This window comes from Macaca thibetana, chromosome 8, assembly GCF_024542745.1.
Source record: "Macaca thibetana thibetana isolate TM-01 chromosome 8, ASM2454274v1, whole genome shotgun sequence".
NCBI classification, from domain to species: Eukaryota; Metazoa; Chordata; class Mammalia; order Primates; family Cercopithecidae; genus Macaca; species Macaca thibetana.
Genome location: NC_065585.1, coordinates 108,565,756 through 108,709,934, shown reverse-complemented (window position 1 = coordinate 108,709,934; position 144,179 = coordinate 108,565,756). Strand labels below are relative to the sequence as shown.

Sequence of the window (144,179 nt, the reverse complement as noted above, 5' to 3'; positions counted from 1 at the left end):
AATGAATGAGGGAGATCGTTTTTCCACATTTTCAACATGTTTATCCCCTTGTTGCTGAGATTTGGTTGTGAGCATTCCAGCGCCTACACAGGGTGTACGTATCTCATAGACTGTGCTGTGATTGCTCTGGATATCAAAATGTGCACTTCTACTCATTCAGGTTTGAGCAACTCCATACTTCAACTTTGTAAGTAGAATTGTCATTTTGTTTTATATGCCTTAAATATATGCACTTCCTTCACTTATATTACCTCATTTAATATTAGACTCAACTCTATGATGTAGGTAACACCACACATTTTCTTTTTTTTTTTAAAACTATACTTTAAGTTCTAGGGTACATGTGCACAACGTGCAGGTTTGTTACATATGTATACATGTGTCATGTTGAACACCACAGAGTTTCTACTCATTTTATATATTATAAAATGAAGGACTAGAGCAGAGCTGTGGCTCATGCCTATAATTCCAGCACTTTGGGAGACCAAGGTGGGTGGATCACCTGAGCTCAGGAATTCGAGACTAGCCTGGGCCATATGGTGAAACACTGTCTCCACCAAAAATAAAAAGAAAATTAGCTGGGCATGGTGGTGTGGGCCTGTGGTCTCAGCTACTCAGGAGGCTGAGGTGGGAGGATCCCTTGACCCTGGGAAGCAGAGGTTGCAACAAGCAGAGAGTGTGCCACTGCACTTGAGCCTGAATGACAGAGTAAGACCCTGTCTCAAGAAGAAAGAAAGAAGAAAGAAAAGAAAGGAAGAAAGAAAGAAAGAAAAAAAAAAAAGAAAGAAAGAAAGAAAGAAGAAAGAAGGAAGGAAGAGAGAAGGGAGGGAGGGAAGGAACGAAGGAGAAAGAAAGAAAGAAAAAGAGAAAGAAAGAAGAAAGAAAGAAAGAAGGAAAGAAAGAAAGAAAGAAGGAAAAGAGAAAGACAAAAGATAGCAAGAAAACAAGCAAGCAAGCAAGAAAGAAAGCAAGAAAGAGAGTAAGAAAAGAAAACAAAATGAAAAGCTAAAGAAAACATACAAATAACTCAGTGGCAGAGCCAGAATCTGATTGCTCAGATGCCTTCAAACACTCAGGCCGGGACTTAGATTTATTGTACCTCCTGCCTTGTCAGAAGCCAAACTCTGAGTTAGCCATGAAGCACGGAAATATTTACCTGTTGGGTTACATTTGACAAAATACACTTGACCTCCTCTGATTTTCCTCATACTTCCCCCTGCTCCCCTCTACCTCTAGCAGTATCTATCTATTCTAGGGCCAGTTCTATCCAGGAGAGGAGAATATTTTCACCACCTCCCTCCCAGACACACCGGTGTATTTTCTGAAGTTACTCCAGGGAGAGGTGAAGCGCTTTTCATGCGGAAGACTTTCATCTCTTCTTGGCAGTTTTCTTGAAGTTAGCTTTCTCCTCCCCTAGTGGCTTTTAAAGGTTTATTTCAAAACTCCTATCTTTTATTTCCTTAGATCTTAGTCATTTTGGAGAGTTATTGTGAAAGATTGACCGGTTTGTTGTTGTTGTTGCTGTGGGAGGCCAATGGTGTTCACTGGTTTCAGTCTTCCCATGTTCATCCCCATGCCCTGAAGGAAAAGTGCAATGAGCAAAAGCAAGCTACAGGAGGAAAGGCAGTTGCTACAACAAATGCGAGACTGGAAACTTTAGGTTTACATCACTTTCTAAAGAGTCAAAGTTCCAAGTCAGAGTAACCAATTATCTATACTAGCTTATAGGCACACGCCTCCCAGAGAGGAAGCTCTTAGACCAATTAAGTGTCCATGGGCCCCACTAGGACTTCCTTGCCAGAAGGAAACTTCCCCCAGACAACTAGAAGACAATACTGGGGTTAAGGTAAAAAGGCAAAATACCCACTAAAATCCAGTACATTGGCTGCCACAAATAAAAATATACCCAATTTTTTACACTTTGGAAAATGTTTCAGTGCATAAAAATAAACAGTTCTGAAATGCAGTTATTTTTCTATTACTAATAATGGCCCTTCCTTAAAGGGAGATGATCCAAAAATCTCACCACTTACCCCATGTAGCTTCTTGTCCAGAATCTCTGGATATCAATTTCTCTACTAATTTTGCTATTACCTCATCAATATTCAGCAATCTTGACTGCATGTGAAAGTTAAATATGACCAACAAGTCCTATATTCAATAGTAAGAAAAATGAAGAGGAAAAAGGGAGAGAGCTTTATAAAACTACATAAATATATGGTACTGCATGGAGGAGAAACAATAGCAATAAATAATATTAACAATAACCTTTCTAGTTAGTAAGTAGCATTTCTTACACACTTAATTTTGTACTTGTTTCTGTGTTGTATCATGTTGTACTGACAGCAATTTTAGAAGGTAGATGCCATTGTTATCCACATTTTCAGAGGAACAGAACTGAGGCACAGAGAGGTTAAAAGGCCACAGAGTTAGTAAGCCAGTGTGCAATCCACACAGCTGGCCCTCAGAGCCTGCCCACACCTACCACATGCTGTTGCTTCCCCTGTGCTTTTCAGTCCACAGTGTGACTACAGTCCTCGATTCTGCAGCTGTACCCAAGGCAATTGAAGTGGATGACATCTGTGATATTCCTTCTTTACTATGCTTCCATTTACCTTCAGTTAGCATCTCGGATAACCTGGTTTCTCTACCCAGGAGAGAGGTGCAAACTTGTATTACTGAAGGAATCAGAACCTTGGACTTATGACCAGAGTTCTTGTTTGAAGTCGCATGCAGATCCCAAGGACATCTACTTGTGTATGTAACAATGATAAGTGTTGCTGGTGATCACCTATTGCAATTCATGCATTTTTTCCCACCTTCAATGGATAACAACACTATTTTCTCCTGTTAGTCTGGCTGAATCTACACAACCCATAATGGAACTTTTTCCTTGCCCTTTCATTCAGTAGCATAAGCAAACTTAAACTGAAGAGCAGAATCCTATTTCACTGGAGCGAGGATGTGTTCACCAATGATAGCATTCCTCCACTGGGCTCTAAAGCCTAAAGTCACTGAGATGGGAAGCAAATGTTTTGCTGTTTTAGGTGTGTTTTTTTTGTGAGGAATTTCACTCAATTTCTGTGTTTTTATGCCTGAACCTGTATGGGAAAAATAGCGGTGTATACTGATAGCGTGATCAGATACTGGGCCATGTGCTAAAGGCAACACCACAGACTCCTGCGTCTTGTCTTGCGGTGGTGCTGTAACCATGTCTTTAATAAGCTCTTCCACCACTCTCTAAGATCAGCTGCTTCTGAGAGATAAAAGGTTAAGATCTGTGAATCTCATAGGCATCCATTCATTCTCTAGCTTCCTTCACTATAAATTAAGTCACTTTGTAGGACTTCATGTAATTTGAGATTTCATTGGCATCCAGAAAGTTTCTCTCATATGATAGTGCTAGAAGATAAATGATTAAAAAAAAAAAAAAAAAAAAAAAGCAAACCCAGATCTAGAATTAATTTATATTTTGTGAGAACAATTCATGGTACCCTCTCTGTGGTGAAAGAAGTCAATTTAATGACACTTTCACCAGGGAACTGTTACCTGGAAGTTCTGGTACCACAGAAAGGCACAAGCTTGGTTTCACGGGTAGCACATTAGGGACTCAGAGCCAGGTCAGCACAGACAAGGGAAAGCACATCTATCGCCTCCAGTCCTGCCACAAGTCTGACCGTCAATGGATGTTTTATTCAAAATGACTACAAGTATAATTGTGTTAACAGTTTTACTACAGCATGACTATGCCTTCAAGGGGCCCACCGTGAATTACGATTTCGGCAAGAGCTTCCCAGTGACTCTGAAGAACTCATCCAACAGTTGGAAGACTCAGATTATCAAAAATAAATGAATCAATTGTCAGATTTATTGCAATAATTCCTACTACTGCATTAATCAAAGATAATGGGATGCTTAACTGATTGAAAATCACAGATACCTTTTACAATATAAAAAAGGGTCAGTTAAAATATATGGAATCATATTAATTGTAGTTAAAGTTATGTTAACAATCTTAACTAAAAGGTTTACAACTCTAACATATTTTTCTTCATACTGTTCGACAATACAATCTGCAGAAAAATTAAAGAAAATTACTTTTTAAAAGAAAAGAAAATTATAGAATGAATAATAAAGTTATTTCCCCTATACAAGTATGACCCCCCTGAGAGTGTTGCAAGCTTTTTTCACATTTAATCTTCAGTATTATTTGGTAATTATTCAGCAAAATTGCTTATTCTTACTTACTAAACCCTATTAAATAGTTAATAAAAAATTTAAACAATGATTTCCAATTGTTATTTATTTCAATAATATTCTCTCTAATCCTGACCTATGGGTAATTAAGCATTCCGTTTCAGTAGCACCGCATGTCAAACACTACTGCCCTTCCATTCTAAACTTGTGTGCATGCACAGGCCCATTAATGTGATCTGTATTCTTATTTGCATACTTTATTGTGGTAATATTCTGAGTTGAGAGCTTTTTGGAAAGTCCCAGATACACAGGCCAGACATTGCCATCTGTTATTCTCATGCTGGAATCACCCAATCCCAATCATATTTTGTCTTGGCAATGGTCATATTTTTGGTGCCACAAAGAAAAGGGAGGGAAGGAAGGATTACGGAGGGAGGGAAGAAAGACTTGTTCACTTTAATAGTTGCTCTCATTGATACATTTCAAACTGAAACTCCTTGCCTCCTCACTGGACACTGAAAGATAATGGAGCTCTAGTTTCTTACATCATCACCACGGAGAGAAAGGAGTCAAACAGGGGCCATTTAAAAAAATAACACGTGTGCTTGGTTTATCTTTTAACTTAGTATATATTTAATTTGGAAGACTTTAAATTATGAAACATAAGAAAGCAAGCAATAATAACAAAATCTCTGTAATCCCACACTTAAAATATTTAACTTCAACTCTGCAATCTTCTGCTTAATTATTGGGTGATTAGGGAAGATCTCATTACTAATTTACCCATCTTCACAATAAAAAAAAATCTTAAAATTGTTGTGAAGGTTAAATGAGATGATAAACCTCAAATAACACAAAAGTGGATACATAGTAGGAGCTAATTAAATGTTGCTTCACATTTAAACTCACTGACAGCCTAGGCAGGATGCTGTAAATGAATTGCTCTGAAATTAGTGACAATAACTTCAGAAAGAAATCTTCTTAAACGATTAAGAAGCAATCTTATACTTGTTTTATAGCTTGAGTAATAGCATAAGAGAAACAACAATAAACTAAGTGGTTGATGTGAAAGCCTTGTGAGTTTCCATGAAAACAGACACTAAGACTGAATGTGAAGAGGCATCTTTGTGATAAATTCCATTATTTAATTTTTTTGAACTTTCAAAGTGATAAGTGATATTGAGTTGTTGTAGAGACTTTGTCTCAGGGACCCTTTCATTACTCATGGAAAGTCAACAGCATTTATAGATTAGAAACTTTAGGCATTGTTGTAGGTACACAGGTTTTTTGTTGGTTGGTTGGTTGGTTTCTAATTCCTTAGGCCCCAGTGAAGGGTACCTGAGAAATTACTAGCAGTGAATACATTTCTCACAAGGCAGAAAAGGGAAAGAGATAAGCAGCTCCTAAAACCCTGCTGCTTACCCAAACCTGTGATTTCTAGATCTGGTTCATCTATTTATCCACTTGATGGGTGGTATTTTATGATAAGGCAAGGATGAGAAAAATATTTTGCCTTTCTATTATCAGATGCTGCAGATTGATGACAATCTCACAAACACAGAAATCAATTGCAATGGGAAGCAGGATCATGTTAAGCAAAGATTTGTCCCTTAGGGAAAGAAGCCCCATTAATTTCAGGAGATGTTAAAAACTTTTTAAGACTTGAACAAATTGTAAATAATCTATATTAATTTAGATAAAAGGAAATCTTTGATTTTATATTTGATTTCAAGGAATGACACCTAATTTAGGAGTTTTATTCCATCATAATGTCAGTCTTTAAACTTGGCCTTGAAAAGAAGAACGCTGGCAATTTTAAACTCCTGTTTGTATTCCACTTTTTGAAGTTTTAGCATTTTATTTTCTAAGTTCAATTACTTAACATGTTAAAAAGAGAAGAGAAGATGAATATCATTATTTTAATTGTTTTATATTTGGATACTATATTTCTTTTAAAAATGAGACTTTGTGGGGAAGGTTGGGATGGGGTGAGGGATAAGAAACTACATATTGGCTACAGTGCCCACTCCTCTGGTGACAGGTACACCAAAATCTCAGAAATCACCACTAAAAAACTTACCCATGTAACCAAACACCACTTGTACCCCAAAAACTGTTGAAATAAAAATTAGAAATTAAAAAAAAAAATCAACCAAAGGACTTACGTGCAGACAATGAATCTAAGAAAATGTAAAAGCGAAGAAAAAAGAACCAAAAGAGAAGAGTTCACATCACTGAATAGATACCACCAGCTATGTGATTTGGTCACAGTTATAATAATTCTGGAAGAGTGGACATTTTGTGAGCTTAAAGGGCTTGAAGAATGTCCAATGAGGAAATCATTTCACTCAGTTACATTAAAAAAATAAAAATAAAATAAAAAAAAAACCATAGTCAGTAAATGTGTCTATAGACATAAGACAGCACAAGACCAGCCGGGCCAACATGGTGAAACCCTGTCTCTACTAAAAATACAAAATTAGCCGGGCCTGGTGGCACATGCCTGTAATCCCAGCTACTTGGGAGGCTGAGGCAGGGGATCGCTTGAACCTGAAAGGCGGAGGTTGCTGTGAGCCGAGATCACGCCACTGCACTCCAGACTGGGTGAAAGAGCGAGACTCCGTCTCAAAAAAAAAAAAAAAAAATTATTCTCCTTTGCCTCAAAATATTCTTACATGTGCACTTCCATATACACACACAGATGCTTTATTTATTTATTTATTTGTTTGTTTATTGAGATAGAGTTTTGGTCTTTTGCCCAGGCTAGAGTGCAATGGCACAATCTCTGCTCACTGCAGCCTCTGCCTCCTGGGTTCAAGCAATTCTCCTGCCTCAGCCTCCCAAGTAGCTGGGATTACAGGTGTCCACCACCACGCCTGGCTGATTTTTTGTATTTTCAGTAGAGATGGGGTTTCGGCATGTTAGCCAGGCTTGTCTCGAACTCCTGTTCTCAGGTAATCCACCCACCCAGGCTTCCCAAAATGCCGGATTACAGGCGTGAGCCACCATGCCCGGCCCATATATGCATTTTTTGCTCCACAAAAGCCTCCCTTCTCTCCTTCAACAGGGAACTGGTCCTGGGGATGAGTCAGGTAAGATGAGAATCAGAGACAGTGAGGATACAGCACTGCTAATCAACATGACTTTTGCTTGGTTTCCATCTTTAGTATGGCAGCAGACACCAAGTAGGAACCAAGACTAAATATGAGGGGTGGGAGCTATTGCTAATCAATTCCATTATCTTCATGTAAAGAAAACAGGCCTGACACCTATAGGCCTAAGTCCCAAATAAACCTTCTCAAAATTTTTATGACTGTTTTGACTGCCTAGAAATTATATGTATTTTTTTTAGGAAAAGAAATTTGAACTCTTAGAATAAATGTATTGAATGGTTTTTAATCATAACCTGAGCTAGCTGTGGAGTGAGTGTATAGTTAGGATTGGTTTCCAGGAAACAGAGTAGCAGTTCAACTGCAGCCTAGGCTGCCTGGAGTAGCCAACAAGAAACTTTCTGTGTGAATGTTTTCCACTCTGTGGCTGTCACAGTGGACTCATGATACTGCTAAGACTGAGCAGCAGCAAATTTTTAGCTTCCCATTTCCAGGTTATGTTCAGGACCAACATGTAAGTGTTGTAACCTTTACCTGTAGCTATTGGTTAACATATATTACAGCAATACGCACACAGTACTAACTGAGGCTGCTAGCATTTTGGGCCCTTGTTTCTAAGCCACAAGGACCCCAGTAAAAAATATATGAATTTTTGTAGTTTATATTTTTAGTACATTGCTAATACAAAAAAAAAATTCACCTTACAATATGTTCTAAAATTTAAAAATATATATTTGCCTTGAAGCATTTCTGTGATTAAATAGAAAAGTGTAGATTGGGTATGCATGGTAAAATGGTAAAGTCTGAAGGTTAGAACAAAGGCCACTTGTCAAATATCAACAAAGCACATTAAATTATTCTGTGGGAAATGAGCTGAGTTTCCAGAATAAGAGAGAGAAAACAGTCCATTAAGTTCTTAATACAAGTCTTTAAATTGGTGTAATTGAATTCTCATTGACTACAAGAATGATATTTCTATCAGCTTGTGCAATAAGACGAGTGAACGAGAAGGCAGGGATGTTTTTCCTTTGGTGTAAGTAACAGTAGATGACATGAGAATTTATAAGCCATTCTTAATCAGCTGAATGAACCTACTTTATGGTCAAATATGGCTGTACAAATACAACTCCGGGCTTTGAATGGTAAAATTATTGTTCTGATTCAATTGATAATGGGAAAAGCTATTAGTGTGGAACATTAGCCAACTAGTTGAAAATTGCATTGCTTATCTATAAGATTTTTGCAGTAGAAATCACAATAGTTAAAAGGAAGTGGAATTTTGCAGGAAAGATGGAGCTTTTAAAGAAAACAAAAAGAAGGAAGCAAAGAAAAAGTCAACGAACTATAATTAGATAAATGCCCAAGAGTGAAGACACCTATATTTTCCCCAGATTTTGCTAACTCTGGTTGGGATTCCCTTCTCATCTTTAAAACATTTGAAATTATGCCATGTGATCTCTAAAATTTCTCCCAGCAGGTCAAAACTACTTAACCCTTATTAATAGATATGAAATAAATTTCACATAAACATTACCATCTCAACTTCCTTATGGAAAACCTCCACAATATTTTATTGATTCGTCTGTTTGTTTTGTTTTTAGGTTTTTGTTTATCTTATGATTTGTTATTATTTTGTGTGTAAAGAAAGTCATGCATTCTTAGTGGTGTATTTAAAGACAAGTTTGAAAAGGAAATCCAAATTGCGAATAGAATAAGGGGAACTGGAGGAACATAAGACACTGAATAAACACTTACGCTAAAGGCTGTTGCTACTATTACATTATTGTTGAAAGCCATATTGCAAAGCCAATATGTGTTAAATATCACACATATTGCTTGAAGTTATATAATTAGAATAGCCTCAAAGCAAAGAAAATTAGTTTAGGGTATAGGAAGAAATTAAAAAAAAAGAAAAAAGAAAAAAAGGAGGAGGATTAAAGAGAAGAAAAGAAAAGGAAAGAAAAGGCCAAGAAGTGAGCCACTTGTTACAAATTCCAGTGAGCACCATGTGTACCAACAACCATATGAACTGTGTCTCTATCATTTTGCAGTGAGGAGGCCCTGGACCAAAATCTCTTTTCAGAGCCACCATTAACTCCTATCAGAATTCAGAGAATCGCTTCGTATGTGGTCTCCTCACCATTCCACCTAACTCTCTCCTTCCTTCCTCCATTCTCCAAGAGGAATTTAGAATTTTCCTAAAATAAAAGAATGATCTAGTTGTTATTTTGCTTAAAACCCTTAGCAGACTTTCCATTGCACTTGAATAAAATCCCAAGATCTCACTCTGTGAGGCCCTGTATGATCTAAATCATGCTTGTTTCTTTAGTCTCATCTTGTTCCATTTTTCCTGGCTCAACAGATTCTAGACACATTGGCCTTAAAGTTTTCAAACACAACCAGACTTTGCCTTAGTCAGGGACACAGTGTTTTGTTGGCCTGCAATGCTCCCGCTTACTTCCCCATTTTCTACCAGCATCCTGCCTTTGATCTCTATTTCTACATTACTTTCTCACAAACCTTTCTCCCCACCTCTCCTCTCTGCCCTGTATCCTGCATGGCATACTAAATTAATTTTCCTACTATGCATGTTGATTTTTTCCACATCACTTTTCTCAATTTATACTTATTTGTGGCATTTGTTGTTTCATTATTATTTCACTCACTAGCAAATAAACTTTATATCTATTTCAGCCAGCTATTAATCCTATTAATTCAGAGGAGTGTCTAACACATAGACACTCAGCTTATTTGTTGAATAAATTAACGGCACCTATTCTCAAGTTACAGAGAAAGTGAAATGTGGAATTATTCAGATTTTCTTATTAGGTCTGAAACCTCTGATTATGAGAACTCTGCAGAAGAGAAGACTGGGGAATGGATGGTGTGACAGAAAACCTTTGTGTAATAACAGGGTTGGAGGGGGATTGCCCCATAAGGGATTAACTTGTTGAATTCACAGAATACAGAAAGGCTTTCTCTGATTATGTGCTTATAAAGTAGTAAACATTATGCAATGAATGTGCTTCTGGCTTAGGAAAAAAAGCAGGTCTGCTTGATGCAAAAATCAAACAAAATAAAAAACTAAGAAGATGGAGGAAAATGTCAAGAAAAAAATGATGCTAAATGAAGAGAGCTTAACTAAGTCAAAGCAAGAAACTGCGGGAGACAGTACTGGGTGAAGAATGAGGAAATAGAAAATGGAATTAGCACATCAGGAACTAAATGTGAGTTGAATTCATATGAATTCATTGAATGGTACATGTCATAATAGTTGCAGTCTTCAAAGGAAGGAAACTCTTCAGAAGAATTCCTTGAAAAGACAGCAGAGTGTAGCAAAAACGAAAAAGCACCAGATTCAGAGGCAGGGCAGCTGCCTCTGTTTTTAGATCTGCCTTTGATTTGACATGCAACTTTGGTAGAGTGTGACATCACATGCTTATAGATAAAATGAGAAAATATAAATGAATCTGAGTTTGAGATTCCATTTCTGGCATTTCTAGCTCGAATACCCAGAAAAAAAAAAAGTAAGTCAAAACAGATTTCAAGACAAAAGCAAGTTTATTCTTGATAAATATGAAGATCTCAGCCAGTAAACCTCAGGGTGAAATGCAAAGCCCAGACTTGCTCACCTGTGATGCTCTCTACTTATTGACGTATCACATCACTACTCTGACAAATCAAATGTGTGAAGCCTGATGAAAAGTTTGTGGTGCTAATAAAAATCTGTGTGTTCAAGTACATTTCTAACTTTCTAGAGGGCTATATTATTTTTATTATTGCTGTTAAGAATTTCTATAGAGTCTAACTTAGTGGCTGGCTGAGGATGGTTTTTACTACCCATCACAGCGATTCTAGGATGCAGCCTGAGGTGGTTATCTATATTTTACATTTTACTAGGGTGCCTTGCTTTGCCAAAATTAATACTGTTATTTTCAAATGAATGGAGGTTGTGCCAGAGGGATGGGATTATTGGAACTTTACAGTGACTTTGAGTTGGTAAGAAGATCACATCTTGAATTTTTACCTTTCTTTCAATTCATCCTGCTTAGCTCACAACCATGACATCCTCTGCCCAGATTATTTTAACAGTCTTCAAACTATTCTTCTAGCCTTTAGTTTGTTCTCCCGCTAAATCCAGCAGGCCACTTTCTATTCCCAGTATATACTGTTAATGATGTATTCTTCTCTTGCTTAAGAATCCTTGAGGATGAAGTTCAAATTATTTGCATGACATGGACAGACCTTCACAATCAGGCCAGTCTCCTTTCCAGTCACCTCCCAACAAATCAGATTATTCTTTTCTCTCCCATGTGCCATTTTATATCGCTTCACCTTTGCTCATGTGTTTTGTTTATCCTGATTCATGTTTCTGTCTTGTAAACTCTAACTTATCTTTCAAGCTCCAACTCAACCATACTTTCCTCTCTATAACCTTCCCTGATATTATATATCCCATTGCTCTCATACCAGAATGAGTTGTTTTTTTTCTTCGCTCCTAAAACACTCTATATATACTTCTCTGACAGTTTTTAGCATTTTATGTGGTTTACTATAATTGAAAGTGTATTTCTAGAAGGCATATTATGTTTGAACCCCTGGAATTGTATATGGTGTCATACAAGCAAGCATCCAACAGATGGTGATTGAGTTACTCTGAACTCAACTGAATTAAATTGAACTTAAAAGTAAGACATAGTCATTACTTCTGAGTATAAAAGATTGGGAGACCTTTTAAAGTCTGAAGTATGATGGCAATGTGCCCTTTTGAGTTCATGGAGGAATGGAGTTTACGCCTTTTCTCCAGAGCCGATATTATTTCTTCAGAAGCCAACTTAGTAGCCAAGAGCAGAAGAGCTGCTTCCTCTTCAAAGTGAACATAATCTGGATCCACCAGAAGAAGCTGGATTGATAAGATGACAAGAAGATCTATGACTAGAGCAAGATGTTTACTGACAATGTTATTTTTCCCACATACCACTCAGTAAAAGTCCATGGCTTAGAAAATCCTACAGAAAAAACTATCTGTGTTGGAATTTTTACAACCTGGAAAAAATAAAGGAAATTAACAAAAATAAAGAGCATACAAACACATAAGTATAGGCAGGTGAGTATGAGAACCAGTGTCTAATTGCCAATTGTGCTTTACTAAGGACTATCTTTCATTGTGAGAATAAATGCTTTCTGATTTCTTCCTGTTGATTTTTCCTAGTATAGAAGAAACGATGACAACAATAGTTATACGTTTATTCTTTGATTGATATGTCTTTGTTCGTTGATTTCTTTTTTGTTGTGGTTATTTTGGATTTCTATTTTTAAGGTTCTTACTTGAACAAATTAAAGTTTAGTAGCACTCTAGTATAACTTAAAAGGGTATTTGAAATTCAACTGATCCAAAAAAAAAAAAAAGCCAGTCTGGGAACAAGAAAGTTCCTGAGAACATAAAGTAAAATTGTTGATAGGTACTGGGAGAACCATAGGTTGAGAGGCCAGAGGCCAGAGTTTAAGTCCTGATTCTGTCACTACTTGAATATGTGAATGCCTGAAAACTACTTTGTGTAACTATGGGAACCCAAGTTTCTACATTTATAAATGAGGTTAGTGTAGCAGGCCGTTGGTTTTTGAGATGTGTTATGAAGTTTCTGGGTGGCACATAGTTATTGCTAGAGCCACAGAAGGAGAGAGGTAACCATGAGTGGAGAAAGTGTTTCTCCACTGACCTCTCTTCTTAGTGTCTCATTCATATCTTTTACTTACTGTGTTTCCATAAGATTTCTCTGAAAACAAAAACAAAACAAAATAACTTGTGTTGTTGACATCTCCACACAAATGTCTAATAGATCATCAAGTCCAAATCAGAGCTTTGAACTTTATCCCCAGTCGGCTGCATCCATAGCCTACTGTGTCTCTGCTGATGGTAACGCCATGCATCTAATTGCTCAGACATGAAATCTGACCAGTCATTCTGATTCTTCTCTTTTTCCTACAACCCACTTCAAATTTTTAAGCATATCATGTTGGCTATATCTTCAAAATCCATTTGGCATCATACCACATCTCACCCCCTCCTTGGAGGCTGCCTCCATTGTCCCTGACATGGATTCTAGGAATACATTCTTCTCTCTGCTTTTATCTTTAAGCCCAACAGTCTATTATCCACATAGCAACCAGATACCTACCTGTAAAACTTAAGTCAAATTACGTCATTTCTTTGTTCACAGCTCTCCAGTGGTTACCTCATCTAACTCGGAATAAAAGATAAAGTCAATATCATGAGATAAAAAAATTCTAGAGATCTGTGCTGCAGGTGGGCTGGGGCACTGCCCCATTGGCTTCTTCTTCCGTTTATCTGTCTTCATCATCCAGTTCCTGCCCCACTTGCCTCCTGGCTGTTCTTTCAGCAAGATGGACTTGCTCCTGCCTTGGGGCCTTTCCATGGCCTTGGATTCTCTCCTATGCTCATGATTAAAATGACTAACTTCTCAACCTCTTTAAAGTCTTTGCTAACATTTTTTCTTGTTGTTTTAAACATTTCATTTTTTCAATGCATCCTGCCTTGGCCACTTTATTTAAAATTCAGTCCATCACCTCCTCCAGCTGGTCCTATTCCTCTTATCCTATACCATTTTTTTTTCTTTACCCATCATTCATTTTAATTTCCTACATTTTACTTATTGGCTCTGACTTTTTTTTTCTTCTTCTTCTTCTTTCTGAGATGGAGTCTTGCTCTTTCACCCATGCTGGAGTGCAGTGGCAGGATCTCGGCTCACTGCAAGCTGCCCCTCCCCAGTTCATGCCATTCTCCTGCCTCAGCCTCCTGAGTAGCTGGGACAACAGGCACCTGCCACCACGCCTGGCTAATTTTTTGTATTTTTAGTAGAGATGGGGTTTCACCGTGTTAGTTAGGATGGTCTCAATCTCCTGACCTTGTGATCCACCCACCTCAGTCTCCCAAAGTGCTGGGATTACTGGCGTGAGCCACAGTGCCCGGACGGCTCTTACTGATTACCCACATATATTTGCTAGAATATAAGCTTCATGATGGAGGGCTTCTCTGCCTACCTTTCTTCATTTTTACATCTTAAATATCTAAAACAATGCTTCCAACTAACTAGGTGCTAAATTCATATTTATGAAATGTTAATAAAATCAAGAAGGCATTTGATAACTTAAAAAAAAGAAAGACTGCGAGACCATATGATCACCAGAGGTTTTCCTAGTTCCTCTAAAATACTGTTATTCTACCAGTCAATAAATAAAATTGATTCTGTGATCTCCCAGGCATACTATCTTGACTGTGAAGGCTATCTGCTTCTAGGAACATTAATAAGAAAGCAAGTTTTTTCACGTTTTGGTTGGCCAAACTCACACATTGCTCAAACCATCTTGCACACCACTGGTAGTTGATATACTCTCTCAGCTCCCCATGTCCTTGTCAGCATCACTCACAGAGTGATTTTTAAACTCTCCTGGATTTCTCTATTGTTTATGACATCTGTGAGGTTCAGACACTGGGAGATATTATTTAGAATTTACACTGCTACCATACTCAGACCGGCTAGCCAACTAGTGACCAAAGAAGAGAGATGATTCAGCAAACATGATTCTTCATCTAGAAGTGTGTCTCCAGCCTGGGTCTTCTGAAAATGAGTGCAGCTGAGGCTTGAACAAGCTATAATGACTTCAAAGGAAATCAGCTTGTCAGAAGTTTTGGAGATGGGAAGCTCTCTCCCTGACCTGATCCAGAAGGGACCTTTCTTCAAGGGAAATACGTTTTCCGCTTACTTTGCACAGGATATTTCTGTTTTACCTCCTTACATTATTAAATCCTTACCTAGGAAACACCTCTGAGTGCTTTCAGTAAAGACAAATGGTCTGCCAAGGATGCTAAGGAAGCAAGTTTAGATATGTGCTCTTCTGTTCCCCCCTCTCATAAATGTGTTCTGCACTCATTCCAACAGTTGACTTTCTTATGTGTGTCCTCCTTTTTGTTTTGCTTAAATGAAATGTTAGAGATAATTTTCACAATTCCCTTTCTGGGTAAGAAAACGGGTGACATAATTAGAGGGAAAAAAATGGGTAAGACAATGTAGCTTTTGTGGAAAAAAAATGAAATTGTTTTTGTTTCTGTTTGCCATTATCTATCTGTTTTGTCTTTTTCTTCCTTTTAGTTTTTTTTTAAATGACTTTAAATTTTTGTTGCATTCTCTTTTTCTCAGAATTTTTATCACACTATAGAGGAAAAGATTTGGAATTTAAAAAGTGAGCTTAATGTATCTCAAGCTATTTCTTTAATTCATTGAGTGATTATGTCAGTCAACTTAAACCAGTAGTATGTTTCTTATCTTCAAAATATGAGTACTAAGAATGCTGATTAAACAGTTTTGTGTGAAGATGAAACAAGATAGTGTAATGTGCTACATTGCAGATATATGCATATATATGTATGTTAAATATATATAAAATCAATTGCTTGGCAAGGTGATTAATACCGAGGATAAGAATTCTTCTATTTGTTTTTATTGTTATTGTTCCTCAAATCCTTCCCAACTAGTATGAAGTTTCAAGACTTCAGAATTTTTTTTCTTGTTCAACAGCCTATTGCCAATGCCCAGGACAGGGACAGCCCAGTGTAGGGCCCTGATACATGTGAAGAATAAATCAATGAATAAGGGGTCTTTTAGGAATTTCTACCTCTTTTTATATTGTCTTGTGAGTTTGGTAGAGATGGCAATTTTGGAAAAATCAAGAAACTTTTGAGAAATATATGGCAATTAATTTATTACCCCTCTAGGAATTTTCTTCCTCTATCATTTCCCTTTTCTTTATCTCTTGATAGATTTCTAAATGTAATTACTCTGCTATCTCCCTAAAAGAAAAATGAAACAGGCTTAGAACTATGTAGAATTGTTCTTCAACACACTAAATTATGCCATATTAAGTGGCATCTATGCCAGTTTTGTTTTCTTGTATATTTTAGTTTTCAGGGCCCAAGATGTGAATGACAGAGAGGCAAAGATCAAAAACAGGCAGTAAAGGCTGTAATTATACCAAATGAAAGACGTTTCTTTATGTGGATAGAATGAAAATCTCTGACATTTTTCTTTTTTAACCTTGAGGAAGTGGGAGGATATTCATCAAATACTGAAAAATGCTCCTGTTCTTTAGACAATAGTAGAGAGAATTCAGTTGGCTCTTTGAAAAAGTAGTGAAATGACAAAAGCTTGAGGTAAATTTCTTGTTAAGACTCAACAGTTGTAGAGTATACATTGTTTTCATCAGCATATGGGACATACTCCAGGACAGACCATAAATTAGGTCATAAAACAAGTCTTAACAAATTTTAAAAGATTTAAATCATATCAAATATCTTTTCTGACCATGATAAATAAAACTGGAAATCAATAACAGAAGGAAAATTGGAAATAGTACAAACACGTGAAAATTAAACAACAAGCTCCTGAGCAACAAATGGGTTAATGAAGACTTTTTTAAAGGTTAACAATAGTTGAGACAAACGACAATGGAAACACAACATACCAAATCTTATGGGATACAGAAAAAGCAGTCATAAGAGGGAAGTTTATAGCAATAACTGCCCACATCAAAACAAACAAACAAACAAAAAACAAAAAAAAACCCAGAAAGCTCTCAAATAAGCAACCTAATGTTATACCTCAAGGAATTAATAAACAGGAATGAACTCAACTTAAAATTATTTGGAGAAAAAAATAACAAAGATCAGAACAAAAACAAACAAAATAGATATTTAGAAAAATACAAAAACAGGTCAGGCGCGGTAGCTCACACCTGTAATCCCAGCACTTTGGGAGGCTGAGGTGGGCGGGTCACGAGGTCAGGAGATCGAGACCACCCTGGCTAACACGGTGAAACCCTATCTCTACTAAAAATACAAAAAATTAGCCGGGTGTGGTGGCAGGCACCTGTAGTCCCAGCTACTCAGGAGGCTGAGGCAGGAGAATGGTTTGAACCCGGGAGGTGGAGCTTGCAGTAAGCTGAGGTCGCACCACTGTACTCCAGCGTGGGCGACAGAGTGAGACTCCATCAAAAAAAAAAAAAAAAAAGAAAAAAAAAAAGAAAAGAAAAATACAAAAACAACAAAACAAAGAGTTGATTTATTGAAAAGATAAACAAAATTGACACATCTTTAGCTAGACTATAGACATAAGACAGCAGGAGACCAGCCTGGCCAACATGGTGAAACCCCGTCTCTACTAAAAATACAAAATAAAACAGGCATGATGGCATGTGCCTGTGAATCCCAGCTACTTCCGAGGCTGAGGCAGGAGAATCGCTTGAACCCCGGAGGTGGAGGTTGCAGTGAGCCGAGATCATGCAACTGCACTCCAGCCTGGGCAACAGAGCGAGACTCCGTCTAAAAAAAAAAAAGAAAAATAGAAAAACAACAAAACAAAGAGTTGGTTTATTGAAAAGATAAACAAAATTGACACATCTTTAGCTAGACTAAAAAAAAAACAGGGAAAACATTCAAATAAATAAAATGTGAGATGAAAAAAGAGACAATACAACCCATAATACAGAAATTCAAAGGATCATCAGAGACTATTATGAGACTGTTAGGAACAACTATATGCTAACAAACTGGAAAATCTAGAGAAAATGGATAAATTCCTGGATACATACAATCTACCAAGATTGAACCATGAAAAATGGACACCCTGAACAGACGAATAATAAGTAATGAGACGGAAGTAATAAAAACTCTCCCAATCAAAAAAGCCCAGCACCTGATGGCTTCACTGCTGAATTCTCCAGTTAAAGAACTAACACCAATTGCTCTCAAACTCTGAAAAAAGTTAAGAAGAAGGAATACATCAAAACTATTCCTCGAGTCGAGAATTAACCTGATTCCAAAACCCGACAAGAACACAAAGGAAAAAGAAAACTCCAGGCCAGTATCTCTGATGATCATAGATGCAAAAATTATAAACAAAATACTAGCAAACTGAATTCATCAATAAATTTAAAAATTATTCATCATGATCAATTATAATTCATCTCAGAGATAAAAGGATGATTCAACATACACAAATCAATAAACATGATACATCACATTAACAGAATCAAAAACAATAACTATATAGTCATTTCAACAGAAAAAAAAGCATTTGACAAAACATACTATCTCTTCACGAAAAAAACTCTCAAAAAATTAAGTATAGAAAAAACATACCTGAAAATAATAAAGGCCATATATGGCATACTAAAGGAAGAAAAGTTTTTCTTTAAGATCTGGACCAAGACACGGACATTCACTTTCACCACCCCATTCAATGTAGTATTGGAAATTCTAGCCAGAGCAATAAGCAATTAGGGAAAAGAAAGAGATAAAGGGCATCCAAATTGGAAACGAGGAAATCAAACTGATCTTGTCTGCAGATTACATCCTAATATACATGCTATAGATATATAATTATATATTTATATCTTAATATGTAGTATACATGTGAATATATAATTATATATCCATATATATAATGTAACATATATTCACATATATGTGTCCCAAAGAGTTTACCAAAAAGCTTCTAGAATTAATAAATTCAATTAAGTTATAGGATACAAAATCAATAAACAAAAATCAGTAGTTTTTAAATACACTAATAGTGAACTCCCTGAAAAAGAAACAAGAATGCAATCCTATTTACAATAGCTACAAAAATAAATATGAAGGAATAAATATAACCATGGAGATGAATGATCTTTACATGAAGATTATAAAACACTGATGAAACAAAGACACAAATATATGGAAAGATATCCTATGTTCATGGATTGAAAGAATAAATATCACTAAAATGTTCATACTATGCACAGTGATCTACAGAGTCAACACAGTTCCTATCAAAATACATATTACATTCTTAGCAGAAACAGAAAAGTCTTATAATTTGTATGGAATCATAAAAGATCCTAAATAGCCAAAGCAATCTGAAGCCAAAAGACAAAGATGGAGGCATCACACTACCTGATATGAAAACATACAACAAATCCATAATAACAAAAACAGCATGGCATTGGCAGAAAAACAGACACAGACTAATGGAACAGTCTAGAAAGCATAGAAACAAATCCACACATCTACAGTCAACTGATTTTCAACGAAGTTGCCAGGAATATGCATTGAAGAAAGGACAGTCTCTTGAATAAATAGCTCTGGGGAAACCAGAAATCCGTATCCAGAACAATAAAACTAGACTCCTATCTTTCACCATATATAACAATCAACTCAAAATAGATTAAAGACTTAAATGTAAGACCTTAAACTATGAAACCACTAAAAAAATAGGGAAAATGCTTAATGACATTGGTCTTGGAAAAGATTTTTTGACTAGGACCTCAAAAGCACATGCAACAAAAGCAAAAATAGACAAATGAAATCACATCAAGCTAAAAAATTTCTGCACAGCAAAGGAAACAACAGAGTAAAGAAATAGAATGAGAGAAAACATTTACAAGAAATGCAACTGACAAGGGGTTAATATCCAGAATATAAAAGAACTCAAACAACTCAACAGGAGATACACCAAATAATCCCATTAAAATGTGTACAGTGGACATGAATAAGTGTCTCAAAATAAGACATACAAATGGCCAACAGACACACAAAACTACGCTCAACACCACTAATCATCAGGGAAGAACAAATCAAAACACAGTAAGATATCACCTTACCCCAATTAGAATGGCTGTAATCAAAAAGTCAAAAATGAATGTTGGCAGGAATGTGGAGAAAGAGGAACTCTTACATACTGTTGGTGGGAATGTAAAGTAGTACAGTCATTATAGAAAACAGTATTAAATTTCCTCAGAAAATTAAAAATGGAATTACCATATGATCCAGCAATTCCACTACTGGGTATATATCCAAAGCAGAGGGAAAATCTGTTCATCAAAGAGGTATCTGCACTCCTGTGTTTACTGTAGCACTATTAACATCCAAGAGATGTAATCAACTTAAGTATTCATCAAAGAATGGATGGATAAAGAAAATGTTATATAGATAGATAGATAGGTAGGTAGGTAGATAGATAGATACCTAGTTGGTGTCAGATAATTGGAAAACTGGTTGTTGAAGTTGGAAAAGATATCACATATTTGGTATGAGGGAGCAACAACAACAACATATATATGTGATAAATACATATATGTGATATATATATATATTCACAATGGAATACTACTCAGCTACAAAAAAAAAAAAGAATGAAATTCTGTCATTTGTGGCAACATGGATGAACCTGTAAAATGTAACATTAAGCAAAATAAGCTAGGCACAGAAAGACAAATACCACATGACCTCACTTATATGTAGACTCTAAAACAAAATAAAATGTTCTTATAGAAGTAGAGAGTAGAACAGTGATTTACCTGAGGCAGGAAATGGGGTTCCCTAGATAGCTTGGAGGTTGGGAATGGTTGCCAGAGAGACCAAGCATTTATGAGTAGGTTGGAAGTTTTAGATTCACCTTGGATCTCAAACCCCATCTCCACAAAAACTACAAAAATTAGCTAGGAGTGGTGGCACACGTCTGTAGTCCCAGATACTAGGGAGGCTAAGATGGGAGGATCACTTGAGCCCAGGCCGTTGAGGCTATAATCACGCAGGTACACTCCAGCCCGGGCAGCAGAGTGGTCCCTTGTCTCAAAAGAAAAAACAAAAAACAAAAATAAAAAAAACTGTGTAATCGCGTCCAGAGAGCTGGATTTGTTAACACACTGAGGTGTTAAAACTATAGCACATCCAGGCTGGGCACAGTGGCTCATGCCTGTAATCTCAGCACATTGGGAGGCCAATGCAGGCAGATCACAAGGTCAGGAGATTGAGACGATCCTGGCTAACACGGTGAAACTCCATCTCTACTAAAAATACAAAAAAAATTAGGCAGTCGTGGTGGCGGGCGCCTGTAGTCCCAGCTACTCGGGAGGCTGAGGCAGGAGAAAGGTGTGAACCCAGGAGGCGGACCTTGCAGTGAGCCGAGGTCGTGCCACTGCCGTCCACACTGGGAGACAGAGCGAGACTCCGTCTCAAACAAACAAACAAACAAACAAACAAGCAAAAAACAACTGTAGCACATCCAGATAGGGCATGGAAGCTCTGTGTGCCTCCAAAAAAAAAAAAAAAAAAAGTAATGGTAAGTACAGCACTTTGCTCTGTTTTGTGATTTGTTCTGGGAATTAACAAACCTGAGAGGGGTCATGGGAACTCAATTTGTAGTCTGCTGGGTAGAAATGTAGGTGTCCTGCACACCTCATTTGCAGCTAATGCCTGAGGTAGGAAAGTCTTCTGGGGTTCTGCCCTTAAGTTGTGGGGTCTGGGCTAACTCCAAATAGTTTCAGAATTGAATTGAATTGAATTGTTAGATACCTAATTGGTGTCAGAAAACTGGAAAACTTGTTGTTGTAAGTTGGAAAAGATATCACATATTTGGTATGAGGGAGCAACAACAACAACTCTCTTCTACCTACTTCATGGACCTGGGCAAACCAAACAACTGTCTGAACTTCAGTTTCCTCGATTTTGAAATCTGCATAATACTTGCAAAGTTGCTACAAAACACATAATGTATGTATATATAATTGAGAGGCTGAGGTAGGAGGATCACTTGAGCCTGGAAGGAGGAGGCTGCAGTGACCCACTGCATTCCAGCCAGCAGCCTGGGTGACAGAGCCAGACCTTGTCTTTTCTATTTATTTATTTATTTATTTATTTATTGAGACAGAGTCTCCCTCTGTCACCCAGGTGGGAGTGCAGTGGCGCGAGCTCAGCTCACTGCAAGCTCCGCCTCCTGGGTTCACACCATTCTCCTGCCTCAGCCTCCCTAGTAGCTGGAACTACAGATGCCGGCCACCACATCTGGATAATGTTTTGTATTTTTAGTAGAGACGGGATTTCACTATGTTAACCAGGATGGTCTCACTCTCCTGACCTCGTGATCCGCCAGCCTCGGCTTCCCAAAGTGCTGGGATTACAGGTGTGAGCCACCATGCCCGGCCCAGACCTTGTCTTAAGGAAAAAAAAAAAAAAAAAAGGGATGAAAACTCACAGGCTTAGCATATAGGAAAAAAGGAAAGGAATGTGGTAATTCTTTTCACCTCAAGACTGCTTTAAACAACAGTAGGTAGATGCATTTCACATGAAATGATAGTTCCATGGCCAAGTTTGAACACTAAAAAAGTCCTTCCTTCAAAATTAAAATGACATGACCCTACCTTTTGGTTTCAGGTGAGAAGAAGCAGAAACATTCTTTAGGATATGTTAATCTATCAGGATGTGATAGTCTAGACCATCTATCCTTTTCTTTGGATTCTCTAAAAGGGATAGCTTTGAGAAGTGAAAACCTTCACCTCAATTCATACTCCACCAGGAAAGAGAGGAAGAATAGTCCCAGAAATATCTCAAACCATGATTCTCAAGGGGAATTTTCAGTCCTTCTCCCAGGTCTCACCTTAGTCTTCAGCTATTCTGAAATATACTGTACATTCTAATGAAACCCTGGATTTCAGAACCAAACATGAGCTTGGGTGTACCCTCTATATTCAGGAAATAAACTGTGTTAAACGGCTCCATGCTTCTAACAGATTCAAGGCAGCCACAATGAGGTCTCCCTGCTTGAGAACCAGTGACTTGGGAGATCATAACTCCTCATGCATGTGGGTGGGCGAAGAGGCTGGTGAGACCATTAGGCTATTTATCACCAGTGACCAAGCTACCCATGGTCCTCCCTTTTCTATGTCTAGATGGACACACTAGAGCCATACTCAGAGGGTTCTACATGATCTGCCTCCCATCTGACCTGCCATTTTGCCTTTCACATCCTGAGTCATGTTCCCATTGTGAAGGCAAAGTGACTGAAATTCTGGACAGATTTGGAATCTAAGAAAGGATATGACTTATGCCCTTGTCCCCTGACCACACCTTGAGTTGTAGCAATCCCCATAAAGTTCCTTAGTCCCAGCAGATTGTAGTATGTCATGTAAAAACAAAGTGGAATTTATTTAGTTGGTGAATGAGGTTTTATGCCCATTTTAGAGGTATTTTGTTCTATAAAAATTTTGCCTTTCATAAACTATGTCTATTAGGCTTTATCCTGAGGCAGCCACAAAATATTGAGGAAAGCACAGACATGGGCTTTGGCATCTGCCACACCTAGATTTAAATTGTAGATCTCTAACTTACTGTCTATGTGAGCTTAGTAAATGGACTGAATATCCCTGGGCCTGTTTTCCATGCAGAAAAGTGGGGAAATAACACCCGGATATCATGGAATTTGTTGGAGGCTACCCTGAGATGAGGTAAATGGAAACCCATAACTCTTATGTCATATGTGATCTATCGTGCTTTTGAAACCATTAGCACAGGTGAGGACCGGCTCAGCCCAGGAATGAGTGGGCCCTGATAATTACTAGGTCCCAGCATCAGATGATCGTCCATTCTAAATGAGACTGTATTAGGCCGCTCTTGTATTGCTATAAAGATCTATTTGAGATTGGGTAATTTATAAAGAGGTTTAACTGGCTCACAGTTCTGCAGGCTTTATGGGAAGCATGGTGTTGGCATCTGCTTGGCTTCTGATGAAGCCCCAGGGAGATTTTACTCATGGCTGAAGGTGAAGCAGGGCAAGCACATCACATAGCAAAAGCAGAAACAAGAGAGAGTGAGGGGGTGGGGGTGCCATACACTTTTAAGAACCAGTATGGAGAGAACTCACTCACTACCACAAGTACATTGCCAAGGCATGAAGCATCCACCTCTGTGACCCAAACAGTTCCCACCAGGCCCCACCTCCAACACTGGGGATTACATTTCGGCATGAGATTTGGGCGAGTGTGAATGTCCAAACTATATCAGGACTCTCCAAGTTTCTTTTATATCTAGAGTCAGGAGGATCAGGATCTCCTGAGAGAATGACAGAATGACTGGTCATCAGAGCTGTGTGGTGCTCTTCAGAGTGCTCCAGCTCTTCCTCAGGCCTGGTTAGTTCAGCTTCCATGGGGACAGCTTTCTAATCAACCTTATATCCCCATCAATTCTTTTACTAAATCACAGCAGCTTAAGTATCCTATTATCTTAATTCCTTTGCCTCTGAAAAAATGACTAATTAACTGAATGAGTAACTCATTTAATAAAATTTAGGCATTAAATAATTTCCTTGGTTCACCATCTTAAAATTACTTACCATGTGACAGTCACTGCACTGGCCTACAAGGATGCAAACATGCATAGAACAAAGCCCTCAACCTCAGGGACCTCAAAATATAATATAAAGACAAATACATACACAATCAATTAGAAGAACATGTGAAGGGTAAAGTAAGAGAAGTGTTTTCAGGATACAATGGGCTTGGCATAAATGTTAGGGAGCAGAGAAAAGATAAAACTACTAATTATTGACCACCTATGTGATTTTCATACCACCTTTAACGACGACAATTATTGAATCCATTTCAGAGATAAGGACCCTGAGAGTTAAGGAGCTGGTGACATTTTTAAATTCAGTTGTCTAGCTAACCGCAAGGCTAAGAAAAGCCCCCGTGTCAGTCAAAATTCACTGCTTCAGGATCACTTAGTGCCTGCTTGGCAGAAAGCAGCTCAGAACCTTACATCTGAACTCAACTGAACCTCATGCATTTCCTCTGCAGTGACTTCTACATCTGCCACCAGATAATTCCTGAAAAGTCCATGAACATCCATAGGAAGGGGCATTCCATTTTTTTCAAGCACTCCATTATGAGTATCGGTATTATATCATATTTATGCCTTCTCTTGCCAAGTATATTAAATTTGACACATTTACTATACATTTTTATTTATCCTTCTCTAGATCTGATTGAAACAGAGGGGTTTTCTCTAATTAGTTTATGTATTAGAATTTATGTACCATTCTGGAACTACCCACAGACCTATTGGTGTTACAGGTAGAGTATAAATGCTAGTCGTTATCATGATAAAACACCAAGAAACACTTAGGCAATGTAAAGTTATAATTTGAAGAGTTTATAGAAGAATTGAAAATAATTTGAATCATGAAAGATTCCACTATTAGCAGCTTCTGGGATGGTCTCAGCAACACATAATGCTTTGTCTATTTCTCCCCTAGCTGTCCTTCTACATGACTCTATTTTAACAGGCAAAAGCAATTAAAGTCAGTATTTTGGAACTTAGTTCATTTTCTTTGCCATTCCACCTTCTTGTCTTCACCCTACATCCAGTATGTCATTAGTACACACCACTCAATGCCCTGGCCTCGAGCAAGTCTCAGCAGAGCTGAAGAGAGAGAAAGAATTTCTAGGAAGGAGGGCCACCTACCAATAGAGTGTGAAGGACTTTGCACCAAGATGCAAGGATCCCAGAGACTGCCTGTGCTTTCTGGCCGTTGAAGGTGTATATAGTAGCAACTAAGCCACAAACACCACTGTGCATTCTCTAATAAGAGCCATTATCATCAAAGAAGTAGAAGTAGAAAGCTGGCCCTTGGTTAAAGGAAGGGGCTTTATGAGATGCTAAAACAAACTGCTTTCAGCTCTTTATAAATGCTGAAAGCCTCGGCAGGGCCAGATGGAAAGAAACTACTCTTGTGGCTATATCAGGTCTTTTTCTCATGTTTATGGAGTAATATGTTGCACATGCAAACAGAAATAGGCTTCTACAGCAGGAACCCTGTAACGCTGACATGGGTGTTGGAGAAGAGAATTTTTTTTTTTTTTTTTTTTTTTTTTTTTTTGAGGCAAAGTCTCGCTCTGTAGCCCAGGCTGGAGTGCAATGGCGCAATCTGGGATCACTGCAAGCTCTGCCTCCCGGGTTCATGCCATTCTCCTGCCTCAGCCTCCCGAGTAGCTGGAACTACGGGCGCCCACCACTACGCCCAGCTAATTTTTTGTATTTTTAGTAGAGACGGGATTTCACTGTGTTAGCCAGGATGGTCTCAATCTCCTGACCTTGTGATCCGCCTGCCTTGGCCTCCCAAAGTGCTGGGATTACAGGTGTGAGCCAGCATGCCTGGCCAGAGGAGAGATATTTTACTCGGTTTAACTTACCTGAGCACCAGAATCTTGGCTATAATAGGTATGTTCTAACAAGCCAAACTAGCTACATATTTAATTTCTGGACAGAGTGATCTTGTTTTCACATTATTCTCAAGTGATGTCAAGTATACAAATCTTAAATGCACAGCTTGGTTCATTTTTCCGTATGTGTACACCCGTGTATCTGCCACCTTCTTAAAAATATATATTTTCTTAAGCCCCAATGTGTCTCTAGCTCCTCTTTCTGGAGGGATTCTTTACTGTATGATTGATTGCATAAAGTTGATCTTATTTTTGAATAATAAATAATAATCTCTCATTCAAAAATGGTATCTAGAAAGAAAAATAAAAAGTAAATATAATCCTGATCTTTAAAAAATTTTCTTTGTTTTAAGTCACCCTACAGGTCCTTGTTACCAGGAAACCCATAGCCACTCAATCAGGGTTACAAAGGGAAGCATAGTCTGAATTCTCATTTGTCGGACTTTCTTTTTACCTCTGTACCAGTGAGTCAATGTCTTGAATCAAGGTCTCTCCCAAAGAGTTTTTATGCATTGGCTCAAGATGAATTTCTTAAGTTCCAAGCCTTTTTTCATTGATTTGAATGAAAGGAGTTCGTTTCTTTAATATAACCCCCCAAATACTGGAAATGGCCATGGAGTGTTGTATCTCTCTCCCCCATAACATGGATAAGCAGTGTCTTTTCTGTGTTCCCTATGACAGTAATGTTCTGTCTGTAGGATCAACATAATCAATGCCTCCTGAGGTGATGAGTAGTATTTTATCCTCGTTTGGCAGGTACTATTCTTCCTGCATAGACCCTCCATCTTCAGAGTGCTATAAGACTCCATGTGTGATTACATTAAATCCACTCCACCCATCCAACAGCAATAATTTCTAATGATAAGCTGGTTATTTGATGTCAAATACCTTGTGAACTCATGAGGCAAAGATGACTATAACTCATTTATCCAGAGTTTTATATTTCACCAGGTAACTCACCATACATTAATTAACACAATTTTCCTGTAGAATAAGGTATTCTCAGTAGCTTCATTTAATGCATGACCTGTAGGAAACTTCAGAAAGTTAAGGAATTCTGCCAACACAAGGCAGAGCTAGGGTCTGAAGCATTCTAATTCCAAACCTTATTCACATTACATACATAAATGTGCTACTCTATCTCCATCCAGGATAAATTTTGGAGATGTTGAATCTAACAGGATGAAATAAGTCTTCTATCTTTGTTTCTCTTGGTTGTTGGTAGATAGATTGTGCTGTTGTTTGTTTTCATTAACCTGAGGTTAAAATGCATGAACAAAGTTTTTAGTGAAACCCGTAAGTTTCAGAGGTTTAAGGAGAAGCAACGATAAATGCAAAAACTCCTTGTGACACTGCTCTTTCTGCTCTTGTATTGAAAATGTCTTACTGAATCACAAAGGTGACATATTAGTCTTACTTAGTGCTGCTGTTATTCTCTCATCTTCCACAGACGGAATTAAAAACTCGTAACTAAGCTGAAAGGAGCTTCATGCTCTAACACCTCTCCAGATTTATCTACCCTCTTAATGCACTCACATACATTCTCTCAAAAACTGTACTTTAGTCAACCTGATCTCCTGATCTTCTTCTTTTTTTTCCCCACCCCCGAGACGGAGTCTTGCTCTGTCGCCCAGGCAGGAGTGCAGTGGCATGATCTCAGCTCACTGTAACCTCCACCCCCGAGTTCAAGCAATTCTCCTGCCTCAGTCTCCTGAGTAGCTGGGATTACTGGTGTGTGCCGCCGCGCCCAACTAATTTTTATACATTTAGTAGACACGGGGTTTCACCATGTTGGCCAGGCTAGTCTCGAACTGGCTGGTCTTGAACTCCTGACCTTGTGATCTGCCTGCCTCGGACTCTCAAATTGCTGGGGGGTTACAGGCATGAGCCATCACACCTGGCCAACCTGATCTTCTTTTATTTCCTCAGACAGTATGTTCTTTCTCATTTCCAGGCCACTATGCATGCACTTTTCTCTACCCTGTTCATTTCCCCTACTCTTTGCTTAGTTGGCTTTATCACATCTTAGCTTACAAGTCCTTCCTTTGAGAAATTCTCCCTTCTGATTGGTTGTTTTTGGCTTGTCTAATCATTCCTATTACCTACTAGGTTCTAAGTAAATTTTTGATAAATAAAAGAAAATTATCAGGTATAGAATAACATGGGAAAGAGAAGTGCAGATAATAAGTCTGGATTTTTAAAAATTATTTTTAGAAAGAAGAAATGCTAAGATTGAAAATTTGGCAGATGTAAAACGCTTTTTATAGTTTTCATTCTACATTTTTAGCCATTTTCTCCCTCTGAGGACCACCCTCTAAACTCCAATAAATCAATACAGTGTCCCATTTCCTCACTATTCAACAAAGATATACTATGCATTCCTGGACTTCGCACTGATCTAGAGGTTGGGGATATGGCAGTGAACAAGACAGATGAAACGCACCCCATCATGGAGCTTAGTCTTGGGGAATAGGAGAGACAATGACCAAGTGCATAGTTTCAGATAGTGGTAAATGTTATGAAATAAAGCAGTGAGGGGAAGAAAATATGACTGATATGGAGTCACTCGGGTCACTTTTAAAGAAGTCCCTTCTGAGGAAGGGCCAACTGATCAAAGACCTGAATCATGTAAGAGCATGAGCCAAGCAAATATTTGGAAGAAAGTATTCCAGGAACAGGGAACAGCAAAAGCAAAAGCTGTGAGAGAAGAATGAGGTGTATGGGTGCATCAATCAGAGTGCTATGAGAAACGGAGCAATATTATAAATAGGTTTTATGTATAATAATATATATAAAACCTATGTATAATAGTGTTCTATTTACATATTGCGCTCTCTCTATATATATATGTGTATGTGTGTATATATATATGAAAATGGTGCAAGCCAATTCCTTGAAAGAAATCACTCTCTCTATCATTCACATTTCATACACACACACATATGTGTATATATGTGTATACACGTGTGTGTGTGTGTGTGTATGAAATGTGAATAGAGATTGATTTCTTGCAAGGAATTGGCTTGCACCATTATACACACACACACACACACACACATATATATATAGAGAGAGAGTGCAATATGTAAATAGAATAATATTTTACATAGGTGTTATACATATAATTACACATAAAACCTATATATAATATTGCTCTGTTTCTCATAGTACTGATTATTAGTATGTGTATGTATGTGTGTGTGTGTGTGTATATATATATATATACAAACATATATATAGAGAGAGAGAGAAAGAGAGACAGAGAGAGATTTATTCCAAGGAATTGGCTTGCATTAGGGCCTGGCTAGGTGAGTCTGGAATCTGTAAGGAAGACCATCAGGAAACTCTCTGGTGGGAGTTGACTGTAGTTTACAAGTGGAATTTCCTCTTCTTACAGAAACCTCAGCTCTGCCCTTGAAGCCTTTCATCGGATTGAATCAGACCCACACAGATTATCAAGGCTAATAGCCCTTACTTAAACCCAACTGATTGTAGATGTTAATCACATCTACAAAATACCTTCACAACAACACCTGAAATGTTATTTGAGTAAATGTGTGAAGACTATAGCCTGGCCAAGTTGTCATACAAAATCACAATGAGATTATGTATACCAGGAAGAGCAGTAAAAGGACCTGTAATGTCAGTGAAGCAAGCCAGGAAGAATCATGAGATGAGATAGAAAAGGTGTATGGGTTGATTCCAAGTCTTTGCTATTGTGAATAGTGCCGCAATAAACATACGTGTGCATGTGCCTTTATAGCAGCATGATTTATAATCCTTTGGGTATATACCCAGTAGTGGGATGGCTGGGTCATATGGTACATCTAGTTCTAGATTATGCACATGTACCCTAGAACTTAAAGTATAATAATAATAAAAAAAAATTAAAAAAAAAAAGAAAAGAAAAGGTGTATGGGGCAAGATTATGCATTGCCTTGAAGGCTATGGTAGGGAGTTCATATTTTGGGAAAATGTTGGATTTCAAGTAAGAGGTTTCACAGTCTATTAAATGTTAAATTTTCAGGCCAAGAACAGTGGCTCATGCATGTAATCCCAGCACTTTGAGAGGCTGAGGCAAACAGATCACTTGAGGACAGGAGTTCGAGACCAGCCTGACCAACATGGAGAAATCCCATCTCTACTAAAAATGCAAAAATCAGCTGGGTGTGGTGGTGTGTCCCTGTAATCCCAGCTACTCAGGAGGCTGAGGCAGGAGAATTGCATGAACCCGGAAGGTGGAGGTTGCAGCAAGTCAAGATCGCACCATTGCACTCCAGGCTGGGCGATAGAGTGAGACTCTGTTTCAAAAAAAAAAAAAAAAAAAAAGTAGATTTTTTAAAGATTGCTGTGGCTGTAATGAGAAAAATAGAAAAAAAGCTTCCAACAGACAAAGTACTTAGAAGACTACTGCTTTGGTCTATGATACAAATGTGGATGGTTTGGATTAGGGTGGTAGAGGTGGAGGTAGGAGTATATTATTTCCAGGATATAATTTGAAGGTAGAGACAACAAGGCTTACTGATAGATTTGGTGTGCTAAGTAAAGGGGAAAAATAAAGAAGCAAGGATGACGTCCAGATTTTGGATCCAAGTCATTAGAATGAAGAGATCATAACCAATACAGGAAAGACTAGTGAAGGATGAGTATGAGGGGACATCAGAGGTTGAGTTTTTGATACACTATTTTGAGATGCCTTTTAAGCGCCCAGCTAGTGATGTTGAGTCAGTAGTTGGATATATGAATGTGAAGTTTAGGAAGGATGGTGGTGGAAGGTGAATTTAGGATTTTCAGCAAATTCTAAGGCATGAAACCCTCTAAGAATAGAAGGAGAATCTAGCAAAGGAGGCTGCTAAGGAACAAAGAAGGAGAGAGAAGAGTCAAGAGAGGATGCATCCAGAAAGCTAAGTGGAGAAATGGTCCATGAAGGAATAACAAACTATACAAACACCAAGACGTTAATAGATTTCTAAACTAGCTGACAACTGTATCCCAATTTATGACTCAGACTGAAACAGCTCAAAAGTGTGATAGGCCCAGAAAAAACTGGGGTGGGCTGAAGACTTTTAATGGGTATATCCTTCACACTAAAGCATCCCTTTCATCACTATGTCCATTGCCTATTACTTTTCCCTAGCTTATCTCCTCCCAGCCTAAAACCTCTATTATATATACTTCTTTAAACACTCTAAATATAATAAGAAATAAAATTCAATTGAGTCCCGTGGCTCATGCCTGTAATCCCAGCACTTTGAGAGGCCATTGGAGGATTGCTTAAGCCCAGGAGTTTGAGATTAGTTTGGGTAACATTGAAAGACTCCCCCATCTCTACAAAAAATTTTAAAAATTAGCCAGGTGTGGTGGTATGTACCTGCAGTCCTAGCTATGGTTGAGGTGGGAGGATCACTTGAGCCCAGGAAATCAAGGCTGCAGTGAACTGAGATTGCACAACTGCACTTCAGCCTGTGTGTGTGTGTGTGTGTGTGTGTGTGTGTGTGTATTTGTTATTAACTCTACATATATATGTTATTAACTCTAACAAATATATATATTTGTTATTAACTCTACCTCTATCGATGATTTTATGTATGGAAGAGAAAGCTGGGGGAGCCTGAAATCTTGGCAGATTGAGAATGGAACCATTGATGGTGGTAAGGAAGAAGAGTAGAAATGCATGTTGTTATGGGGTGGATAGTGTGAGACACAAGGGAAATTACATAGAAAACATGAGTTAAATATATGTAAGCAGCATGCAAACATAAATCAGTGTTGTAATTCTACCGCAGTGAGCTCTCCAGCAGATTCTCACCTCCTTGACACAGGGCTACCTAATGATCACATTTACAATGCGTTATACAGCACTTGGCACACTCTGTGCTCTCAATGTTTTTCAGATAAATTAGTGAAGCCTTTGGCATGGTAAGAAGCACACCACTGGGAGCTGCAAGTCATCTTACAGACTCTCTACAACTCCTTTCTTTTATAGTTATAGAAAATTGGTCTTAGAGAGATGACATAATTTGTGCAACGCCATCTAGTAATATTGAAAGAAGACAAATTTTATAAAATTTGACTCCAGAAATGGCTTAGCTATTCAACAAGAAGTATTTGTGGCAATTAATTATGACATATAAAACTTGAAAAAGTGCCTCTTGAAATTCTGAATTTATTAAAAAGAATAAACCAGGTTGTATAACCTGACTTTCAGATCCAAGACTGAGGCAGTTTGAATTGAAAGAGGCACACAGGAAATAGTTTTCTGATAAAAAGTAAAGATGGGAAAGGGGATCGATTTCTTAAAACTTCAGGTTATTAGAAATGAGTAATATGATAGAAAAGCCAAAGAGAGGGAAAGAAAAGGTTGTGGTTTTTTTGTTTGTTTGTTTGTTTGTTTGTTTCAGCAGTAGTGATTCAATACAGTGTGCGTTAAGGCCTTTGTCAAAAGTTCCAAAAAATTTTTGCCATGTATATACCTATTATATCTGTCCCTGAGATATGAGCTATGTGTTGTTGTTCAGACTACTAAACTTTTAAACTTCAGGGTCTTCCTCTGGAAAGCTGGAAAAAATAATGGTATCCACTGATGAGGACTGAATGTGACAATCTAGGTGAAGTGCTTTATTTCTGCAGAACTCACTCTAGGTAACATTGTAAACAACAATAAGCAAAAAGTAGCTGGCTGTAGTGGGAAGAACATGGGCATAGACCCTGGCATCCTACAGCCTGGGTTCCCATGCTATCTCTGCTTCTCCAAGTAACTGTACATGTGTCATGTTCGGTCTTTGAAGTTCAGTTTTTCATATGAAATATGGATATGGCAATGACTAAATCCCAGGTTTTCTGCAGGAATTGATAAAATGTACTTAAGAGAAACTAGCATTTAGTTATTCTTTATGTCTGTTGTCTCCTCTGTCACCCCATTTTTGTCCCTCCCTGATCCTCCTAGCCCCCTTTGTCCTGGTGGATCACCCATGCCTTATTCCCAAATGGCCTGCCCCTTAAGAGATCAGTCAAAACCTCCTCAAATATATGGGCTAAAAACACTCCAATATGTTATTCCTCCCCTCAGGTTCGCATTTTAATGGCAATCCTTGAAAACCTAAAAGCCTTAGAAACCAGAAGAAATCAATGTTTAATGATGGAACTTGAAACATTATGACAAAGGAGAAGGAGCTGAAAGGAATTTTTAGACTTCACTGAGTGCAACCAATTCATCTTCTGCATGAGCAAACTTAGAAGGAGAGAGAGAAATGACAGGTGTCAAACTACAGCCCCAGGTCAGTAACTCAGGCAGGGATTCAGGTTATCAGACTCATAACACGATGCTCTGCCTAACGTGCCATTTGCTTTGAGGGAAGACTCAGCAGTAGCTACCTTACTACCAGCAGCCAAGATTTGCTGTCCTTTCTACCGAATGCTCATATCCAATAGCAGCTGGATAAGTTCCTGAGCCCAGCACTCTGCTGAACCTCTTATCCTAGAGAGCAGTATACTAAATTGATATTTATCACCTAGAAATAGCAAGGGCACTGACAATGCCTTACTAGGAGAATACTCACTAATCAATTACTATCAAACAATTAGGCCTTCTTCTGGGACCATTCTATTGCAGGAAGGGATTAATTGGCTTTATTTATTTATTTTTGAGATGGAGTCTTGCTCTGTCACCTAGGCTGAAGTACAATGATGCAATCTCAGCTCACTTCAATTTCTGCCTCCTGGGTTTAAGCAATACTCCTGCCTCAGCCTCCCTAGTAGCTGGGATTACAGGCACATGCCACCACGCCTGGCTACTTTTTGTATTTTTAGTAGAGACGGGATTTCACCATGTTGGCCAGGCTGGTCTCGAACTTCTGACCTCAGGTGATCCTCCTGCCTCAGCCTCCCAAAATGCTGGGATTACAGACATGAGCCAGCACACCTGGCCCAGCTTTATTTTTATTTTACCCCATTCTGAAGAAGCAGCCAAGCTTTAAAAGCAAATATTTTAAAAAAGGAAAAAAGAAACGTAACAAGTTGTCTACTATATTTTTTCCCCATCCCAAGTTAGCTCAGAGGTTGGAGAAGACTCTCTTCACTCTAATTATAGGCTTTATGTTAACTTAGAAACTTGGACTTTAGTTTCTAATGGTGAGAGAGAAAATAAAAGATGCCAGGAACCTGCTGGGTTCTCAGATAATTGGGAGGTTGAGGTGGGGGGGTGAGAGCCTGAGGTGGTAGGATGGCTTGAGGTCAAGAGTTACCAGTCTGGGCAACATAGTGACCCCATCTATACAAAGTAGAAAACATTAGCTGGGCTGTAATCTGGCTCCTCAGAAGGTTGAGCCCAGGGGTTCGAGGCTGCAATGAGGTATCATTGCTCCACTGCACTTCGGCCAGAGCAACAGAGCAAGATAAAAATTTTAAAAATGCCAAGAAACTAGAAATCACCTGTATTTTGGAGGGCTTATTTAGGAAACTATGGAATGTAAATGGCACATATAACCTACAAAATGATATAATTTCGCCTGAGTTAAACCTCTTCTTTCAAGTCATATAGCTGCCCTTCAGACCTGACCCTCAATTTGTCATCTCTCAGACCTTGATTTTTGTAAAGCTTTAGGTATTTGGCAAATCAGTTTGGTCCTCCTTTAAACAACTAAGAAAGCCATTCTGGGTAAACAATTCTTTTGTAAAGGACCAATTCCAAACAAAGGAAGGGGGAGAGACAAAAAGATGAGGTAAGATAATGAATTATTTTAAATTATAAGGCCAAGAATGGGAAAGGGGACATAGGAGTGGAATCATAGAAACAGTAAAAGGAAAGTGGGAGGATCATATTACAAAGACATAAGAAAGAGTAAAGATGATGAAAGAAACTGTAATAAAGTTGTCAAAGGAAGATCAGAGACAAGGCAAGTTAAGAGAGTTAAATAAAAAATAGAATTTGCATAAGAAGGGATTTAAAAGACTTGAAAAAATACAAAGTAAAAGATCTAATAAAGATTATTGGAAAAACAAATGAACATGGCAACGGCAAGGTTCTGCAAAGAACAATAAATGCATTACAGATTATAAACGTACCGCGAGAAAAACATCAGAGAGAAACCGCATCCTGAATTAAAAAAAGAGAAATCAAGTTCAGCCACAGAGGAACCAACATGATGAAGACAAAAAGGATAAAAGTGTTGAGGAAGTGACAGATACTAAGACAACACACAGAGAAGGCATGAGAGCACTACTCACAGCATAGAAAAGCAAAAGTGGGTGATGGATGTAAGGAAAATGTAAACTGCAAATAGGCTGAGTTTTGTTTTTGTTTTTAAATCTACTGCAAAAGCATTCAATAGTGCTTGAAAGAACATCAACAGGATGATAAAAGTATTCTTAAGTTGTAATTAAGAGTTATTTATATATAAAAGCAGCTATTGCAATATTAGAAAAGTTATGTCAGGGACCCTTATATCACCATAAATATCCAGCGAGATGATTCTGCCTGTATTCACAATTTAGCTACATTATCAACCTCCCTGTAGAGGAGCAAAATAAAATAGTTGTGAACTCTTTCTTTACACATATGACATGAGTTTTTGGACATTTGAAAGAACAGGACTGAGTTCTAAGTACATTGCTATCAAAAACAAGGTAGCATGTTTTCTTCTACATCATCCTTCCTCCAACTCCAAGACCTAAGCAAAATTATAAAGTCTGAAGAATTGCCTGCTCCACAATGCTCAGACATTCCTGTCTCATGTACCATGAGCGTTGACACCTATTTATCCAGGGTCTTTCTCTGGTACCCTTTACTTTGGACAATGCCCACATCAGTGCAGAATATCAGATGTCAAAATTGTAGGCCATTGCTTCCAGACAGAATATGAATTCTCTCTTTAATTAACAGTGGGTGAAGAACTCTCTTGATTCCACCATCTGATGGCCTTCTAATGATATTTTCAGAATCTTCCAAGTTTATAGTATTACGGAATTCTAGATTGTAAACAGAGTGGGAATATCAAATTCTAGATTGTAAAGAGACTGGGGATATCACATAATATCAAATTATTTCATAGATGTGGAGAGATCAAGGCCAACAGTGGTGAAGTGACTTAATCCAAAAGGTGACACTCATATATCAGAACCTCTCCTGGGTGCCCTATGAGAAAAATGTATTTTACTTAGACAGATTGTACAAAAAAAAATCTCTTAAAACTGTCATAGGAGAGTAAAGGAATTGACATAAAAATTAAGCAGATATAGAAGATTTGGCTTACGGAAAACCAAACATACTTCATTGCACTAAGTGAGTAGCTCCCAATCTTTCTTGATCCTCAGTGCTCACAATGTCTCAATAATTTTTTTACAGCACACTTGGGCAAAAATGAAGACCTAACGGTTCAGTTTATTAAAGTAGATCCAAACACTTTAGCAAGTATTTATGTCTTAACAACTTATTAGCACTCTGAAAATATAATACACATAAAATAAAAATATATTCTTATTTCATTCTTATCCCCAAAACTGTAGTCGCCTCTTATCCACAGTTACACTTTCGCAGTTTCAGTTAACGCCATCAACTGTGATCTGAAAACATTACAGTATTTTGAGAGAAAGAGGAGGAGAAAACATTCACATAATTTGCATTACAGTATGTTGTTATACTTGTTCTAACTTATCATTAGTTACTTTTCTAATGACTTGCAGTGCCTAACTTATAAATTAAAGTTTATTAGAGATGTGTATGTATAGGAAAAAACACAGTATGTGTATGGTTTCATACTGTCCACGGTTTCAGGCATCCATCGGGGGTCTTGAAATATATTTCCTATGGATAAGGGGGCACTACTTTATTTGGGGTTGGCATGTGAGCACTGTTAGGCACTGCACGACTTCTCAAACCTTAGAATCAGATTGCATACAGCCATCTTCATTTCCTGTTCCACCCCAATTTTCATCCCATATTTGCTTTTTATCAAACCTGCTACAAACTTAACTTCACAAGATATGTTATTGAAAGGAAGGTGCCATGACATGGTATGGAGTACCACTGCACAGCGTTTGGGAAACACAGGTCAAAATCCTTGCTTTGATCTTAGAGGAGTATTCTCTTCATTAATGGTGACAAAGAGGAAGGGATTAAACCCTAACAACACATCAAAAGTATTTTTCTATTATATTATATTACATTATGTGAAAAAACCCTTTAGGGTCTCTATTTTATAAGTTATGTAAGAATTTCCCAACTAGCCTGCTCAGTTGTCTTTAGAATTGGAGTCAGCCCAGGTTTGGAGCAAAACTTTAAAAATCTGTAACTAGAGTCAAACCATTCAGTGTATATTCAGGATTTGTTGTTTTCTTTGTTTTGATGAAATTCTAAAGCAGGAGGCAAAAAAGCATATCCTGTAAAATAAACAATTTCAACGGAATTTCTCTTAATGACCCAATAGGTCTTCGTAACATTAGTGGAGTAACTTCCCCTCTCACACCTGACTTGATCCTCACAGCAATCATATAAAAGGCAAAGGCATCATTAGTATTTCTATTTTACCTACCATGGTTTTATAAGAATGATAGTAAGTAATCAGTACATTAATTGATAAATCAAAAGGTTTTGTTGAGTACAATGCCAATATTTGGCATTATGCCAAAAACTGTAGCTTTCAAGAGGAGTATGAAACATGCTTTCACCCCTAAAGAAGACCTTATACTAACTGTTGAAAGATGGTCTATATACATTCAACAATTAATAAGTTTATAGAAAGCAATAGCAACAATAACACTGTAGAACAATTAACAAATGAAACAACCTGGCAGTTGTGCAGTGCTGGCAATAAATACAAAGAGTTAAACCTCAGAGAGAATAACGTGGCTGCCGTGCTCCTGCAGTACCAAGCTTTATGCTCAGTACTAAGGTCACCAGTAAAGAATCTTGGGGGGGCGGAGCAAGATGGCCGAATACGAACAGCTCCAGTCTCCAACTCCCAGTGCGAGCGACACAGAAGACCGGTGATTTCTGCATTTTCAACTGAGGTACTGGGGTCATCTCACTAGGGAGTACCGGACAATCGGTGCTGGTCAGCTGCTGCAGCCCGACCAGCGAGAGCTGAAGCAGGGAGAGGCATCGCCTCACCTGGGAAGTGCAAGGGGGAAGGGAATCCCTTTTCCTAGCCAGGGGAACTGAGACACACGACACCTGGAAAATCGGGTAACTCCCACCCCAATACTGCGCTTTAAGCAAACAGGCACACCAGGAGATTATATCCTACACCTGGCCGGGAGGGTCCCACGCCCACGGAGCCTCCCTCATTGCTAGCACAGCAGTCTGTGACCTAACCGCAAGGCAGCAGCGAGGCTGGGAGAGGGGCGCCCACCATTGCTGAGGTTTAAGTAGGTAAACAAAGCCGCTGGGAAGCTCCAACTGGGTGGAGCTCACAGCAGCTCAAGGAAACCTGCCTGTCTCTGTAGACTCCACCTCTGGGGACAGGGCACAGCTAAACAACAACAACAACAACAACAACAAAGCAGCAGAAACCTCTGCAGATGCAAACGACTCTGTCTGACAGCTTTGAAGAGAGTAGTGGATCTCCCAACACGGAGGCTGAGATCTGAGAAGGGACAGACTGCCTGCTCAAGTGGGTCCCTGACCCCTGAGTAGCCTAACTGGGAGATATCCCTACTAGGGGCAGTCTGACACCCCACAACTCACAGGGTGGAGTACACCCCTGAAAGGAAGCTTCCAAAGTAAGAATCAGACAGGTACACTCGCTGTTCAGAAATATTCTATCTTCTGCAGCCTCTGCTGCTGATACCCAGGCAAACAGGGTCTGGAGTGGACCTCAAGCAATCTCCAACAGACCTACAGCTGAGGGTCCTGACTGTTAGAAGGAAAACTGTCAAACAGGAAGGACACCTACACCAAAACCCCATCAGTACGTCACCATCATCAAAGACCAGAGGCAGATAAAACCACAAAGATGGGGAAAAAGCAGGGCAGAAAAGCTGGAAATTCAAAAATAAGAGCGCATCTCCCTCTGCAAAGGAGTGCAGCTCATCGCCAGCAATGGATCAAAGCTGGATGGAGAATGACTTCGACGAGATGAGAGAAGAAGGCTTCAGTCCATCAAACTTCGCAGAGCTAAAGGAGGAAATACGTACCCAGCGCAAAGAAACTAAAAATCTTGAAAAAAGAGTGGAAGAATTGATAGCTACACTAATTAATGCAGAGAAGGTCATAAACGAAATGATAGAGATGAAAACCGTGACACGAGAAATACGGGACAAATGCACAAGCTTCAGTAACCGACTCGATCAACTGGAAGAAAGAGTATCAGCGATTCAGGATCAAATGAATGAAATGAAGCGAGAAGAGAAACCAAAAGAAAAAAGAAGAAAAAGAAATGAACAAAGACTGCAAGAAGTATGGGATTACGTAAAAAGACCAAATCTACGTCTGATTGGGGTGCCTGAAAGTGAGGGGGAAAATGGAACCTAGTTGGAAAACACTCTTCAGGATATCATCCAGGAGAACTTCCCCAACCTAGTAGGGCAGGCCGACATTCAAATTCAGGAAATACAGAGAACGCCACAAAGATACCCCTCGAGAAGAACAACTCCAAGACACATAATTGCCAGATTCACCAAAGTTGATATGAAGGAAAAAATCTTAAGGGCAGCCAGAGAGAAAGGTCGGGTTACCCACAAAGGGAAGCCCATCAGACTAACAGCAGATCTCTCGGCAGAAACTCTCCAAGCCAGAAGAGAGTGGGGGCCAATATTCAACATTCTTAAAGAAAAGAATTTTAAACCCAGAATTTCATATCCAGCCAAACTAAGTTTCATAAGTGAAGGAGAAATAAAATCCTTTACAGATAAACAAATGCTTCGAGATTTTGTCACCACCAGGCCTGCCTTACAAGAGATCCTGAAGGAAGCACTAAACATGGAAAGGAACAAGCAGTACCAGCCATTGCAAAAACATGCCAAAATGTAAAGACCATCGAGGCTAGGAAGAAACTGCAACTAACGAGCAAAATAACCAGTTAATATCATAATGGCAGGATCAAGTTCACACATAACAATCTTAACCTTAAATGTAAATGGACTAAATGCTCCAATTAAAAGACACAGACTGGCAAACTGGATAAAGAGTCAAGACTCATCAGTCTGCTGTATTCAGGAGACCCATCTCACATGCAGAGACATACATAGACTCAAAATAAAGGGATGGAGGAAGATCTGCCAAGCAAATGGAGAACAAAAAAAAGCAGGGGTTGCAATACTAGTCTCTGATTAAACAGACTTTAAGCCATCAAAGATCAAAAGAGACAAAGAAGGCCATTACATAATGGTAAAGGGATCAATTCAACAGGAAGAGCTAACTATCCTAAATATATATGCACCCAATACAGGAGCACCCAGCTTCATAAAACAAGTCCTTAGAGACTTACAAAGAGACTTAGACTCCCATACAATAATAATGGGAGACTTCAACACTCCACTGTCAACATTAGACAGATCAGCAAGACAGAAAGTCAACAAAGATATCCAGGAATTGAACTCAACTCTGCACCAAGTGGACCTAATAGACATCTATAGAACTCTCCACCCCAAATCAACAGAATATACATTCTTCTCAGCACCACATTGCACTTATTCCAAAATTGACCACAGAGTTGGAAGTAAAGCACTCCTCAGCAAATGGAAAAGAACAGAAATTATAAGAAACTGTCTCTCAGACCACAGTGCAATCAAACTAGAACTCAGGACTAAGAAACTCAATCAAAACCGCTCAATTACACGGAAACTGAACAACCTACTCCTGAATGACTACTGGGTACATAACGAAATGAAGGTGGAAATAAAGATGTTCTTTGAAACCAATGAGAACAAAGATACAACATACCAGAATCTCTGGGACACACTTAAAGCAGTGTGTAGAGGGAATATTTATAGCACTAAATGCCCACAAGAGAAAGCAGGAAAGATCTAAAATTGACACCCGAGCATCACAATTTCACAATTAAAAGAACTAGAGAAGCAAGAGCAAACACATTCAAAAGCAAGTAGAAGGCAAGAAATAACTAAGATCAGAGCAGAACTGAAGGAGATAGAGAACAACCCTCCAAAAAATCAATGAATCTAGGAGCTGGTTTTTTGAAAAGATCAACAAAATTGATAGACTGCTAGCAAGACCAATGAAGAAGAAAAGAGAGAAGAATCAAATCGACGCAATAAAAAATGATAAAGGGGATATCACCACCGACCCCACAGAAATACAAACTACCATCAGAGAATACTTTAAACACCTCTATGCAAATAAACTAGAAACCTAGAAGAAATGCATAATTTCCTGGACACTTACACTCTCCCAAGATTAAACCAGGAAGAAGTTGAATCCCTGAATAGACCAATAGCAGGCTCTGAGATTGAGGCAATAATTAATAGCCTACCAACCAAAAAAAGTCCAGGACCAGATGGATTCACAGCTGAATTCTACCAGAGGTACAAGGAGGAACTGGTACCATTCCTTCTGAAACTATTCCAATCAATAGAAAAAGAGGGAATCCTCCCTAACTCATTTTATGAGGCCAACATCATCCTTATACCAATGCCTGGCAAAGACACAACAAAAAAAGAGAATTTTAGACCAATGTCCCTGATGAACATCGATGCAAAAATCCTCAATAAAATACTGGCAAACCGGATTCAGCAGCACATCAAAAAGCTTATCCACCATGATCAAGTAGGCTTCATCCCTGGGATGCAAGGCTGGTTCAACATTTGCAAATCAATAAACGTAATCCAGCATATAAACAGAACCAAAGACAAGAACCACATGATTATCTCAATAGATGCAGAAAAGGCTTTTGACAAAATTCAACAGCCCTTCATGCTAAAAATGCTCAATAAATTCGGTATTGATGGAACGTACCTCAAAATAATAAGAGTTATATATGACAAACCCACAGCCAATATCATACTGAATGGGCAAAAACTGGAAAAATTCCCTTTGAAAACTGGCACAAGACAGGGATGCCCTCTCTCATCACTCCTATTCAACATAGTGTTGGAAGTTCTGGCTAGGGCAATCAGGCAAGAGAAAGAAATCAAGGGTATTCAGTTAGGAAAAGAAGAAGTCAAATTGTCCCTGTTTGCAGATGACATGATTGTATATTTAGAAAACCCCATTGTCTCAGCCCAAAATCTCCTTAAGCTGATAAGCAACTTCAGCAAAGTCTCAGTATACAAAATTAATGTGCAAAAATCACAAGCATTCTTATACACCAGTAACAGACAAACAGAGAGCCAAATCATGAATGAACTTCCATTCACAATTGCTTCAAAGAGAATAAAATACTCAGGAATCCAACTTACAAGGGATGTAAAGGACCTCTTCAAGGAGAACTACAAACCACTGCTCAGTGAAATAAAAGAGGCCACAAACAAATGGAAGAACATACCATGCTCATGGATAGGAAGAATCAATATCGTGAAAATGGCCATACTGCCCAAGGTTATTTATAGATTCAATGCCATTGCCATCAAGCTACCAATGAGTTTCTTCACAGAATTGGAAAAAACTGCTTTAAAGTTCATATAGAACCAAGAATGACCCCGCATTGCCAAGACAATCCTAAGTCAAAAGAACAAAGCTGGAGGCATCACGCTACCTGACTTCAAACTATACTACAAGGCTACAGTAACCAAAACAGCATGGTACTGGTACCAAAACAGAGATATAGACCAATGGAACAGAACAGAGTCCTCAGAAATAATACCACACATCAACAGCCATCTGATCTTTGACAAACCTGAGAGAAACAAGAAATGGGGAAAGGATTCCCTATTTAATAAATGGTGCTGGGAAAATTGGCTAGCCATAAGTAGAAAGCTGAAACTGGATGCTTTCCTTACTCCTTATACGAAAATTAATTCAAGATGGATTCGAGACTTAAATGTTAGACCTAATACCATAAAAACCCTAGAAGAAAACCTAGGTAATACCATTCAGGACATAGGCATGGGCAAAGACTTCATGTCTAAAACACCAAAAGCAACGGCAACAAAAGCCAAAATTGACAAATGGGATCTCATTAAACTAAAGAGCTTCTGCACAGCAAAAGAAACTACCATCAGAGTGAACCTACAGAATGGGAGAAAATTTTTGCAATCTACTCATCTGACAAAGGGCTAATATCCAGAACCTACAAAGAACTCAAACAAATTTACAAGAAAAAAACAAACAACCCCATCAAAAAGTGGGCAAAGGATATGAACAGACACTTCTCAAAAGAAGACATTCATACAGCCAACAGACACATGAAAAAATGTTCATCATCACTGGCCATCAGAGAAATGCAAATCAAAACCACAATGAGATACCGTCTCACACCAGTTAGAATGGCGATCATTAAAAAGTCAGGAAACAACAGGTGCTGGAGAGGATGTGGAGAAATAGGAACACTTTTACACTGTTGGTGGGATTGTAAACTAGTTCAAGCATTATGGAAAACAGTATGGCGATTCCTCAAGGATCTAGAACTAGATGTACCATATGACCCAGCCATCCCATTACTGGGTATATACCCAAATGATTATAAATCATGCTGCTATAAAGACACATGCACATGTATGTTTATTGCAGCACTATTCACAATAGCAAAGGCTTGGAATTAACCCAAATGTCCATCAGTGACAGACTGGATTAAGAAAATGTGGCACATATACACCATGGAATACTATGCAACCATAAAAAAGGATGAGTTTGTGTCCTTTGTAGGGACATGGATGCAGCTGGAAACCATCATCCTCAGCAAACTATCACAAGAACAGAAAACCAAACACCTCATGTTCTCACTCATAGGTGGGAACTGAACAATGAGATCACTTGGACTCGGGAAGGGGAACATCACACACCGGGGCCTATCATGGGGAGGGGGGAGGGATTGCATTGGGAGTTATACCTGATGTAAATGACGAGTTGATGGATGCAGCACACCAACATGGCACAAGTATACATATGTAACAAACCTGCACGATATGCACATGTACCCTAGAACTTAAAGTATAATAATAATAATAATAATAAAATAAAAAATAAATAAATAAATAAATTTTAAAAAATAGAATCTCAAGGACACTCCAAGTTCACTTACCTGATTTGTATCTGGAATAACTGGGAGGACTCAAATGAGCATGGTTTTTAATTTCAGTTGTTATATTGCTGCAGTAAACAATATACTGTAGTAGACAAAGTTGCTTGTCACTTTATCAATCTTCATATTGCAATCAAGAAGTTCTAATCCTAAGCAAATAGAAGCAAGTAGATGAATTCTTCCCAGTAATCAACTAAAAATATCTTCAGACTTTATTTAATATAACTAAAATGGGGGCAGGAAAATGGGCAAATATACTGGAATGATGAATAAAAAAAATCTCGGAATTGTACCTTACTTCAACGAAACTTAGCAGGAATATTGTATCTTAAAAATCAGGGATGAGTAATGTAGAACAGGCAATAAACAAGTGCAGGGTCACTTTCAGACACAATCTGGGTCAGCCTCCAGGTGGAAAGGAAACAGCACATAACTCAGGTATACTTGAGAGAACACATTTTGGCTCACTACCAAGAGGCTGAATGGTTTAAGGTACAGGTATAAGGTCTTCACCCCCAAAATTAGGTCAACAATACAGTCATGGAAAAAAAAAACCTTCTCAAATACTCTAAGCTGAGCATATCTGCTTCTTCTTGCCGCTTAAATGTGATATTTTCCACAGTTAGACACTTCGGGCTCCCTTTCCTCCTCTTATTCTACACTGTCTTCCTTGGCCATATCATATACTCCCACATCTTTAGCTACTACCTGAAATTTAGATTCTGAATGAGAAAGATGCCAACTTTGACCTTTAACCCATACATACTGATCTGAATATTTGACATCTCATTTTATTTTTTCCCTTTAAACACCCTTCTATCTTTCTTTCCTTCCTTCCTTCCTTCCTTCCTTCCTTCCTTCCTTCCTTCCTTCCTTCCTTCCTTCCTTCCTTCCTTCCTTCCTTCTTCTTTCATTCCTTCCTTTTTCCCTTCTTCCTCCTGCCCTCTCTCTCTTTCTTCCTCTCTTTCTCTCCTTCCTTCCTTCTTTTCCCTCTTATTACCAAGATCTCTCTCTCTTCTAGTCTCTTCTGGGCTTTAGACTCACAATTTTCCCCCTCACTTCCACCATGGTAGTGCTTATTATTATTTTTACTATTTTCATTATAAACTATTAAAATATATGTAATATTAATCCATATATTTACTTATAAATAGTTATTTTTGCTAGCAAGCAAATATAAAAAATGCTAACATTTAGCCACATTTGCTGCATATCCTTTTTACACAAAAATTAAAGTAGCATAGTTTTTATTACTTGATTTTAAATTAATTCTAAAATTTTAATGATTTGATTATTCCCCTCACAAAAACTTAAAGATAACATCACAAACTCTTCTTTTTTTTTTTTTTGAGACGGAGTCTTGCTCTGTCACCAGGCTGGAGTGCAGTGGCATGATCTCAGCTCACTGCAACCTCTGCTTCCCGGGTTCAAGCTATTCTCCTGCCTCAGCCTCCTGAGTAGCTGGGATTACAGGCATGCGCCACCAAGCCCAGCTAATTTTTGTGTTTTTAGTAGAAATGGCATTTCACCATGTTGGCTAGGATGGTCTCGATCTCTTGACCTAGTGATCCACCTGCCTCGGCCTCCCAAAGTGCTGGGATTACAGTCGTGAGCCACCGTGCCCGACCAACATCATAAACTCTTTCACATAACTTACCACCCTATCATGATCTTTCTCCCCTCTACTTCCTCCTCTCTAGCCTCACTTCTGCCCACCTCCCAGGTGCTCTGTCCTCTTACCTACCAAACCACTAGCAATGCCTTTGCGTGGGCTGCTCCTTTTACTAGAAACATTCTTTCCCACGGTATTCAGCATACCTTTCAAAACTTAACTGACACCTACATAACATAACAAGTGGTATAAAACATATACACACCAACTCTTTCTACTTCTAAACCTCACCTATATTTGTTTTAACATATCCTAGAGTAAGCTCGTGTGATGAGGATGGAGCAGACACAAAAGGTTATCCAGTGCAATGAATACTAAGAAAAGAAGGTACTTGATCCTGTGCACATATAAAAATATCAAACAGACAAAAAAATTCACAGAACTCCTGGGACATCCGGGAACCAAGGACAGAGGTCAGGGGGCTGAAGGAAGACTATAACAATGATCAAGATAACAATCTCTAAGGTCAGACTTTCAGAATTCAATTCTAACTCCACTACTCTCCTGCCAGATAAGATTAGGCGAGTTATGCCACCCTCTGTGCTTTAGTTTCCTCATCTAAAGAGGATACCTCCTGCATATTGTTGTTGTAATGGTTAAATATGATAATCCATATCAAACTGATAGAAAGAAGTTGACACGTAGTAAACTTTAAATCAGTATCATCTAGTATTTTCATTACTCATTAGATAGCCAAAGATCAGTAAAAGAAGGAGCTGCTATGGAACAAGCTAGTCTGATAAAATTCAGATCTTAGACAACAAAAAAACGAGGAAATCATACAGAAACTTTTTGGAGAAATACAATTTTCAAACTAATATGCTGAAAATAATTTATCATTATAAAATGGTATATGACAGAAAGGGCACCCTGTGAATTAATATTAAAAAAGAAAAAGAAAAAAAAAAAGCTAATGCTGGGCGCAGTGCCTCGTGCCTGTAATTCCAGCACTTTGGAAGACCAAGGCAGGGGGTTTGCTGGAGCAAAGGAGTTCAAGACTAGCCTGGGCGACAAAGACCTTGTCTCTACGAAAAAGAATATAATTAGCCAGTGATTGAATTGTATGTAACACAAAGGATAAATGCTTGGAGAGATGGATACCCTGTTCTCCATCATCTGATTATTTCACATCGCATGCCTGTATCAAAACATCTCATGTACCTGGTAAATATTTACACCTACTCTGTACCCACCAAAATTAGAAATTTAAAAATTTTGAAAAAGTTAGCCAGGCCTAGAGGCACACACCTGTAGTCCCAGCTACTCGAGAGGTTGAAGCAGGAATATAGCTTGAGCTCAGGAGTTTGAGGCTGCTGGGAGCTATGATCAAGCCACTGCATTCCAGCCTGGGCAACAGAGTAAGACCTTGTGTCAAAAAATAAAATAAAATAAAATAAAATAAAATAAAATAAAATAAAATAAAGTTAAATTCAACTTTGGAAAAAAAAGAAGTTTTGAAAGACATTTTCTAAAGGAAAAGATAAAAGATAGACTTTTAGCTTGGTATTGATGGCACAGTGATAATGAATGAATGAAAGCTATCTGGACAAATTTGTCAACCCCTCTTTGGCTTTAAAACAGGGTGAGCTTCAAGATAGATAGATAGATAGATAGATAGATAGATAGATAGATAGATATACAAGAAACATCATTAAGAGGAAATTGGAGTCTAAGAGAAGTAAGGAGTTGAGCTCAAAGTACTGAGATCCCTAAAATATGAGCAGGAAACTTTGAAAATGCATCGTCATGACTGGGAGAGAATGAAGTTGAGGTAACACAATTTCAAGGAGTAGAAAAAGGTAAATTGTTGAAATTATTAAAAGTGAGTTTGATACCCATTCTGGTCCACATTTAGAACTCACCGATGAAAGAGTGTTCTGTGAGCATTTAGAGAGGAAAGCAGGATTTACCAAGCTATTTGAATGTATCTTTAGAAGAAGACTAGAACAAGGAAGAGAGAGAAACACTCCATCCTGGGCCATAAATTCACTCTGGGGCACCATCTCTTTAGTGTGATAACCTGGAGGTGACTCAAAATAGAATATCAAAATAGTGAGCATGTTCAAAGCAACATTGTAAGAGAAGGAATAGCTTAATCAAATTGTTGATGTTCTGCTATTTTTTAGAGATTATTACTTTTAAAATGTAAATTTCTCTATACTTTTAAATATTAGAACTAAGCATTTATGGGAATCAGTGTTAACTCTTTCCCCCCTTTCTTTGTTAAGTTTCCATTTTAAACAGCTTCATTCAGATATAATTAATATGCCATACAACTTACCCATGTAAAGCGGATAATTCAATTTTTTTAGTGTACTCAGAGGCATTCACCATTACCTCAATAAAATTTAGAACACTTTTATCATATATCTCTTGTTTTGACAGAGATCTCATTGAATAAGTAGGTCAATATGAGAAGTATTGCCATTTTGACAATATGAAATCTTCTATTTTGACAATATGGAGTCTTTCCATCATGAACATGGAATATTTTCTTTATTTATTTAGATCTTCTTTAATTTCTTTCAAAAATGTTTTGTAGTTTTCAGAGTAAGTTTGCACTTTTTTCATTAAATTTATCCCTGAGCATTTTATTCTATTGTTTCCTCAATTCCATTTCCAGATTGCTCATTGCATGTGTGTAAATATATAATTGATTTTCACATGCTGATTTTGTACACTGTAATCTTGATGAACTTGTTTATTAGTTCCAATATATTTGTAGTGCATTCCTTAATATTTTTCTGCATACAAGATTATGTCATCCGATTTTGGGGAGAAAGCATGCAGTCTTTCACCATTAAGTATAATGTTGTCTATGAGTTTTTCTTATATGACTTTTATCAGGTTGAGGAAGTTCCCTTTAATTTATAATATGTTGAATGGTTTTACCATAAAATTGTATTACATATTATTAAATTTATTATGTCTATTAAGATGATCATATCGTGTCTGTTCTTTATTCTGTTGTTATAGTGTATTACATTAATTGATTTTTGAATGTTAAATCTACTTTGCATTCCAGGGATAAATCCCACTTTGTCAGGAATAATAATTGTTTTATATGTTTCTGGAATTAATTTGACTATATTTCCTTGAGTATTTTTGTGTTCATATTTATAAACAATGGTGGTCTGTAGCTTTTTTTTTTCTTTAGATGTTTGTTTTTCTCTGGTTTTGGTATCAGAATAATACTGACTTCATAGAATGCGTTGAGAAGAGTTTCTCCTCTTACATTCTTGGAAAAGTTTGTGAAGAATTGATTTTAATTCTTTAAATGTTTGATAGGGTTCACAGGTGAAGCCATCTAAGTCCAGAGCTTTTCTTTGTTGGCAGCTTTTGAATACTTGTTCTTGGTCTATCCTACATTCTACATCACTTATATTCTATATTGCCTACTTCTTCAAAAGTCATTTTGAATATTTGTTTATTTTGTGGTATTTGTGTATTTTATCTAAGTCATCTAATTTATTGCCACGCAGTTGTTCAAAATATTACTTTATTATTGCTTTTATTTCTGTGTAGTTTTCGATAATGTCCCATCTTTCATTTATGATTCCATTAGTTTTACATGCTTTTTTATCCTCCCCACCTCCCACTTCTCAAGGTTTGTCCATTTTGTTCATGTTTTCAAAGAACAAGAGTGTAGGTTCACTGATTTTGTCTATTTAATTTTTAATATTCTTCACTTTATTTCCACATTAGTTCTTACCATTTCCTTCTTTTTGCTTTCTGTAGGGTTTTTTTGCTCCTCTTTTTCCAATGTCTTGAAGTTGAAGGTTGGGTTATTAATTTGAAATATTTCCTCTTTCTTAGGAAAGGCATGTAGAACTGTAAATTTACCTCTAAGCACCTATTTAGCTGCACTCTACACATTTTGCTGTATTGCATCTTTATTTTCATTAAGAGTATTTTGATTTCCCTTTTGACTTTTTTCTTTGACTCATTGGCTATTTAGGGGTCTGTTATTTAATTTCCACATATTTGTGAGTTTCCAAAATCTTTTTCAGTTATTGATTTCTAATTTCATTATGTTGTGAATGGAGAGCATTCTTTGTATTATTACTATTATTTTAAATTTATTGAGCTTTTTCTTTCTTTCCTTCTTTTCCTTTTCTGATTTTTATTGGGTAGAGTGTTCTAAAGACATCATTAAGTGTAGTAAATTCATGTTGCTGTTTTAATCTTCAATTTCCTTGTTGATATTTAGGGCAGTTGTTCTATCCATTAATGAAAGTAATGTATTAAAGTCTAAATATTATGGTAAATTTCCCATTTTTCCGTTTACTTTGGTAACGTATTTGCTTTATGTATTTTGATTATTCATTCTTCAATACATGCATGTTTTCCATTGTTATAACTTCCTGATCACTTTATCCTTTTATCATTATAAAAGGATAATATTTATCTCTAGTGACTTTTTGTTTTAAAGTCTATTTTGATTTATACTATTGTAGTTGCGATAGCTATCTGTAATTACTTTTTGCATGATAAAATTTTTTCTATCCTTTTACTTATATCTTTGAATCTAAAGTGTGTCTCCTGTAAATAGTATATAGTTTTTTAAATCAAATCTGATGAACTCTGCCTTTTAATTGGATTGTTTAATCCATTCGCACTTGTTATTTTTTACATAGTTTGATTTACAACTGCCATTTTAATTATTGCTTTACATGTCTTTCATATCTATTTTGTTCCTCTTCCCCCTATTGCTTTCCTTTTCCTTAAGCAAATAATTTCTAATAAGGCACTAAATTTCTATAGTAGTTTTAAAAAATTTACTCTCTATTTTAAAAGTAGCTTCTTTGTAGATATTCTATAACTTCCCACATACATCATAACTTATCAGAACCAGTTTCAGGTTTACACTACCTTATTTCCATGAAGACATATAAATATTACTGCTATATATTTCTATGTATTTTCTTACTTCTATGGTATTATTGTTACACACATTATATCTAATAATGGTACAGATCCGACAATGTATTGTTATAATTATTACTGTGTATAATCTTATGTCTCAAAGAAGCTGAGAGGAGGAAAGAGAAAATAAAAAAAAAACTTAGTAAGAACTACAAGTTAGAGATTTTTATATGTAAACATTCTTATTTAAGATTTCTAATTATCTTCATTACTTCTTGTGGATTTTAAAGTTGCCATCTGGAGTCATTTCCTCAGCCTAATACAACTTTGCTCCCACCTATTATATCTTCCTTGACTTGTTCAATAATGGTTTCCTTTAGTTATTTAAACATATTTATAATTGCTACTTTTGTTGTCTTTTTTTCGTTTAAATCCAACTTTTGGTCACTTTCATAGGCAGTTTCTGTTGCACGCTTTTTTTTTTTTGTTGTTCTCGTATATAGGTCATAGTTTTACAGTTGCATAGCTCATAATTTTTGTTTTTGGAAACCGGACTCTCTCTCTATATATATGTGTATTTTATATATATGTGTATATATACACATATGTGTGTGTGTGTATGTATATATATGTATACACATATATATGTACATATTTTGTTTTTGTTTTTGTTTTTGAGGCAGAGCCTAGCTCTGTCACCCAGGCTGGAGTGCAGTGGTGGATCTCGGCTCACTGCAACCTTCGCCTCCTGGGTTCAAGCAATTCTCCCTCTTCAGCCTCATGAGTAGCTGAGATTACAGGTGCCCACCAACATGGCCAGCTAATTTTTGTGTTTTTAATAGAGATGAGATTTCACCATGTTGGCAAGGCTCTTCTCGAACTCCTGACCTCAAATGATCCGCCTATGATCCACCTGCCTCAGCCTCCCAAAGTGCTAGGATTATAGGAGTGAGCCACTACACCCTGCCTAAAATATATTATTTTGACAACTCTGGGCATTACCTCTCCCTGAGGCTTATTATTTTTGTTTGCTTAATTATTTTTTCATGACTCATTATTTTAGTGACATAGCTTTTCCTTCCACAGTGTTAAGCTTCTGATGATGCTCCTCAGTGAGATGCAGCTTAGGACAGGTCTCAGAGTTTCCAAATAAAAGTATTTCCCAGCCAAACCTTGCTGTCAACCTTGTGGGACCTTAAACAATGAATCCAGCTGTTATGGTTTGTCGGTGTCTCCAGCCAAATCTTGTCTTGAATTCCCACGTGTTGTGAGAGGTAATTGAAACATGGGGGCAGATCTTTCCTGTGCTGTTCTCATGATAGTCTCACGAGATCTGATGGTTTTATAAGGTGGAGTTTCTCTGCACAAGCTATTTTTTTGCCTGCTGCCATCCATGTAAGGTGTGACTTGCTCCTCTTTGCCTTACACCATGATTGTGAGGCCTCCCCAGCTATGTGGAGCTGTGAGTCCAATTAAGCCTCTTTCTTTTGTAAATTGCTCAGTTTCAGGTATGTCTTTATTGGCAGCATGAAAACAGACTAATACACCGGCCAAACCCATCGCAATTTCTTACTTGCAGAACTGTGAGCTAATACATGGGTTTTGTTTAAGTCCCTTGTGCATTAGTAGTTATTTCTCATCCATTAACAGAAAATGAATGCAATGATTAACCAGTCTTCAATACTATTCTCTTCTAATCTATTCTCCAAGCTGCTTTTAGAGAATTCTTTCTAAAAACAAAATCTGATTGTAATCCTTCCCTGTTTCCCATTAGCTTTAAAAGAAAATTTAAACAGTGTAATATCCAAGGCCTTACCACATGTCACCTATGCTAAAATCACATGGTAAAGTTAAGCTCTCATTTACCTCCATATGACTGCACCTAAAATATCTTTATCCTGCCTGCTTCAACTGGCTCTCACTTTTTTCTAAAGGCTCAGTTTACTCATGATCTCTTCTAAACTTCATGATACCCATAGCATCCTTTACATATCTATATCATAACACAAAATATTGTGTTCAGATTTTCTGTTGTTACTACAATCAGACTAAGAACAGATATTTCTCCGTGTTTTAATTTCTAGTTTAGCGCCTGACCTCAATAGATGTTCAGTAAGTTTCCATTGAATGTTTAATATATATTAATCAAATACTGAAAAAAATTAATTATAGCCTCAATCACCCCTTGAGCCCCAAATATGCTTATCAAACAGCTTACTCAGCAACTCACTTGAGTATGTATCTAAAAACAGCATATTAGGCTTCGTATATCTAGAAAATAACTCTGTATTCTACCCATTCAACACCACAAACCTGCTTGTACACTGGACTTTTCCATGTCAGTAAATGACAACAAAGTTTTTTTAGGTGCTTAAGATAAAAACAAAGGGTGCTGGGTGCAGTGGCTCATGCCTGTAATCTGAGCACTTTGGGAGACTGAGGCGGGTGGATCATCTGAGATCAGGAGTTTGAGACTGGCTAACATGGAGAAATCCCGCCTCTACTAAAATTACAAAAATTAGACGAGTGTGGTGGCACCTGCCTGTAATCCCAGCTACTTGGGAGGTTGAGGCAGGAGAGTTGCTTGAACCCAGGAGGCAGAGGTTGTGGTGAGCCATGATCATGCCATTGCACTCAAGCCCTGGTGACAGAGTGAGACTCTGTCTCAAAAAAAGAAAAAAAGAGAGAAGGAAGGAAGGAAGGAGAGAGAGAGAGAGAGAAAGAAGAAATAAAGAGAGAAAGAAAGAGAAAGAAAAGGAGAAAAAAAAGATAAAAACACAGGGGTTGGTTTTAATGCCTTACTTTCTTATATATAAAATATCTATCCTATATGTACGATATTAGCATATTCTATTGTCTGTACCTTCAAAATATATCCTGACCACAGCCATAAAGAGCATCCTCAACCATGCCATCTTTATTTCTCACTTGGAAAACAGAAGCAACTATTAACTGGTGTCCCTGCTGGGTATCCTCTATCACTCTATAACCAGAGCATCTTTTAAAAAACATCTGTCAGATCATGTCATTCCACTGCTCAAAACACTCTTATCCCTTTATACAGTGTTTAAAATAAAATCTTAACTCTTTAATCTTGTTAGTTAGTTACTGCACAACTTGCTCTTCATCTCTTTAATTCTATGACTTTATCTGGTATCACTTTTCCTTTGTTTACTAAACTCCAGCCACACATGTTCTCTTCATACAGCCTTGGGACTTCCTGTTTCTTCTACTTAAAATACTCCTTTCCAGAACATTGCTTGCTTGTATACTTCTTATCATTCAGATCTTAGCTTAAATGTCACATTTTCAGGAATATACAATTCTTGACCACTTAGTCTAAAAGAGTCCTTGAATCACTTACACATCATACCATTTTATTTTATTCATATCACATAAATAGCTGATATATTTTCTTGTTTGTTTATGTGTATCCCTCTGGCACACATGCACAAAACACACACACATATGCTGAAATACTTGTTCTATGAAAGCAGACACCTAGGCCATCTGGTTTAATGATGTTCCTAACTTTTAGGAAAAAAGGCACAAAATAAGCACTTAATGTTTGAATTAAATAATTATTGTCATCAGTGTGGCTGCAAGGTCATTACACGTGGGAGCACAGTGCAGAACCTGCTCAAGCATTCTCAGGAGGCAGCTCCTCAGAAGTAAAGTACACCAAATAAAACTCTTCCTTATAATCATAATTTAACAATCTTAAGAATGTTATAGAGCCATATATAAGGGGTGAGTGGAAAATTTTCATTTTAATTCATTTTCCCCATATGCTCAAGATTACATTATTTATTACCTTGGCAAAAGTCTTGATCACTCTCATATTAGAACCGTGGCAAGTATTATATTTGCAGAAAGGCAGGGTGGGAAATGAGTAGTTGATTTATTCGGGAGGATAATATAATTACACTAATTATTGTCTTATAATAAATTAGTAGCAATCAAGTTTTGTAATGAAGATGTTCAGTCCTTTTAGTCTGGGAACCAGAGGAATGAAATTCATTGAGCAATCTGTAAAACAGACATATTCAGTATTTTTTTCTAAAAGCATACCTCGCTAATGTTGGCATAAGAAAAAACTGGTCATTAACACCAGTATGAATCACTCAAATATACAACGTGAATTTTAACTCTAAAAAGACCCTCTAAACTCTAAAACAAATGAAATGACTACAGTCATAGGTATATAGATTACCAAGAAAATGTGTACTCTCAAAGAAGGGCTATTTAGTGGATTAGGAGTTCCAGAATCATTGGCATAGGAGTGAAAGGTTTTATTAGGGAATATTTTCTTGACAAATGTAAAAAAATGTAACCTCAATCATCATTTAGTAATATTGTCTAGAGGAAGACATTAGTGGATCTGGTGTTAGATAATCAGTTGGTGCCTTCACTGTTTTGTACGAGTCTGTTAAATTCTGAAAGCCTTAATATCTCCTTCTATAACACAAAAACAAAACAACAACAAAAAAAGTTCCTTCCTATCACTTATGAAAGGTGGGGGCTCAAATGAAAAAACATATGATATAATATTGTAAGTTGCAATGCCTTATTAAAGGTGAGCTATGAATTTTAGGTAATAATGATACACAGATTTGCTAGACATTGAGCACCCATATGCACAGAAATAATCCAACCCATTTATGATACAGCAGAGATTGCTATGAAAATTCAATAAAAATTACATGGAATAACAGCTATTCTAATATTACATTTGAACTTGCTAATTTTTACACCCCAGAGACACTGAGGCCCTGAGATCAAAGGCTAGAATGAATTTCAATAGTTACATTAAAACAACAGATCACAAGGCTGTAAACCTTCAGACCCCCATCTTCATATCTTGAGAGTACTGTATACCTGAAGAGGTCCTCCCTGCTCCTGAATGGGTCTTTAGCCATAAGGTTATCCCTGTAATGTAGCCTTTTCTTTTTTCTCTCTCCATTTTCCCTCCATGTGGCATTTCTGTTGCTGCATATAAGTCCCTAGAGGCCTAAGCATCAGTAGTCACAGCTGTCACGAGTGATTTCTATAAAGCATTTCAGGGTGAAAGGTGCTTCATCCACCTACAATGCTATCATTATCAGTCATCTCAGAAAAATCAGAGCTGAGCCTCCTTCCTGTGTGATAGCAGCTGAAAACTGCTGATATCTTCTTGATAAGGATTTCTTGATTGTTAACCTAGAATGCAATGTATATTGCTTTGATATTAAATGCATGCAGAAAAGCTTCTTATTTGAAGGATTAAAAGTAAAATCTGGTTTTGTTCTCATTTCCTTCTGTTCTATTCGAACAGCAGGAGTACAGACTTATTTTTACTATCCTTCTTTTTAGGGCAATGGGATTTTGACATTAAACAAAAGAAGGGATTTATTTTAAATATCTAGGCCTAAACCAAGCAAGGAACAAGGGCTACGAGTCAGTGACATGAAAATTGGACTTTGTTACATTAGAAGCAACTCTGGATATTTTTTCCCTAATTGATTCAGCAACTGCTGAAAAGTTCATTTACTATAATCAATATTACTTTACATTGTACCTCAATCAAAAACTACTTTTCCATGGTCAATAGCAATTAGACAAATGGATAGAAATGACAACATTGATGGTGATGGACTTCAAGATTTATACCTGCCATTCTTTTAAAAAATAACGACAGGGAAACAGCTAATTGCATTATATTGAATTTGAAACCTTTTAGAAACAACATAGAAAGGGCTTTGAAAATAAGTCAGAAATATCCTAGGTCAGGAAGCTGAGAAAAAAAAAAGATATATCTAAACCTTTCTACTGATGTTTTATTAAGTTAATCAAGTTCTAACAAATGATAGGAAAAACATGGAAACAAAACCAAGAGGGACACAAGTGGGATATAAATGGGTACCTTATAGGAGTGTTCTAAGAAATGAAATATTTTCACCGGAAAGGACTTTATAAATAACAGTCTGTGGTTTTCATGAAGAACTATGGTCTGTGTCCAATGGAATGATAGTAAGGAAAAAAGGCAAACCATAGCAGGAGGCATACTAAACATAAGTGATAAGAAATGAGCGTGCACCTGTAAAGAACCAAATGGTTTGTTTGAATGAACAGAAAAAAGGATTTACCTTCTGGTGCAGTGCATGTCAATCCAGCTATGTGTATGCATCCCACATCTCACATGCTGGCTGCTTTGTGATGGGCATTCTCATTTTTCTCTTTGATGCATTTCAAAACCTATGGTGGATGTTTTAGACCAATACTTCCAGGAGAACAAAATTGCAGTAGTACAGAGGGAATGTTCATTCAGCATTGTTAGAATCAAGATGGGGTGAGTTAAACTAAGGACAGTACTGGCAGTGGAAGCCAGAGAAGCACTTGCAAAGGCGCATGAGGAGCTGCAGTAGAGAGAGATGGAGGCTGGGGTGGAGATCTCATTGGCACAATAAGAGGTCATCAGTGTGGATGCAAGGTCATTAAATATGGGTGTATGGTGCACATCCTGCTCCACAGGAAGCAGCTACCCAGCAGTAAAGCACACTCAATACAACTCTTTCTTACAATCATGATTTAATGTTATATCACAGTTTAATTTGATCAAAACACTATGACAGTAAGACTATGTGACCAAATCTAAATTACATAAACACAGCAGTTAGTAAAGTGGCAAGGTCCAGGGACTGGGTATGCAGATGAAGTCTGGTGAATAGTATATCCCAAATTACTATAGGACACTAAGCCTTGGGGAATATTAATATTAAAAGAGCATAACTGTATCACAACCAATGTAACTTTCTTATTTTTCTGAGGATTTCTCTCTTCAAAATAGTAGTCCTTTCAAAAAAAACCTGGTGTTTGGTATAAAATATAACACATTGTATATATAATATATAATAATATAATAAAGTATATATTAAAATAAGAAATAATCTGGTAGTTAGTATATCCCTGCAACACAAATTACTACAGGACACTAAACCTTGGGGAATATTAATATTAAAAGGGCATAATTATATCACAACCAATTTAACTTTCTTATTTTTCCAAGGATTTCTCTCTTCAAAATAGCAGTCCTTCAAAAAAAAAAAAAATACCTGGAAACACCAACTTCATACTTTTGCTTTCTGATTTGTAGAAGTTTTTGGACTGTGTTACTAATGCCTACAAAATATTCGCACTTTCTTCTCTCATCTTGCTGAAGCGACCCCTAACTTTCTTTGACCATACGCCTTTTAGCATCTATCCTCACCATCCCTCTCCATTCATTACCCTCATAGTGCTCAGAAAAATCCAGCGTATAATGAATTGGCTAATATTATTGTCCTATCTGAACCATTTCAATAACTTTCAATTATACTTCAATTTGATTCCACCATTGTACTAACCGGTCTGAAATGACCTGCAAGATACCCTTCCCCCATAGCCTTAGCTCATACTATTCCCCCTAGTTTATGGTTCTCCATGCACTAAGCATTTTTTTACTTGAGGAACCTATCCTCTTAATCTCCGTTTCCTGTCTTTCTGTTAAGAGCCATCCCCAGTATCTGGGAAGCTATGAGACAATCTTTCTTAGCACATGATTTATGGGTCTTTGTCCTGGAAAAGAGCAGAATTAGCCAGAAGCCCTGATAATCTCCCATATTTCTTTTATTTGATGTAAATAGTTATCTATGAGCACTCCACTTTGATTCCTAATAGTGTGGTTCATTGATGAGCTTCCGATGAGATTTTAAGAAGCCCCAAGAGGCAAGAAAGAAGGGAGACAGATGGAAAACAAGCAATTATAAGTGTGGTGATGAGTATGAAAAATGAGAAAAGATCCATTTAGAAATAATAAGTTTTAAAAAGCTAAGGAAAGAGATTGTTATCTATAGCAGGAGAAACCTAAGGAAGTAATGAATATAAAATTCCAAAATTAAAGTACCAGTGGACCTAAAAAGTCAAAGAGGAACTACTAAACATGATATAAATACACATAGAGAGACAGGGAATGCAAGCAAATGAATGAGAAAGTCCAGTGTGAAATATTTTTAAATAATATCTTGACTTACATTATATAAGAATAAGAGAATTAAAAAAGCTAATTTTGAATCTTTGTAAAAAGTTGATTCCTAAAATTTTGACCTGTTATAAAATTAGCATTGATTCCCAGTTCTCATTGGTCCAAGACTCCGCCACATGAACTTTCTTGTTGTGTCTCAAAGGGACAAAATAGATGTTAGTACTTCAGGTAGGTTTGTTTTCCTTCAATTATGCTATTTACTTTCTGTAATGCAAAGACTTTCATCAATGATCTTTTGTTAAAAATAAAATGCTGTATGTACAATGCGCACACATCTTGTTGAAAACAGGACAGAGTTTTTACTATTTTAGCTTCACTCAGGCATTTAGTACAAGTCTGCTCTTATGGTAAGCTATATTGTGTTCCTACCTTCTCATTTAAGGGTGACATGGAGATACAATTTATAAGCATCTAGCTGAATGCAGAGGCATTCATGTCTTGTGAGGACATACACAAGTGTAGTAGGCATGAATGGGTTTGCTGAGCTTGTCACAGTTCATTGGAAGCAGAAGATGAATCAACAACAAAGAGGACATTTTAAATTATCATTTTGATTTCAATTTACTGCTACACCCACAAGTCTCTCTAAGTAATAGAGCAAATAAATAACCACTCTATAACAGGAAAACCACTCATCCTTTACACAAACCAAGAGGACTGTAATAATTACTGGGGACTTGAATAGGGCTAAATTGTCAACTAAAAATGATAACAAGCTGTATGAGTATTACGACTCCAAAATTGAGCTTGTAGAATTTTTAATTTTGCTTACTTTTGTTTTTTTCTTCTACTGAGAATTATGAAACAATGTGATCAGAACAGAGTTCTGATATAGTTTCTAAAACAATTCACTTGGACAAAAACTAGAATATGAAAAAATTCTCTGAACCAGAATAACCTTTTTTATTCCAGTACTTTCAATTATATTTTATATAATCAGAATATATTGCTAAACATACACATATGGATTTCCGTGGGTGAATAATTATGTGTATATTTGTTCACCAAAGTTTTGGGGTACCTGATATACATAACAACAGATATCAAATATTTCATTTACTCTTTACAATAAACCAGTTAAATGGGTATTACAATTCCTAATTCAGAGAAGAAGGAAGGGAGATTTGGTTAAAATTAGACTCATTGAACACAGCTAGAGGTTGATGAAGGTGATATGCAATTTGTACCCAGGAATTTTGGCCCTTGTTATGGGTTAAACTGTGCTTCCCAAAAACAGATGTTGATGTCCTAATCCCCAGTTCCTGAGAATGTGAACTCATATGGAAATAGGTTCATTGGCAGGGTGCGGTGGCTCATGCCTATAATCCCAGCTACTCGGGAAGCTGAGGCAGGAGAATCACTTCAACCTGGGAGGTGGAGGTTGAAGTGAGCTGAGATCGTGCCATTGCACTCCAGCCTGGACAACAAGAGCAAAACTCTGCCTCAAAAGAAAAAAAAAAAAGAAAGAAAAGAAATAGGTTCATTGTAAATGAGTCAGATTAATTAATTAAGATGAGGTCATAATGGAGTAGGGTGGACCATTAATGCAATATGACTAGTATCTTTAAAAGAAGACAACAAGGGACACAGAGACAGACACACAAGGACAAAACAAGTAGTGAGATTTTAAAAAGTCCATTGTTTTAATACACTCAGTCCATGATACTTTGTTATTGCAGCTCTAGAAAATGAATATAATCCCCTGAACCCATGTTCCTTCTCCTGTGGCACACTGCCTGCACTTCTTAGGAATGAAGTGGGACCAAAGGAAGTTTGAAGCCATGGAAATGATTTTACTCTAAAGTTTTCTATGACTTTCAAACGCTCATCTTCTCTCTTTGTTCTCCGTTTCTATCTTCCACTTCTTTCACTTTATTGGTCAGACATCTAGATAAACACTATACACACATTATTTTGTCTTATTTTAGCAATAGCCAAAGAACAAGTACTACAATTATTATCTTTATATTATAAATGAAGAAACTGAGACTTAGAGAGTCAAACTTGCCAAAGGTTACAAATAAAGTAAGTTATGGAACTGGGATTCAGAGCTGAATCTAACTGATATCAGAGCCCAAATTCAAGCCATCTTCTCATACTGCATTATTTCAGTCTAATTCAGGCCATGATAGTATACAATTCACTGTTTATACTTTCGAATAAAGGTAAACAAAAGTAAATGAAAGCAATGTCTAAAAACAATGTCTAACAAAATTATACCCTGTGGAACCTTATGGAATACGATGAAGAAAGAACAAATATTTGGTGCCAGCTTACACTATATTAGGTAAAAGGTAAAATTGAATTTACATATTTTCTTATTTAATTATCAGAATATAATTTAGATCTATTGTGCAAGCAAAGCAGTGAGGCTCAAAGACACAAAGGAAATGACTCAGGGTTATATGGAGTATACATGACAGAGGCAAGATTCAAATCTAGTACCTTATGCCTCATACTTTCCAGTTCCCACTGAAATAGATGAGAAGTTTGTCACTAAAAGCAACTTAGTGCATTGTTTCTTTCTTATCTCCATCTCATTTTCCATACATATCTCTACAGTATTTATAATTTTAGGTCTTCCAATGAGCCCCTTCACTTTATGTTTTCTTTTTTTTTCCCCCAGAGATTTCTAAAATACCATTGGTTGCTTTTCACAGATGTCACATTCTGAAGAATTGGGGGGAATGTCCATACGCGTAGGGAAAGATGCTCAGCATACAAGGCAGTGACTGCATGTTCCCCCAGGCCATAGGCATCAGCATTCCTTTCCAAAAAGCAATTGGAGAGGATCAACAGAACACTATTTATATAAGGAAACAAGATACCCTGGTTCCTACATTTCTATTCTCCCATCTATCAAAGACTATAGAAATGGTTCTTGGTTAAGTTAGGAATGGAGGAAAGACTGAGAAGTGTAAGTAAAATGATTCTGTACCCTAACATATCAATGATGACTGTGAACTGAATTGTGTTGCCATGACATTCACATAGTAAAGCTCTAACCTCCAATGTGAAGGTACTTGGAAATTAGTCTTTTGAGATGTTATTAGCTTTATAAGAGTGGGGCTCTCATGATGAGATTAGTACCTTTATAAGAAGACACACCAGAGAGCTTACTTTCTCTCTGTTTCTCCTCCATGTGTAGACTCAAGAAGGCAGCAGTCCTCAAGCCAAGAAGAGGGATCTTGCCTCTGGAACTGTGAGAAATAAATTTCTGCTGTTTAAGTCACCAGTCTACGGTATTTTGTTATGATAGCCCAAGCAGACTAAGACACCACCCAGTAGAAATTTTTGTGGTGATGATGAAAATGTTATGTATCTGTGATGTTCAATATTACTGTAACTAGTCACATTTGGGTAATGTGGATGAAGAATTGAATTGTTAATTTTATTCAATTACATTTAATTAAAATTTGTTTAGTTGTATTTGGCTAGTGCTTACCATATTGGACAGTGCAGCTGTACAACAAAACACAGTATTGTTGCAATTTGTCCCCCAAAGAAGACTGCAGTATAGCTGCCTGGTCGCATCATTCCCATACATACTCACATCTGCCCCAACAGCTGGTCCTGCAGTGACCATGTCCCACTGACAGACCACTGCAGAGTCACCCAGCATGAAAGGTGACCCAACAGCAGCCTCATCTCTTCAGAGAGACAGATACCTGCCTAGCTGTGCCCATACATGCCAAGCTGGTCCTCAGCATAAGATAACCATAGCACTGTCATCACAAATTCTCACAGCCTAGGCCACTGAGGCAATTGCAGACATTGCTGACACAAAAGATGTTGACACAGATTACAGCTAAAGAGACTGCATTTTGCTACTGAGTCTACTCAAAACCAAACTGAATGCAACATAACCAAATAAAACCCCAGAACCCATCTACAGCAAAGAGCCTTCTCATAAAAGCTACTCCATAAAGATCACACCACTGCACTGCAACCTGGGTAACAGAGCAAAATCCCATTCTAAATTAAATAAATAGGTAAATTTTTTAAACGTACTGCATAAAATTGTAAAAAGTTTTTATTCCAACAGATATGCAGATATCAATGTAAGGACACAAGAAACATGAATAATCAAGGAAACATGACACCTCCAAAGAACACAATAAGTCTCCAGTAACAGACCCCGAAGAAAAGAACACAAACAAAATGCCTGAAAATTAATTTAAAATAATGATCATAAGGAAACTCATCGAAATACAAGGAAATACACACAAATAATTCAATGAAATTAAGAAAACAATTCATGGTCTGAATGAATATCAGCAGTCATAATTATAAAAAAGAATTAAACAGACACCTTGGGGCTAAATAATGCAGTAAATAAAATGAAAAACACAATTGAGTGCTTCAACAACAGAATAGATCAAGCAGAAGCAGAAGAAAAAAGTGTTTAAAGTTGAAGTTAGGTAGTTTTGAAATAACCCACTCAGAATATTAAAAATAAATAAAAGTAATAAAAACTAAAGGATGCCTACAGGACTCATGAGACACCATAAAATAAACAGGAGTTACAGTGGGAGAAGAGAGGGATAAAGGCACAGAAAACCTATTTGATAAAATAATAGCTGAAATCTTCCCAAATATGGGGAGAGATATGATCATCCAGATTCAGAAAACCCAAATGTCCCCAATTACATTTAACCCAAAAGGAACTGCTTGAAGGCATTTTATACTCACTACCAAATTCAAAACGGAGAGAATTCTAAAACATGAAAGAGAATAACATCAAGTCACATAGAAGGGAATCTCTATTAGACTACCTGCAGATTTCTCAGCAGAAACCTTGCAGGCCAGGAGAGAATAAAACAATATATTCAAATTCTGAAAGAATAAAAAAACTGTCAACTAAGAATACTACTTTCAACAAAGCTATACTTCAGAAATATAGAAGAAAGACTTCCCCAGACAAATATAATCTGAGAAAATTTATGACTACTAAATCAGCCTTACAAGAACTGCTTAAGAGAGTGCTACAACTGGAAACAAAAGGACAATAATTGCCATCATGAAAATACAATAAAATAGAAAAGTTGCCAGTAGAAGTAAATCCATAAATTGAACTCAGAATACCCCAGTGATGTAACAGTGTAATGTAAATCTCTCAATCCTTTAGTATGGAAGGTTCAAGTCAAAATAGTCAAAAACAGTAAGGTATCATTAGCAGCTAAGGAACACATAATAGATTTTTAACAAAGTAAATTAAGACAACAAAAATATAAATTGTAGAGAGGAGAGAAAATGTCTAGAGTATTTTTATGTCACCAAAGTTAAATTGCTCTCAACTTAAAATAGGTTATTACAACCACAAGACTTTTTATGTTATCTTTATGGTAACCACAAAGAAACAAATTGTAGCAGATATACAAATAATCCAAAAAAGAAAGCAAGGCTCAGCATGACAGAAAACCACCAAACCACAGAATAAAAAATAAAGAGAGGAAGAAAGAAACAAAGGATCTACAAAATATTCAGAAAAAATTTAACAAAAAGGAAGGAGTAAATCCTCAAGTTCTTATCTATCAATAATAACCTGGAATGTAAGTGGACCAAATTCTCAAATAAAAATATATAGAGTAGCTGAATGGATAAAAACAGCAACAAAAACAAACAAAAAGACAGAAGACCCAACTATATGATGCCTGTAAGAGATTCATCTCACTGTTACGAACAAACTGAATGTGAAGAAATGAAAAAAGACATTTCATACAAATGGAAACCAAAAGAGAAAAAGAGTAGCCACCTTTATATTAGGTAAATTAGACTTTAAGTCAAATATTGTATAAAGAGACATAGAAGTCATTATATAATGGTAAAGACATCAATTCAAGAAGAGACTATAACAATTATAAATAAATGTGCACCCAACACTGAGGCACTCAGCTACTAAAGCAAATATTAATAGACCTAAGCAGAGAGAAGGACAGCAATATCACAAAAGTATGAGACTTTACCACCTAACTTTCAACAATGAACAGGTCATCTGTTCACAAAAAAATAGACAAAGAAATATTAGATATAAATCATATGATAGAGAAAATGAACCTAACAGGCATTTACAGAACATTCAGGACATTTCACCCAACAGCATCAGAATACTTGTTTTTCTCAACTGCATATGGAACATTCTCCAGGATAGATCACATTTTATGCCACAAAACAAGTCTTAAATTTAATAAGACAGAGATAATATCAGGTATCTTCTCCAATCACAATGATGTTAAACTATATAAATTAACAATAAATAAAACTTTCTAAACTTTATGAAAACATAAAAATTACACAATATACTTCTGAAAGATCAAGGAGTTAATACATTTTTTAAAAATTGAAAAATTTGAGACAAACAAGAAAGGAAACACATCATACCAAACCTACGGGCCACAGCAAAAACAATTCTAAGTAGAAAATGTATAACAATAAATGCTTAAATCAAAAAAGAAGAAAGATTTATAGTAAATAAGCTAATGATTCAACTCAAGGAACCAGAAAAACAAGCTCAAACTAAACACAAAATTGGTAGAAGAAAGAAATGCTAAAACTCAGAGTAGAAATAAATAAAATAAAGACTAAACAAAATGAAGAGTTGGTTTATTGAAAAGATAAACAATATTAACAAACCTTTACCTAGATTAATTAAGAAAAAATGAAAGAATACTCAAAAACAGTTTAAAAGGAGACATTACAATTGATATCACAGAAATACAATGAATCATAAAAGACTATTATAGAAACCTAAATGTCAAATCATTTAATAACAGAAGAAATGGATAAACTCCTGGATATATACAACCTATGAAGATTAAATTATAGGGAAACAGAAATCTAAACAGACCAGTAATGAGTGAGGAAACTGAATCTAATAAAAAGTCTTTTATCAAAGAAAAGCTCAGGATATGATGACTTCACTGCTGAACTCTATTAAATATTCAAATAATAATAATATCAATGATCCATAAACTATTCCAAAAAATTGAGGAAGAAGGAATGCTTCCAAACTTATTCATGAGGCTGGGATTACCCTGTCTGCAAAACCAGAAAAGGACACAAACACACACACACACAACTAAACAAAACAAAAATGTATAGGCCAGTAGCTCTGATGACCTCAGATTCAAAAATTCCCAACAAGACACTAGCAAACCAAAGCCATCATCACATTAAAGAGATCATTCACTATGATCAACTGGGAGTCATCGCAGGGATGCAAGGATGATTTACAGAAATTGATAAACGTGATGGACCACATTAGTAGAGAGAAAGATAAAAATTATATGTTTATTTCAATAGATGCAAAAAAGTCCTTTGACAAAACTCAATATCCCTTCATGATAAAAATTATAACAAATTAGGCATAAAAGGTGTGTACTTCAACACAGTAAAGACTATATATGCCACACTTACAGTTAACATCTTAAGTGTGAATTAAGTTAACTTAACTGTGAATGGAGAAAAGGTGAACACATTTCCTCTGAGATCAAGAACAAATGAGAATGCCCACTTTTACCACTGCTATTCAACATAGTATTGGAAGTGCTGGCCAGAGAAATTAGCCGAGAGAGAGAGAGAGAAAAAAATATATATATTCATCCAAATTGGGAAGAGGAAGTCAAATTGTCCCTTTTGCAAATGACATGATTTTATATAAGAAAACACTAAGGATTTCAACAACAACTAAACTGTTAGAACTAATAAACATATTCAGATAAGTTGCAGGATACAAAATCAAAATACCAAATTCATTATATGCCAACAGTGAGCTATCTGAAAAATAAATAAATAATAATAATTTCATTTACAATAGCCACAAAAAATAAGCTACCTAGAAATAAACAGGTTAAAGATTTCTACACCGAAAACTATTAAACATTAATGCAAGAAATTTAAAAAGACAGAAAAACATGGAAAGATGTCCCACAGGAATGGATTGAAACAATTAGTATTGTTAAAATAGCCAACATAATGGTAGTTAAAACTACCCCAAAAGATCTACAAATATAATGCAAGCCCTATCAAAATTCTAAGAACACTCTTCACAGAAATAGAAAAAAAAAATTCTAAAATTTATATAAAACCACGAAAGACTCTGAGCAGCCAAAGCTATCCTCAGCAAAAAGGAACAAAGCTGGAGACATCAAACTACCTGACTTCAAAATATACTACCAACATATAACAGCCATGGCCTAAAAACAGACATGGAGGCCGGGCGCGGTGGCTCACGCCTGTAATCCCAGCACTTTCGGAGGCCGAGGAGGGTGGATCACGAGGTCAGGAGATCAAGACCATCCTGGCTAACATGGTGAAATCCAGTCTCTACTAAAAATACAAAAAATTAGCTGGGCATGGTGGCGGGCGCGTGTAGTCCCAGATACTCCGGGGGCTGAGGCAGGAGAATGGTTTGAACCTGGGAGGTGGAGCTTGCAGTGAGCCAAGTCTAGGCCACTGTACGCCAGCCTGGGTGACAGAGTGAGACTCCGTCTCAAAAAAAAAAAAAAAAAAAAAAAAACCAAAAAACAAAAACACACACACACACACAGATATGGGTCAGTGGAACAGAATAGAAAACCCAGAAGTAAATTCATAGATCTTCAGCAAACTGATTTTCAACAAAGTTCCTAAGAACACAGATTGTAGAAAAGCTAGTATTTTCAATAAACAGCGCTGGAAAAATTGGATATCTACATGCAGAAGAATGAGAGTAGACCTCTATCTGTCACCATATAGAAAAACCAACTCAAAATGGAATAAAGACTTAAATGTAAGATGGAAAATTATGAAACTACTAGAAGAAACTACAGAGGAAAGTTTGCATGACATTGGCTGAGCAAGGATATTTTAAACAAGACCTCAAAAGCACAAAAATAGACAAATGAGATTACATAAAACTAAAAAGTACAACGAATGAAGCTATTAACAGAGAGAAGAGAAAACCTACAGAATAAAATAAAATGCTTACGAATTATACATCTAACAAAGTATTAATATCCAGACTACATAAGAAACTCAATTAGACAGCAAAAAGACAAGTAACTTGATTTAAAAATGAGCAAAAGACCTTAACAGACATTTCTTAAAAAAAAAAAAAAAAAAAAATCACCGACGGGGATGTTTTTAAAATGCTTAACATCATCAGGGAAATGCAAATCAAATTCACAACGAAGTACCACTTCACTTTAGGTAGAATGACGATTATCCAAAACACAAAAGAAAATAAATGTTAGTAAGAATGTGGAGAAAAGGGTGTGTGTGTGTGTGTGTGTGTGTGTGTGTGTGTGTATGAATACTATTCAGCCATAGAAAAGAATGAAGTCTTGTCATTTCTGACTACATGGATGAACCTGGAGGACATCATGTTAAGTGAAATAAGCTAGGCACAGAAAGACAAATAGTGCTTGATCTCACTCATACGTGGAATTGAAAGAAAGAAAGAAAGAAAGAAAGAAAGAAAGAAAGAAAGAAAGAAAGAAAGAAAGAAAGAAAGAAAGAAAGAAATAGAATAGAAACAGAGAGTACAAGAGTAGTTACCAGAGACTTGTAAGGGGACAGGTTAGGGAGAGGATGGAAAGAGGTTGGTCAATGGGTACAAAGTTGCAAGTAGATAGCACAAATAAATTCTGATCATTGTACAACATAGATATGCATTGAAACATCAAATTTTACCCCCTCGATATGAACAATTATAATGTCTCAGTTTAAAAAATTAAAAACTAAATTTAAAAAGACTAAAGCTAAACAGAATATATGCTAAATTATCTTCTGGAACAGGTGTGGTACCTTAGGTGTAGGCCCAAGGGAAAGAGACTTTAGGACAGAGACGTGTACCCAAAATTATTGGAGGGTGCCCTCAGGACTGATGCCTGTCTGGAAATAGGATTAAGCCAAAGGAGAATTTTAACTGAAATGTTGATCCCATTAGATCTCTGGTGCCAAGGTGGCCCTTCAGAAGCATCCTATCCTGGTGGAATGGGGGCTGGGTCTTTAGACCCGTTATGGTTCCCCACAATTGACCTGCCATTGGTTGAACTTTGGCCCCAGTGAAGATCATGATTTAGGCAAGAAAGTTCTCTTCCACAGAGGGCATTGAAAGTGACTCATCTGTGCAAGGTCATCTGCACAGCTACTCCCAGATGTGGGTGAAATGTTTGTCTCAGTCCTGAAGGAGTAATCTGGGCTGTACAGCATAGTATCAATTATGATTGATTTAAAATATTATTTTACTTTATTGCCATAAAGATGTTCTTACCTATCTGTTCATAGTCCCAGTTTTTTGACTTATAAAATAGATGTGTCTCCATAAGGGCATTAAGTATATACTTAATGCTAATCCTGTATGTAGGTTTACCTCCAAAGCAAGCATTGCATAGAATAACCTTTTTTAAAAAAAGACTTATTTTCAGAGCTAGTTATTTTAAATTATCAAAGACTGTAAGGGACAATGTTTTCAGAAAGACTTTCTGGAAGGTCGAGAGGTCCAAACTTTAGTGTTCTGCCTGTTTGTTCTACTAATCAAATGCTAAAAGTGGCTAAAAATACAGTAAGGCTTTCATTTTAAATATTAGGAAAGTAAAGCCTAGAAATATAGAGAGAAATGCTTAGTATTTTTATTCGTGTGTCTATTCAATGTGTTATTCATTGAATTTCAACTATGTGCCAGATACTGCTAAATACCAGGATATAAAAAAGTAAGCGGTGAGTCTTGCAGTTGAGGGACTGTAGTCTCAAAGAAAAGCCAAGTGAATTATAAAATAATGTAATAACTGCTCTGTATTAGGTTGAATGGCGATCATTAAAAAGTCAGGAAACAACAGGTGCTGGAGAGGATGTGGAGAAATAGGAACACTTTTACACTGTTGGTGGGATTGTAAACTAGTCCAACCATTATGGAAAACAGTATGGCGATTCCTCAAGGATCTAGAACTAGATGTACCATATGACCCAGCCATCCCATTACTGGGTATATACCCAAAGGATTATAAATCATGCTGCTATAAAGACACATGCACACGTATGTTTATTGCGGCACTATTCACAATAGCAAAGACTTGGAAACAACCCAAATGTCCATCAGTGACAGACTGGATTAAGAAAATGTGGCACATATACACCATGGAATACTATGCAGCCACAAAAAAGGATGAGTTTGTGTCCTTTGTAGGGACATGGATGCAGCTGGAAACCATCATTCTCAGCAAACTATCACAAGAACAGAAAACCAAACACCGCATGTTCTCACTCATAGGTGGGAACTGAACAATGAGATCACTTGGACTTGGGAAGGGGAACATCACATACCGGGGCCTATAATGGGGAGGGGGCAGGGGGGAGGGACTGCATTGGGAGTTATACCTGATGTAAATGACGAGTTGATGGGTGCTGACGAGTTGATGGGTGCAGCACAGCAACATGGCACAAGTATACATATGTAACAAACCTGCACGTTATGCACATGTACCGTAGAGCTTAAAGTATAATAATAATAAAATAAAATAAATAAAAAAAATAAAAAGTAAGCGGTGAGTCTTGAAGTTGAGGGACCGTAGTCTCAAAGAAAAGCCAAGTGAATTATAAAATAATGTAATAACTGCTCTGTATTAGGTTGAATTGTGGTACCCCAAAGATATGATCACCAATATCAACAGGATGTGACTTTATTTGAAATAAGAATGTTTGCCAATGTACTTAATTCAGGATCTTCATATGAGATCTTTTTGGTTTTGACGGTGCCTAAATTCAATGATGAATGCACTTTAAAAAGACAGAATAGGATGATGTTGGCTTCGTAAAATGAGTTAGGGAGGATTCCCTCCTTTTTTATTGATTGGAATAGTTTCAGAAGGAATGGTACCAACTCCTCTTTGTACCTCTGGTAGAATGCAGCTGTGAATCCACCTGGTCCTGGACTTTTTTTGGTTTGTAGGCTATTAATTATTGCCTCAATTTCAGAGCCTGCTATTGGTCTATTCATGGATTCAACTTCTTCCTGATTTAGTCTTGGGAGAGTGTAAGTTTCCAGGAAATTATCCATTTCTTCTAGGTTTTCTAGTTTATTTGCATAGAGGTGTTTAAAGTATTCTCTGATGGTAGTTTGTATTTCTGTGGGGTCGGTGGTGATATCCCCTTTATCATTTTTTATTGTGTCTATTTGATTCTTCTCTCTTTTCTTCTTTATTAGTCTTGCTAGCAGTCTATCAATTTTGTTGATCTTTTCAAAAAACCAGCTCCTGGATTCATTGATTTTTTTGGAGGGTTTTTTGGGTCTCTATCTCCTTCAGTTCTGCTCTGATCTTAGTTATTTCTTGCCTTCTGCTAGCTTTTGAATGTGTTTGCTCTTACTTCTCTAGTTCTTTTAATTGTGATGTTAGGGTGTCAATTTTAGATCTTTCCTGCTTTCTCTTGTGGGCATTTAGTGCTATAAATTTCCCTCTACACACTGCTTTAAATGTGTCCCAGAGATTCTGGTATGTTGTATCCTTGTTCTCATTGGTTTCAAAGAACATCTTTATTTCCACCTTCATTTCGTTATGTACCCAGTAGTCATTCAGGAGCAGGTTGTTCAGTTTCCATGTAGTTGAGCGGTTTTGATTGAGTTTCTTAGTCCTGAGTTCTAGTTTGATTGCACTGTGGTCTGAGAGAGAGTTTGTTAAAATTTCTGTTCTTTTACATTTGCTGAAGAGTGCTTTACTTCCAACTCTGTGGTCAATTTTGGAATAAGTGCTATGTGGTGCTGAGAAGAATGTATATTCTGTTGATTTGGGGTGGAGAGTTCTGTAAATGTCTATTAGGTCCACTTGGTGCAGAGTTGAGTTCAATTCCTGGATATCCTTGTTAACTTTCTATCTTGTTGATCTGTCTAATGTTGACAGTGGGGTGTTAAAGTCTCCCATTATTATTGTATGGGAGTCTAAGTCTCTTTGTAAGTCTCTAAGGACATGCTTTATGAATCTGGGTGCTCCTTTATGTATTGGGTGCATATATATTTAGGATAGTTAGCTATTCCTGATGAATTGATCCCTTTACCATTGTGTAATGGCCTTCTTTGTCTCTTTTGATGTTTGATGGTTTAAAGTCTGTTTTATCAGAGACTAGGATTGCAACCCCTGCTGTTTTTTGTTTTCCATTTGCTTGGTAGATCTTCCTCCATCCCTTTATTTTGAGCCTATGTGTGTCTCTGCATGTGAGATGGGTCTCCTGAATACAGCAAACTGATGGGTCTTAACTCTTTATCCAGTTTGCCCGTCTGTGTCTTTTAATTGGACCATTAATCCATTTAAATTTAAGGTTAATATTGCTATGTGTGAACTTGATCCTGTCATTATGATATTATCTGGTTATTTTGCTCACTAGTTGATGCAGTTTCTTCCTAGCATAGATGGTCTTTACATTTTGACATGTTTTTGCAATGGCTGGTGCCTGTTGATACCAAAGCCTGGCAGAGATACAACAAACTAAGAGAATATTAGACCAATATCCCTGATGAACATCGATGCAAAACTCCTCAGTAAAATACTGGAAAACCGAATCCAGCAGCACACCAAAAAGCTTATCCACCATGATCAAGTGGGCTTCATCCCAGAGATGCAAGGTTGGTTCAACATACACAAATCAATAAACGTAATCCAGCATATAAACAGAACCAAAGACAAAAACCGCGTGATTATCTCAATAGATGCAGAGAAGGCCTTTGACAAAATTCAACAGCCCTTCATGCTAAAAACTCTCAATAAATTTGATATTGGTGGTATGTATCTCAAAATAATAAGAGCTATTTAAGACAAACCCACAGCCAATATCATACTGAATGGGCAAAAACTGGAAGCATTCCCTTTGAAAACTGGCACAAGATGCCCTCTCTCACCTCTCCTATTCAACATAGTGTTGGAAGTTCTGGCTAGGGCAATCAGGCAAGAGAAAGAAATAAAGAGTATTCAGTTAGGAAAAGAAGAAGTCATATTGTCCCTGTTTGCAGATGGCATGATTGTATATTTAGAAAACTCCATTGTCTCAGCCCAAAATCTCCTTAAGCTGATAAGGAAATTCAGCAAAGTCTCAGGACACAAAATCAATGTGCAAAAATCACAAACATTCTTATACACCAGTAACAGACAAACAGAGAGCCAAATCATGAATGAACTCCCATTCACAATAGCTTCAAAGAGAATAAAATACTCAGGAATCCAACTTACAAGGGATGAAAAGGACCTCTTCAAGGAGAACTACAAACCACTGCTCAGTGAAATAAAAGAGGACACAAACAGCATAATTTATAATCCTTTGGGTATATACCCAGTAATGGGATGGCTGGGTCATATGGTACATCTAGTTCTAGATCCTTGAGGAATCGCCATACTGTTTTCCATAATGGTTGAACTAGTTTACAATCCCACCAACAGTGTAAAAGTGTTCCTATTTCTCCACATCCTCTCCAGCACCTGTTGTTTCCTGACTTTTTAATGATTGCCGTTCTAACTGGTGTGAGATGGTATCTCATGGTGGTTTTGATTTGCATTTCTCTGATGGCCAGTGATGATGAGCATTTTTTCATGTGTCTGTTGGCTGTATGAATGTCTTCTTTTGAGAAATGTCTGTTCATGTCCTTTGCCCACTTTTTGATGGGGTTGTTTGTTTTTTTCTTGTAAATTTGTTTGAGTTCTTTGTAGGTTCTGGATATTAGCCCTTTGTCAGATGAGTAGATTGCAAAAATTTTCTCCCAATTGCAGCACTATTCACAATAGCAAAGACTTGGAATCAACCCAAATGTCCATCAGTGACAGATTGGATTAAGAAAATGTGGCACATATACACCATGGAATACTATGCAGCCATAAAAAAGGATGAGTTTGAGTCCTTTGTAGGGACTTGGATGCAGCTGGAATCCATCATTCTTAGCAAACTATCACAAGAACAGAAAACCAAACACCGCATGTTCTCACTCATAGGTGGGAACTGAACAATGAGATCACTCGGACTCAGGAAGGGGAACATCACACACCGGGGCCTATCATGGGGAGGGGGGAGGGGGGAGGGATTGCATTGGGAGTTATACCTAATGTAAATGACGAGTTGATGGGTGCAGCACAGCAACATGGCACAAATATACATATGTAACAAACCTGCACGTTATGCACATGTACCCTACAACTTAAAGTATAATAATAATAAATAAATTAAAAAAAAAAAAAAAAAAAAAAAAAAAAAAAAAAGAGGACACAAACAAATGGAAGAACATACCATTCTTATGGATAGGAAGAATCATTGTGAAAATGGCCATACTGCCCAAGGTAATTCATAGATTCAATGCCATCCCCATTAAGCTACCAATGAGTTTCTTCACAGAATTGGAAAAAACTGCTTTAAAGTTCATATGGAACCAAGAATGACCCCACATTGCCAAGAAAATCCTAAGCCAAAAGAACAAAGCTGGAAGCATCACGCTACCTGACTTCAAGCTATACTACGAGGCTACAGTAACTGAAACAGCATGGTACTGGTACCAAAACAGAGATATAGACCAATGAAACAGAACAGAGCCCTCAAAAATAATACCACACATCCACAACCATCTGATCTGTGACAAACCTGACAAAAACAAGAAATGGGGAAAGCATTCCCTATTTAATAAATGGTGCTGGGAAAATTGGCTAGCCATAAGTAGAAAGCTGAAACTGGATCCTGTCCTTATTCCTTATACAAAAATTAATTCAAGATGGATTAGAGACTTAAATGTTAGACCTAAAACCATAAAAACCCTAGAAGAAAACCTAGGTAATACCATTCAGGACATAGGCATGGACAAGGACTTCATGTCTAAAACACCAAAAGCAACGGCAACAAAAGCCAAAATTGACAAATGGGATCTCATTAAACTAAAGAGCCTCTGCACAGCAAAGGAAACTACCATCAGAGTGAACAGGCAACCTATAGAATGGGAGAACATTTTCGCAATCTACTCATCTGACAAAGGAATCATATCCAGAACCTACAGAGAACTGAATCAAATTTACAAGAGAAAAACAAACAATCCCATCAAAAAGTGGGCAAAGGATATGAACAGACACTTCTCAAAAGAAGACATTCATACAGCCAACAGACACATGAAAAAATGCGCATCATCACTCGCCATCAGAGAAATGCAAGTCGAAACCACAATGAGATACCATCTCACACCAGTTAGAATGGTGATCATTAAAAAAATCAGGAAACAACAGGTGCTGGAGAGGATGTGGAGAAGTAGGAACGGTTTTACACTGTTGGTGGGACTGTAAACTATTTCAACCATTGTGGAAAACAATATGGTGATTCCTCAAGGATCTAGAATTAGAAATAACATTTGACCCAGCCATCCCATCACTGGGTATATACCCAAAGGATTATGTCATGCTGCTATAAAGACACATGCACACGTATGTGTATTGCAGCACTATTCACAATAGCAAAGACTTGGAACCAACCCAAATATCCATCAGTGACAGACTGGATTAAGAAAATGTGGCACATACACACCATGGAATACTATGCAGCCACAAAAAAGGATGAGTTCGTGTCCTTTGTAGGGACATGGATGCAGCTGGAAACCATCATTCTCAGCAAACTATCGCAAGAACAGTAAACCAAATACCACATGTTCTCACTTATAGGTGGGAATTGAACAACGAGATCACTTGGACACAGGAAGGGGAATATCACACACTGGGTTGTATTGTGGGGAGGGGTGGGAGGGATAGCATTAGGAGATATACCTAATGTAAATGACGAGTTAATGGGTGCAGCACAGTAACATGGCACATGTATACATATGTAACAAACCTGCACGTTGTGCACATGTACCCTAGAACTTAAAGTATAATAATAATAAAAAAGAATGACAGAATAGGAAACACACAAAGATAAGGGAAGAAGGCCACGTGAAGACAGGCAGAGACTGGGGTTATGCTTCCCAATCTAAAGAATACCAGGAATCCCTGGAAACCAAAAGGAACAATAAAGTATTCCTGCCTAGAGCCTTCAGAGGGAGCGTAGTCCTACCAACAGTGATTTTGGAGTTCAGACCTAAAAAGTGTGAGAATAGAAATGTCCTCTGTCTCCAATTAGTAAGTGGTGGTTTGTTGGGGCAGCCCAAGGAACTCCCTACCTGCTGTAACAGAGATAGAAGCAAAATATGTGGGGAAACAGTGTAGAACCAAGCTCTCTGTGGGGCAATGTGGTTTTACAAGGGACATGATATCAGACCCAGAACTTTAAAAAAAGAGTTAGTATTTTCCAGGTGAAGTTAGTTTAGGGCCAATCTACCGTTTCATTCCTGTTGGCAGAGCTTAATTTGGTCATGCTGGTGATGTTTGGGAATGATAAGCTCACTATGCAGTTGACCTTTGAACAAAACAGATTTGAACTACAAGGGCCCACTTACACAGATTGTTTTCTTCTTCTGCCACTTCTGAAACAGCAAGACCATCCCCTCCCCTTCCTCCTCCTCAGCCTACTCAACCTTCATCACAAGGATGAAGACCTTTATGATGATCCACTTCCGGTTAATAAATAGTAAATATATTTTCTCTACTTTATGATTTTCTTAATAACATTCTGCTATTCTCTAGCTTACTTTACTGTAAGAATATAGGATATAATACATATATAAAATATGTGTCAATTGACTGTTTATGTAATCAATAAGGTTTCCAGTCAACAATAGACTATTAGTAGTTAAGTGTTTGGGGAGTCAAAAGTTATGTGCAGATTTTTGACTGCACAGGGTGTGGGGTTCAGCAACCCTGACCTTGTTGTTGTTCAAGGATCAACTGTGGTTATCTTAAACTATGTAGAGTTCATTTTAAGGATAGACATGTAGATAAGTAAACAAGGATTTCAGCCATATGCACAGATTTCAAGGGAAGCCAGGCAAAGCAAAGCATCCAAGCTAAGAAGGAGCAGAAACAGTAGCAAAACTAGTCTCTGAGCTTGGACAAGTCAGTCGTTTGAATCCTAAACAGCTCTAGAAATATCTGCAGCAAAGCTTCTCAATTTTTATTCTCTTTACTATTAATTCAAATCTATCTCTATATCTGTCCACTTACTTTTCTGTTAACAATTTGATGATTCCCCTCCAGATTTCCTAACACAAACTCCAGGGAAAGAATCATATTGACTCACCTAGTAATCTACCAAGCCCTGTCAGAGGCTACCGTCCCTCCTATTCCACTTTTCAAAGCCTGTCAAAGATGACAAAGATGACAAACAAGTGGTAAGACTCTAGAAAAGGCTACAGTTGTGAAGGGCCTTAAATGTCTATCTGAACAATTTTAATTTTATTCTTTGTTTTGAGGTAATTAAAATATTCTTTCGTATGGGGAAATGCCATGATTAACTTTGCTTTTTAGGAAGACACCTATACAACTAAAAACTAAAATGCAATGAGACTCATGGTAAAGGTGTTAGCGAGAAGCTTTTCTAGTGTTCAAACCAGATGAGGGCTGAGACAGAACTGGAATCCAATGTTTTTCTGCCATCTACTCCTTAGTAGTCTCATGTAGAAAGCTGTCTAAAATATGAAGCACACAGATCTCTTGAGATTTTCTGCTTTGATCTTTGCTTTTTTATTTAGCTTCATTTAGCACCAGTGAATCACTGGAAAAGGGGATTTGATGACTTCAGGTTCGTAGATGGCGATGTACCATGCTTCCACACCGGAGGGAGGCAAAACCTCAAAACCTTGGCATTTCTATCCATGATTTTAACAGCTTGAGTTATATAAATGCTTTTTGCTGTAGAAAAAAAAAAAAAAAAAAAAAAGCCAGGCATCAACCAAAACACCTTCCACAAAATGACTAGGTAATAAAGATTAAGTATAGAGTAAATCCATTTCACTTTAGGTAAAAGACAACCCCAGATATTTATTATTGCTGTCTTTTTTAATGTTTTCCTTTTCTTTCTCTTTCAATTAAGATACAACTTTGAGTACTAAGCATTCCAATCGTGTCATTATCCAGACACTTTGGAGAGGGGAGGAGGGAGGATTGGCAAGATTTATACATATACAGTGCACGCAGGTACAATAGGCACAGAGTAGAAAACAAAGGCTCGTGTCAACCAGTCATTTTCCATCTTACATTTCAAACTGTCATTTTAAACAAGCAAATACAAACATTCCTGAGCAATGAGAAGAAGCAAAGCAGGCTGTTATTATTATTTTTTTTGAAGGGGTTTCTTTTATTTGGTTCCACTTTTTATCTTTCAGTGAGTTTCCTAATAATGCCTTTGACAAGTAACATGTTTTTTCCATTTGCAATAAAACTCACTAAAGAACACGCGGCTCTCCCTTCCTTTATCAGCTTCCTTTGTTGCTGCTGCCCCAGGAGGGTTTTTTTTTTTTTTTTTCTCCAAATAAGGCCTCAACCAAGAGGGAGATGTTTTATAATGAGTAATTACACCAAGATCATTTCATTAACCCTTTATTGTCCTCAAATCTGATTTAATCTGCTGAAAAAAAAAGAACATAATTGAAAATATAGGAAATCCATAACAATAAATGACAGAGCTGGAAGAGATATGCTTGCATGGTGTGTGATGGAAAAATGCACCTTCAGGGACACTGCCTGACCTTTTCAAGAAACCAGCAGTCATAAGTGTGTCCTAGAAGCACACTGAGTTTTCAAAGATACCAAATGAAGAAGAGAACAACATATTACAGTTAAATGCACTTACACTCCGTTTACACTGAGTATTATGTGCAGTTGGGAAGAGCATGGGCTCTGTAGTCAGATAGAAAGTGTGGATCTAAATTTCCCACCAGGCAAGATACCTAACCCATGATATATCTTCCTGAGATAATGGAGATTATGTTGGTTCCTAACTCATGGAAGATTGCAAAGAAGAAATGCAACACTGTATATAAAGCTCTAAGCATGAGGTCTGCTATATAGTAGTTCCCGGAAAAATGTTAGGTGTTCAAGATAAGATAGACAACAGCATCTTTATACTCTACATTAAGTGACTGCCCTTGCACTAAAAGAATTTGTCATCTAATATAGAGCATAAAGAGTCCAGAGATATTACTGTTTTCTCTGATGAATTTGGTAGGTTGGTTTTAATTCTAGGTCTATTTGGAAGTGTTCATGTCCTCAATCACTCTTCAATTTGTTGTAATATCACACAATTATTCTTGGCCTCTGTTGTCTATCTAAAGCAGGAATATTTTATTACTATTGTCTGCACCATAAATAAAAGAGATGACATAGAGCCCATCTAATCTTAGAATTAAATAACCAAGGAAAGATTTAGCAGTGTAGTATATTGAAAATACCTGTTCATAGTAGTAGTCAAATAAACTTGGATCCAGCATCTCATTTGTTTAGCAATCTTAATGTTGGTGCTTTCTCTTTGGGTTAGTTTCTTCATTTATGAAGTGGGGGTAGTAATATCTACATAATAGTGTTAATGAGAGGATGAAGTATAGAATTTTTTAGATTTTTATTTTGAAATAATATTAGACTTACTAGAGAGTTGTAAAAGTAACACAAATTTTCTTCATCCAGCTTCTCCTGATGTTAACACCTTCTATAGCCATCCTACAATTACCAAAACCTGGAAGCTGGCATTGATATCATTCAAATTTAGAGATTGTTAACTAATGTATGTGTATTATACAAATTTCATCAATTTTCTCATTAATGTCCTTTTTTCTGGTCCAAGATCCAATTCCAAATTTGGTAGTGCATTTAGTTTTCAAGTCTGTTTAGTGATTTCCAGTCTGTGGTAGTTTCTCAGTCTTTCTTTGTCATTCATGACCTTAACACTTTTGTCTTGTATAGTACTAACAATTTATCTTTTAGACTCTCCTTCCATTTGGACTTGGCTGATTTATTTTTATAATTAGGTTAAGATTACACATTTCTGTCAAGAATGCAGCCCAATGTGTAGCATTGTGATGATTGTGTGATGAGTCCTCCTCAGTACAACAAAGCAGTGAGAACATGATGTTATGGCTTGTTATTAGTGATATTAATTTTGATCACTTGATGAAGATAGGCCTGCCAGATTTTATCACTGTAAGGCAACCATTTATTCCTTGTAATGAATGTCTTATGGTGAGATATTTTGTGACCATACGAGTGTCCCTTTTCTCATACTTCTGTTTACTAATTTTATTATCTACCCATGATTCCTACCTGCAATCCATATGTGTTGATTACCTAATGGTCACTTGTTATTCATTATTCCTGCAAATTAATTGGAATTTTACTGTAAAGAAGAGCTATCTCTTCTTCCCTATCTATTTATTTAATTGTTTACTTCCATCAATATGGACTCATATATATCTATTTTATTGTATGGGTTATAATCTCTTTCCATCAGTGTATATTCTTTGCTTGACTCTTCCTAGATTTGACCATTGAGAGGTATGTCAAATTAGACTCTGAGTTGTTTGAACATGGTCCCATCATTTTCTGAGTAGTTGTTGACTTTCTGGAACCACAAAAATTCCATGCTTAACTTGTACTTTTCCTGCTCAACTTTAGAATCAACTATTTCTCCAAGGAGTCCTAGTTTCTTTATTGGGAAATTGCATTTAGAAATCAATATCTAGATGCTAGGTGAGCTGATGCCTACTAAGATATTATTGCTTCTAGGTGCTTGCAATAAATACTCTTAGGAAATATGTGTATAATACAAACACATACATATGCACATGCACATATACACATGGCTATATATATACACACACACACACATATACACACACATATGGTTATATGATTTCTCCAGCAATGAGTAAATTTCATTCATTCATTTTTTGATATGTTCTACAAGTCAAAGCTATAACAAAAGTTGTACTCAGCAAAGTATGACTCCTGCCAATCCTTTTATCCCATTTTCATTTACTCATCCTTTTTACCTTAATGTCATCTTCCCCACCTAGGTAAGTTATGTCATTAGTCTCTGGTTTATCTTTCCTGTATTTATTTTTGCATATATTATCAGGTATATGTATATTTTCTTGTATTCCTCTGTCTTAAGTAGAAGTAGCATACCGTAGATATTTATATGTGTTTTGATTTTTTTTACTTAATAATACATCCAAGAAATTCATCCATCTTAATAAGATATCTTCTTATTTTTTTTTTATTGCTGCATACTTCTCTATTGTGTGGCTATACTTTAGTTTATTCAAACACTCTTCTATGTATGGCACTTGGGTAGTTTCTAATATTTTGCATTTACAAAGAATGCTGCAGTGAATAACCTTGTGCCTATGTACTTTTGTATTGGTATAAGTATCATAACATTTTTAAAGTGTTGGTACATAGCAAAAGTAGTCACTAATCCTTCCAAATTTGTAGAGCGCCTAGGTTGATATCCAGAAGTGTTTGAGGTATCAGTGTTAGGAGGAGGTTATTATTGACTGTACATGTCTGGTATACAAAGAGGAAGAAAAAGCCTCTGACTGATAACGCTTGAAAATCAGGAGATGGTTGAAAGCACCAAGTGTATTGGGAAGAAAGAGCTGGACAAAACTTGACCTGACATAAGGGATCTGCACAGTCAGCTAATCAAGAAGTTTTGGAAGAGGAAAATCAGAGTCAGAAGAGAGGGCCTGAGGCCACCAGGAACAGGATTGTTTTCAGTGCATGGAGAACAACAGGATTGTTTTCAGTGTTAAAGATGTAACGAGGGAAGCAAATGACTCTCCTTGCAGAGAGCCTGGCAAGTGTGGCTACTTTTTAAAAAAATATAAATTTCTTCAAACTGTTATTAATGAAAATGTAGTAAACAGAGGCTATAGGAAGTAAATGACAGTTTTTTCTCAGTCTTACATTTCTTATAAATGCATGTAGGGTTTCCTGACCCACATCCCTCCATTTGAGAATTATTTCCTAAGACCATTTTCTAACTTTCATAACTTCAAATCAAAACATATTAAAAAGAACAATTTCTGATTGTGTGACTGTTCCTTTTAATTTTATCCTGGTTTGCCTGAAGTCAAAAAGTTATTAAGACTCTATTAATGTAGCAAAAGAAAACAGAAAATCATTGAAATTATCTTTATGGTATTGTCTTTGTTCATTTTGTGTTTCTGTAAAGGAATACCACAGACTTTGTTCTTTCATAATCAGCATTAATCTCTGCATGAGGGTAGATCCCTCAGGACCTAAATGCCCATCAGGCCACACCTCTCAACACTGTTGCACTGGGGATGAAGTTTCCAGCACCTGAACTCTGGAGGACACATTTAAATCATAACAGGTATCTAAACATTCCTTCCACAAGGTGAAAGAGGTGTTGTGGTATCAAGAAATACATCCATCCTCCTTTTCCAAATTCCAAAATCACTGAGAGAAGGAGACACCAGAGAGATAGAGAACAAAATAGTAGCTTCATTACTACAAAACAGTGCAAATCTGGAGAAAGTGATGTAATATCTGTGATACACTGATCTTGTTCATGCTTCATTCCCATGACAGGAAAAACAGGAAAATCAAAGTTCACTTGTGAGGAACTGTCTATCAGAAAATGGAAGTTTCTTGTTGACAAGATCAGCCCCAAAGTGGAGAGCAGGAAGAGCAGAACCAAGAACACTCAAGCACTTCTTCCAAATTCATCAATTAAGAAAGTTACATCTCTTCCCATTGGGTAGGGGTGGTTATATATAGGAGGAGAGGCTAGAGTTCCTCTGTACACATAAGTTGACAGAAGGGAATTTTTTTTTTTTTTGAGATTGAGTCTTGCTCTGTCACCCAGGCTGGATGGAGTACAGGGGCACAATCACAACTCACTGCAGCTGTGAACTCCTGGCCTCAAGTGATGCTCCCACCTCAGCCTCCCAAAACACTGGGATTACAGGCATGAGCCACCGTACCCAGCCAGGATATAGTTGACTTTTTTTTATTTTTTAAATTTTTTTGAGATAGAGTTTCGCTCCTGTTGCCTAGGCTAGAGTGCAGTGATGTGATCTCGGCTCACTGCAACCTCTACGTCCCGGGTTCCAGCGATTCTCCTGCCGAAGCCTCCTGAGTAGCTGGGATTACAGGCATGTGCCACCACGCTCGACTAATTTTGTATTTTTAGTAGAGATTGGGTTTCACCATGTTGGTCAGGCTGGTCTTGAACTCCCAACTTCAGGTGATCTGCCAACCTCAGTCTCCTAAAGTGCTGGGATTACAGGTGTGAGCCACCACCCACCCTCACCATTGAGAACTCCCAACCTACACACTTCCAAAGATGAGATTGGAGAGCTACTTTAATACTCTGGATGCACTCATTTCCAAAGGCATACTTTCACCTTCTGATGTGGCCCTCTGTTAGGACCCTCAGGTTTATTGTATACATTTGGTGGATCAGGACATGCTAAGTCCTGACCTCAGAGGCATGCTTGGTGGCAAAATTCTTAGCAAGGGTGCTATTTAATGAAAATTAAGCACTCCAGAATCCTCCTGCTTCCGTCTCTCTCTCTTTTTTTTTTAATCTGACGCTGCTTTTACATCTTGAATTAATTATTCTTCCAAAGCTCCTTGATTTGTTTGTATCATGCAGGGAGAGACAGGTAGGAGAGTTAATTAAATATCTTCTTGTCAGACAGCTGATGAAATCTTCAGTGACACTAGTCTTGGAGTGTGTTATGTATATATGTGTTTGTGTGTGGTTGTTCTTAAGTTATTTTTCTGTGAAGAGATTGAAAGTCAGTAATGGTCTCCTTATTTATTTTAATGGCTGGGTGGACTTTGCTTTGAAAAAGATCAGACTACAGCAGCACAGAAGCCAAGTGGCAGTAGGGGTCTAACTGGGTGATTTATCGGACAGTGCTCATAAGCAACTAGGGCCGTGTCATAGTCAAAACCTCTTTCCTGGGCTTTGCACTACGTGGTACCTCAAGATCTATTTCACTGTATCCTTTGTGTTAATAGGGATGGACACAGCCCATTGCCTATAAGGATATAGGAGGTTGTTGGAGAGAACTGTGTTGCTGTAAGAAGAACAAGACTATTACGAGAGCAAATATCTGGGTGAGGAACAGGGAGTGAGTGATTGGGGTGCTCACGGGCTTAAATATCATCTGGGAGAAGAGAGTACCATTTTTGGTAACAAAGAATAATTTCCAGGACTTTTGCATCTACAGTCACAGCTATTTTTTTTTTATTTTAGACAGTTAGTTTGTTTATATATTCAAAAATAGTGTGTATCTTGTCGTTGAGGAGACAATAATTGGGAAGAAGAAACATTGGATTTAAGATTCTTTGAGATTATCTCTTCTATTATTTAAGCAAAAATCTCCTGTCCAAGGGAAGTAAAGCATGGTTTATTATAGGTAGCCAAGTATTTGATTATATGCTATACATAAGCTATGTGAATATGCTCCTTTTACAGAAGAATATAATTTATTTTTGCTTTTTTTTTTTTTTTGAAAGAGAGTCTCACTATGTCACCCAGGCTGGAGTACAGTGGCCGGATCTTGGTTCACTGCAACCTCTGCCTCTCGGGTTCAAGCAATTCTCTTTCCTCAGCCTCCCAGATAGATGGGATTACAGGTGCCCACTACCACGCCCAGCTAATTTTTCTTTCCTGTTTTTTTTTTTTTTTAAATATATATTTTAGTAGAGACAGGGTTTCACCATGTTGCCCAAATTATTTTGAACTCCTGAACTCAGGCAATCTGCCTACCTCGGCCTCCCAAAGTGCTGGGATTACAGGTGTGAACCACCGTGCCCTGCCAACGGGTTGTTTTGTTGTTGTTATTGTGTTTGTTGTTGTTGTTGTTATTTCGAGACAGAGTCTTACTCTGTCCCCCAGGCTGGAGTACAGTGGCGCGTTCTCCGCTCACTGTAACCTCTGCCTCCTGGGTTCAAGTGATTCTCCCGCCTCAGCCTCCTGAGTAGCTGGGATTACAGGTGCACACCATCACGCCTGGCTAATTTTTGTATTTTTAGTAGAGTCAGGGTTTCACCATGTTGGCCAGGCTGATCTTGAACTCCTGACCTCAGGTGATTCACCTGCCTTGGCCTACCAAAGTGCTGGAATTACAGGCATGAGTCACCGTGCCAGGCAATATAATTATTTAAAATAAGTTATTTATTTACTGTTTTCAAATCTAAGAAAAACTGCCTTGAATTTCTTAGTTTGAATGATGGGAAATATTTTTGCCACATAATGAAAGAAATAATAAAATTCTTTGGAGGGCCTTGGCTGCGTCACCTGGTCTCTGTTCCATCATTCTTGGATGGCAGCTTGGGGTTCATTTTCTATATGTCTTGAAAAATATTTGCCTATGCTTTAGCCTGAGTGGAATAGTCACCTAAAATCACCCTCAATCCCAGATCCTTTGTCAATTAAAGAATCACCTCAATCACAATGCTTTCCTTATTAATTGTAACTAGAAGTCGTCTTCCCTTGACCTCTTCCAATCTGTGGCTCACCTTCACTTATAGTACTTCTTGCACTTGTCTTTCATACTTATTTAGGTGTATTCCCTATTTTCTTTACTACATATCTTTCTTAAGAGTAGGGACTATATCTTAAGTGCACTGTCACATAAATGTGAACATTAAACATAGTCTTGTTTTCTTGATGCATTTCTAATTGAAGGTAGGGGTAGAGAAAATAAAAAAAAAAAGAAGCAAATAAAATAATAAGGTAAACATATTAACACTATAATCATTTTTAAAAGAAATAAAACAGTCATGTGGTAGAGAGTGACCAGGCAGTGGAGGTGGGGTGCATTGTTATGCATGAGGAGGTAGATAGTAGAGGAGTTGAATAATCAGAAAAAGCCTCTGGGATGTTCAAGCTGAGGCCTGAAGGAAAAGAAAGAACTGAAGATGCAAATATCTCTTACTAGAGTGCTTTATGGACAAGCAACAGAGAGCAAGTCTCTTTCTTAGATAGTTATGACCTTAGAAGGCACGGTAAAGAAAAAGTGGCTAGTATGTGGGTATGTGTTCTCGGTCAACATTAAGGGATGGATAGAAGTTGGGGAAACTATCATAAAGCTCTAGTGGGCTGTGCAAAGGAGCATCTTAAGCAGGTGGGTAATATAGACTAAGTTTCATGGCTAAAGACCCTTCTGAATGTTGTGTAGAACAGGATTATAAGCGTGCCAGAATGGCAAGAGGAAGACCAGTTACAAGGAGGATGCATTAGTCCAGGTGAGAGTGAATGCATCTTGAATGAGGGTGGATTATATCATTTCACACTGGGGTTGTTGAGGACAAAATATGTAGGCAATTAAATGAAACAAAGAGGAAGTCTTCCTGGAATGAGCATATGTCTTTATTTTGGCAACCTCTATTTGTAAATCAGGAAAATGTGGGGCAACATGAATTCCAATCCTTACCTAACCCAAACTCTAACCCTAACACAAGCTAACGGGATTATCAGGGGGAAATTATACAGAGAAATGGCTTTATTCTCTTTTGGAAATTTTGATATAAGTTTGGTAAAGTTGTACTTTTTAAAGATGAACAAAGACTCTGGACTTCCTTCAGAGCAATAAATCTAAACTCTGTGTCTCAACTAGTATTCTTGCAAATGAGAGGTTCACCTCCTTCATTTGGATGAAGCAGAACTGAACCGAAGTGAGATTCTAAGTGGGCACAATGTTAAGTAAATTAGGTCAAAATGTATAAGAATCAAGAAAATTTCTGTTTTATTATCCTATAATGTCCTTAATTATATCAGTTGTAGACTCTTAAAACGCCCATCTCATCTCAGTACTTCTGTAAAATCGATTTTTCTCTGATACCTGGAAATTTTGTGCCACCTAGAAAAATTATTTTCCTGTTTACCTACGAATTTTTCCTTCAAAAATGGAGTGATATCCTCAGGAAAGCACAGACTGGGTCTTATGATATCATTATACACTCAGTGCCAACAAAGTCATTCATATAGTTAGACTTCAGTAAGTATTTGGGGTGTTACTAATGACAAAATTGTTCACCATCCCTAAAATGACTATTCTGTGCCTTGACATGGGGACAAATTTCTTGATGAATACGTGCTTACTAGGTAATCTCTAGTCACACCCCAGGTCGGTAGTTCTTTTTATAGGATTGTAGAAAATTCTTCCTGCTCCTGATTCCAGATCCTTGTTGTTGATCTTGTTTACACTAAGCTTTCTTGACCACCTCTGCTCTGTCCAAGGGCAGTGACAGGTTGATATGCTAATAGCTGGTTTCTTCTTGTGTCTGCATTGCTCTTCATTGCGAAGAAGAAAGATGCCATGTCAGTAAAATACATTTTTATATCTTTTGCATTAGCCAGTGAGAATAAGATGAGCCAAGTCACTTAACTGCCTCAAAGCTGTGCTGTTCAGTGACCCTGACTGCTCCTTTAGCCTGGGCTGAATGTGAACAGTGACCCCAAGGTGAAAACTTTCATTGGCTCCTCCTAAATTCCTAACACTTCAATTCCCCTAGGATCTTGAATGTTTTGCTTTGCAAATAGAAATGTCGAAAGACCCATCTATAAATTTATATTTAGTGACCCAGTGAAAAATTCTGGCTAAGGATTTATTTACTTAGGGAATCGTTCTAAGCTGTGAATCAGCTGGAGGAGTGTGGATACCTGTGTGAAAGATGGCACTGGTTTCCTAAAAGGCCCTGCCCTCTGTCTTCTGTCTCACCTTGCTAGACATGCTGGGTAGTACCAAGAGCTGCAAGATAAGCAGCGTGGTTTACTCTGCCTTGGGACAGCATGATGAGAATCAGCTCAGAGACGGAGATTTTAAAAGATGTTTTATTAATGTGTCCCTTGACGGTTCATTTGCTAAGGGTTTACAAATGCTTTATCAATTTTTAATGGTCTTTATACCTGGATTTTAAAAAATCCTTAAAGTTGGGAAGGATATGGGCATTGAATAATTCACACTCACTGCTACTTCTACTAAACAAATGCCTTTTAACAGATAAAGTCAGGATAATCTGGAATAAGTTTGTTTATCTCTGGGTTTGTTTCCTTTTCATTCCTCGGTGAATGAAGATTGCACCTGGAAGAACAGGATACATCATCTAGTTATTAAAATTGGAACCTAGGAACCAGGACATTCATGGTTTCAAGCTAATGTTTCTCCTGACCTTGGATAACAGTTGGAAAGTCATTTAATAGGTCTCTCTTCTTGACATTTTCAGATTTCTCAGGCTCTATTCTGCTACTTATATCTAAATGAATTATTGAAGATGAATTTAGCCAGCCACCCATTAGTTTGCACTTTTCTCACTCTCCATAGATCATTTTTGGCCTGGCTTTTTTCTTGTAAAGATGCAAACTATGACTATCTCTGCATCCTGTACTCTCAGTAGATGCGTTTTCTGATTCCTCGATACTTCACACTTAGATTTTGTTGCTTTTAACCAAATGCAGTTTGAAATCAAAGGTCATTTTGCATTCCCTGAATGTGCACGCGTGTATAAATGTGTGGACGTTTCAAGGTCAAGAAACACAGTGAATTTTCAGACAGGCCAACTTCAAAATAGAAAGGAGTTAGAGTAGCAGAGCATTTAGAACGGGCAGCACTCAGTGAATCAAGGTGGAGCCTGTTGGTCAGAGTCCTTTTCTCTGAATTTTATGACATGGTTCTGAGACAATTAACCTGGCTATAGAGATTGGTCTACACAAGTACAGCTAGAAGGTCCTATACAATGAGTTTGTTCCAGGAGATTCAATTCTGATGAGAAAACATACCAATCTCAGATAGAAGGCAAGAATTTACAAAATAAAGCATGATGGTAAATTTTATGTGATAACTACTGGAACCAACGTGTACTCAGATTAAATATGTCTGTGTGTGTCTGTAAGGGTGTTTCTGGATGAGATTAATATTTGAATTAGTGATCTCCATAAGTAGATTGCCTTCCCAAAGGGGAATGGCCATTATTTAACTCATTGAGGCCCCAAATAGAACAAAAGGCAAAGGAAGAAGGAATTACCCTCATTTGTTTCTTGCCTGCCTGTTTTAGATTAGACATTGATCTTCTTCTGCCCTTGAGTTAAGCTTTACACCATCAACACCCTTGGTTTCTAGATCTTTAGACTCAAACTAGAATTACACCCCTGGCTTTTCTGGATCTCTAGCTTCCAGATGACATCACTGGAACTTCAGCCTCCATAATCAGACAAACGTTTTCCTAAAAGAGTTTTTCTAAAAGAAAACTCTCTCTCTCTCTCTCTCCCCATATATATATACACATATATCCTATTGATTCTATTTCTCAGAACTCTGACTATATAGGAGTTGTTGCATTTTAGTTATTGGATGTTGTGATATAATAGGACTTCAACCAGTAGTTTAGAATACAAAGAATGAGGACTCAACACAGTGGGGTAGGGAAATAGAAGGGATTGGTATAGTGTCTGGTGGATACTATGGACTTAGATGGAATTTCTTCCAATGACCTGAAAGAATCTCAAGAAGACAGTTTCAGATATGTATACTTCAGTACCACACCCAAGGCAAGGCAGAAGCAGACCTATGGGTTAACTCAGATCCAGCAAAACAGACATGTTACATTGGACCTGAAATTCTTACACTCAGTACCCACTTCTTTCTGTCTTAGCACAAAAATTGCGCTCTTTTCTGATTCACCAGATCAAATTCCTCCTCATCTGGTGCTTGGCCTAAAACCGAAGTTGATCTATTTGTATTGATCCTTGGATTGCCAGTTGTATCTCTCAGAGATTTCATTTCTGCCTTCATTTCTCTGATACTATGCTAACTTTCTGATAACTCCTTCTCTTCAGAACTTCTTGAGAAATGTTTCCCAACATGCTGTGTGACTCAGAGAACTGTACAGTCAACATTGACTACTCTTTATTGTAAACTCCAACCTTACATTGCAGGACTAATCAATAATAAAACAAATGCTAAGATTCATAAGACATTGATTTTGAGCCTGCTGATGCCAGTTCTGTTCCTGTAGGGTTTATTCTGAGAGACCAAGTCTTCGTTAGCCTAGGTGTCAACAGGAAACTGATCAAAACTCAAATTAGGACATGTCAATAAGGATTCATTCCCAAAATATTACCTCCATAGATGGGGTAGGGAATCACAAGAAAGAGTTTGGTCATCCAGAGTTTATTTCTCATAAGCTCAAAAGTATGAGGTCAAAAAGGAGTGCATAAAACCAAAGAAGAAAAGAGTACTATAGTATGTTGCTCATTTTGAGAAGAATAGTACTTCTGTGGAAGAACACAGTCACCCTGGGGTAGTCACAGGAAGGGAGTTAGAGGGCATAGAGAAAGAAGTACCCTGACCTCAATTCTCTTTTTTCTTTGATCTCTAACTAGGATCCATATTGGATGAACGTAACTGAAAGCTAGAGGATGTGGAAACCCAGTCATATAGTCCCCATGGGCTAGCATCCAACCTCACCACTCTCATCACGCCAACAGATGTGATTTCAGTCTGTGTTCCTGTCTGTGTTCCTGCCCAAATCTCATGTTGACTTGTAATCTTCAATGTTGGAGGAAGGGCCTGGTGGGAGGTGACTGGATCATGAGGGTGGATTTCCCCCCTGCTGTTCTCATGATAGTGAATGAGTTCCCATGAGATCTGATTGTTTAAAAGTGTGTAGCACCTCCCCCTTTTCTCTCTTTCTTCTGCACTGACTGTGTAAGATGTGACTGCTTCCCCTTCGTCTTCCACCATAATTGTAAGTTTCCTGAGACCTCCCCAGTCATGCTTCCTATACCTCCTGTGGAACTGTGAGCCAATTAAATATCTCTTCTTCATAAAATACTCAGTCTCAGGTATTTCTTTGTAGCAGTGTGAGAATAAACTGTTACCAAAAATTGACCAGAAGTGGAGTGTTGCTATAAAGGTACCTGAAAATTTGGAAGCAACTTCAGAACTGTGTAACAGGCAGAGGTTGGAGGGGTGTGGAGGGCTCAGAAGAAGACAAAAATGAGGGAAACTTTGGAACATCCTAGAAACTTGTTAAGTTGTGTCCAAAATGCTCATAGTACTATGGACAATGAAGTCCAGTCTGAGGAGGTCTGAGATGGAAATGAAGAACTTGTTGGGAACACTTTTGCTTTATGTTACCAAAAACCTGGTGGCATTGTGCCACTGCTTAAGGGATCAGTGGAACTCTGAACTTGAGAAAGATGATTTAGGGTATCCAGTGGAAGAAATTTCTAAGCAGCAAAGCATTCAAGATGTGGTCTGGCTGCTTCTAAAACCTATGCTCATATGGGTGAACAAATAAATGACCTAAAACTGGAAGTTATATTTAGAAGGGAAGCAGAGTGTAAAAGTTTGGAAAATGTGCAGGCTGCTCATGTGGGAGAAAAGAAAAACCCCTTTTCAGGGGAGGAATTGAGGCAGGCTGCAGGAATTTGCACAACTGAATGAAAGTAAAGGAGCAATAATACCGAAGACAATGGGAAAAAGGCTATAAAGGCATTTCAGAGACTTTCAAAGCAGTCCCTCCCGTCACAGACCCGTAGGCCTAGAAGGGAAGAATGACTTTGTAGGCCAGGTCCAGGGCCCCATACAGTACCCTGTACAGCTTCAGGACACTTCTCCCTGCATCCCAGCTGCTCCAGCTCCATTCATGGCTCAAAGGGGCCCAGGTTTTCAGGTTGCTGCTCCAGAGGGTGCAAGCCCTAAGCCATGGTGGAATTAAGCCTGCAGGTAGGCAGAGTGCAAGAGTTGAGGCTTGGGAGCTTCTGCCTAGATATCAGAAGATGTATGGACAACCCTGGATGTCCAGGCAGAAATCTGCTGCAGAGACAGAGCCCTCACGGAGAACATCTATTAGTTCAGTGCAGAGGGAAAATGTGGGGTTGCTGTCCCCACACAGAGTCCCCACTGGGTCACTGTCAAGTGGAGCTATGAGAAGTGGGCCACCATCCTCTATACCCCAGAATGGTAGATACACAGACAGCTTGCTGTATGCACCTGAAAAAGCCATAAGCACTCAATGCCAGCCAGCCCTTGAGAGCAGCCTTTGGGACTGAGCCCTGCAAAGCCACAGAGGCGAAGCTGGCTGAAGCCTTGGGAACCCAGCCCTTGCATCAGTATTGCCTGGATGTGAGACATTGAGTCAAGGGAGATTATTTTGGAACGTTAAGATTTAATTACTGCCCTACTGGGTTTCAGACTTGCACAGGGTCTGCATCCCATTTCTTTTAGCCAATTTCTCCCTTTTGGAATGGGAGTATTTACTCAATTCCTGTACTCCCGTTGTATCTTGGAAGTAACTAACTTGTTTTTTATTTTGGTTCATAGGTGGAAGGGACTTGCTTTGTCTCAGATGATACTTTGGACTGTGGACTTTTGAGTTAATGCTGGAAAGAGTTAAGAATTTGGGGCTGGGCACGGTGGATCACACCTGTAATGCCAAGGTGGGTGGATCATCTGAGGTTGGGAGTTCGAGACCAGCCTTACCAACATGGAGAAACCCCATCTCTACTAAAAAAAAAAAAAAAAAAAAAAAAAATTAGCTGAGTGTCATGGTGCATGCCTATAATACCAGCTACTCGGGAGGCTGAGGCAGGAGAATCACTTGAACCTGGAAGGCAGAGGTTGCAGTGAGCTGAGATAGCACCATTGCACAACAGCCTGGGCAATAAGAGTGAAACTCCATCTCAAAAAAAAAAAAAAATAGAACTTGGGAGACTGTTGAGAAGGGATGATTGTATTTTGTAATGTGAGAAGGACATAAGATGTGGGATGTGCCAGGGACAGAATGATATGGTTTGGATTTGTGTCCCCACCCAAATCTCATGTCGAATTTTAATTCCCAGTGTTTAAGGAGGGGTCTTGTGGGAGGTGATGAGATCATGGGGTGAACTACCTTCTTGCTGTCCTCATGATTGTGAGTGAGTTCTCATGAGATCTTGTTGTTTAAAAGTGTGTAGCACCTCCTTCTTTGCTCTCTTCCTTGTGCTCTGGTCATGTAAGAAATATCTGCTTCCCCTCTGCCTTCCATCATGATTGTAAATTTCCTGAGGCCTCCTGACCATGCTCCCTGCACATTCTGTGGAACTGTGAGCCAATTAAACCTCTCCTTTTTATAGATTACTCAGTCTCAGGTATTTCTTTACAGCATTGTGAGAACACACTAATACACTAACCCAACAAGATTGTTGAAGTGTTGATCTGGAGGGCAAAAGAAAGGGAGTCGACAAGCGTCCAAATCTATAGTTAGGACTCACAACTTAATCCTCCATGGATAACTTAATCCTCCATGGATAGAGCTAGAAAACATAGAGGCAGAGAAGAAAGCAGAAGCTGATATTAGCCACCCCTTACTCTGCACCAAATCATGACATGTGCAGTCAACAGAGTTGCTAAAAACTAAAATCAGTGTCTTTGATGCTCTGAATCAGGGGTCACCAAACTATAGCCTATGGGCAAAATCCAGCCCAGGTTTATTTTTCTAAATAAACCTTACTGGAACACAGTCGCATCTACTTGTTTACCTTTTGGCTTGTGGCTGTTTTCATAATGCACTATTAGATGACTACAGAGACTGTATAACCAACAAAGCTGAACATACATGATCTCTTGACTGTTACGGAAAAGTTTGCTAACCCATGCTCTTCACTGATGCACAAAAGTAAATAATGTGAAGTTTCTCAAATTGTATCCAGGGGTAGTGGTGCTATGAAAGGGGTGGATGGTACTTCTGTGACTCATAGACAATATTTGCTTTATTTTCAAGCAAATACATTACAATGCCAGTCTATACATGTTTGATTCCACACTAGTCCTTCACTTTGCCTTTCTGGGGATTGTTTAAGTAGCGAGTAGGTTGGAAGATGCTATGGTTAAAATAGTATGGTATCCTGGCAGAAACCTACAACAATAACAACAAAAATAATAATCGCAATAATAAGCACACACAATGTTTCCTGTGTGCTAGGCTTTATTCTAAATGTGTTAACACTTTGGGAGGCCAAGATGGGCAGGTTACTTGAGCCCAGGAGTTTGAGACCAGCCTGGGCAACATGGTAAAACCCCATCTCTACAAAAAAAAAAAAAAAAAAAAAAAAAAAAAAAATTCCAGATGTGGTGGCATACTCCTATGGTTCCAGCTACTCAGGAGGCTGAGGTGGGAGAATCACTTCAACCTGGGAGGTTAAGAATTCAGTGAGCCGAGATGGCACCACTGCACAGAGTGAGACCTTGTCTAAAAAAAAAAAAATAAATAAGTAAATGATTTAATATAGAGAGTAATTTCTCAAATCTTAAAATAACTTTATGAGTAGGTACTTTCATTGTCATCACTACTATTTTACAAATGATGGAATAGAGGCATAGACGGGTTATGCCATGGGCCCAAGATCATGAAGTGGGTGAGTGACAGCTGAAGTTCAAAGCCAGATAGTCTGGCTCCAGAGTCTCTGTTCCTAACCCCTATACAATGCTATTTTAATTTTTGAAGTCTACGGAATGGCTATGAAACAGTATGTTCTGATGACAAACATGCTTCAACAAATGCAAGTAGAATAGAGCAAATGAGAATTGCTATTTAAAAAGATCTTCATAATGAAATCAGAACCCGAACTATACCAATTACCCAAATTACTGATTTTAAAGATATATCTAGAGCTCACAGTTTCAAATTATAAAAATAAACTACTGATTTTTGGCGACATGGCAAGTCCTGCCTAATAAAGGCTTCTAAGAAGGAAAATTGGGGCTTTAACTTATAGAAGATGCATAATTATTTTTTGTCATATTCCCTGTATTAATAAAAACATACAGTGGGGTAGAAATGTGTATATATGAATAAACGACTAAACTAGTGATTAACTATGTGAAGAGGGATATAGAAACCTCTTCTGGAAATTCACAAGTGTATCCTAAACCAATGCACTGGGCTAGTTCCTAACTCAATTTATGCAATATTCCTGACAGGTCTCTTTTGCTCCTTGTCTTATTTAGGTTGAAATAAATGGTAGACAAGCATCATTGTCCCTGCAGCATTCTCAAAAATGTCTATTACAATGCAGTTGCCAAACTTTTCTTTTCTGTATCGGATTTTAATAGGTTTGCCTCTTGTCATTGAGAAATCACTTTTGTTTAGAATTTTAAAGCACCTTTTATTCTTTCTCACACAAATATAATTAATACCTTTTGTTCTCATGCAACAGCATAAAATATAACTGTTTTTGCTGCTCTGAAATTACTAGTTTAGTAGTGAGAATAAATTATGTAACTTTAAAGTGCTTGCAATGGAAAAGAAAACGTTTTCTGGAGAAATTGAATTTTCATTTGTTTTTACTTCTGGGTCTTTAACATCCCCATTCCTGTTTCATCAGTGACTTGTAAAACAATGCTGGAAATGATTCCCTAAGTAGTGTTCCAGGCCCAGAAAGTACTTTATGTAAACCATCTTGGAAAGATCCATTCATTCTTTTATTCTTTCAATAAATATTTATTTAATGCTTAACCATAAACTAACTGCCCTGTTCAGCCCAAGTGACACAAAGATGAAAAGACATTGCCTTTTCCCTTGATGAGCTCACTGTATAGAAGGGAAGACAGATTTTTTTTTTTTTTTAAATAAAAGACATTATAATGAGAATTTGTTCAGATAGCTGGGAAAACTCAAAGAACACAGCAATTTATTTGGTCAAAGGGAGTCAGGAGCTGCTTCACCAAGGAATCAACATTTAAAGGGGTCCAAATAAGGCCATTATACAACTTAACTTTTTTTGAAAATTATATACTTAAAATAAAGAAATGATTAAAAATTAAATTTTCAATTTTAAAAATCAAAAATATGTGTTTTAAAAAACACTGACCAAATAAATGGCACCCACATCTGTGACATTCACTGGAGAATGGAACTCAAGATTAAAGAGATCCATTTTAGCTAGCCAAGTACTTACAACTTTTTTAAAATTCTAACAACATTTTGTAAAAGTTGCTAGTTGAAATTAGGTTTTCGCTCCAAATTAGCTTTATATTCTTTCTCTAACATGGACACAGAAAGATGTGGATCGGATCTCAGCTCTATTGTCTATCTTTCTGCCTAATTTATTTATTCCTAGGCTCACGACCTTAGGCTATTACAAAAGCTTTATGAAAAGTCCTAAAAACAAGAACCTTTTTCTACTTCTTTTTGAAAAGAATAGCAAGTTCTTAGCTATCGTTGGCACTTTGCTCTTCCAGATAAATTTAACAATCGTAGAATCCAGTTCATAAAAGACTTTTGGGAATTTTTTAGAATTGGTTTGAATATATAGATAAACTTGGGTAGCATTTATATTATCACAATATTCTTCTCCATAAAATAATATATATTTTGCATTTATTTTGATCTTTTAAAATATCCTTAGTACAGTTTTGTTTGTGTGTTTTTTGTTTTTTGAGACAGAGTCTCATTCTTGTCACCCAAGCTGGAGTGCGATGGCGCATTCTCGGCTCACTGCAACCTCTGTCTCCCAGGTTCGTGATTCTCCTGCCTCAGCCTCCCGAGTAGCCGGGATTACAGGCACTCGTCAACACACCTGGCTAATTTTTGTATTTTTAGTAGAGATGAGGTTTCACCATTTTGGTAAGGCTGGTCTTGAACTCCAGACCTCTAGTGATCTACTCGCCTCAGCCTCCCAAATCCCCCTGCTGGGATTACAGGTGTGAGCCACCACTCCTGCCCCTTAGTACAGTTTCATAATTATTTTCTCTTCCCTATTCTCTGCTCAGTATTCTTAAAGTAATCTCAAGACAGCAGAGATTCTGCAACCACATCTACACACCTGATCTTCCAGAGCTCAGCTTTCTGCAAATGCCTGAATTCAGTTTGATTTTAACGTCTTTGGTTTTCTTCCAAAGCCTTTCCTGATAAATTCTATCTCACTATGATCACTTCCTTGCCCTTTTTCCTTCTTCATTTTTTTGCTTACCTCTAGTGTGCATTTGTTATGAGGCCTTTTCACCACCCTTGAGTCATTTCCTGTAACATATTTTGTCTCTCCCTAAGAGCCTATGCCGGTTTTCCACTTTGTTACTCCTCCACTGTGCTTAGTAAAGGCCTTGACATTAAATTAGGCTTGTGTTCAAAATTATTTATTAAAGGAATAAAAGGCTTCAACAAATGATCCTTTTATACAAAGAGTGTCTCATTTTCAGAGTCAGCCCCACTTCCTGATGGATCATGAGGACAGAAATTTCTCCCCTCCCACTGTTAGCCCCTCCTCCGGTCTTGTCAACGTGGCTTTCTTCACACTGAAGAAAAATAATCTATCACTTGGTATCAAACTATTTGCTTTTCAAGCTGAATACCTCAGAATAATAAATTATAAAAGAAAGGCCATGAATCAAAAATGCCACCTGAACACATCCTCTATTTTTTTCTCAGTATAGCCCAAAATGACGGCTGCATTAGAATGAATCATCAGATAATCAACACAAAAGGCCTCATTTAAGTTCATTATTCACAGTGAGAGCCTGGCTTTGAGCCCTGATACACTTCAGAACTTTGGTTTACAAAGATAATAAAAACATTCAAAGATATGTCAAACTAACCTGACTGTTCCCATCTCTGTATAAATGAAATGATCCCTCCCCAAACCAGCTTCTGCCTCACCAGGGAGTCGCCCCCTCAGGACACATCCCCTACCGTAAACAACCTATTTTTCTTGGCTGGGCCACCATATAGGCGGCTCACTCTGTGCCTCTGATGGAGCAACACTGCTTCTCACTCAGATGTTCTTTATTTACTCCTCTGTCAAAGCAAATATTGCACATTATTAAAAATTCCTATCCCACCCTACCTAAGGAGAAAAAGTAGAATTACTTGGCCATGTGTTCATCCAGCAAACACTATTGAAGGTCCAATCTGTCTGCAATAGTGTGCTTAGTGCTGAGGGAATACGGGGTGAACCAGATCATATCTCTGCCCATAGGCAACTTACACTGAAGATGACATGTAAGAGGAAGGGCAACTTTATATACAGGGATACTTTAAAAATGTCACCAATTATTTGGTGGCACAAAAGATGTCACCAATCAGCACAGGGGATGGTTGCCTGCCCTGTTCTTGAATAGACACTCAGAGCAGTTTGTACTCAGAGGGTAACAGAAAATACCATGGAAGCGAAGCAGTGAGAGAGCACGGTCTCTGTAGATAGGAGAACTGTTCTAGTTTCATCCCTACTACTAACTAGCTCAGTGACTGATGACAAGACCCTGCTGTGCTCAAGAACTCATATGCTCAAGTTTCCTCATGTAAAATGAGAGGATTTTAGACGATGATTTCAACTTTATCTCCAGCTTCGATTTTTTATGATTCTGGGAAACTGCATTTTACCATTGACCACTTTAATGATAATGGAACCATTGGATGTTGCACTCCTTGCCATTCATTCTATGTTACATAAATCAAGGCTAGAAAGAATAAACTAGCAAATGCAAACTCTAAACCTTGGTAATGATTTAAGGCAGTAAAATTATAATCAGAGTCCATTAACTGAAATGCGAAGGTACAGCATTCATGGACTATGCGAAAGAACCAAAAATAATATAAAAGGTACAGACTTTGAATACATTTAATTACTTTTTAACAAAAGCATTAATTTCTACACGCATTATATACTTAATATACAGTATTTTCCCTGTTCTTTAAAAGATACTTGCTTGGAAAGATTAAAATACCAGTGATTAAAAATTTCTTCTTGATGCATGTCTATATTTTATAAAATATATATTTAATTTAGACATAAGACTAAACATTTTAAACTGTATTTATTTTTAAATATGTATTTTAGCATGGAATGATTTGAGTGGGTCTAATATCAGCCCACTGATAGTGAGTGATGCCTCCAAGTTCCTGGAATCACCATCATCAAGACAACTAACCAGTGAAACTCCAGCTATGATTCTCTCTTCATCCAGTCTCTGATACATGTGGAGTCTCTACCTTCAGGATCTGCCATCACCTCATAAGAGTGAGAAGTTCCCAGGCCATTATTTATGTCCAGGGTCCATCCAAGTCAAGGTGGCTGTAGAAACAAAATGTCCCTTCCCTTGCTCTCTGTTTTCCTACCGTTCCCATTCATCCTTTACCCCATGATCATCTCCATATTGCTCTGAAACCCTCCCTCATCCTGGCCTCTCTGACTTCCTAAACTTTCTATGAAATTGCACCTCATGGACCAACAAACATCTCAGTCTTTAATTTCTTTTCTCATTGCCTTAACTGACACCTGCTGATCTTCAGAGGGTAATGATTCCTCTAGACTCTCTGAGATGGTGGCAGTTTATTTTCCCCAAGCTTATATCTTCAAACTAGAAATTGATCTAGATTTATCTTTGCTACTCATTGCTGCTTTCAGATCATCACCCCACCAATATAATCTTAAAAGTCTATCTCTCTAAAGCTCATGATATTCAGCCATATCCTTCTCTCCTGTCCTCTACTGTTATAATTTGCCATGCCTCTGATAATGTCTAATTCATGAATAGGTTCAATACCTGGAATGTGCTTTCTCCCTGCTCCAAACTCTGCTGTCATTTGGAACAGCATTAACATGAATTTCTGAGACTTAATCACATGTGTCTCAGCTTCTCACCTCATGTCCATGGACATCCTCTGGCATGGTTTGGCTACTTCATTATTTATCATTGTCTCACCTACGAAATCCCAATCTAAGCATCTCACTTCAGACACAGCCTTTGTGTTATCCAGATGCTTCTTTTGCAACTACTACCACCACCCACCTTGACAAACTTTTTTTCCTGAATTATCCCAACTCTAAGAAAGACTTCTAGGTTCCATCTAATAGGTAATCTTCCCTTTGTACTCAGTAACAGAACATTTGAATGCTGTTTTGGTACATGGAAGTCTGGAATAAATACCAAAGATGTCAACATCTGTTTCAGCTAGTGGTGACCATGTGACTACATTGTGTGAAATTTCAGGAAGTATCATTGGAGAAAGAGCACCTGCTCTGCTCACTCCTTCCCCTTTCAAGCTTGTTAAAATTTAGACGTAACAACTGGAATTCAGAAACTCTTTTGCTTCATGATGTGAATGTGGAAAAAAGCCATACACAGCAAATGAACTAGATAGAACACTGGAGCACGACCAACATTGAAAGATAGAACATCCCCAAAGTCAGTGAATGTTCAGGGAGAGAAAACTTCTCTTTTTCTTAAGCTACTGTTATTGTTATCATAGATTGTTGTTGTGGTTTGGTTTGTTTTTTTGTTTGTTTGTTTTTTGGTTACTCACAGTTGAACCTTATGATAGCCAATATATCAATTATCCACTCCTCCATGCCTATCTCTTAGTAGCTCATTGATGTTGCTAGTTAGAGACAGACAACACAGAAGATGGCATGCATTGTAAATTTGTGATTCAATCTCAAATGATCTTTCAACACTACTCAAAAGTCCTACCACATTTCTGTTTACTCACTCTACCACCCACTACCTCTTAGACTATTTCTCCTCAAACTCTCCATTTAGTTTTCTCACCTTCCTGTTTTACCAAAAAAATACAATCCGTTAAACAGCATCTTCTTCATTTTCTTTTCTTTTTGGCTTTTTTTTTTTTTTTTTTTTTTTTTTTTTTTAACGGAGTGTTGTTCTGTCGCCCAGCCTGGAGTGCAGCGGCACGATCTCGGCTCACTGCAAGCTCCGCCTCCCGGGTTCACACCATTCTCCTGCCTCAGCCTTCCGAGTGCCTGGGACTACAGGCGCCTGCCACCACGCCCAGCTAATTTTTTTGTACTTTTTTTTTTAGTAGAGACAGGGTTTCATCGTGTTGGCTAGGATGGTCTCTATCTCCTGACCTCGTGATCCACCCACTTCAGCCTCCCAAAGTGTTGAGATTACAGGCGTGAGCCACAGTGCCCGGCCTTCATTTTCAAGATACCAAACAAATAAATCCACGTTCTCTGTCACTCTTCTATACAAGCCTAACTTTATTCAGTTGATTTCTCAAGAAAAATTTCACAATCAATTATTGCTTCTCTATTTTATAGTCAGCCTCTCAATCTCTAATAGATTTTTTTCCAATGTTTGTGTTGTTGTTGTTTTGAATATGATTACTGTTGCTGTTGTTTTACTCATTCAAATTTTTCTCCTTTTAAAAAAGAAAACATGCTCACTCAGCTTCTCATTTGTGTATCTATTCCTTTTTCTCTCTTCTCCTCTACATATTTCCTTCAGTTTGGAGTAAAGTTTCTCAAAGGAGCTACCTATTCTTACATTCTTTTATTTCTCACCTTTCTCTCACATATCTACACAATAAAAAAAGAATCTCATCTACCATGCCTCCGAATGAGCTCTTACTACTGATACCACGGGCTGTGTCTCACTGCAATCAACAAATATTCCTCAGTCCTCATTTTACTTGACTTCCTGGTAGCACTGGGTGTTGATAACCACTTTGCCTTTTTTGAAGCATTCTTTTCCCTTAGTTTTTCTAAAGCAACATTATCCTGTTTTCCTTTCTACATTTTTGGCAACTCCTCTTCTCTTTCCTTGTTTTTTTTAAAATTCATCCATGAGGCATTAAAAATTGGAGTTGTTCAAGACTCAATCCTAATCTTTCTCTTTTCATTCCATTATTTCCTTTCTAGGTAATATTATACAAAATCTTAGATAAATTTACCATCTAAATGCAGGTAGTTCATACAGTTGTATATCTAGCTAAGCTCTCCTTGGATTTCCAGAACACATTTGAGTTGATATATTCAATCACTTGAACATGGAACATGTTAAATGCTTTATAAGTATTAGCAATTATTTTTATTGTATGTACAACTGCACGGATGATGCCTTCTTTTGGATGTATCAGAGGTATCTCAAACTGTATGTTCAAAACAAATCACCTGTATGTTCTCTGCCACCAATACGGTTTTTCTCCAATGTTTCTGTTTCAGTGAGAGCTACCACCTACCATCGAGCTATACAAGTCAAAAACCTCATAGTCTTCTTTGATAATTGTTGTTTATTAATTTACCCATTAAAAAATATTTTAAATCCCTCTATCTCTATATCGGTCTTTAATTCCCCCATCTTCTTTTGCCTAAATTATGGCAACAGTGTCCTAACCATTTATCCCAAAAGCTCTTCTTCTTCTTGCAACTTTGCAGCTGGAGTGATCTTTTGAAAATTAAAATTAATTTGTGTCACTCTTCCTCATGTCTTACACAATTAAAAATAGTTCCATGATCTTCGGATAACAGCAAGTGCCTCCTCATGGCCAGGAAGGCTTGTCATTGGCATTGACTTCTCCAGGTTTCTCTTGCCCTTTGCTGTTCTTCACAATCATTCTCACCCATGCCACTGACCTTCTTTTGGTTCATCGTAATTTTCACATTTCATCATAGCATAGACCTTTGCACATGTAATTTTCTCTACCTAGAAAATCTCCACTTCCTTACCTAGGTAATTACTATTTTGTTTAAGAAAGCATTCTATGTGCTTCTGTTCTAGGACAAAGTCCTTAGGGCTACCATAGTGCTGGGCACCTTTTACAGCTCTTGACATCACGAATTCATGTTTTTGTTTTTGTTTTGAGACAGAGTCTTACTCTGTTACCCAGGCTGGAGTGCAATGGTGCGATCTCGGGTCACTATAACCTCTGCCTCTCAGGTTCAAGTGATTCTCCTGCCTCAGCCTCCTGAGTAGCTGGGATTACAGGCATCCACCATCACATCTAGCTAATTTTTGTATTTTTAGTAGAGATGAGGTTTCACCATGTTGGCCAGGCTGTCTCAGACTCCTGACCTCAGGTGATCCGCCCTCTTTGACCTCCCAAAGTGTTGGGATTACAGGCGTGAGCCACAGCACCTGGCCACCAATTTCATGTTTTTTAATAAGATAAGTTGATTAACATGTATCTTTCCTAATAGCCAGGAAGCAAATGGGTTATTCATCTTTGTGCCTAGGTTGGAGCCAAGTTGCTTTGCATCTAGTTCATGTTCAGTAAATATATATTGAATGAATAAATGAATAACTGCCTAAGTTAATTTATCTCTTATAAATATCATCCACATAAATTTCAGCTATCCTCTTTTCTTTCATTTTTATGTTTTCCTCCAAGAAATCTTTTATAATCTGCTGAGGCTTTTAGATTTATTTTATTTGCTTTAAAACTAAACTTAAAATTGGATAATATTATTTTATAAAAGGCATAGAAGTATGAAAATATTTGATGGTTCATTACTTGAATTATATGTATGTGGACAAATGTTTTCTCTGTTTTCCTTTCTTCTACTTTTTTCTTTTCCTTCTCAACATCAAAACCACTTTTTCTTGAAAGAAAAAATAACTCCCAATGGAGAGTCAAAGAATATATGTGTAAGGAGAATGAGAAGGGCCATCAGGAGCCTTGAAATATTGGCAGGTAGCCAGATATTTGTCAGATTCCATGGAAAGGATCTTTAGGTACTAAAATGAATGAAGTGCACCTACTAGTATTGCTCCTGTCCAGTGTCTTATCCAGGTCTAGTTTCAGAAAGTAGTATAGTACTAACTAAAGTCTAGCAAAGGAGAGCACAATTCTTAGTTATCTAGCACTGAATGAACCAAGAATTAACACTGCTGGGGAGCATTGCAGATGGCAATTCTTTTTTTTTTTTTTTTTTTTTTTTTTGACGCGGAGTCTTGCTCTGTGCCCCAGGCTGGAGTGCAGTGGCGCGATCTCGGCTCACTGCAAGCTCCGCTCCCCCGGGTTCACGCCATTCTCCTGCCTCAGCCTCCCGAGTAGCTGGGACTACAGGCGCCCGCCACCTCGCCCGGCTAATTTTCTTGTATTTTTAGTAGAGACGGGGTTTCACCGTGTTAGCCAGGATGGTCTCGATCTCCTGACCTCATGATCCGCCCGTCTCGGCCTCCCAAAGTGCTGGGATTACAGGCTTGAGCCACCGCGCCCGGCCGGCAATTCTTATATAAGATTAATTGCCACATGAGGGGTAAAAACAATAAGTGCTGATTTTGGATGAGAAACATTCATTAAGGGCTCAGGGATACCATAAGGTTTTGTGGATCAAAGACACTACTAGATCTGGGCCTTGATGCATAGAGCTTTGTTAGGTCGAGAGAATTAGAAAGAACATTCTAAACAGAATCAGCAGAGAGAAACACTGGTCTGAAGAAGCATATTTTTAAGGAGCCATTAAGTGGCCAAGTCTGACTCGGAATTTGAGAATTTACATAAGAGATAGTTGAAGATCTAAATATAGAGATTGTGTTGTTGATAAAGAAAATCTATTAAGCATTTGACTAAGTGTATTTTAGGGATATGAACGTAGTCAAAGTTATTGTCAAAAGAATAAAGCAGCCAAAGAATGCAAACAGAACAGGGAGCATTTGACCACATATTTTTCTAATCTATGCTGAATAAATTGTGAAAGGAAAAGGAAACTTATATTTATTGAGTACTTACTATGTATTCCATCACACTAGATATTTTACATACACTATGCCATTTTATTTTTTAAAAATACTTTAAAATTATCAGGTATTAACACTGTTTTACAAAAAGCAAATCAGTACTTAGGTTTAAGTTGTAAAATATTACATATGTAGTAAGAGCAGACTGAAGATTTAAAACTAGGTGTGTAGGATTATAAAACCTGTATTCTTCTGTTTTATGACATTTTGCAATAGAAATGTAAAAAATGAGGCAGGAAATGTATTATAAAATGTAATATAGAAAAGTATGTTAAATGTTGAGTAATCTGAAATGAAAGTAGAGTTGATAGATAATTTTTAAGTGATGTTTTGAGTCTTCAGAGAAAGAAATATTCAATTAAGGAGTTATATCTAATGGTTTTGGCCATATATCCCTCTAATGTCCAGCTCTGTGATACGAACTGAATCACCAGGTATTGACTTAGCCCTGTCTTGGGTATAGGTCTCTTAAGCTGTCTCTTGACTGGAATCAGAATTGGTAGTCCTAAAATTTAACATTGAGCTGGAACTTTTGCTGCTATTGCTCTGATCTTTTGCCTCTAAACTTGTGCTTCATTTCTAAAACAATTTTTTGCTTCGTGTCCTAGTTCTAGTAACTTGAGTCTTCTTATGATGTGAGCCCAACCCCTTGCTCTAATTTCTCGCGGGAGTCTCATGTTTTCCTAAATCAGCAATTTTACTTCCTTCTCCTTTTGCCCTTTCAGGATCAGATATCCTGCACTAAACCCAAACAAGTAGGCTCTCATCTTTCCATGTGCTGACAGTCCTTGCTGTCCACCTTACCGTTAGCAGTTTTGTTTTCCTAAGAAAGCTCATCTACTATATTATTTCCATTAGCATCTCACATATTTAACTAGCTCCATCTTAAACAACATTAAACAAACAAAAACTCTCTCATCTCCACCTCATATATCACTCTTTTTTTTTTTTTTTTTACTTTTCTTTGCAGCAAAAAGTTTTTAGACATAATAAAAATCTACAGCTCAAATTTTGATATAAAATGATTGGCACTTTGATTCAGTTCTCTGACCAACCTACAGTCTCAAGATGGGGTAGGTTAAAGTTCTTTACTTTGGAATGAAGAATAAGAAGAGTGTTTAGGCTGAGGAATGGCAGGATTGAATTTGGATTGCAGGGAGTAGACACTAAATCCCTAGAATTTTTCCAGCACAATTTCAATCACTCTAATATCAGGAGACATCACAATCACTGCAGATGTCATGGGAGTCCAGACGGCCACAGGATCCAGAATCATCCCTGTCTATATTTGAATGAGAGTGGACAACTGTTATGTGGTTGCAAATTACAGCCAGAACTTGGATGAATGTGGATCACACAGCTGGACCCTTACAACTACCAGCATGATTGCTGCACAGGTCATTTTATTAACCTTGAAATAACAGCCCTCCACATTTTATACAATTGCAATTTTTGGACCAAGTTCATTGGATTATGGTAGGGTTTCTTGAAACCATGCTCTGTTTCCATTACTCTTTCACCCTCTATAATCTGGTTTAACTCTCTCTCACTTCACTGAAACTGCTTTTGTTAAGGTCACTGATGATAACCATAGTGCTAAATTGAATGTACAAATTATTTGTCTTTATCTTACTTGACCTGCATTCAATATACTTGACCACATTCTCTTATTTCTAATACACTCTTCTCTTGGCTTCCATGACAACATGCTCTGTTTGTTTTCTTCTTTCCTCTAAGGCCATTCTTTCTTAAGTTTCTTTGATTTCTCAGCCTCTTTCGTCTGACCTCTAAACGTTAGAGCCTCACAGGGTTCTATTCTAAATACTTTTCTTTGCCTACATCATCTCATTTACTTCTATGAATTTAAATAGCGTATCTATGCTAATTATTCTTACATTTATCTTTCTATTACAGAATTCTCTTTTGAGTCTTAAGGTTGTATAGCCAGTAGCCATCCACACTTAATTTTTCTCATAGACACCTCAAGTTTTATTAAAACAAAGTTTTGTTACAATCAATCTTGTTTTCCCACTCTTTTCCCTACCTAATCCCAGAAATATCCCCTATTTCTAAATTTTTCGTCTCAGCTTTCTCAAGGGTGTTAGATCTAGAAACTAAGGGTCAACTTTGATTCTTTTCTCTCCCTTTGCCCTCTATTTAACACATGTGCATATCCTGTTAATTACATGTGCATGTAATATTTCAAAATTATCCACATCCTTTATTTCCAAAATCATCCCCTTAGACCACCATCATCTCTTATCCGAAATAATGCAACAGACAACAGACTGGTCTTTCAGTGACTCATTCCCCTCCAATCTTTTCTTCACATGTTAGCAAAAGAGAGCCTCTTAAGAAATAAATTAAATAACAATGTCACTCCCTTGCACGAAACCCCTCAGTGGCTTCCCTTTCAACTCAGAAGATAACCCAATTTCCTGAGCCCTCCCTGCAGGATACTGACTCAGAACTGGGCCACTAGCCTCATTTTTCACTGAATGCTAGCTCCACAGGCCTTCTCTAAAGTCCTCTGACATACAAGATCTTTGTCATCTCAGAAACTTTGAATTTGTCATTCTTTCTCTATAGGATCATTTTCCTCTCTTCACTTTGCTGTAGGTTTCAGCATAAATGTCAGCTCTTCCAAAAAAAAAAAAAAAAGGTTTGGATAATCTTAATTAAAATTGATTTCTTTTTCAGCTGGTCCTGGTGAAGTTAACAAATAAATAAATAATAAAATTAGTTTCTCCAGAGATTTTATATCTCATGCCTTTATGTTTCCTTCTTAATACTAAGCATATATGTTAAGTGTTTATATGGCTTATTTATTCGAAGGCATAGACTAAAACTGCTGTCTATAACTGTGTCCTTAACATTACCACAATGGCTGATACATAGTAGATATTGAATAAATACCTGTTATATCAATGAATTGCAAAAAAAAAAAAAAAACAGCTATTATATAGGGAAAAATGTAGGAAGGAATACTATTAGAGAGAAAGAAGGAGGAGATCCCTCAAACCAGGAAATTTTGATGTATGGTGTTTTCTTTAGAGTATACAAGAAGAATCAGACCTACAGTTAAGAGATAATCTAGCAAAGTTAGAAAGTTACAATCACATTTAAGAGGCTATGTCCATCTTATTTTCTCTATAAAACTAAACAAGAGCAAGGATTATGTAATCTCACCGGTCTGTAGAGGACTTGATCATTACATACCGAATCTTTGCTTATTTCTTTCTGGGAGATATTATGGTGAGAATGGTTAGATAAAATTATTTTGAGTGTTAGGTGTCAGTAGTCATGTGACTTTACCAAAGTTATGTAACATCTTCAACGCTGAAAAAGGTCTAATTCATTCTTTAGGGGTGATAATAGCATCTGTTTCATGGTCATATTGTAAAAAATTAATGAAGTAGCATGTATAAGTATATTTAACACAGTGTCTGGCATGTGTTAAGCACTTAATAAGTGTTACATGTTAGCCACTATTATTCTATTTATAGTATAAGCCACACTTATGAATTAATCTAGCTTTTCCCTAGGTGACAGGCACAGCCTCAGCTAAGGTCTACTCTATCTCAACTCTCCCTTTGTCAAACCACAGGAACATCAAACTGTAGCATGTGTCAGAGTCATCACATGGGGAGATGGTTTAAAATGAGCATTCTTGGCCGGGCATGGTGGCTCACCCCTGTAATCCCAGTACATTGGGAGGTTGAGGTGGGTGGATCATCTGAGGTCAGGAGTTCCAGATCATCCTGACCAATATGGCAAAACTCCATCTCTACTCAAAATACAAAAATTAGCCAGGTGTGGTGGTGGACACCTGTAATCCCAGCTATTCGGGAGGATGAGGCAGGAAGATTGCTTGAGACTGGGAGACGGAGGTTGCAGTGAGCCAGGATTGCACCACTGCACTCCAGCCTGGGAGACAGAGCAAGACTCCATAAAAAAAAAAAAAAAAAAAAAGACAAGTGCATTCATGAGATGCACCCCAGAGATTCTTTCATACTAAGTTTGGGGTAAGATCCAGAAATAAGTGCTTATGCAAAATATTCCAGGCTATTCTTCATGAAGAAGCTGTTCTGGGACCTCATTTGGGGATAAGCTGACATGGAATAGATAGTTCTATTTTCTCCTTTTAGACGGCTAGTATTGTGGAGTTGAAAAGATATATTGTTTGCCAGTTGAAGTTGAAAGCAAGCAAATAGGGAGGAGATTTCTTAAAGAAAAACTTTAAATGTATGAAAAGAGGACTTGAGAGGGCCATGAGACAGGGAAGTCCACTAGGGAAACTCACTGAACATCTGAGCATTAGAGCTTTCTCAAAACAAACCTTAATACTTTTTTTCTATTTCAGTTTTTGATTACGCATTGGTCTTTTTGCTGATATTTGTTTAGTGGGAAATAAGTATTTAATACACCAGTAGCATCACCTTGAACACAAAGAACAATCTCTCCATGTTGAAAGGCAGCCCAAGGGATCCTTAGTTCATTTGTTGAGGCTGAGCGTGTTTGTAGGGTTCTTCATCCTAGTGGGAGCAACAGTTACATGAATCATGAATACGCTGTGCTGCAAATGAATCTTGAAAACATGAGAGATGTCTATTTAATTGCACTAGCATTACTATCTATATTTTGCCCTTCCTTTTTCTGTACTACTGGGTGGCTACAGCGAAGTAAATGACAATGGTAAACATAACAATTACATATTAAACATAATATTAACCATGTTAAAAATATCTCATAGTGATATACCAATTTTTACAAATACAAAACATAACGTTCATTACACAACAGCCTTTAAATCATGCCTTTTGAGGTATGAATCAGTGTATTCTCCCCTCAAGTTCATTTACTTCTAATTTATTCACAGACAGATTTGCTTTTATCTTATGGGTTGAATGACATTTTTTTTCTGAATTGACTTTATTTAACAACAACAACAACAACAACAACAACAGCAACAACAAAAAAGATCAGATTTGGTGAGCATTTCTCCATATGTTTAGATGTCAAATATGACACCTAAATTTGAAAGCAAAGTAATATAGGAAACTCTTTGTTCTCCAGCTTTCTTAAGGAAGAGATGTCCCTATTGATACTTCTTTAGTTGTCTATGATCACAAAGATGTTTGAGGGTGACACAAACAACCCATCAAATTTTAACCTTCCACTTTTAATATGAATTTCTGCCACCTCTTTTGAGAGTAATGAATACTTTCTTTTTAAGTGCAATGGAATATGCATCTTCAATAAAGATCAAGGTTTCTTTGTTCTATTTACATCAAATCTTACCTCAATTTTTGCCATTTAGCTGCCAGTGTAATTGCAGATGATATGCTGTGTCTGGATGCCACAGAATCAAAAATGATTAGAAGTAATTGCTAGCTATCCTAACTTTCCTTGCTAGAAAGTTGCCAATAAACTGACCAGAGGGCACTCAGGTGAAGGTACCTTAGGAAAGGAGGTATCCCCTTATTGCCTGCAGCAACTACAGTAGGATTCAAGTCCCTCAAATACATATCCTCAAATTATCTTCCTTGCTTCCTCACTACTGATGTTTCCTATGGACCTGATGACTCACAATGAATCAGCCTAACCTGTCCCAGAATGTACTGAGTCACTGAGTCTATAGAGGTACATCTAACCAAGGCTATAATAATGTAATTGCTTATTTGATGAATTGTTTTTTGTTCCATCATGTTCCAAGTATTATGCTAAGCACTGGAGATAGAGGGATGAGTAAGACATCTGTGATAACTACTGCATGAACTTTCAGTCTAGTAGAAATGAGACATAATTAAACAATCAATGATAATAAATTCTGATAACTACTACTTAGCAAGTATATAAGGAACAATTAGAAAAGTTAAAAGGGCAACTCCTCTTATCTAGTCATTAGAAATGGCATTCTAAGGGCAGTGGGGCTTAGATTGAAGCTGGCTTGAGGAACTGAGAAAAGAAAAAAGTAATGTAACTTCAGGGTAAGAAAAAAAACACATGTTCAACTGCCATGAAATAAGGAAGTATAGAACATTTGAATGTCAAAATGAATACAACATGATAAAGTGTAAAATATAAGAGTTCATGGAGCTTGGTAAGAGAATACAGAGTTAGGTATAACACAGATTATGGGAGAAATACTCCCACAAAGTTTCAGTTGCATTCCAAGAGCAATGCAAAGCTGTAGGAGGGTTTTAAATAGGAATAATCAAATTATCATTTTCTAACTGTTAAAATGTTCACCCTGAAAACAACATAGTGGGTGACCTGTAAGAGAACAAGACTAAATCTGAGAGGCTTGCTAGGGATTGATGCCATTAACCAAACGAGAGCCAAAGAGATCTCTGAAAAGGATGACAGCAAGTGAGTACTAGAGAAAATGAATGCATTTGAATGGTACTTTGTCATTGAGTGCAACAAAATGACAATTTCATGTAGAACAATAAAGATTCTGTGCCTACACGTATGTTTATTGCGGCACTATTCACAATAGCAAAGACTTGGAATCAACCCAAATGTCCATCAGTGACAGACTGGATTAAGAAAATGTGGCACATATACACCATGGAATACTATGCAGCCATCAAAAAGGATGAGTTTGTGTCCTTTGTAGGGACATGGATGCAGCTGGAAACCATCATTCTTAGAAAACTATCACAAGAACAGAAAACCAAACACCGCATGTTCTCACTCATAGGTGGGAACTGAACAATGAGATCACTTGGACTCGGGAAGGGGAACATCCGACACCGGGGCCTATCATGGGGAGGGGGGAGGGGGGGAGGGGGGAGGGATTGCATTGGGAGTTATACCTGATGTAAATGACGAGTTGATGGGTGCTGACGAGTTGATGGTTGCAGCACAGCAACATGGCACAAGTATACATATGTAACAAACCTGCACGTTATGCACATGTACCCTAGAACTTAAAGTATAATAATAATTAAAAAAAAGAAAGAAAAAAGAAAAATAAATAAATAAATAAAAGGATGAGAATTAAAAAAAAAAAAAAAAGATTCTGTGCCTTATAGGTGAATGGCTTAGTCCATTAAAGTTAGAATGGTCATAGAATCTTCAGCCAACCAGGCATTGTGGCAGGGAGGTAAGTGCCATCCCTACTTGCACTTGTACTTCCACTCCTCTGTCCCCACTTCTTTCTCCTCTTCTCTCTGCCATTGCCTCAAAGTGGCCTAGACTGGTGCATGCCCCATCTGCATTAGAGGCAATGAGACAACAAATTTATTAGGACAAAATGAAAGGGTCATGAGAATTTAGGGTACTTTTAAAAGACTTGTTGAATTAGTTGACTCAAAATTGAATAAGGAAAAGAAATCTAGGAGAAGGCTGAGAGACAAGGGGTAGAAGCATGTAGTGAGCTTAAAATACTGCTATGACTAAAGAACAGGTAGACTGACAGCAGTAACTAAGCAAGACAGAGATGGCTAACTCCATAAGTTCAAAAACAGCTCTTCATAAGGTACAAGACATGACCAGGAAAAGAAAGGCAAAAAGGAGTAAAGAGAAACACCAGCCAGGTAGGCAGGATGGTTCACACTTTAAGACAGTTAAAAAGAGAAAAGCATAAAAAATCTTTCAATCAAAGAGTATTACCTGACATGGGAGCCCCCAAAAGTGAAATCCAAAACCTACAGAAAACTTTCTATTTTTAGGCTTAAGTTTGATGAAGAATGCACAGCCATGTAGAAATGTGATTGGACAAAATGTGATCTAAGGGTAGTAGCTGAGGGGAGGGGAACCCAGCAAGGCCTCTCTGTTCAGATTCTCCTTGGCCTCTCTGTGTACCATTTCTCCTCCCAGATAGTGGGCGGGACTCTGAAATGAGGGTCCTTCTCAAGGGAGGAGGGAGAAGGGAGAAAGTGACCTTTCTAAGTTGTATGGGTTGCTTTGGGGGAAGCAGTTCTCTTTTCTGCAACCTGCCTTAAGGAAGAGGAATTGTGGTTTCCACGACTGCCTTCAGTGGAAGAAAGAGGAGTGGAATTCAGGAAGGCAGGAAAAGGTCAGAGTGACCTTGTTTCTGAGGCCCTTCCCATGTCCTTGTCTTCAAAATGCTCAATATGAACAAACACCATTCTTTAGGATGTCATGTTCTGAGCCTCAACATTCCCCTGAATGAAACTTACCCAAAAATCTTACAGTCAAGAAATTGGGATGCTCTTGTGTCTCATAAGCCATTGAACCAGTCTCTCAGTCCTGAGAGAGCTAAGTCAAGTTCGACAGTTAACAGCACTTGTGTCTCACTTTAGGAGGTGGTGTGGCAGATGGGCTTCTACCAAAGTCAGGCCTGTATATAGTTTGAACAATTGGGTATTTCATGAGAAGCATTTCTATGAAAAAAAAAAAAGAAAGAAAGAAAGAAAAGGTTAATAGTTAGAACAAACTATGAACTCAGTTTTGGGGTCTAGAGGGCAACCAGTTAAGATTTCTATATGTTAGGCTCAAAGCATTCTTAGTCAGAGTGAGGATAGGCAGTGATATTCTGACAGAGTTTTCTGATTTGCAATTTGTTTCTGGTGTCCCAAGAAACATTCTGAGTAGTTCATATAGCAACAAGCACAAAAGCTGTTCAATATAAGTGGTTGTAGTGATTTCTTGGAAGTCTGTATCAGTCATTTAGCTTCAGTTTGTGGGACTTCAGGAAGAAGGCAGTCTTAATTTCAATGGCCAAGCTAGAAGGGTTAGAGAAAAATTACAAATATTAGTTTAAAGGATCATAGCCAGATATAAGAGGAAACTGGAAGAATTTAAGATCCAGTCCAAATTTCAGGTGGATAACAAATCCTCAGAAATAATGAGCTAGAATCTAATAATCAGTGTACTGTAGTTTTTTTTAATGTAATTTTTCTCTCTACAATTACCTCATTTCTGCCAAAGATAATCAAAGTGACATTAATTTGTTTGCAAAATAAGTCTAAACTCATTAAACTTTGTCTGATCATTTATATAAGTACAGCAAGAATAGTGATTGACCACACAGGATCTCTTTAAGTTTGCTTTGGTGAAAATTTTCATAAGGAATTTCAGATTAAACTTTTAAGAAGCCTCTCAAGGATAGGAAGTCAAGCCAAAAACTGATCATCAAACTATTTCATACTGCAGCTGACTAGGAATACTTTTTAAAAAGAATCAAAACAATAACTGAATTACAAATATTTAAAACGACTATGGTTGAAAATCTGATGAGTTCATCAAGTTGATGGTGCAACTCATGAGGAAATTTGGTTATTTTCATGGCATATAATAACATTTTAACATAATTACCAAAATTATGATTGATAACATATCAGATTCCCAGGAATTTTATATAAACTTTGAAACACTCATATCAATGGCAGGCATCACTTATTTGGCAATGCTTCTCACATAATTTAACATATAAATAAGCCAAATTCATTTACTATTGCTCTTGTACAAGGTGAGGCACACATCCTTTCAGTTTTTCAGTAGCAAAACTGGGAAATTCCAAAGTTAATTCAAGGTCAAAAGACTAAATTTAGAATTGGATTAAGGGAAGTTTGTCAAAAATGTAAATAGGTTTAAACAATTGAATAGGGTCTTTTTGTTTATCTGTTTAATCGAAGCAACAACAAAATATTTTAAAGGCAAAAACAGAAGGTCACGTAGTTGCAAAAAACAACTTACCTCTTTTAACATTAAGAAGACTCACTTTTCTTAAGTAATCAAAGGCCTAATAAAAGACAACAATAATTACAAAAAAATCTTATAAAACATATAATATTTGTTTCCTAAGCAACAGCTTGTAAAAAAAGAAAACTAAATTTTCAGACCAATATTCTGTTTTAACAGACTAAGTTTGACTTCTGCATCTGTGTAATATTAATACTAAAGCTAATTTTTAATGAAATCTTTTAAATAAATTCATTCAATCTCAGTAAGTTTTAATCACACAATATAAGATTTACAAAAACCTTTTATAACCTTTTTTCATATGCTTAGCTTTGTATTTTGAAGAAAAACTAATTCCTCATACTTCTCCTTATCAAATACACCTTACTTTTCTCACATACATAATTGTTTCCCTTATAATTTCTAGTAATGTAGTCACATTACTTAATACTGAACTTAGTTATCTTTACTTCTAGTGAAATCTAGCAAGCATTTTGAACTCTATTACATCCGCATTCACTATTTTATAATTTTTAAAATCTCACTTTATCTCAATTTTTATTAATAGAACCAAATGTATTTAGCTTCCCTATACCACGTGAAAAGAAGAGATGCCAACATATATAAACTTAAATTTATGCTTAGCAATTTATGTTTCATTATTTTAACTTACTTAGAAATGACCCCGATAATGAGTATCTGTTAATTTCACTTAACAGATAAAAAATATTTGGTTTTAAGTTACCAAATATATTTTTGAAACAATTTTTAAATAGATACTGTGTAAAATATTGTCCTCCAGCTGATAGAAATCAGAGTGTGTTCTCACTGGTCACAAAGTCAAACTCTCAGGACACAAAATGAGACAAGAAAGAAAAAGCTGTCCCTGAGAGGGAAAGGACCAATAAGAAATGGGTATCCCCAAACCAAAACCAGATTTACAAAAGACTCATGATCCAAACAAATGATTTTCTCAAGCTAACCTGAATTTAGAAGGGGAGGGATAAAGAGAAATGTTTACTTTCTATTCTCAACCAGGCACTACAGTCCGAGATCCAGGAGAGCTGACCTTAGTACAAAGTTCTTACCTTTTCTTGCCTGGCTATTTGTCAGTTGTTCCAGATTCTCATCTGCAGGCTCTAGAGCAAGTCAGTTGTCTCAGCCACCCTGGGTTGTGTGCCAAAACTGCAGGTTAGAAAGATGTGATCCCTTTCCTCACCCATCATAAGTGTCACAGCCAGCAGGTATATTACAAAAGACAGGCTCTCAAGAGAAAAGCATAACAAATTTATTTAAGCAAAATTTTATGTGACACGAGAGCTTTCAGAAATGAATACCCATAGACCCAAGCAAAACTGCCTAGCAGTGATGTAAAAATGTGATTGGAAAAATCAATATGACCTAATGGTAACAGATGGAGGTAGTGGGGAACCCCACCAAGGCCTGTCTGTTCAGATTCTTCTTGGCTGCTATATGTAGCATTCTTTCCTCCTGGGTACAGGGCAGGACCTCTCTAGAATGACAGATTCAAGGGAGAATGGAGAAGGAAGAGAATGGCCTTTCTAGGTTTATGATTTCCTTTGGAGGAAAAGGTTCTAGTCTCTTTGACCTAACTTGGGGAAGAGGGACTCTGGTTTCTATAACTGGCTTCGGAGAGAATGAGGGGTCAGAGATAGGAGGGCAAGAGAAAGTCAGAGAGGTCTCAGCCCTTCTAATCTCTTTTCATTTTAAATATTTAGCAGGCCAGAGCACCATACTTTGGGTATTGTGCCATGAGCCCCAACATATTAATATCTCTTGATAGATTTTCTGCCAAGATTGAGGGAGACACAGATTTTGGCTTACATGCCAACTTTTATCAATTGATCGTCACTCCCTAGAGTACTGCTTTAACAAGGACTGTTGAGATTTCTTCCAGGCACTGCAGAGAAGAGCATCTTAATGGCCTTAGGACCCATGTCATTGGTTCAGGATTTTGGCATGATGCTAATTGTCAAACATACTTGCCCTTTAGAGCTTTTAAACCTATGTTAAAGTGACAATCCTAGTGTCCTCAGTAGAGATATTGGGCTACTTTACCATTTTGAATGTTGTATCTACATTCCAGTTCTCACTAATCTTTCATCTGTGGAAATTCTAAGAGATAATATTGCCTAAAATGTATGATCTAGATTATCAATTACTGTCTATTGCTCTGGATTTATCTTCCTCTACTGACTAGATTGTTAAGCAATGTGAAAGCAAGAATCTTCTTTCCCCAGTTATTAACTATGTGACTTCAGTCAGCATAATTGTATCTGTCAACTATTGCTACATAAAAAATACCCCAAAACTCAGTGATATGCACCAGTAAACACTGTTTATTATGCTCAAAAGTCTTTTGGTAAATTGGGGTGAGTCTGTTTCAAATTGCAGATCTGCAGATTCCTTAGATTGTCTCAGTTACCAAGGATTCCAGAGACAGTCACCTAAGGCAGCTCTGCTCAAAATATCTCCAATTCTTTGTGGACAAATGAGCTGCCAATGTCACAATGTTTTTGTAGCAATGGCAAAAACACAGAAAGATGGCTCTAATGGAGAAGCACATTTCAAGTCTCAGATTGAATCATGTTTTACAACACCTTTTGGCTAAATCAAGTCCATGGCCCAGCCCACTGTCATCAACGAAGTAGGAAAATAAACCACCCACAGTAGAACACAGAAAGGTGACTATTTGCTGAATCCAAACCCCAATAGGATTCATTTCCTGCAAACTAAAAGTAGTGATAACATGCAGAACTCTGAGGTTGCTTTGTGACAAGTGGAAAGAAAATGCTTGACATACATTGGCATTCAGTAAGTATTTGTTGGCTTATTGGATTTCTCTTTCTACCCTCACACTATATACGATGTGTGACACGCAGTTGGATTTTAGTGATTTACTAGACTTTGATTCAGAAATGATTTCCAGATTTTATCTCTGTTTCAGGTTGTAACCTTAGGCAAATTCAGAAATGCTTCACTTGATTTAATCAGGCAGTTAAGTTCTATATCTCCAACATACCGTTATCAGAGAATACTTTGGGTTTCTGTAAAATATATAAGTTTCACCAAGTATTCAAATATCATAACTTCTAATCATACCTTAGCAATAATTGTGTGGAAAATGTCACCTATTAAATTACTAATTTTCTTTTATTTTAAGTACAAACTACTTTCCACTAGTGAAATTAATCTTTCCATCATTCAGACACCAATTCTTGTACCACATAAAAGTCTCAAACTCAAAACCTTTGGTTTTGAAGCTTTATTTTCTTTGAAGCTTTATAAATATAAATAAGTTCTCATGAAGTATTAATACATCCTCTCCAGGCCACAAAAAAAATGAGTCATAATAAATAAAATATAATATCTTTAAATCTATAAAAGAATGCATTTTAAAAGGAATAATCAGAAAACTAAGTTACCAGCCTGTAATTTACTTTCAGGCGGGCGGCGGATCACAAGGTAATACCCCGTCTTTTACAAAAAAAAAAAAATTGCTTTGCGCCTGTAGTCCCACATCTTAGAATGGCACCTATGATGAACCGAGAAAGGATAGTGGGCGCTAAGTTACCAGTGTGACTTAGATATTTTCAGCTTTTGACATCTAAAGGAGAGTGCAGTGTGATAGATATCAGTTTCTCTAAGCAAAAATCACCTTCCAGGAGACTTTATTTAGAGAAGTAACAAGAAGGCAAGAATTTTCACTCTGTAGAATGAATGCTGTTTACAATAGAACCTGTCAATATTTTTTAATGTTGCATTTCCTAAAACCTGGGACAGGTTTGTTGACTATATTAGGATATTAATAAATATTTGTTCTGTCATCCCACTGTATTTTCACATTTTTCTCAGTATATATATATATCCATTTTGTTTGAGGGAAAATAACAGTAAATAGTAATATTCATAATGTATACATCAGACACTCTTCTAAATGTATTACTTATAATTTCTAACTACTGTAAGGGGGATATACTATTATTATCTTCATTTTACAGATGACAGTATTCAGATACACAAAGGGCAAGTAGCCTACTGAAGTCACAAAACTAGTAAGTGTCAATAACCAGGATTAAAACTCAGGCTTTCCGGATTCCAATCTATGCTCCTAACCATTATGTTACCAAGCTAACTTGGAAAATGCATATATTTTTAGAATGGCACCACAGCATGTTGAGTAAGAACATAAGTTTTAGAATGAAAACGTCTCCATTAAAATCCTTTTTCTGCTCTTTATTAGCCCTGCAACCTTGGGCAATATTCTTAACATCTCTAAAACTCTGTTTTGTGTGTGTATGTGTCAATGAAAGTATATTTACTTCAAAGGATTATTAATGGTGTAAGAATGTATTTAGCAGTGTATTGGCATATAATAAACTGGAATTATTAACACTATTTAGTCTAACTATCCTGAGAAATTAAATGGCTTGCCCAAGGTCATACATCTAGTTATGGAAAAGTGAAGTCTGAACTATGGATTTCTTCATTCAAAGTTCAGTGCTTTACACTTGCAATGGCCACCCCACAAGGATTTCTTACATTCCTTGACAAGGCGAGATGATACAGAAAGGAAACACACCGCCTTAAAATGTGGTGATAAATCATAAAGTGTGGTTAGGTTTACAAATTCATTGCAACACTTCGATCACTGCTTGCAGTTATCATGGTCTATTGCTTAATAGACCAGAAAGGGTAAGTAACAGAATATTTACAAAAGTCAGATTTCTTCATGCGGGGGGTGGGGGTGGGGGGGAGGTTCCATTCAAATTTGAGGCCTCAGTTAAATTTACATCATCAATATCTACATCATTTAGCAAATACTTCTTTATTTCCAGCTCTAAATCCTAATCTTTATCATTAATCACTTAAGAATTCCAGGTATCTGGCCGGGCGCGGTGGCTCACGCCTGTAATCCCAACACTTTGGGAGGCCGAGGCGGGCGGATCACGAGGTCAGGAGACCGAGACCATCCTGGCTAACACGGTGAAACCCCGTCTCTACTAAAAATACAAAAAAATTTAGCCAGGCGTGGTGGCGGGTGCCTGTAATCCCAGCTACTCGGGAGACTTAGGCAGGAGAATGGCGTGAACCCGGGAGGCGGAGCTTGCAGTGAGCAAAGACCACGCCACTGCACTCCAGGCTGGGCGACAGAGTGAGACTCCATCTCCAAAAAAAAAAAAAAAAAAAAAAAAAGCCCAAAGAAGCCCATGCATCTTTAGATTTTTTTTGTATCTCAGCATTTATCTGCCAGTTTCTTGCTTAGCATAGTTTATATCAAGGATTTTAAAAAATGTACTTGTTACCAAAACATGACTTTTTTTTTTTATCCTCCCTAGTTTTAATAGGAGTCAATATATGTATAAGGGCATATTTTATTTGCCTGGCATTTGGGCTTTTTCAAAAGCTATTTATAGGCATTAGAGCACATAAACTATTTTGTGTCCTTGTTACAATTTGCATTACTAAAATTATGTATTTTGCATTTAATTTTTAGGAAGTCAATTAATTCAGCACACTCAAAGTAGCTTTAGACATCTCTGTGGTTTGCCCAGAATTATTCCAGAAATACCCTAAACGCTGCTTTTTAAAGTCATATTTTTGACAATCTCCCTGCCCCCACCAATGCTTTCTGCAAATATTTTCTGTACATTCTCCAAGTCAGATTTGATTTAGCCCCACAGCTTTATAAATGTCCCTGAAACACATGGGGTATAACTGTAATCGATGACTCAGCATGTTTCCATCACATCAGAATCCAATTTCCAGTGGCACCACTTACTGTTTATTGTGCTGAGATCAATAGTTGAAAGAACCCTTAACCCAGACGCCTGCCCCACTACCCAACACGTATTCATAATATCAGTCTATAAATTCAATAGAAATATTAGGTTACAGGGGCATCCATGCTCGGAATAGCAAGATTTCTCGAGTTTTTGGAGTATGCTTCAAACAAGTTGCTCTTCTGACTCACCAAAGTCTTTCAGAATGAAAGTGCACCACAAAGCAGGACTCTCTGAACCACTAGAATTGTGTGTAGCTGAGTACATGGGCAAGGTGAGTTCTGAGGTATTTTTAGGACATAAAAAAGCTCCTGCTTTCCCATCTATTAGGTTGGTGCAAAAGTAAGTGTGGTTTTTGCCATTTGAAAGTAATAGCAAAAACCACAATTACTCTTTTTTTTTTTTTTTTTTTTTTTTTTTTTTTTTTGAGACAGAGTCTCACTCTGTCGCCCAGGCTGGAGTGCAGTGAAGCAATCTCGGCTCACTGCAAGCTCTGCCTCCCGGGTTCTCGCCATTCTCCTGCCTCAGCCTCCCTAGTAGCTGGGACTACAGGCGCCCACCACCATACCCGGCTAATTTTTTTTTTTTTTTTTTTTTTTTGTATTTTTAGTAGAAGACGGGGTTTCACCGTGTTCGCTAGGATGGTCTGGATCTCCTGACCTCATGATCCGCCCGCTTTGGCCTCCCAAAGCGCTAGGATTACCGGCATGAGGCACCGCTCCGGCCTACTTTTGCACCAACCTAATATTTAGTTGACTTAAGAACTGACATTCTTGTATGTGTGAATGTTTCCTATTTGTCCAACCTTTTCAAATCACTTGTTGAGATTCCCTTTTCTTCTGGGTCATAATGGGAGTCTGCAGCACAGCTGTGCAGGGGATTGCCCCAAATTGAATATTGAATGTAGATTCAGAGCTACTAATTTGCTTGAAACCGCTTTTCTTTCCTTCTTCCTCTGTGTGTGTGTGTGTGTGTGTGTGTGTGTGTGTGTGTGCGTGCTTGTTTTTAAAGAGACAGAGTAGTCTTGCTCTGTCACCCACACTGGACTACAGTGGCACAGTCTTGGCCCACTGCAGCCTCAAATTCCTGGGCACAGTCTTGGCCCACTGCAGCCTCAAATTCCTGGGCTCCAGCAATCCTCCTGCCTCAGCCTCTCCAAGTGCTGGGATTACAAGTTCGAACCACCACGCCCTGTCATTGTTCTTGTATTCCTTATGTATTTGTGGCAAATGCAGCTGCAAATATTTTTTAGGCCCCATGTCACATCTAAACCCTAGAAAAATGTTAAACTGGACAAGATGTATTTCATGGAAACTTTCAAAACACACAAAGCTTGGAAGCAAGCACTTTTTTTTTCTTTTTTCTTTTTTTGAAATGAAGTCTCACTCTGTTACCCAGGCTGGAGTGCAGTGGCACTGAATCAGTAGCTCTGAGTCTATATTCAATTCGGTGCAATCTTCTGCACAATCTCGGCTCACTGCAAGCTCTGCCTCCTGGATTCAAGCAATTCTCCTGCCTCAGCCTCCCGAGGAGCTGGGACTACAGGCGTGTGCCAGCAGGCCCGGCTAATTTTTGTATTTTTAGTAGAGATGGGGTTTCACCATGTTGGATAGGCTGATCTCGAACTCCTGACCTATGATCCACCTGCCACAGCCTCCCGAAGTGCTGGGATTACAGGCATGAGGCACTGGAAGTACTTTTGAACCTTTGATTTCTTACAATAAGAGAAGCAACTTTACATAAATTTCCCCAGTGGATTTTAATGTTTTCTGACTTAAATTGTTTTAAAAAAGTAAAATAAAGCAGGCAATATTTTCTTTGTATGCTTTGCTCAAGCTAGTTCACTGGTTACTGAGCTAAATCCAATGTGTTACCCCTCAACCCCACAGGCTGTGAAGAGATTTTTTACTGAATTTTATCCCAACTAAGATTTCACCCAAAGACTTTATTGTTTTAAAGCAGGAAAATTAGTTTGAGGAAAGAGCAATCTTTTGTTTACCAAAAAGATTCAATGAGCCATTTTGATTTTAGATTTCAAAATGTGACTAGACAAGGGAAATAAGACCAGGGAAAGCTAAAGCACTATGCATAATAAAATAAAGGGAAAAAAATTTATTTTTTTCTAGGCATTGCTGGAAAGAGAGGATGAAAAAACCTATAAACGGGGAGAAGACACGAAAACCAGTGAGAGGAGGCGGGGTTAGCCCTGCACAAAGACCAGGAATCTGAAGGGCTAAGACAACCAGGAGATGCAGGTGAGGATGCCTGAGGATTTCATGAGAAAAGGCATGGTAATGCTAGATTTCAAGTTGTTGACTCTATGATGACTGTGTGCAGTCCCATCCATTACTCTTGATCTTCATCAAAAAGTCTGCTACACACGTGTGAGTGACATTTTTAAAAGTCAAGAAACCTTAAGCACCTGGCTGGGCACGCTAGGTCACGTCTATCATCCCAACACTTTGAGAGACCGAGGCAGGTGGATCCAGAGGTCAGGAGTTCGAGACCAGCCTGGCCAAGATGGTGAAACCCTGTCTCTACTAAAAATACAAAAAATTATCCTGGCATAGTGGTACACGCCTGTAATACCAGCTACTTGGGAGTCTGAGGCTGGAGAATCTCATTTGTACCCAGGTGGCGGAGGTTGCAGTGAGCCAAGATTGTGCCACTGCACCCTACTCTAGCCTGGGAGACAGAGCAAGACTCCGTTTCCAAAAAAAAAAAAAGAAACTTTAAGCACCCAAAATGTAGCTTTGAGAAGAGCTAAGGGGTGTGGAACAGAGAAGATGAGTCAAAATTAAACAAGGATGAATCAGAAACAAGAGATAAGAGAAAAAAATTGGGAAAGAAACTGTAAACCCTCCCAAAATACCTGGTATCCCAAAGGAAAAGGACATGAGATTGTAGGTTTTCTTCCATAGACGGTAGCATGAGAGTCCAAATGAACTTATTTGCTTTATATCAAAGCAAAGTTTGCATAGGTTAATGAGCCTGGGGACACGTGGGCCATCGCATGATCATACAAGGATGTTTACAGATGAGAGACAGAATTTAAGGATGAAAATACAACAAATAGAATTACTTTTGGCCAGGTGTGGTGGCTCACGCCTGTAATCCTAGCACTTTGAGAAATCAAGGCAGCAGGGACACTTGAGGCCAGCCTGGGCAACAAAGCAAGACATTGTCTCTATGAAAAATTAAAATATTAGACGGTCATGGTGGTGCATGCCTATATTCCCAGCTATTTAGGAGGCCAAGGCAGGAGGATCACTTGAGCTCAAGAATTAGAGATTGTCGTGAGCTATGATTGCACCGCTGCACTCCAGCCTATGTGACAGAGGGAGGCGCTGCAAAAAAAAAAAAAAAAAAAAAAAAAAAAAAAGAATGGCTTTCCTTTCTCTTTCCTTACTGTTTCTTATGTTCCACCTGTGCCACCAAATTTTTGGCTTCTCTTAACCCTGATATTTCCAAGCTTCAAGTCCTGGAAATGAAAGGAAGAGGAAGAGTCTTAATGGGGGCTGGCAGATTAGATTAAACTTGCAGCTGCAGTTGCCCTTCCCTCACCCCTTTGTCCCCTGCCCATCTCACTACATATACATCCACATTACACATCTACAGACTTCTACATCTTCCAACTCAATTTTTTTAATTTAAAGAATTTTATGTATCGGACTTGAAGTGGGTCTTGCCATGGTATTAAGACAATCGAAGCAAATTTAAGGATCGATGCCCTGAGACGGAATAGAAACAATTCAAGAATGGCAAGGCAGGATGCTGATCAGTGTCTTGAGAGCCTAAAGGCAGTTCCTGCTCCTCTAAGCATAGGGTAGGATTATGGGACTGAAGAAGGTGACAGTCTTCCGCTTTACTTATATGAGTCCATGGCTTGCCTTTGTTTCCTCAAATTTGAGAAGTGATCAGTTTTACTAATAATGTTCCAGGGAAATGTACACATGAACTGAAAGTTGCTTCTGTAAAGCCATCTCTAAAGCACAGTCAGAGTTACTCATTTAAATCAATGTTATGACCAGGAAGGTGGAGCGATGCCTTGTGGTTTACTTCCATTTGGAAAACATATGGTTCAAGTTATACTTCTGCCCACAACAACTACCTTACTTGGCATGCAGAAAGATGTTTTAGAATGTATACAGAGAATGTGGAGACCAAACAGATTCCACTATTGACTTATTGTGAAATTTTGGGCAAATTTACCTAACATGTCTGAAACTCCTTTTCCTCATTTGAAAAACAACAGATTAATCATAATCAAGAATGATTTGTGATAGTTCAAATATATTATTTTCAAAGTGCCTTTTAACAAACAAACACATCAATGGTTTAGCATGCCAGTTAGATTTCTTTCTAGATAGCATTCTGGCTAGATTCCTCATGCTGCTGCCTCTCCCATCCTAGCAAACCGTGGCTTCTGCCATTTGAAATCAGTGGCTATGCCAAACAGCTTCATAGGCTAAATGTATTTTGAATGCTCAGAGTCAGGAGTCCTGCTTCTGACTGCATTGAGAGAGATTTTTGGCTCTGCTTGATTGTGGAAATTATGTTTGGAAGAATGGAAAGACTCAAAGCCAGTGTATCCACCAAGCAAATGCCACAAATGACCATCTCTTTTAAAAACAGTTAAAAGCTGTATTTTCTAAGGAAATACACACACACGTACACACATAGCACCACCACCATCGATCACCACCACAAAGCATTAGCCATTTGCTTCCAAATGCCAAATTAAACTATTTACATTTTACTCTTATTGTTGCTTTCTTATCATGTTTTTCTACAGGAGCCAAATACATCTAATTTCCTTCCTAACCCACACAGACCCTCACCTCTTCTTTCATGACTCTGAAAGGACAGCAGCTAACCTCACTGAGTACTTGCTAAGTGTTGGACTTTCTCGGTTCTCAAAACCACATTGTGATACTTTACAATGATTGGTAATTTATAAGTACAGAGAAGTTAAGTAACACTTGCAAGGTTCTATGGATGGCAAAAGATAAATACTTTCCCAGTCTGTCTGACACCAGAGTCCAGGCCATTAATCATCATTCCATCTTGCCTTCCAAGTTCTTTACCACCAAAATATTTTGACAGTAGTTAACATTATTTAGTATACTTCTGATACTGGTGAGCTAGGGAAGGTCCCCAGACACCAGTAGGACCTTGATCCAAGCCAGTGTCCAGGCTCTTGACACCACAGTGAGAAAGCATTCAAGGACAACTTGGAAAATAGCGAAAGTACAGAGATTTATTGCAAAGCAAAAAGTACATACTCAAGAAAAGGGAGTGTAGGTGTACTCAAGAGAGAGTTGGGCAGTGGCGCCTGGGGCTTCTAGATTTATGGGTTTCTTTAACCAAGGGGTAAATTACTCAAGAAGATTCCTGGAAAAGGGTGGAGATTTCTCGGAACTGTGTTGTCACCCATTTTTACACCAAATAAAAATGTTCCCAGAGCTGTCATGGCACGGGTGGGTGTGTGATCTAGGATGTTAATGAGTAGATAATGAGGTCCTGGGTGAAAATCTAGGTTAAGTCCAGGGCCATGTTGCATCCAGTGTTTTTAGCCAGATTGGTCCATGTCAGGCCTCTGAGCCCAAGCCAAGCCATCACATCCCCTGTGACTTGCATGTATATGCCCAGATGGCCTGAAGTAACTAAAGAATCACCAAAGAAGTGAAAATGCCCTGCCCCTGTCTTAACTGATGACATTCCACCATAAAAGAAGTGAAAATGGCCTGTCCTTGCCCTAAGTGATGACATTACCTTGTGAAATTCCTTTTCCTGGCTCATCCTGGCTCAAAAAGCTCCCCCACTGAGCACCTTGTGACTCCCACTCCTGCCTGCCAGAGAACAACCCCCCTTTGACTGTAATTTTCCTTTACCTACCCAAATCCTATAAAACGGCCCCACCCTTATCTCCCTTCGCTGACTCTCTTTTCTGACTCAGCCCACCTGCACCCAGGTGATTAAAAAGCTTTATTGCTCACACAAAGCCTGTTTGGTGGTCTCTTCACATGGTTGCACATGACAGTCCACACCCTGGTTTTCATGGTTTTATCAGCCTCTAGCTTGTGCAGTTATTTCAACAGTTTTTTCTTTTCTTTTTTTCTAATCATGTAAAACTGTTGCCTGGATTTGTCTGTTATTCTACGACCACCATATATTATTTCTGTCTCACTTCTAGGTGACAGGCCCTGTTCTAAATTCTTCATTTCACTATCTCTTTAAAACCATACCCTGAGTTTGAAATTGTTTTTATCGTTCTCAATTTTCAGATGAGGACACTGAGGCACAATTAAGGAATAACTTGTCAAAGATCACAGTGCTATTAGTGGTGAGAAAGAATGCAGATCCAAATCCTCCAACTCTGTATCCCCTATGTGCCCCACACCCTGCCCCCGCGGCCACACTGAAGACAGAGAACCACAGCAACCTGGTCGCACACTACCTTTTCAACCCTCACTGTCACCACACTAGATGCTGGGCCGCTACTCCTGGAATGCTCTACTCACTCCATGCTGTCTCCATTCCTGGGGTTTTCCCCTCCCTCCCTCCCTCTCTTCTCTGTGCTCACCTGGAGAAACTCCATCCTTCAGAGTCTCCAATGTCACTCACTCCCTGTGGACTTCCCTTCCCACCTCCCTGTCCTTCCCTAGACAATGTGTAATTATTTCCACAGCACTAGGATCAGGTTTCTATTGTGCAGTTTGCATGTTATGTCACAGCTAATTGTTTACTGTTCTGTCTCTTCTTCCAGATTAAGAACTCCTCAAAGAAGAAATGTCATTTTATTCATCTGTGTTCTCTAATGTCGAACAAAGTGACTGGCATATAAGAGATACACATTTAATTATATACTGAATTGAATTGGATACAACTGCTTTAGCTGTCCATTTGATTTCAACCCAATAAGGATAACAACAAAATAAAATCAGAAACTCTTTCACCTAGTATAGGACTTATATAATAAAAGATTTTAGTCAATGAATTCACAGCTTTGGTCTTGATTCGGAATAGTTTATTTTATGATTTTTGTTTCTGTGAGGGGATTCTAGTTTAGTAAAAATACCTGTTTGATGTGTCAGGCTAGTACGGGTGAATGTAGAGGACTTGAGCCTGTGGTTTGGTTGGGTTCTATTCTCTGACATTGCTCTATCTCTCATTTCCTTTCCTTCAATGGTTGATTTCTAAGCCTTTTATAAATTACTTTTGGCTATTAGTTAATTTTATCAATTTTCCTTGAAAGTATCATGTGTTTTGATTAAGTTACCAATTTTAGAACCATCTACTATAAAATCTTATTTTAGGCTTTTCTGTACAATGTTAACGTTATTTTCTTCATCTGTTCCAAATTTTCACTCTTAATATTGTTTAGTTGTATTATAAGATGTAAACAGAGATCAAACATGATGTTTGATGTGTGAAAATCTAACTCAATATACTGATCCTGCAGCAATCTCTCAAATTGACGTCCCTTTAAAGAATAGGGGGTAGGGATAGGGAGGCGGTCCTGCCCTAGCAACAAGCACTTATGCAGGTCAGATGGAGCAACAGTGCCCATTTTATGGAATTTTGCTGTAAGGGTATTGCTTGCATATATTGATCTAAACACCTTGATATTCCCTGTAGCATTTTGTGCCTCACAGTTTCCTTGACTTCTACCTCCCTGTCTCTCTCCCCGGATGTTAACCCACTTTTCACCATCTAATCCGTGTTCCCATTAAGGCTGTGATTATATATGCTACTTGCACCACATTAAATTGTACCAGTTAAATCCTTTGACTCTCCAACGCTGTCCAAATCTAGATCATCTCATCTGTGCATGGGTCTTTATCTTTGACTTAATATTTCATCCTGAGGGTATGACAATACAGGAGTGATGATGCAGTCACAATTTTTCCTTCAGTAACAATTACTGGAATATAATATACCTGGCTTCCATTCTATAAGTTGTTCATAGTAAGGGCTATAAACTTAGGGAAATGATCAATATGATCAATGAAGTATGTGAATCAGTATAAACTGTGCAACTCTTTTACTATGCAAACTCTTGTGCTCAACCTTTGACTTACTGAATGGGGATCTCTGAAAATAGAATCCCAGGAATGTGTATTTTTCATATACTAGGTGATACTAATTACCACTGTTGGGTTAGAACAACAATTCAGTTTTGATATCTCAAATGTTCCTTTCAGGGGTAGAACATTTCCCTATCCAAGGTGTTTATCTCCTAAGAATTTTGGAGAAGCAGACAGAAATATTAAAAACCAGAATTCATATTAATCTACAACAAATTAATTTTTTTCTAGAATGTACATGCTCTTTAACCTTGTTTCAGCATATTGTTTCAGGAAATTAACATGACCAAGTTTGCATTTTTATTAAAAACAAGAAATGCAGAATTTGAGTCAGCTGGAAGAGTAACACCAAAAATAATTCCTTATTCTGACTAATTGTTGCATTGCTTTCTCAAAATCATCAGAACCCAACGTCAATTGTCATTAATGGTAATTAATGGCACATTTTATGACTTCTGAATAACTTATTTTACCTAAAAGAAACCAATGGGATTGCACCTCACATCATGCCTTATACATTAAATCACTGTTGTCCCAAAACAAGGTAATCCACAATTTGAAGCATAAAAATTCTGAACAGAAAAACCACTGGTGCAAACAGAGCTGCTTACTGGAAGGTGGAAAGGAAATGTTAAAAGGGAAGGAGAATAATTAATTTGCAATTTAGCAATTTAGGAGGGAAAGTTGCATCAAGTCATTGACTTCTGCTTAATGGTGTGGGTTTTTTTGCAATTAATACTAAAGTTGAAAATTATTTTCCTCCTGTAAAAAGACAAGGAAGTTTGTATAATATCTTCAACCATCACATCCCAGAGCAAAGCAGAGAGAGAGCTGTCATTTAATGATAACGAGCACCTGCAACAGTCATTTTGTAGTGAGGGCATTGAAAGAAACAAAGCTTCTGACATAAAATAAGAAATCAGAAGAGAGATAAGTAGGGCTATGAGTTTATAATTGATGAAGCATGGCTATCCTGAAATTCTGATTTTTTTTTTCAATTGCAGATTGAGAATTCTCTGCATTTATTTTAAAAGCCACAGTCATGGCTTTTATATTTTGCTAAAATGCACTTTAGCAAAAATAAAGACAGCACAGATAATTGACAAATGAAACTGAACCAGAATAAGGTCTAGAATGGACTAAAACAAAGAGAATTCATTACAAATGCCCCTGACTAAAGATTTCACCAGTCATTAATAAGCAAGATTTCAGGCCAGGCATGGTGGCTCACTCCTGTAATCCCAACACTTTCGGAGGCCAAGGCAGGGGGATCACTTGAGGTCAGGAGTTTGAGACCAGCCTAGCCAACATGATGAAACCCCGTCTCTGTCAAAAATACAAAAATTAACCAGGTGTGGATGGTGCATGCCTGTAATCTCAGCTACTTGGGAGGCCAAGGCAGAAGAATCACTTGAACCCAAGAGGCAGAGGTTGCAGTGAGCTGAGATCATGCCACTGCACTCCAGCCTAGGTGACAGAGGGAGACTCTGTCTCAAAAAAAAATAAATAAAATAAATAAAAAATCAACATTTCACATTAATGCTGCTCACTATATATAGTTTGTATTTATGTTCTTTTACATGTTTAATTTTAAGTAAACTGAATATAACTAATTTCATGATGTGATTTCAATCATATTTTCTTATCAATTTTGTTGTTATCTATTTGCATTGTGAATAAAGGAAACACTTTCCAGAATCATGCTGAAGCACTGCCTTGTGTTGCTTTGCGTTTTTTGTGTTGTGTTTTCTTTCTGGGAGGTTAAGTTCTCTAAGAGGGTAAAATCTTAAATAAAGAATAAAGTCAGGTTTCTTGCTGTAAATTTGTTCTGTTTTGCCCTCCTTTCTCATTCCTCTTTCCCTCTTTAATTCTCTCCTCTCATTCCTTCCTTCCTTCCTTCATGGCTTCTTTCTTCTCTTCCGTCCTTTACCACTTTCTGTGTCCTTCCATTTCTAACATAAGTATCTCTTGAGTAGCAAGCACAGTGTGTATTTTACTGCTTTAGTTTCCTCTGTGCCTAATGAAAAATGTCCAAAAAGTATCATTCACAGTGGGTTCCTGCTACCAAGCCCTGTCTCCCAGGCCTGAATGATGTTCTACGGTGCATAACTTTTCTGAGTTGGACACACACGGCAGCTCTAAGATAACAGGATATGGCGACTATGCTGTCTGGTGAACTGAAGTGAGTCAGCTGCAAGTAAGAAGGGTGAAAAAAACACTTTAAGGATGTACCGATGCGTGGAGATGAGCAATCCAGCCAGCAGGAGCTCCTTGGTAAGAGCAGAAGCAGAGAGAATGGCCTGATGTTCACAAATTACAAACTAACTAACTGTGGGCTGAATATGAGTCTATATTTATGAGTTTTATAAGTCTGATACTGAAACTCCACAGGACCGATTTTTTTGTTCCTAAGATGGAATGCTCTCCTAATTGTCACCCTCTCTAGCAATAACTGCATCCTGATAAGTCCTGAAAATATTTAAAAGAAAGGTCAGGTTGAAAGATAGCTACACAGCTAACTATATATTACCAAAGGGTCCTAAGAAGATGTATGAACGTAATGTTTCAGAAATATCAAGACACAGCAGATTAATCCTATTAAAAGTGACCTTGTTTCTTATTTGTCGTGTAGGATACATCGTGCTATACTTGACCATGAAACTGTTGTGTATGTGTGTGTGTGTTATATATATGTGTGTGTGTGTGTGTAATATATATATATATATATTTTCTCTCTCTCTCTCTCTCTCTCACACACACACACACCTCTATGTTCTTTCTTTCTTTTTGATGCCAAAACCCAGAAATGAAGTACGGGAGGAACTGACATAGAAGACTGGGAATCATGGCCAAGTACTCTGAAATGCAGACAGAATAGTGGACTCTCCATTGCCATATACCTGTAGAATACCACTGTAGGAGATGAGAAAGCCTCTGGCAAAGACGAGCCATAAGGGATAGAGGCACAGGCTTTAGCCATTAGTTTTCAGCTTCAAACTCATAGTGCCACATTTTCAAGTACATTGAAAACCCAGCAGTTAAAGTAGCTACTTTAAAGGAAAGAAAAGTGATGCATTGGAAGTTAAGATCATTATCACTGCACATTAATTTTTTTATAAATCTCTTTCTTCAAGACATTGAGAACTCACTTTTCATAATGATTCAATAAATATAAACTGAAGAAAAAATTCCACCAGAATCCCAGAAGCAGAAATAACATTACAATGCTAATACAGTCAGTAGGAGGCCACAGTAATCCAGATTATCATACATAACTGTCTTATGGAAACTAATTTGACTTTTATTGTGCTGCTAAATGAAATTATTACATGATCTATAGATTATTGAGCCCTGTGGCAATGCCGGGGAGTGAGGCACTGAGCTGCATCTTTTACTTTGATGGTTGCAAGGTTTTTAAAGCACTTTACACATTAAGAGTGAGTAAAGAAGACTATAATACTCAGAAACAACACAGCTACTAAATAAATTATTACTTGCCAGAAACCATAACGATGGCAGGAAGAATGCAGCAAGAAAAGCATTTCCTCATTAACCATGTGCATCCAATGAAGACAAGGTATTGAAAAGAACTTTCATGTGAGGGTTAGATAATGATGAAGACACAGTTTTCCCTCCGACAGGCATGCCTAGAACAATGCCCCCAGCTGTTCCCTAAGCAATCCCCCTAATGCACACTGAATATTGTGGGAGCTTTGTTTTTTGTTTGTTTGCTTGCTTGTTGTTATTTGTTTTTTGTTTGTTTGTTTTTCGAGACAGAGGGAGTCTCGCTCTGTCACCAGGCTGGAGTGCAGTGGCGTGATCTTGGCTCACAGCAACCTCGGCCTCCTGGGTTCAAGCAATTCTTGTCCCTCAGCCTCCCGCCTGAGTAGCTGGGATTACAGGTGCCTGCCACCACACCTGGCTAATTTTTTGTATTTTAGTAGAGACAAAGTTTCACCATGTTGGCCAAGCTGGTCTCGAACTCATGACCTCAAGTGATCCGCCCACCTCAGCCTCCCAAAGTGCTGGAATTAGAGGTGTGAGCTGCCATGCCCAGCCCCTTCTAGGAGCTTTGCTATGTTACTTCATGGCGTTGGAAATAATGCACTGAACATCCAAATCCTACGGCTTTGAAACTATTGGAAATGGTGCAATCTGGTTAAGGATGTGGTTCGTTTAAGACAGTCCAGGTTGGGTGCAGTGGCTCATGCCTCTAATCTTAGCATTTTGAGAGGCCAAGGCAGGAGGCTCACTTGAGCCCAGGAGTTTGAGACCAGCCTGAGCACCATAGTGAAATCTTATTTCTACAAAAAATTAAAATTAAAAAATTGGGTGTGGTAGTGCACACCTATAGTCCTAGTTACATGAGGGGATGAGGTGAATAACTTGAGCCCAGGAGGTCAAGACTGTAGTGAAATGTGTTCACACCACTGCACTCCAAGCTGGGTGACAGTGTGATGAGACCTTGTCTCAAAAAAAGGAAGAAAAAGAAAACTTCCAGGGTCAAAAGAAGGACATATGTTTGGAGATAATTGTTTTCATTACAGAAATTAGGTTTAAACATTATAAGGAACACATTTCTTGTTACAGAAATTGGCATTTGAATCATAATTAATATGTTAACAGCAATGATTCATATTAGTAGTAACAGCTAAAATTTCATGTCATTTTGGAGGTCCTCTTTAGACTTCCCACCTCCCAAGTAGAGTTAGCTCCCTCCTTTCCACTGTAATACCCACTGTGCTTTCAATCATTACTGGAACATTTGTCACCATTACTGCAGATCAGTATACATGTCTTTCTCCCATGTTGAAAGCTCTGGTAGTTTGGGGTCTGTGCTATTGTATTATTCTGCTCTATCTTCCAGCTGGGTACACCAACCTACCAGTCACTCATGCCCATTTATTGAAGATTTTGTTATTTGATCACAATCCTCCTCACTACTCCAAGCTGTGAAATCATCCAGGGTGGCTTCAATATCATTGCATATCCTGGATTTATCAGTCTTTGGTGATCTCATCTTCAATGAGTTTTTCACTCTAGTTTTGCTATCTGTTCCCGTAGACACAGCCAGGACCTGGTCACTTACTGAAATTGTTTCCTGTCAAAAATTTCAAATTTCAAAGTATTAATCTATAACTACATCTTTCCCTCCTTCTAGCTATTTTTTCAGTTCTTCCTGATGTCTTTCAGCTCATCAAGTTTTCTTGTACATTAAACCCTTTATCTTCTCCTAGACCTCCAGTTTCTACTTTGTCACTTTCCCCATCATCCAGCTGAGGTCCTACGGTCCGTTTGGCAAGATCTTTTGCTCACTGCTGTTCATCACTTTTTTCAGCCAAACACCAACCGTGAAAGACCCCTGCTATCTTCTTTCTCCACAACTACTCCCTATAGCCAAGTACTACTTGGTACAGAAGGGCAAACTGCTTCCGTGAAGACACAATCATCAACTTCTAATGGGCTCCCCATATGTCTCAACTTAACTCATTCTCCCACTTTCACAACAACTATTTCACACTTTCTTCACTGTCCTCAGAATTCCAAGCCACCTGCACTTCTCTCATGCTGTTAGTTGATTATTTTCTATTTTATCAGAGCAATAGAAACAACCAGACAAAAGTCTTTACCCTCACAGTAACAACTATTGCACTGTCTGTTTCTGCACTATTCCATCATTATTTTCTGATAAAATAGAGATATTATTTATTTACTTGCCTAAGGCTAGACATTTCATTTACCTGTTCATTGGATCCCACCTGCTCACCACTTCTTAAAATCCCTGAAACTTTGAATATTAATATCTTTTTATCTTCTGGATATTTCATTGCTTCCTTAAGTCAAATCTTCCCTCTGATATTGAAACATGTTGATATACACCTTATATTCATAAAAACTCTTCCTGGATCCCAATAACACTCAAGCCTCATCCTCCATTTCCTCTCTGTCAAAGCCAAACTTTTAATCTCAATGTCTCCATCCTCAATCTTTTACTCAGACAAAAATCTAGTGTGTTTCCTAATCATTGCAAAGAAAAGACTACTATTAGAGTATTCAAGGAAATCATGTTGATTGACCTCTCAGCAGCATTTGATAGAGTTAACCCCTTTCTTCTTCTTGATATGTTCTTCCATTGGCCTCTGGAACTCTTTCATCCTAGTTTTCTTCCTGCCTCCCTGGTCAATCTCTCTATGCTTCTTGGAAAATTCCTTCTCTACACAGGCATTGAATATTTTATTTTCTTAAAGTTCAGATTCTCACCCTCTTTTCCCTCTACAATATTGGTTAGGGATTCTATTCCAATCCATACTTTTAGCATTATTATCATACCAATGATTCAGCAAAGGCCTCTCTTCTTGAGTTCCAGATTTATGTGTATAACTGTCCACCAATACTTCTGCCTACTTCCTCAAATATCTTCAAATATGACAAAATCAAAAACAATTGCATGATTATCTATCCATGTACAGGATAAAACAACCAATTTCTCCTTCAGTGCCTTTTATCTAGTAGAATAGCATCATCATTCACCCAGTTATATAAATCAGAAACTCTCTTCCTCGGCCTACATTTCTCTTTCATTCTCGAGGCCCATCAAAGACTTTTTACTGCGAATATCTGTTGAATTTCATTCCTTCTTTCCGTCTTCATGGTTGCTAACCTAACCCAAGCTGCCAACCTGTCCTACCTGAAGACCTATAGTAGTTCATTATGAGGTCTCCCCAAATCTACTATAATTCATTCTCCAATATCATGGTAAATTGATTATTTCAAAATACAAATATGATTATGTCCTCCCTACCTCACCCCTGTCTAAAACTCTTTAGTGTTCTCTATTCCTCTAAAGATAAGAAAACAGAAAGTACTTGTATTAGTTCATTTTCATGCTGCTGATAAAGACATACCCGAGACTGGGCAATTTACAAAAGAAAGAGGCTTAATGGGACATATAGTTCCATGTGGCTGGGGAAGCCTCATAATCATGACAGAAGGCAAGGAGGAGCAAGTCACATCTTATGTGGATGGCAGCAGGCAAAAAAAAGAGCTTGTGCAGAAAATCTCCCATTTTTAAAACCATCAGATCTCGTGAGAGTTATTTATTATCACAAGAACAGCATGGGAAAGACCTTCCCCCATGATTCAATTACTTCCCACCGGGTCCCTCCCACAACACGTGGAAATTCAAGATGAGATTTGGGTGGAGACACAGCCAAACCATATCAGTACTCAAGACATTGTTTGGTCAAGCTCCTGCCTGCCTTGGAAGCCCTACTTGACATCTTCTTTGCCTAGCCCTGTCACACTCACTCTGCTGCAGTTCCCCAAATGTGCCATGTTTCCTTCTGCAACAGGATCTTGACAGATGCAGTTCCCTGTGTCTGCATATTTGTCCTCTCTTTGTTGTTGAATAAACTCATAATCACCCTGATCTCTACTCATGTCACTTCCTGAGATGAACTTTTCTTCCCCTAGAATATTCCTTTTCTTCCAAGCCCCAATCTCATTTCCACATATACAGAGTATCATTACTTAATTTGGTCCATTCCTATCTCATATGACTGAATGTTCCATGAGACCTGGGGAGAGTGTATTTAGTACTTGCCCTTTATAAGAACTCAATAAATATTACTGATTGAATAGACATATGGAAGTATGGATGGATAGGGAAATTTAAAGTGCATTACATGTTCAAAATGTGAGCAATAAACTAAGATACAGTATCTATCTATTTTATTTTTCATGTTGATTGTATTTTAATCAAGCTAAATCTATTACTGAACTTTTAATCTCTTTTTTCTAATTAAGAAAAAAATTGAATTCTTCAACTTTTTTTATGAGAGTCCCAGACTTTTTATATTAAAATCATTATTTTAGAATAACTTCCCATCTCCCAAACCACCTACTTTACAATTCAAAATTCTCATAATATTCTACAGCAGGCAAGAAATATTATTTGGTCTAATGAAAATAACTTCCTTTTACTCAAATGTTTGGTATTCAATAATAACCATACAGTTAAAAAGGGAATTGAGATAATCTATTTTAATTCACTTTAATACATATTTATCACACATCTACAATTTGTCACAGTGTTTGTGAGAATATGAAAATGAACAGGACAAGGCCGGGCATGGTCGTGGCTCAGGCTTGTAATCCTGGCACTTTGGGAGGTCAAGGGGAGCAGATAACTTGAGCCCAGGAGTTCAAGACCAGCCTGGCCAACATGACAACCCAGTCTCTACTAAAAACAGAAAATGAACAGGACAGATATTTAACCTGCTGGTATGAAGTTGCTAACAGAAAAGCTGGTAGTCTAATCATTTTATTGTAACATTTAATTATTTGTTGTTTGAGTTTCCAGGCCTTTCAAAACACTTTACTGAATAACTGAATAATACTGACCGAGAGTGGTCCCTTAATAGGACAATCTACACTCACAATAATTATTTTAATAAATTAGGGAGCACTCTGCCAAAGGAGACAAATGATAATATATGACCAGAGGAAGATAAACATGATTTTAATGAATGTTTTTAATCATCATTCACTCTTCATAATAACCTTTAGCTTAAAGACTGTATCAGAGTCACAAAATGAAAAAAAATAATAATTGACATCATAACGAACCCCAGGGGAAAAGACAGAAAATATAGATAATATCAATAATACCCTAAGCATGGGTATTGTTTAAAATTTAATATGTTTAAGCATATTAAATTTTGGCAAGAGTAATACATTAAGAAACGAATGCTTTTAAAAATATCGATATCAGAAAATTCAAAATAAATACAATACCTATTGAATGAGACTCTCTCTCCTGACACCTGCTTCTTGAACACCACATTCCTTGAAGGAATGATTCCCCATCCCCCAGTTGGCTTCCATTATTACTTTAAATATTGATTGATAATTTGCTCTGAGCTAGAAAAGCACTGAGCTAAGAACTTTCTACAAATAATTTCACGTAACCCTATAGGAAACTTATGAGCTAGGCACCGTTGCTATTCCATTTCACTGATGAAGGAAACTGTGGTGCAGATAAATTAAATAACTTTTTCAGGGTCACATGGTTAGTAAGTGGTAGAGCGAGGATTTAAAACCGTATTGTGTGACCCCAGTGCTCTTACCTGACTATAATATATTGGTATACTGTTGTCCCTCGGTATTTGTAGAGGATGGGTGCTAGGACTCCCCTTGGATACCAAAATCCATGAATGCACAAGTCCCTGATACAAAATAGTGTAATATTTATATATAACTTATGCACATCCTCTCATATACTTTAAGTCATCTCTAGATTACTTATAATACCTAATACAATGTAAATGCTTGCTAAATAGATGTTGTACTATATTCTTTAGGGGTAATGATAAGAAAAAATGTCTGTACATATTAAGTCCAAATGCAACTATTTTTTTTTTCTTTTTCAATCCACTGTTCGTTGAATGGATGCAGACCTATGAACAGGAAGGAATGACTGCACTTTCCTCCAATAAAATCTCCTAATAAATGAGTTTAAATTCACATAAGTGAAACAGGCACCAATTTGAGAAGGATGGTGTGTAATTTAGAAATCAAACAATGATCAATATACAACTCCAAAATATTGTAGGAATCATCACCTTTCTGCCTTGCAGTGAAAAGAGAAAAGTCATTTAGATAAGATCAAAACTGACCATCTGTGCTTTGTTTCATTTATTTTGTTTTACTTTGTTTTATTTTGAGAAAAGGTCTCTCTCTGTCACCCAGGCTGGAGTGCAGTGGTGCAATCATGTTTCACTGCAGCCTCTTACTCCTAGGCTTAAGCAATCCTCCCACTTCAGCTTCCTGAATAGCTGGGACCACAGGCACACACCATCATGCTCATCTAATTTTAAAACTTTTGTAGAAATAGGGTTCCACTGTTGTCCAGGCTTGTTTTGAACTCCTGGGCTCAAGTGATCCTCCCACCTTGACCTCCCAAAGTGCTGGGATTACAGGCATGAGATAGGGCCAGGGACAGTGTCTCCCGCCTATGATCTGTAGACTGCATGCCTCCAATTGGGTTTTAGTAATTTTTTCTACTTTTTCCTTTCCAAAATTTGTAACTAAATTTCTGATCAAACTTTGTAGGCCTTCACTGTTTTGTTTTGTTTTTATAAAAAGTATTGTTGCCTTTTACGGTAAATCTGAAATTGATCTCTCAAGCTAGGGGCAGGGAAAGAATGTTGAGTAGAGGGAGCCACATAGGACTGAGAACTATAAAACAGAGCAAATTACAGCCAAGAGAGTGTGATCTGTAACTGCTTGGTCATAGGTACATTAAAGGGCAAATTCACATGTTCACAGAAAGTGCTTTCATCACTCAAAGGGGCACTTCTGAAAACGACGACTCGCTGGAAATGAGAATGAGGAAGGTGAGGCTGAGGTCATCTGCTACAGTTACCTGCTTACTCATTTTAGCTACAGTGGGAAATGCTGAGGTTTTCAAATCAAACAATCTTGTCTTTCTCTTTATATTTCTCTTTGGTCAACAAGGAACTTTGTTTTGTATGTGTCAGGCATGAAGGAGAATGTTAACTCAAGATTAATCTACCTAAAATACTAAGACATCTAGTGTGCTCTTGTTAACTACTTGCTCGTTTTTGACAAAACACACAAACATATACACAAATACATACACATATACAAACACACAGAGTGTTCACAGATGTGCTTTTTACTTCAGTTGTCTGGATTTGGTAGTTGGAAACTGCAGCACGAGGGAGGAGGTAAGAGAGGAACACATATGGGGTTTACAATGCAGCACGTGTACAGCTTCATTGTAGACATTCAACCTCCTCCTTCTCAATATTTACTATCAAATGTCCTTCATTTACCTCCCTTTGGGGCACTCTGACAGCACGCAAACTCCCGGACTCATCACATCGCAACATTCTTCTCTTCTTATTCTTTTCACTTCCCTCTCTTCTTTTTTCCTTTCCCTTCCCTCCTTCTCAGGGGCAAAATGCTAAAACAAACAAAAACAGGAAGGAAGGAAGGAAGGAAGGAAGGAAGGAAGGAAGGAAGGAAGGAAGGAAGGAAGGAAGGAAGGAAGGAAGAAGGGAGAGAGGAAAGAAGGGAGGGAGGAAGGAAGAGAGAAAGGGAGAGTGGGAGGGAAGAAAGAAAGGAGGGAGGGAAGAAAAGAAAAAAGGCTGAGAGAGAAATAGAGAAAGGAAGGAAGGAAGGAAAGAAGGAAGGAAGAAAAAGAGAAAGAAAAAGAAAGAAAGAAGGGAAAGAAAGAAAGAAAGAAAGAAAGAAAGAAAGAGAGAAAGAAAGAAAGGAAGGAGGGAGGGAGGGAGGGGGGAAAGAAAGGAAGAGAGAAAGATAAAAGGAAAGAATGAAAGAAGGAAAGAAAAAGCTAGTGAGCATGCAGGAGAAAGAAAGGAAGTGAGAGGCCAAATAGGTAGACAATGGCCAAACCATATGTAAAAACAGAATTTTCACCCACAACCTACAGAAGTCAGAAATCTGCTAAGAATACTCACCCCCATACCTACAATAACCAGCCCAAGAAGCTGGCCTGCTACAGGTCAGACTTGTAGGAATCGAAAATGCTATCTCTATTAACGATCCAGGAAGCTAAACAATAACTTTCAGAAGAACAGACCCAAAATTGCCTGTGCTTGATTAATAGCTGACCACTCCCCCAATTTTTAACCCTACTTCAAATTTAGGATCAACCAGGAAAAGCCAAATATGCCCCCCTAATCCCATAGGATGCCTTTTTTCTAGTCAGCCCACCCGCAGGTTCCCCATGCCAACAGCCTCCAATCTGGGTACACCTGAAGCCTTCCCTCCTTTCCACTATGAAGCTTCCCCATTCCTCTGCCTGCCTTTGAGTATCTGCCAAACTGCAAGTGATAGTGATTGACTTCCTTAGCTACAGCAAGCTCAGAATACATAGCCTTTGTTCTCATTTGGTTGATCTTCATCTATTTCCACAGAAGAAAGAAAACAAGAAAGAGAAAAGAAAAAAAATCTCATTACTAATTGGTATCTTGGTACTCTGTTTTCATTTTCTACATATCCAATAAATAGTATTAATAATTTCTTGAGGGCATGGGTTCTTATATATGCACATACATACATTTGCATTCCCAGACATTCCTAGTTAAAGGTCATTAATATAGTAGATAATGAATAATACTTTATTTAAATTATTAATTACACTATGGTATTTTGTTTCATTTAATAATTCTTTTGACTTACATATAAAAAGAACCTTATATATGAATTTAATGCAACATCCATCTCAAATTGGGGAGCTAAATTGCACAAATGTAAAATTGCATCTTATAAATTCCCAACTGTGGGAGACCATAATATGCCACCCCAAATGTTCTTGAGCTGAAAACAATTAAGAAGATGCAGATGCTGGAAGCTCTCTGCCTTACCTCTATCTACTTAAAATCAGGATACAAATTTATTTTTAAAAAAAATCCTGCCTCCCCTCTACCAGGAATAATAAAGGTTAACAACTTTAGACCCCTATCATGTGGAGATAATACCAGAGGAAGCTACATTAGCCAGATTTACTAACCAGCTTTCATCTGCCAGTTATTTGCCTTCCCCCAAGTTCCACCCTTAGATACTTTTCTTGTCATTTCTCTAAACATTTATCATTCTTTGTTGAAGATGCTGTATAAATAAGCTGAAATTCAAAGTCACCTCTTTGAGAACTTCTCATTCCCTAGTTCTCTCCCATGTATACATGAAACATATGTGTTAATAAACTTCTTTTGGGTTTTTTTTTTCTTGTTAATCTGTCTTTTGTAACAGGGGTCCATTCCAACCAAGAATCTGTGGGATTATTCTTTCTTTAGCTAATCAGTAACCTTATAAGACTTCTGACTGCTGCTTGTGTCCCTACTACATTATGCTGTTTTTCATACTTAAAACAAGTTCTGAATGTACATATAAATTATATTAATGCATGTATCTATCTCTCATACATATGTATCAATAAATTATTTTATAAATTTGCAAAAAATTATACTTCAGTGTACACATTTGATATGGAAAGTAATATCGTGGATATTATTGTTACGAGGTCTTTGGGGGTGTTGCTTTTCTGGCCGGAAGCCTCTCTGGCCAATGGCGCCTTTGTCTGAGTTCTTATCCTTCATTCAGGAAGAATGAGGTATGCAGACTAGTGGAGAGTGAGCAAGAGAAAAAGAAGCTTTATTGAGTGTTATAACAGCTCAGAGGAGGCCCACAGTGGATAGTGGGTAGCTCCTCTCCATAGGCAGGTTGTCCTGTCAGGTGTTCAGCTCTCAGCAGAGAGGAGGCCCTGGAGTGGGGGCCTCCCCTCCAGGCAGGTCATCCATAGGAGCGTTCAGCTCTCAGAAGAGAGGGTAGCTCCTCTCTGCAGTTGGTCAACCCAACAGTCTGCAGCTTTCGGCAGAAAGGAAGACCTGAAGAAGTCTGCTTTGCCCTGGTTGAGTCCAGGGATTTTCTTCCCTTCAGAGGGAAGTACAGATTGATTAGTCCGTGAGCAACCATGAGTGGGCCAAAGAAAATGCACCATGAGTTTCTCCTCTGGTAGGCAAGACTGGAAGCCCAGTCCCCAGGCTTCAGGCCCTCCCTGGCCTGAAGGTGGGGCTTCACCATGGCAGCCCCCTTCCACCCAGGAGCGAATCTGCCTCCCACAGCTTCATGGCACTCAGGCTGTTTATGACAAGGGGAGCCTGCAGGCTGCATCCCCTCGGTTTCTCTCTCATGCTTCTAGGGGTCAAAGTCCGGAAGTGGCAGGAAGCTGGCATGTCACCATTGCCCTGAGCATGCCCACTACGACAGCACCCAGGCACAGCCCCAACCTTGCTCCACAATCAGAGCAGGTCCTGGGAGCAGGGAAAGGCCAGGCAGTGGAAGCAGGCACTTCTGAAGTCTTTGGAGAGCACGTGAAACTTCCTGGGCCCCGAGCACAGAGATGTCTGGGTCCCCACCAGGGATGGGTACCTGCAGCTGCAACTAGGGAGCTCCTGCGCAACCAATTCAGAAGGGGCGAGGCTTCCCCTTGCCTGGCTCTCGCCAGTGCTGGGAGCGTGCAGCCCCGACCTTGCCTCTGAGATTGGAGAGGGCACTTGGAGCAAGGAGAAACCAGATACTGGGAGCAAGCACTACCAAGCCGGCAGTGAGACAAAGGGTTCCTTTCCAGGGCCCCAAGAGCACAGAGACAACCGGTCTGGAGTGCAACAGGGCAGTTGCAGTGGCACCTGGGGAGGGCAGGGCTCCTGCTTGCTCTGTGGAGTGTATAGCCCCAGCCACATCTCCCTGCTGTAGCCGGTGTCTTGGCAGCGGCCACTATAGATGGGTCACTGCTGCCATCATTATGATCTATTTAAAATGGTGTCTGTTTTGGGGGCAATGTAGTTAAACTCCCTTTTCACCCGAAACTCTTCTGAAGTAAAAATAGTGATGCTGATATTAATAATAAAGCTTGTATAGTTAGAAAGTATTAAAAGGAAATAAAACCATTATAAGACTGAGAATAAAAAGAAGTGGCGGGGGTTCATTGTTAGACAAGAGATTTTGACCCATTTCTAGAAGACAGAAAGCCAATAAGACCAATGTAGAGAATTGTTGAGGATGTCAATGAGTATTTATGGAGGTTATATGTCTTTACATTTATTATATTAAAATGGATTTTTAAAATGTAAATATCATTTATTCACTTAAAAATAAAAATAAATTCACTGAATTAAGACAAAGAGCAATTTTATGAAAAATAAATATATTTTCAAAAAAATGAGAGAGATACATTGATTTTCATTCTTGCAAATCTCTTTTATGTCTGATTTAGTAGAAGCCAACTGAATTCTCATATTTGTTTGCTGCATTAGATCCGCTTGAACCTGGGAGGTGGAGGTTGTAGTGAGCTGAGATAGTGCCACTGCATTCCAGCCTAGCAACTGGGTGAGACTCCATCTCAAAAAAAAAAAAAAAAAAAAAAAAAAAAAAAAAAAAAAAGTGTACTGGCTTATCTTGTAACATGCTCTTTTACTCATAAATTATGATATCACATATACCTGATTTATTTAGAAAATATTGGCACAGAGAGTTATGCATTATTTTCCACATGTTGACCCATTTAATTACATAATAATAATCACGTTTATAAAAATGATCAGCAACCTGACCAGAAAAGTCTTTTAGAATCTGAAGATGTCAAGCTGTGGTGATAGATACAAGTTTTCTAATATCCTAATTTTCATTTGAAACTCAAATTTTATCAATGGAAACCTATTATTTTCCTTGAAGTGACAGATTCACTTTGTTTATTTTTGAGAAAAAGCCTGCAAAATATCCAAATCTATTTAATCTTCGTGAGTCTGTTGCTATCGCAGAAAAGTAACAAGAGGTAAAGGGTGGCTTTAAGACCACTGTCTTTCTCCTATGATACTGAGATGCTAAGAAGCACTTCCTAAAGTTGATGGAACATGAAACAGGAGTTCAGGAATATTATTTATATTTGTACACATAACTATAAGTAAAATTAAACACTAAAACTAAACCTGATTTTTTTTTTTTTCCTGAGACAGGATCTTGGTATCACTGTTGCCTAGGCTAGTCTTGAACTTTACCTAGCTGTTGGACATATTTTTTAAAATAGGGCAGAGCAAAAAGAAAAAAAAAAAGTAGGTAAGAGTTCCTATCTCTTACAATAGAGCTGTGTGGTCTAAAGTTGGTGCATCCCAAAATGAAGTTATTATTGTTATGTAAGTTATTTTGCGTTAAGGTGACCATCAACTGTAGAAGTGAAAACAGAAACAGCAGAAATCAATAGGGCTAGTAATGGGAACAGGAGCAAGAAACTTTAGTTATTAATTTAATTCTGTTCTATACTGCTTGCTTTAAAATAAAAAATTCAAGCTTTTCCAATATGATGTATGGTGTAATAGTTTGGTTTTATGAAATGGTGTGGTATAATTTGAAACTATATATTATTATAAAAATATTGAATTATAGTATTTAATGTTATAAAATTAAGTGATTGTAATATTTAAATATTTACTTCATATGAATAACATTTTATATAAATTATTATAATATTAAATATAATGGAGATAATAAATGGGTGATTATAAAAGTCTGAAATGGAGACACCTTTTG

General features: G+C 37.7%; 1 long non-coding RNA gene across 1 annotated transcript; it reads left to right on the top strand.

Moving 5' to 3' along the window:
- Positions 1 to 25,556: 25,556 nt before the first annotated feature.
- On the top strand, positions 25,557 to 126,388 carry LOC126961824 (uncharacterized). The gene is made up of 4 exons (XR_007728433.1): positions 25,557 to 25,732; positions 33,487 to 33,694; positions 77,259 to 77,392; positions 126,243 to 126,388. It is a non-coding gene; the product is annotated as an uncharacterized LOC126961824 (long non-coding RNA).
- The last annotated feature ends 17,791 nt before the right edge of the window (positions 126,389 to 144,179 follow it).